The sequence below is a fragment of the Phasianus colchicus genome, chromosome 2, assembly GCF_987193195.1.
Source record: "Phasianus colchicus chromosome 2, bPhaCol1.hap1.1, whole genome shotgun sequence".
NCBI lineage: Eukaryota > Metazoa > Chordata > Aves > Galliformes > Phasianidae > Phasianus > Phasianus colchicus.
The window spans coordinates 96,475,563-96,619,400 of record NC_143437.1 but is presented as its reverse complement, the minus strand read 5'-3'; the positions used below and the strand labels follow the sequence as shown (position 1 = coordinate 96,619,400).

Below are 143,838 nucleotides of genomic sequence, written 5' to 3'. Positions count from 1 at the left end.
TTTTGAGCATGTCCAGGTCCCTCTGGATGGCATCCCAACCTTCTATTTTGTCACCTGCACAACTCAGCTTCGTGTCATCGGCAAACTTGCTGAGAGTACGCTTGATCTCATTGTCTATATCCTTGATAAAGATAATGAAGGGCACCAGCCCCAAGACATGCCCCTGGCAGGGCACCACTTATGATCAGCCTCCACCTGAACAGAGAGCCATTGACAGCAACCCTCTAGCTACAATCATCTAGCCAATTATTTATCCAAGTAATAGTCCAGCCTTCAAATCCATACCTCTCCATTTAAGGATAAGAACGTGGTGCAGGACCATGTCAAAGGCCTTGCACAAGTCCAGGTAGATGACATCGGTTGCTCTTCCTTTGTCCACTGGCGCTGTCACTCCTTCATCGAAGGCCACCAGATAGGTCAGGCATGGCCTGTCTTTGGTGAAGCTGTGCTGACTGTCTCACCTCCACATCTTACATGTGACTTCATGTGTTTTCCAGAAGGATCTTCCCAGGCACAGACATGAGGTTCACCAGTCTGTAGTTCCCCAGGTCCTCCTTTCTCCCTTTCTTGAATATGGGAGTGATGCTTCCCTTTTGCCAGTCATTGGAGGCTTCACCTGACGCCTGCAATTTTTCGAATGTGATGGGGTGTGACTTGGCAATCACATCAGCCAGCTCCTTCAGAACTCAGGGATACATGTCATCTGGCTCCATAGACTTATACACATTCAGCCTCATGAGGTGGTCTCCTTACACTGGGAGGGCTTTTGCTTCCCTGACTCTGAAGTTCCCTGAAGTTCAAGGAGCTGAAAGGTGTGAGAATTGTGACTGGCCTTGAAGATTGAGGCAAAGAACTTGTTAAGTACCTCAGCCTTCTCTTTGTCTGAGGAGGCCAGCTCTCCCTTTCCATGTATCAGATTGGGTACACTCTCCTTTGCCTGTCTCTTCTGCCCAATGTATCTAAAGAATCCCTTCTTATTGTTTTTCACATCCCCCACCAAGTTCAATTCCATCTGTGCTTTGTTTTTCCTGATCCCATCCCTGCACATCTGGATGGCATCCCTATATTCTTCCCAGGCCACCCAGCCTTGCATCCACTACTAATACTTTTTCTTTTTTTCCCTCAGCCTGACCAGCAGATCCTTGCTCAGCCATGTTGGTTTCCTGCCTTGCCTGCCTGATTTCTTATTCTGGAGGATGGAGAATTCTTGCACTCCCAGAAAAGCACCCTTTAAGTGGATCCATCTTGTCCAACAATCCCTCCAGAAGCCTGAAGTTTGCTCTCCTGAATTTCAAGGTCTTGACTCCACTCTTTGCCAGGTTTGCATATTTCAAGATCATGAACTCGACCAGGATGTGGTCATTGCAGCCCAGGCTGCCTCCGATCTTAACCTCTTTTATGATCTCTTCCTCACTGGTGAACACCAGGTCCAAGTAACACTTCACCTCTGGTGAATCTGCCCAAAAGCTGAACCACAATGTTGTTGCCAACAGAATCCAGGAGTCTCCTGGACTTCTTACAGGATATCATGTTGTTTTCCCAGCAGATATCTAGGTGATTGAAATATCCCATCAGGATGAGAGCCTGCAAGCATGATGCCTCTTGTAGCTGAAGCAAGAAGGCCTTGTAATGAGGTTCTCCTTAACCGGGTGGCCTGTAGACACTGACCACCAGATGCCCTTTGCTGGTCCTGTCCCTAATTTCAATCCACAAGCTGTCAACCTGTCCATGACTGTTTCTCAGGGGCAGCTCTTCACAGTGTATCCACTCCTTAATATAGAGGGCACCTCCCCCACCTCTATAATCTCTCCTATTCCTTCTAAAAAGCTCATAGCCATCAATCATGGTATTTCAGTTACGTGAATCATCCCACCATGTTTCTGTGATATCAGACTCATGGAGAGTTTTTGTGGCTTCTAGTGCCTAAACCCTATCCGACCTTTTCCATATCTCTGTCCAGATCAGAATGTTCTGAGCATCATCTTAGGATCTTACAAACTATCATATATATTTCTAATGGTTGGTTTGTAGGCTGCAGAGTGGCTTCAGGAGGTTAGCATTTTACCCTGATTAGCTGCTTTTGAAAATTAACAGGGGCACTTTAGGGAGGTTGATAGTTTTACTGGATGGTTGTAGCTAGAATTCATCCATGTTTCATGCAGATAGTCACCTGGGGATATCTGCTCCAGTGAACTTCGGTATGGAATGGATGCTAAATTAGAAAGCCAGCAATGCTGCTTCCCGCAGCACGTTCAGTATTTGTTTTCCATTAACGTGAATGACTAATGAACAAGCTCCCACCTTGGAAAAAAGGCTTGTAAACTAGATATCCTGCACAGATGTATGTGAGAGTGTTTCCTATTTATTGTTTAAAGAAAATCTCTGGAGTAATTAGTGGAAGAAAAACACTGGAATAAATGTGACTTAGGTTACTCCCTTGTAAAAGAGCACTTCAAAGACTGTGAAGCAGAGTACTCACATGCCTCCTTTGATTCTACTTCCTTTGACAAATCCTTTTATTGGATTACATAAATCCTAATCCATTGCACAGAAGATTTTACCTCTGCCACAGGTACAATTTTATTTTGTTTACACAGATAATCATAATTGTACATACCTATGTATATGTGCAGATGGAGGTAGTCTTTCCGGCCTCTCATGTCTTATGAATGAATCTTATTCCAGCCAAATATGCATGCATGTATTTATATGTGTATTCATATAAATATACCCACAAATATTTTTACAACACCATTCTTGCCATGGAAACTGAATTTCTGAAATATTCTGGCATTGCTTGACTTGCATTCCAAGACTTCCGTCAGGAAACATTCACTCATTGTGAATAGCCTGCATGCAGACTTTTATTCCTATAAATGAGCCCATGAGGATCTATCTTCTATCTGTACCCACACTAAAGGGGTGTTCATCCCTAGGCACAGCTCTGCTGGTGACCTTCTGTTTGGTGGAGTCCAGTGCCCCATTCAGAGGGGTTCAATTCAACTCTTCCATCCCGAGAGAGAACGGTTCTCTGTAGTAGGTCTGAGACTTTCAGCATGGTGGAACAATTTGGAGGTGTAAACGTCTGTGAGCAAAACAGCCAGACACAGACAGTGAGCCTAATGGCCACAGCTACCAAGTGGGTTTATTGAGTTCTGATGGTTGGTTATCACTTGCACCATAGTTAAAAATCATAGGCTGATGGATGACCAAGCCTGGTATGCTTGCTACTCAAAAACCTATCAGTTTGGCTGTAGGTAGAGAGAAGCACCATCTTTTTATAGTTGCATTTAAATTTGTGAGATATTTTTAAGTGTACATTCCTCATTCCCATGGATTTGACCCTCGTTGCTGAAAAAGTCACCCTCAGAACAGTCTGTGCTTCCTTAATGGGCTAAGAAGAAAGTCTGTGCTACTTTTGGATACTCTTTGCAGCAACAATTGAATTTGGCCTGAAGCTATGGTAGTCTGCAATTAATGGAGGAAGCAGATCTTCAGGTTTCTTTTTCTTGGCTTTATAAATGGGCCTGAAAAGTGCCATTCAGATAGAGATGCCACCCACCCAAGGTTGACTCTAGACAAAAGGCTGGCTTTTAACTTTACGTTAAAAACCAAGTTATCACCATCTAGGGATGCAGCCATGTTACTCTTTTCACCAAAAGCTGTTCAAAAGAAAGGCAAACTGTAGCCGTGTCCTGGAGGGAGACCTGACTTTTGTTCTTTCTTGTTGTGCTCCTTCATATAAACATATCCAAGACTGAAAGTATTTGGCTGTTCTTTCCGTCTGGAAACGTAACAAGAGTCATGATGATTAGGTAAGTTAGCTGTGGGGGTGATGCATCTCACTTTGTCTTAGCCACCTGGTAATTAGGCGGCTTGGCTCCACGAGACACCTTGGCTCCAGGAGCTGTGGAGGGAAAAGAGGCACCTTTCTGGGGCAGCTCAGTCCCTGCCTTTAAGCACCTGTCTTAGGACAGGGTGGCTTGCTCTCAGTGTGTCTGTCTCTGTCATATCTAATAGAACAAAATGCATATTTGACTTTTAGAAAGGCGAAGTTAGCCATCCCTGTGTTCCTCGTCGTGGCCTCACGTGTTTACCCTTATGCCTTTCCTCTCTTTATTCTCACAGTCAGCCAGTGAGAGCCCAGACTTCTGCTCTCATGCCTTTCTGAACACGGTGTGCCCATTGTCCTGTGGCTGTGAACGCTGCTGTTTCACAAGCAAATTCAGGCTCCTGTGGCCATCAGTTCTGTTTCCAAGAGACCACTAAAATGAAATGTCCCTTCTAACAGGGACACGCTTTGCAGACAAAACTTCCTCACCCCTCGTGCACACGTATGTGCATCTCTCTCTTTTATTAGCACAAATATTTCATTCTGCAGGGAGGTGAAGAACTGTCTCACAAGGGAGAGGATTCACACTGAGCTGTGTCCTAGCGTCTCAGTGTCGAAACATGGCCGTATGCGGTTTTATCAGCCGTGTCAGAGCTGTTGTTTTATATCTGACATTGTTATGCTTTGGGACAAAGATACAGTGGCGCCTCCTGGGTGACTATTCTTCTCCTATTAAAAACAGAACTCCTTTTTTTCCTTCCCTAAAAAGCAGCCCCAGTAGAAGGCTTTTTTAAAAAAATAGTCAATTTGCTGTCTACTTCTGGTTAATGCTTGATTTAGGCTGTTGTTACTGGGCCTTATAAAAAAGGGCTGTTCCTATCACAACATTTCTGGAAACATAAACAGTCAAGATCAGCCATTTGAAAGTTCCCTCTTCTGAAGCCCAATATTATTTAGATTTCACTTTGATCTTGTGCCTGGAAAAAATCTTTTCCTTGAAACACTGAAAGTTTTCACAATTCTCATAATGCATCAAAGTTGATACAGCGTCTAGTCCAGCCAGTCTCCAGCATTAGCTCACTTCGTGAACCCAAATAAGTATCTTTCCCTGCATCATTCAGCTTTAATTTCATGCTTTCTTTCCAGTGGTTCTGGGGAGAAGTGTGTTGCCAGCACACTGGGAAGCGAGAGGGTGAGAGTGCTGGTTAAAGCCAGCACAGTGCAGTCAGATGCTTCCTCCCAAAGGACTGCCAATGCCCTGAGCACCTCTAGACGTCTCGTGAGCACAGACTGCTGCTCCTGCCAAATTGCATGATGGTTTTGGGGATGCAGGCGAATATCCATTGAGTATTTACTTGATGCTATCAAACTCATTTGTCTCATAACCAAAGTCAGAGTCCCTAGAGGTGAAATTCAGTGCATCAATCCACTGCTCCATCTACCCATCTTTGAAAGGAACATCATTAACATGCCTTACACATGAACAAATGTGGCTTTGTTCCATGTTACTTCATTAATGCATTATTTAGGCTGATACATTTGAAAGCCAGAAGGCACCTTTGTGATCACCTAGTCTGATTTCATGAGTACCACAAACTAGGCAGCAACCTGTGGTTGATCTGTATCACGAATTTCAGAAAAATAGCCAGTTTCTCTTGGCAGTTTGGACCGATCTCTCTAGATGTGCTTATTTCCAGCAAGCTGTATGCCAAAGGGAGAGCAGAGAACACAGGAGCAAAGCTGGTATTTGCTGTGCAGAGCTGGAAGAGGAGTTTCACCCTAGGAAGCCAGACAGGACCAAATACAAACAAAGATGGAAACAGCACCATTCAGTAGATCTGAATTTAGATCTAACTTTGGCTGAGAGCCTATTTCCCCTTTTAAGTCAAAGTGGAAAGCAGTCAACTAAAAGAGGAGAATTTGCTACTTGAATACCATGCATGAGCTCTGAAAAAAAACCCACATCCTTCTGAACTTGGTATGAGGTGAAAAGATCTGTTCTTCTGGAGGAAGAGAAACAGCTTGAGAAATGTTCAGAATTTTATGTTTTTCTTTTCATTTGAGAAGTTTCTTCTTGGTGTTGACTGGCCAGTCAGAAAAGACAGACCTGTGGAAATGTGTTGGTTTCAGTGAAGAACTGATGAAACAGACTTCAGCCCAGGAACTTGGCTAAGCTTTTTTTGCTGCTCACTTTGTGGGCTGTTCAGGAGTTCAGCATATGGCCCTTCAGAGTTAACTAGCCAAGGTGACTAGCCATCACCAGGCTTTTTTCTGCAGAGCCAGCACAGGGCTTCTACTTTAATCAGCTCCAAAACTTTGTCTCTGGGAGCCTCTCTCTCTCAGGATGTCCCTGCAATGAAATCAGCCTTGCCCTGTGGATTTATCAGTGAGTGTGTTACCTCAGGCTTTCAGGTTATTGGGTTGAGAAGAGCTGCTGCTAAATGTGGCTGCTCAGGGAAACCAAGCACCCAATGAGAGTGGACAGCTTACAAAAGAGCTGCAGGATGCAGCTGTCAACAGATTCCCGATAAAATGGGGGAAAACTGGGAAAGCAGAAGGCTAATCTGAGAGGGGCAACTGTGATTCTCTTGGGCATGCTTCAAAATCTATGTACTTTGTCCAGATTTTGAAGGAGACTAAGAAAGACTGAAGGAGCTGGTGTCTGTCACTGGAAAGAACCTCCAGCAAAGTGCCATTTCACTCTTGGAGCTGGATACTGGAGTACACCAACTACCTTGTCCAAGCCCCGGCCTCACAAACCTGCCTGGGGGAAGAGACAAGCTGACTGTAATGCAAGTGAGCTCTGTTGTGTCAAATGCTGGTTTAGGAATCATTTAATCTGTGTCCAAGAGCAATGCAGTCACTACATATCCCATCAACACTCCAAGCAAGTTACTGCCAAAAGTGAGAGCTGGAACAAAAGGCAGAGACAGAAAGAGAGGCTATCATTATTAAATTCTGGGAAGATTATTGATTTATTGAATGAAGGTCAAAGCTACTCAGCAAAAATGCAGGAAATCTTTGCACAAAGAGGCTCAAAGTGGAAACAAGGAACCTTAGTGTCAAGCAGGAAAAAACAGTGCACACCAGTGTAAATGAAGCGTTTAGAGAAGCTAAATAAGGAAGGTCAAGGATTTCCATGACACAAATTGGTTGGTACAGCACAGCAATAAGCAAACACATCTCAGCAGGCATGACTGACAGTGCTGGCACTTGTATGATGGATGGCGGGCAGAAGTGAAATGATGCACGATAAATTAGCTTTAATGCCAAATAAGGCTGGAGCTCCCAAGCCTAATCTACTCAAATCTACTCAAAAAAACTAAATAGGCCACAGGCTGGCTTCTACCATACGAGCTGGCTGGTATGGCCCTACCACCACCTCACATGCTAGTTTCTCATAGCTTCCAAACCACAGTAGCCACATCCTGACTACCTGTTAGGAATGATCTCTTGCCCATGTGAACTCCTAGGCTGCACCCAAGAAGAGCTTGGGAAAACACTTGCTGGCTTGTGTCAAGTAACATCAGAGATTACGTTAGTGGTTCTGGCTGTTTATTAATATAGACACAGAGGACATGGAAATTTGGTATAATCCCCCTGTTTGAAGTATGCTTATTTGACATGTCACCAAAACTAATTCTCTTCTATGTAATTCATAAAGTTTTTCTTATTGACTACTGTGATTGTGTGGTTTATAAACCAGGAGGATAAATACTCTCAGAAGCCAGACAGGAGAGCATTAAGTGAATTAACCCACCCTTTGGTGCTTGAAACCAGCAGAAGTTGCCTAAACCTACTTGTGGTCTCCCTTCTCCACTCATCAGACCTCAGCTTCCCAGGCCGTGTCTTTTCCAAGGTGAGCATGCGGGATAGCTGTGGGAAGGCAGTTTGGAAGGAAGGGCAGCAGGAGAGGATTGGGGTTAGCTGAGAGCACAGGGCTTTCAGCAGTGTTTTGGCTTCTGACTCCCCACTCACATCTCTGCTGTTCTCCAGGAGAAAGGAGAGGCAGATGGTGTTAAAATCTCTGTGGCTGCTCCCCCAAGCAGTTCTGGAGATGGCTCCTTCCATCCCCCATGGCATGTAGGTTTCTCCTCCACCCTACCTAATTTTCCTTGGGCTGTCTAATTATGAGTGTGGCTTACCTGCCCATAAACATGTCTGTGTATATGCAATCACTCATTTGTTTGTGTACATTCATGAAAAGACAACAAAGAAGTCAGTGCTGGCAAACACAGCTCCTGTTGGCTTTGGGAAAAAGCTATATGCATTTATTTGTTTGTGTTTTTCATTATGCAAACAAAGTTGTACCAGTGAGGCTGAGATGAGTATGGAGCGATTCACCTGAAGATCCCCAGTGCAAGACAAGAAGGAGCAAAGTTCTAGAGGAAATTTTCTCTGCAATGTTTTTACTAAAGCTAGCATTCATTAAAATGCTGCTTTGTTGAGAGCAGAGTGCTCCATAAGAAGGTAAGAACTACCTTTGACTGTAAGACCTGAGAGCTATCTAGATGCAAGTGACCACTCAGATATAGAGTTGAAGGTCAGAAGCACATATATGGGACACATCAGTGATGAGCAATCTGTGGTTTAGGGACTCTGTTCTGGAGCTTGAGGCAATTGAATATTGAACCCAGTAGAATGGGTGGTTCTGTCCTTCGTGAATTTGTCTCTGCCACTTAGGAACTACATATTTGAAATCCCTGCTTTGAACCTGACTTTAGGTTCCACATGTAAATGAATTCCACAATGCAGTTAGTCAAAGTGTAATGTGTTTGTTTGGGACCTGCTGCAAAATGCTTTATCCAGGTGATCTTCAGTTCTCATCTAGTGAAAATACTTGCTCAATACTTCCTCTCAATCCATCTCTTCCTTGAGATCATCCTTTCATAAACCTCACTCTGTTTTCCAGGCAACAGGGTTCTGTACTACTTAGCCTTTCCACATGGGGAAGGCTAAATGGCTTAAGACCCACGTTCATGTTTGTCATGTTCCTAAGAAAGTTTCCTGCTCTTACAAATCATAACTACATGGATGTCAAACACTGGGTTAGCACTGTCAGAGAGGATTCTGGTGTTTGATTCACTGAATGTGAAACAAAACAAAATCTTCTATAAAATGAAGGTCCTGCTTGGTTCAACTGTGGAAAGTGGAGAGGCTGCGGTGTTGGGGGTCCTCCTTCTAGTGGAGCTGTCTGGAGATACTGAGCAGCAGCATTTGTTTTTCCTTCTATGACAGCATGCCTAGCAGCTGCCTGGCAGGACACAGATGAAGGTAATGATATGCACTGAATGGGTGAGGATGCAGGGCAAAAGAAGCCATGGCACTGCTCTTCTGAAGAGTGAAATGTGAGCCTGGGTAAGTAGGGGAAAGGGTCAGGAGTCAGTTGTGTGACTGTCACTTAGTGTGACAGGTCTGCCTGCTCCTCTGGCTCTAGATGCACTCTTGCTGGCTGTTGTGCTGGCAGCTCTCCACAGCCAAGCTGGATTCTTCATCTGCAAGGCTTTTCTAAAGTTCATGCATGGATAGCAGGACTGGAGAAGAATGAAAAGGGCCAGTGGGCAGATCAAAAGTAGGGAAAGGCTCCTGCCAGCCAGGAGATGGCTGAAAAGACTGGGAAGAGAAAAAAACGGAAGGAGAATGTGGTACAAGTACACAGAATCATGAGCGGCAGGAAGAAAGCATGGAGGAGATTGCTGTGTTTGGCAGAAAAAGAATCAGGGAACACAAATGGAAGCTTCCAGGTGACAAGGTCAGTGCAAAGGAATGGAGACAGTTTTGCTTGCAGGGAGGAGGTGGAGGTGTGGGACCCAGTGCCACCAGAACGGTAGGTGCTAGGTGTTTATACCAGCTCAAATTCACAGAAGAAATATCCATTGATAATTATTAAATACAAAACCACAACCTCTGCTCCAGGATATCCACGGAGGCAGGAAGAACATCCTGGAGCAGCAGTATTACAAGTTTGTCCTCTTATAGTCTTCCCTGGTGTCTCTTTTTTGCCAGGAAGGGAAAAGATCCTGAGATAGATGGATCCTTGATCTGGCACACGTGGACTTCCTTTGGAATGCAAGTTTGTTCTTCACATGAAGGCAGAAGAAATCTCCCTTGGCATTTTCATATAATCACGGAATCAAGGGCTGGAAGGGACTTTAAGAGATCATTGAGTCCAAACTCCCTGCTAAAGCAGGTTACAGTAGGTCACACGGGCCAGTGTCCAGATAGGTCTTGAAATCTCCATAGAAGGAGATTCCACAGTCTCTCTGGGCAGCCTGTTCCAGTGCTCTGTCATCCTTACCCTAAAGAATTTCTTCCACATATTAATATGGAACATCCTATGTTCAAGTTCAAGGTTATTGTTCCTTGTTCTATTGTTGCACACCACAGAAAAGCCTGGCCTCATCCATTTGCCTCCCACCTCCCTTTAGATATTTACAAACATTTATCAGATCCCCTCTCAGTCTTCTTTTCCTGAGGCTGAACAGATCCATGTTACTCAGCCTTTCCTCATATGGGAGACGCTCAAGGCCCTTTATCACCTTTGTGTCCCTCTGCTGGATTCCTTCTAGGAGATCCCAGTCTTTCTCAAACTGGGGAGCCCAGAACCCAACACAGTAGTCTAAATATGGCCTCACCAGGGAAGAATAAAGGGGAAGATCACCTCCCTCAGCCTACTGGCCACACTTTTTTTATGCACATCAGGATACCATTGGCCTTCTTGGCCACTTTGATCCCCCTGATCCCACTGATCTTACCTAGTCAGGGAAACAAAGTAAAGGTTACAATAACTGGGGGGTTGGAACTAGGTGATCTTTGAGGTCCTTTCCTATCCAAGCCATCCTATGATTCTAAGCCATTCTATGACTGACTGCTTAGTATACCAGTGCACAGATGGTATCTCCCTTCTGCAAATCTTGGCCCCAAATGGCTGCTGAATTTCCCATGTATCACCTCGATCCAGCAAAGAGGAGTAATGCTTCTGTTTGAAGGAGCGAGTGCCCTGCAGCCAGAAAAATGAGCAGAGCTTGCCTAAGGTAGCCAGACGTGTTGGATGGTTCTCTATGTGAATGTCCTCTGTTCAGGCTGATTTAGCTGCATGAGGTCATTCAGCCTTACACATCACTGCGTGTCATGCAGTGTCAGTAGTCAGACACGGCCTCATATTCCAACATTTCTTTCCAAATATGTATGTATGAGAGTTGCAGCAACAGTGTGCCATGAGTGATGCTGGCTGTAACAGTGCTTTTTTCCATAACGTGGTTTTCTTTGGAAAGAAGCGCTGTGTGAGATGACATCGTTTTTAAGACTGCTGAGATGTGAGATGCTCAGTGTGTTTGAACAAATTGCAGGCAGCCTGCACAAAGATCAAGGTCACCCAGAGATGGAGGCCACCCAGCCTGAGATCTTGGCTCATCCACATAGGAGTCATTTCCTCAGCCTGCCAAAGCATGAACCAGGGGTTAGCATATGCTCATGTATGTCATGATGTTCATCTGATAACACTGCCTGATGATTAATCACCATAATTAATTGCACATTAATATAGTTCACTGCAGCATATTGAAACGGCAGTGGAGATTCCCTCTTCAGCAAAACAAAGGAGTTATATACTTTGTAATAGAACAGGTAGAAAAAGAACTTTGTTTATGATGCAACATGGTGAATCCGTGTGTCATTTGTACTGTCATATCTCTCTATCCCTTTTCTTCCCTCCCTTTTACCTCCTCATGTGCAGTATTTGCTCATTACCTCTCTTGCAACCTTGGGCTTGTAGATATTGTGGTTATCTTGGTTGGCCTCCTGCTCAAAGTACAGGACTGAAGAGCTACACTGAGCCCTCTCTGCCACCCTGGGCAGAAAAGTTGCGTTTATATGGGGAGAGCTGTATCAGGAAGCTGCCATGGGGTAGGATCTGCCCCAGCTGTATGTTGATAAGGGAGAATGCTGAGCACTCTGAGGAGATTGTGTCCCACCCCTCCCTGGCTCCCTACAAGTTTCTCCAGAAGACTAAAGCCACAATTCAGTCTTTTCTGCTCCTCGATCTCACAGGGTGGTAGGCAGTTCTCCACTCTGGGGTGTGATAGGACCACCTCAGGTCTGGAGGAAGGGTAAACCATTCCTAGACTATTACCAAGCTCATTTTCAAAAGAAGCGGTGAATGTCAGGCTGGAAAAAGGAGAATTCTTTCCCACAACTGCCTTGAACGCTGAGTCACAATGATCTTGGATCAGCATGTTCATGATAGAAATGGATTGACCCAACAAGGAGCAGGTCTGGGTTGAAAACAGCCATGGCAATGCCATGTTTGAGGAGAGGCAGGTGGAAGTGTGAGCAGAATCTTCCCTGCTTTTTAGCCTGAATTTGGCCCCAAATGTAAATTCTGCAAAATTCTTGGCTATGAGTTATTCCTGGAAAGAAGGAAACCAGAAGGAAAAATAGGAAATCTAAAGGACATCACTACAAGAAAATTTAACCTGCATTTGGTTGTATGTAGTCAAGCAATAGGTGCCAGAAGAAGCAAAGCGGACAACAAACAACCATATTTATGGCAACTACTGCTTCTGCAGTACTGGATTGCAGTTTTCATTATAACACGTGGAGGTCAATATCAGTGAATCTCATCTGATAGAGGACTAATTCAAGAGGTGCTGGACAACACATGAAAATAGAGCTTGTGAGCAAGGAGGCATTGAATAGGGCACAAAGATAACACCCATTAATTTTGACTGGAGGTCACGACTTCTTATGTGGTTGGCAGAGCTACTGCCACACTGTCCTTGTTCCCAGGGAGGTGCCTGGTGCCCAAGGCTGCCCTGCTCCTGGGTGAGGTGATGAGATGGGCCTGGCTACGAGGCCCTTCCCTGATAGCCCCATGAGGTTCCCTGCTGTCCTTGGCCCATGTGGTGCCCTTACACTGGATTAGGGCACAGGAAACCCTAAAGCCAATGTGACAAAAGTCTCACGGGCAGTCTCCTCCTGAGCCTTGCCACATGAGCCTCTACCAAATCAACTATAATTTCCCAAGCAGAGGGCAGTACTACACTGAGATGAGAGACTGTAGAGAGAGAACAGTGTTTTGACATGTGGGACCCAAGAGCTACAAAGAAAGACCACACATGCTGTAGTTTTGTTGTTAACGTAAGCAGAGATTCTGAAAGCTTTTATTTAAAGACAATGGGATGGAGATTTCTTACATCATTGTGAAAGACTTTTGGTAAAAAAAACATACGTGAAAGTCATGTGAGGATACAGAAAGCATCAGGTATTTTATCCTATCCCTGAAAGGTCAATGAATGGAAGTGCTGGGGAAAGTTCCTACTCGAAAACAAAGACCAAGACCTATGCTAGAGATGCAAGATGAGGACATTCCTCAAACAGGGCAGATAAAGAGTCTTCCATCCTTTGATTTTAAAAGTTATGCACTTAGCCAGATGATCGTGTATATCAAATCTATTTTTGCAAACTATCTGCTGTTTAAGCACACTGCTGTGAAATACAAGCTTTGACATGAAACCACCAAGCACAATTATCCCCAGTTCAACAAGCTGGTAGAAAACCTATCAAGTGTGCAGGAAGCAGCCGCAGCAAGGCAAGGAGGAGTGATCAGAAGGCAGCCAGATGGAGGATAAATGTGACAACGCTCAAAAATTAGGAAATGGAAGTTGTCACTTTAGAAGAAAACACAGGTGAAGCTGTGTAACTCTTTCTTGAAACAGACTCAATCGTGTGGTTTAAGGGCTAGAAAACTAATTGAATTATAAAAATTCATTTGTGCAGAATTATGTTACAGATTTTAGAGATATTGAGGAGTCCAACCTAGGTCTGGGAATTCAAATCAAGGATAGCTTCATCTCAGAGGAACAAGTGTTAGAAGCTGCTCTCTGAACACTTATTTCTCACTTCTGAGCAGTTGCTGTGAGTAGCAATGAGAGTTTTACCTTCTTGCTAAAAAAAAAAAAGACCTTCTTGCTCCAAGCAGAAGACCTTCTTTCTGTAGTCGTCTACTGATGTTTTACGCAACTGAAGCTGGGAACAAGAGTGCCCGACTTGCCAGAAGCCCAGAGCAGGATCACTTAACAAGTCAAGACAAAAGAAACTCCAGGAGAGCTAGGGTCCATGAGACTGCTGCTGCTCTGTGGGAAAGATGCTGCATTTTCGGGTGGTACAAAACAATTGCCACTAGTAGCCGTGGGGGTCCTTCAGTGGGTGAGGTTATCCCAGAGGGAAATAGGCAGCATCTCCTCCAAACCCAGAACAGAGAGCCTTGATCTGGCTGCTTCGCCCAAGAAAACCTCATACAAACACCAACCACAGAAGGCTGGGGCAGCTGAGCCCCAGGGCGTGGAACAGCCAGAACTAGTGGCCTCCTGGTGCTTTGTAACACTGGTGCTGATGTCTCACTGGAGACACTGTAAATGAGAGCTCAATATATGTACAAACTACACATGCACACACTCTCTCCCATCTAGAGGAGTCTTCTGTGTGGCACGTTGGCCACTAACAGAGGTCATCTCTTATGTAAACCACTGTGAAACAAGTTCAAGTGAAACGCTTCAGAAGATCAGATGTTTTGAAGAAAAGCCTGGAGTGGGTGGTGGTTTCTTTCAGAATTCAGTCACCAGAAGGAAGGAAGAGGCCATGAGCTCTTTTGGTTTAGATGCTGAGTCTCTTGAGGATATGGCATAACTAATTTAAATGTTCTGCCCTCACTTCCCTCTGTATAAAATAAAGACAGTGAGTACGTGATGCCAGGTGACATTATTTAGAGTGTACATAATTTACTGAAATCATTGAAATCATAAATTGTGTGCTATGGTTTTGGAAGAGACTTTCTCCCAGTCTGAACATCAGCTCTAACTAACTCATGTTTTGGAAACTTCTCTAAACCCCCAAATTCACATGGGATTGGGGAGCAGGAACGCTAATTGTTGAACCATTGGTAACTTAGCTGGGCAAAACACTGAACTCCTTTTCTTCAGATTCTTCATCTGTAGAACTGCGATGTCTATCTGTTTTACAGTCACGTAGTGAGGATTGATTTATTGTTTAATGTGTGTAAAGAATTATAGAAGTGCTAAGTATTATTATTATCAAGCCAGAAGGGTGAGTCAATGACCCATTTCCTATCTGAGCTTGCCTTCAAGGTGTTGATGTTTCTGGCAGATTACAGGAATTGAATAACTGCCATAGGTTGTATTCATATAGCAATGCAAATAAAGCACTTTTGTGGGCATTATGTTGCTTCAGGGTTTGTGATTACAGAGGGAAGATGCATAGATTATAACTGCTTTTAGATCCATAGCATCTCCACAGGCTATGCCTGCTAGCCTCTCTGGGAACCACAGCAGTACGTACATCCACAGTGGGAAATGGGAAAAATGGGGCAGATAGGTAAAGGAAATATGATGTTTAATTCAAGTGCAATTCTACTGAAGATTTCTTGTAAGCCCTTTGCAGTCAATCTGGAAAATCCTTAGAGATGTGCTGTAGGAAAGTTCAGATACAATTCTTCTGCTACAGCTCTTAATATAAAACCAACAAATGGATTTCACTCATGTGGTGTTCAGGTAGTACAGAAATGCTGACTTGACCTTGTTTCTTGACCTTGACACCAAACAGGGAACTCATTCACCTTTTCTCTTTTCCACTGACCCACTAGGTACAGTAGTATTGCCAAAACCATGTATGTACACTAGTCATTTATTGAGATGCTTTAGTGTTCTGAAGTTTAGTATTCGATCGTTAAATTTGATGAAACTGATGGGATGTTTTGTTGAAGTGTAGAAACACATATTCTCCCCTGCAGTCACCCCAAAGAGATCATGTAGTCAAAGTTTGCATTGATTACTCAGCTATTCACTGGCTTTTCCCATTCTCCCTTGTCCTGTTCTCTCTTGTCCCACAGGGACATGTCCATTCTGGTGGATGTGTTTGCTGATGGCACATTCTTGTCCTCATTAAAACAATATGATTCGTGCTACTTGGAAGTGAGTGTGGGTCAGTCCTCAAGGATGTGCTAGGAGAGGAGTGTATCTGTATCAAGGTAGTTTTTGACATTTAAAGGAAAACATAACTATTCTGTGTACTTATCTCTAGGAGCAGCTAAGCAAGAATGTTCACTTTAGTTTTATTTTTTGGGATGAGGCTTCTCAGAAGCTTCCCAGTAGATATTGCTGGGACATTACTTTAAACCCAGAAAACTTCTCATCTGTAAGAAAAATAAATCTGAAGAAAACTTGTCTTTTTATTTTTTTCCCAATTATGTGTGCCTAAAATGAAGCCCTGAGGCCATTTTGTAGTTATCTAGGTAGCTAAAGAAGCAGATTGGTGAGTACTGCTGTTTTCTAACAGCATGCTGAAGAGAAGTTGCTGCTTTTGAATTGTCCACTTGCCCCACTCAGCACTAAAACACATGTGAAAAGCTGGCCCAGAATTGCCAAGGACCATGGGTAAGTTAATAAGGACAGACCACCAAAACTGAGCACCTGCAGTTCTGTAAGATCTCTTATTGTATTCTGGGTGCTGGGAGCCATTGATTTCATCAACGTATCCAAGTTATGTTCGGAAAAGTATGAAACCAGATGTTTTGGAGCTGACTTTTTCTTCTGTTTCATTTCACGGCAGAATTTAAGCTGTCAGCCAAATACCAAATTCAAAGGCAACTATCAATCCATGTCAATGGGATCAACATTGGCACACACTCTTGCCTGATCCTGTTTCCTCACACTCACCTGTTCCCTTCAACCACTCCCTTGGCTTTGTGTCTTGTTGCTGACTTGGCACCATCATTCATCCACACCTTTTTTCCTAGAACTGTCTCCCACTCACCTGTCAAGTGCCCACCATCCCCCAACAAAAATGCCTTCATGGCAGATAAAAGCCTTTGCTTCAATCTTCCCTCAATATCTCGAGGCATTATTGTTGCCTTAGTGGGGTGGAACCTGTCTCAATAAGCCGATGTATTATAGGAGCACAGAACTTGACTGAAGGTCAGAAGGACTGATGCTTACACTAACTTTTGTCTTGGTTGGACCCGTAGTGTTCTCATAGACATGATGCTATAGCTAACTGTCTGTAATGAAAAACAATTGTTTACCATAATTTTATGAGGATCCCATTCATGTTCTTGCTCTCTTATTGCAATATTTCAAGAACTGCTGAATTTTGACTGTTTCTTTCCTAGTAGGAATTACTATACACTGCTGTCTTTCCACAGTTAAGTGTTTAAGCCCAGAAAATTGATATTGATATCTATTCGATATTGTGAAATCTTAATTCTACTTTCTTGTATTGGATGCATCAACATCATAACAACATAACTAATAAGAAAATAATAAAAGAGAAGACACATCATTTGAGAAGAACTGGTGGTCACTACTAAGGCAGTCTGAGATGTGATCTTATTAAGATGGAAAACAATCAAAATGGCAATGTACTGTCGATATACTATGCTTTAACAGATAAAAACTCTTAAGCTCCTAGCGCTATGTGATTAAGATAATGAAAGAGAAGACCTAAGGATATTTTATATCTACAGAGAGTTGAAGACAAGGACAGGATTGGACCAACAATATGAAGGTGTGATTTTCATCTTCATTGCTTTGTGTCCACAGTCCATTTCTAAATCTATTTCTACAGTTGTGACTCATACCCAACCACATAGGATAGTTTTTTCCATGTGATGATGTTGCATCTATCCTTCTTATCCAGGACCATATATTTGGCATGCACCTGTGAATAATAAAGGCAAGGAGGAGAAAGACTCCAAGAAGTAAGAGAGGAAGAGCTGAAGAAAATTAGATAATAATGACATGACAGAGAGAAAGAAATAATGGAGGTAGTGAGTAGCATGCTGATAGGAAGAACAAGAAGATACAAAAAAACATTAGGACTTATCCCGCACAGAAAAAAGGAGGTCTATACAACTTTGCACTGATAACAATAACTGCTCTTCTGTCTCATGCTTTCAGAAAACAGCAAAGCACACTGGCTTGCTACATAGACTGTTCTGGGCCTTATTTTTGACAGCCAGTTTTAACAGGTGTCCAGAGTAAATCACATATCTGTCAAGTGTGATGCCAGACTGGATGGAATATATGATATTAGGAGTTAGCAGTAAGCTTGCAAAACATGGAAGACAACATGGAACAGCAAGGAAACTGGTGCCTGGACAACTGCCAAAATCAAACTGCTTTCAACCTTGTAAGTAGAACTGAAACCAGCAGCAGAGGATTTTACTCTATAAATAAAAAGAGAACAAGGCAAATGAAGTTGTTCCACTTTGCAGTGAAAAGTAGTAAAGATAAAAGATAGCATCATTTTGACTCCAAATTGAAATAAGTATCTTGCTTGATTTTCTCATGGACATAAGCTTAAAACCTATGGGCAAAGATAATGTGTTTAATGAGAGTGTCTCTATGCATGTGGAAAGCACAGTGCATAGTGGAAGCAAAATCCCAAGGGTTTGCTGTGTATAAACCAAAGGTAACTAGCAATATTAAAGAGCTGCCACGAAATTGCAGTTCCAGTGAGAAGGTGGCAGGCTAGCAAATGCAGCTTGGTACACTCTGGCTGGAGAATTGCAATCATCATGTGTATTTGAATGAAAAGCCACCTGGAAAGCTTGAGTCAGACTGATGACAGAATTATATAGGCTTTAGGTAGAAAAGTGTGATTAAAAGACTAATTAAAGTCATGCAGGTAAATGGAAATGAAAAAGTACTACAGGGATTTTTCTAAAGATGAACACTAAAGAAATAACTTACCAACTTACTAGAAAAATGATACATTAGATAACTGCAATAGATCTATCCTACGTTGACTACAGTAAAGTCTTTGTTATGGTACCAAAAAGGATAATACTGACCATAGCAGAATGGAAAAGAACCGGTGACAAAGAGGATGGCAGCTAGCTATGTTGAACAGGAGCTGTTGGGCTGGAGGGAGAAGTCCCTCCATGGAGGATGAGAATTTAGAGGGAAAGACTTAACATAAGGAATGACTGTAGCAGGAATGACAAAAAAACAGAGTGGCTTATTGAAATATGATGATGATGATCATCACTGGTGCAAAGACACTCTAATAAGAAGTTGATTTTGCCAGTTTGCAAGTAGAATAAAACAGCATTTTTCCTGTAGCTATTTCTGTAAACTTGTTAGAGCACTGGGAAATGGGTGTCCCCTCTCATTTCTGGTCTTTATGTTTCCATCTTCACTGACAAAGAAATAAATGATTCTGCAGAAAGTATAGGTCAGAAAGTAATTCAGATTACTCTGGCTCAGCTAGGTTGGCTTTGCCACATTGGCCAGAGGAAGAGTGTAGTAAACATTTATTTTGGCCTATGCATGGCACTTGTAGAGCAGATGATGTTGCATTTAGATTTCTCATCTTAGCCTGAGTCTAAAGGTAAACGTTACACAAACAGCTCTTGAGTAGGTTTGTCACTCTCTACATGATGGAATTGAAACAAATTGCAAAGAAAGACAGAAGCAAATTGCAGTCTGAAGATCAAAGATATTCCCTCCATTATGGGAACAACCACAGGGGGGCAGGCGGAGTTGGGCTGTTTTTAAGGCCAGGTTGACCCAGGGCTGGCTCTGAGCTGGCAGAATTGGACAGTAAACAGCAGGTAAAAGATGTCTGAACATTCATGATCCCTCCTGCTCGTATGGATGCGTCCTTGGAAGCCAGGCCAGCAGGGAAGGATATGTGAGCTCTGTGTGAGCTTTGGCCTAGAGAACACCGCTGTTTCTTCCCATGCCGTGGCAGGAGCACCAAATCCTAAGACTTGAATTAGCTCATGGAAAGCCTTGAATTAGCTGCAGTCTGGATAAATCTACACCAAGTGTGCTATTATGTTGAGTGATGTGACAAGAAGGGCTGCTGTCAGTCTCAGATCTACTTGGTGCCGCTGCCAATGCTGAGCAGCCTTCCTGAAGAATGGACAAAAGGAGCAAGTGGCAGCACTTTGTAGAACAGACTGAATCAACAAAAGGCACTGCCTAAAGCACCAATCTGCATGGCAGCATTGGAGCAGAGTGCAGAGTCTAGCCAGAACACAAGGACACTGCTGAAAGCCGCAGCTGGCAGGATTCACCAGCATCAGGTGCATCAGGATGCCCACGGACCACAAGACTCATTGAGATGCAGTGTTACTGGCTGGCATCCCTTCTGCTGTGCTCAAGGGCATTTTTAGAGTTGCACCAAATACTTCTCAAGTCTGTGCTCCTCGCATCTTGGAGCCACTGTGTTATTTACCTACATTATCGCTGGCACAATTTGTTCCATGTCTTGAAGTCTTCCTGTGGCAATCAGGTGCAGCATTTCTTAAGTTCTGTTGGCACCACAACTGAACAGCAGCGGGAGGCTGGCAGGCAGCATGGCAGCACTACAAGGGCATGCTGAAGAATGACTCATTGTCAAGATGCAAAAGACAAAAAGATTGATTACGGAAGAGCTGAGGGATAGGTTGTAATGGTGACTCACCATAACCCACCCTTTTGGCATTTACACACCTGTCAGCTGATTCATAATTTTCATCCTGAAATTTCTCCTCCATGTCAAGAGCATCAATCAAATAAGGGTCAATCAATTAAAGAGGAGATTGTGTGTGGGAGAGCCCAATCCTTTTTCCATTTGCACTGGATAAGCCCCACTCTGTGTCTGCTGTTGGGCCATCACCTGGGGGAAAGGACCAGATGGAACAGCATGGAGTTGTGTCAGGGGATGGCCAAACTGGTCAGGCTGGGTGTTAGAAGAAGGTTCTTCACCAGGGGCCAGTGGGCATGGAACAGGCTCTCCAGGGCAGTGATCATGGCTCAAAGCTGCCAGAGTTCAAGGAATGTTTGGACAGCACTCTCAGTCCTATGGTCCGATTTTTGATGGTTCTATGTGGAGCTGAGGGTTGGACTCGGTGATCTTTGTGGGTTCCTCCCAACTTGGGGATAATCTGTGGCTCTGTGACTCTGTGCTTCTAGGTGATGGAGAGCCAGCACGTAAGACACTCGGAAAACTGAGGGATGGGTGAGAGGGATGTGTCCTTGCTAAATTCTTGTTTCTTACGAAGTGGAATTTACTATGTTCCCTACCTTCACCATTCTTCTAAGAGTTTATTTTCGGCCCAGTGGTTGTCACTAAAGGTGCTGTTGTCCCTGGCAGTGCCCTCATAGCCTTGTTTTTCAGTCTTGTCACTGCCTCCCCTTTGCTCAGAGGATGAGTCTCTGCCGGGGACATCCTGTTGTCCCCATTGGCATTCTGCTGAGAAGTTCCCTTGTGCCTGCTGGTGGCATAGGTTTCTGGCCTTTGTGGGAACATCTCAGGAGGTCCTCCTCTCTACTCTTCCCTAGTGGGGCTACATCTGGAGTAGTGTCCGGTTCTGAGCTCCTCAATTCAAGAAACTCAGGAAACCACTGTAGAGAACCCAGTGGAGGCGCACAAAGATGATAAGGGTCCTGGAGCATCTCCTGGACGAGGAAAGGCTGAGAGACCTGGGACTGTTCAGCATGGGGAAGAAAAGGATGAAGGGGGATCTTATCAACGCCTATACATATCTAATGGGCAGGAGTCAAATGGTTGGGACCAGGATCTTCTTGACTGTGCAAAGTGGCAGAACAAGGGGTGATGGGCACAAACTAGGATGCAGGAATTCCCATACAAACACGAGGAAGAAATTCTTTACTGTGAGGGTGACAGAGCACTGGAAGAGGCTGCCCAGAGAGGTTGTGGGGTCTCTGGAGATATTCAAAACCCACCCGGACGCTTTCCTATGTAACCTACTGCAGGGAACCTGCTTTAGCAGGGGGTTGGACCCAATGACTTCCAGAGGTCCCTTCCAACCCAATGAATCTTCAATTCTGCGACTGTGAAAATCTGCTTGCCAAAGAGTAGGAAGAATGTCAAATCGCTGCCAGAGGGATGTGGCTGAGCAGGCAGGGGATGACAAGGAGGGGAGGGCTGGAGATGCAGGATGAGGAAGCCAGGGGGGTCTCTACCATTGATTGCCATTTCTCCCAGGGCATGGCAAGGCAGCTGTACAAGGGAAGGCCATATTTGCAGGGAGCTGTGTGTTGACTAGCTGAGTGCCAGGCGAGCAATCCCATCCTGGAGCACAGTGTGGCACTGGCAGGACAGGAGGTGACAATGGAACTGGGCTCCTGATGAGCTTAGCAGCCCATCATGAAGGCCTCACTCTTGGCAGCTGATTCCATGGATGACCTCTGGAAATGGTCACCTTCACAAAAGTATTGCCAGGATAGCCCAGACATCGACTTACTCCACTGGTTTCTACTGAAAGACACTCAATTCCCCCAGCAGAAATGCTATGGAAGACAAAGATGCATGAGCACATTTTTGAGAAAGAGCTGGATGGCTATCTGCTTCTGAAGCAGGAGACATATGGCATCACAAGCAGAAAGCAAAAAGTCACAAGTAGATGTCATCAGATGCAGCTTGACAGTGATATAGAGTGTTTCTGAAAATCCCACCTTGCATTTGTAGTATTTTCCAGGGCACCTAGAACCAAGGACAGACATCTTTACAGATCAAAATAAAAAGAGTCGAATTTCTTTTATTTCGCAAGGTGTAGCCTTTTTGATCTTTTGCCTAGTTGCCTGAAGACTGACAAGAAAAAAAAAAAAATAAAAAGAACTAGAATTGTCTTACGGAAGGGTAAATACATGTCTGTAATGAGAACCAGTTCAACACACAGAGGTCTTATGCTCTTATCTAGGATGCAGCTCTAAAAATAGTATTGTAGTGTTTTGGGAGTATTCATTCTCAAAAGGTCTCAGTGACTTCACCACCCTGCTTGCTTGGATTTACATTTACAAGTGGTGTCATCTATGAGCACCTTTCCAGCACACTTGGCTTCACTTCTCAAAACTCAGCTGAGTTCTCACTGCCAAGTGCATCATTACCAGCAACACCAAATCTATGGGGCAGATTCTGCCACCTGGGACCTGACTCAGTGATGTCATGCTGGGGGTTCACGCAGGTCATGATGAGAAAAGGAGATGTTCTTGTAGATGGAATGAAGTTAGCAATTAAACTTTCAGTGACTGGGATTTAATGATGGAGTTCTGAATGTCTGCAGCTTCTTTCCACCATTGGGTCCAGAGGGACAAAAAAGGGAAAGGCAAAAGAGAATTTCAGTTGAATCACAGAAAATATGTGGTCAGGTTTGCTTTTCTGCAATGCCAGGCTTCCTGAGATAGGAAAATGCAGCAAGTACACAAGATAAGTGCAGCTGCTAATGCTGCTTTCATAGCATGGTGGTGTTTACACAGGATTGGGGTGTAATCTAGGGATATGGCTGCTGTTCTTGGTCCCTACAAACATACAGCCACCTTTTCTTTCTGTGATCCTCTCCAGAGGTGTTCAGTTGAGTGACTGCTAAACAATAAAGAGCCCAGAGCCTCACCCAGAGCCATCCCTCAGCACTGTAAGCTACATTCACCTATGAATGCAAAGATCTGTGGGTGTTATTAACTTGTATATTTACATGTATTATACACTTTTTAATCTATATTTACATGATAACATGCTGCTAACACCCACAGTTTTCTGCATTCATAAATTCTGCACTACATTGTTCCTGCAGGTCTCTCACCTTTCTCTCTTTTCAAGCTGTAATTCCTTCAAGTTCTTTCTATGTTGGAAACAGCAGCCCATAAACTGTTCCCTCTTTCCCTAGCCAAAAAGAAAAGAAACAGAAAAGAAATGGCCTTTCATCTACTTATTTTTTTCACCGTGGATCAATTGTAGTGGTGCAGTTGGAGGGACAGGACAGAAGACCATGCAAGTAGGTGTCGCAGTAGGAAGGGATGTTCATGAAGCTGCAGTCAGAGCAGTAAGGTCCCATCTGTAGTCACTGAGCCGCTCAGATGACCTGTCTTTCAACAGCCTATCTCACTGTAGGCATCCTTGCCTTGTGTTCATAGAATCATAGAATCACAGTATGGCTTGGGTTGGAAGAGACTTTAAAGATCACCTGGTTCCAACCCCCTGCCATGAGCTGGTTGCCCCCCATCAGATCAGGCTGCCTTGGACCCATCCAAGCTGACCTTGAGTGCCTCTGGGAATAGGGCACCTATTAGAGATTCTTTGGGCAGCTGTGCCAGGGCCTCACCACCACCCTCTGTGTAAAGATTTTTTTCCCAAAATCTAACCTAAATCTTCCCTCTTTTAGCTTATAAGCCATTCCCCTTCTCTTATCTGTATTAGACCACATAAAAAATCGCTTCCTTTCATGCTCATAAGCTCCCTTCAAATGGAAGAAATCTGCAATGAGGCCTTCCTGGAGCCTTCTCTCTCCATGCCAAGGAACCCTTGTGGTTTGAAGCCTCCGAAGGCAGAGGCAAAACTTGCTCCCATGGTGTGGGGCGATGAGGCACTAGTCGGTCCCACACACAGCACCCTGTATTTCCTTCCTTATTACTTAATACTCCATTTGTACTTAATGATGTGTTGTATTTTATATGCTGTTTTACTTTATGACTGTTCTGGGTGGATTAATCTGTCATTAATGCATCATGGTTTAAAGGCTTTTCTTTTCCCCTGTTAAACAGTTTAATAGGCTCAGGGAGGCACTCCCGGGTGTGTGTTCTGAGCTCTGCGTGCGCGCAGCCGGGGTGCGGCTGAGCACCCTGCACGCACCCAGCGGGTGCCCCGCGGCCCCAGGACACCTCCTGGTCTCACACATCCCCGCCGGGGTCATGGTGGGACCTGAGGCTCAGCCTCGGTGTGTGCAGTCATCAGCAGCTCCAAACACTGCGTGACAAAGCCAGGCTCCAAAGGTGGCTCCAGAGGTGGCTCCAGCCTATGTAGGCTAATGAATAAACAAATATACATTAGAATAAATATGTTTATAGCCCGTGGTAAGGAAAGCAAGTGAATTATCAAGTTGTGTACGGCTGCAGAATTAGCAGTAAGTGGTAGGATTTCAACCTGCTGATTGTGTTTGCCTTTACCTACAGCCATCTGCGTATGATGATAGAACATATGTTTGCAGCCTTTGTAACAAATATGAAAAAAAAATCCAGTCGTCTGATTTATACAATAAGGGGTTTATACAATAGAAACAATATGATTATTTAATGTACTATTAGGGCAGCTTTGCCGCTGGTCTTTTCAGAGGATTATAGGGCTGGAGGAACCTCAGAAGATCACCCAATCCATTCTCCTTTCATTGCTTCTGCCCAGCAGAATGATTTGCCGATGCTGACAACATGCACATGTAAAAGCCCATTTTCTTATCCACCTAAATGAATAAGAACATAATTGAAAAGCTTACGACAATAAATGTGCTTTTACATTCACCTTAAATACATGCGTACATAGAGGAGGGTGAAGCTTGCCATCTGCCAAGGGATAATTCATAAATCTGCATACATGAGCGTCCGCAAAACTGCTGACACATGCAGAACAGGAGCTGCGTGAGCTCATTCCAAGACAAGCATTTCCTTTTGGTGAGTGCACAGCTCCCAACGGTGTGATGGGAATTGGGTGCGGGCCTGCAAGCGATACCACACAGAACCTGATCCTAATCTCCACGGCACTGGAAGGGCCCTGCTCCTGCAGATGTGTGAGTAGGAAACAGAATTCCCCAACGACAAAATCCCTGAACTTCCAACACTGGGCTACAGCCCAAGTTGTGCACTTGACCTTGGGTGTGCACAGTTGTGCTTTAGGGCCTCTGCTGCATTTCTGGTTGCAAGGCCAAGGGGGAATCTGCTGTAAAGCAGATAGCAAGTAGGAGAAGGTGGAAAGAAGATAGTGCAAGATGTTCATTCAGAAGTTTGCTTTGGGTATGCCACCAGAATGTGTTTGCTGTGGCTCCTCTGTATGATCAGCTGTGATTCTTTCTTGCAGGTGACTGTCCAGGAATAAAGGCTTCAAATCTCTCTGCAATGATCATGAAGGTAAGAATCCAAAGATTCAAAGAACCCAATTCAAACCAGCACTCAGAACTGTGCAAAGATCTTGAGCTCAAGGTCAAAGTCAATGTGAACTGAGTGCTCTTCTGCATCAGGTCTATGTCTGGTGGTTGTACACATACTTAGACAGAAGGGATGTCAATGAAAGCATGGAGAGGGCAAGGAAAAAGAATGTGATGCTGCTGCTGCTGCTAGGGGTAGCTTTGCTTGTAGGGAAGATGAACAGGGATGGGGCAGTTGCAACACGAAGGACATTGGGCATGGCATAGCAGGGTGACAGAATGAACTAGACACAGGATTGGGAAATACCTAGCTTGTGTCATCCCTGGATGATATTTTTCTTTTTCACAGCCACCCCCAGCTCACAGTCCTCCCAGCTGTGGCACATTCCTTTATGGCACTTCCCACAATAAATTCCCACAATAAATTCAGATGTCACAATAAATTCAGATGTCACAAAACTAGGGGTGGTGGTTGATTCACCAGGGGGTCATGCTGCCATCCAGAGGGTCCTTAACAGGCTGAAGAGGTGGACTGGCAGCAATCTCATGAAGTTAAACAAGAAGTACAGAGTCCTGCACATGGGGGTGAACAACTGGAGAATAGGTGACTCAGGAAGATCCCATCAGTGTCTAGGACAAGAGGCAGTGGGCACAAACTGGAACACAGCAAGTTCCCTATGAGCACCAGAAGCACTTCTATGCAGTGTGAGTGATGAATCACAGGCAGCCTGGAGACTGTGGGCTTTCCTGCTTGGAAATATCGAAAAGCTGCCTGGACATGGTGCTGGGCACCCTGCTCTGGGTGTCCCTGCTGGAGTGGGGCTGGGCTGAATGGAATCAGAAGTCCCTGCCCTCAGCTATGCTTTGACTCTGTGATTAGAAATCATTGTCCTGAGGCACAGGGCAGGATGCAGTACGGGAAAGTTGTCCTGAAGGGACAAGGAGATCCATCTTTGGTAGGGGCAAGCAAGAGGAGAGTGGAAAGACTCAAACAAAAGGAGTCCAGGAACAACTTTTGATGACTGTCACTAGCAGTCTCCTTCCAGGCTTGTGTTTTCTCTTTCTCTCTTGTCACCTCCTATGCAATGACCTCCCTTCCTAATGCAGGCTGCCTGTTTCAGAAACTTGAGTAATTTTGCCCTCACTTGACCTTGGGACAGAATAGCAGCCCATGGCCCCATTAATTTTCTAATGCAGAAGATGCTGATGAAACTGCAGAGGAAATGTCTATTCCTTTATGCTCCCCCCAGCATCATTTTTACTTGTCTCCATCTCCAGGTGTGGAAAAGGTGACAGTGGCTGTGTTAGTAAAATTTTTGGAAAGTTGTGGTGCAGTGCTAATTTGGCACATTTTTGTAAAGCCTCATTCCAAAGTCTCTGCTGCCTCTTTCAACGTCTTGCTATGGCTGGAGAAGGGCCCATGCACATAAACTCAAATCTAGGGTGAGGTTCAAGCTAGAACTCAGTGATGATGTCAGGGGATAAATCAGTGTCTTAGACTTGAAGGCACTGATTTTTATGAGAGCTTTTCTGGCAAAATTTAATCTCAGCACCCTTTCTGATACCTTCTGGCAGGAGATAACAGAGATCACTGAGTATTATTGAGTCTGTTATATGCATATTAGATTTCATGTTTAGTTATCCCTGGTCTCCCTCTGTTTCCTTCTTCCTAAGAGGTTTCTGCCATATGATCTTAGAGGAGGATAAGATCCTTCATCATGGCACTCACCTTTTGTCATGCCTTCTCTCCAGCCACAACATTTGTGATCATGCACATTAAACTTCACTAAGTGGAATCCATTGCCATGTAGGTGTGTCAAGACTTGGTAACATCATGGCTCTCTTCATAAGCTAATTCAGACTAGCTAGACTTGCTTTTAAAAAGCAGGGAGTGAAGGTGGCTAAAAAAAGATTGTTAAAAAGAATTGGAAAGTGGAACCATGCGATAAGTGGCCGTGGACCAATAATGTGGATACTCATTTCACCTGCTGCCATAGTAAGCCTGGGAGGCAGGCAGTATCTGCAGAGCCAAAAAGGGATTTGATGACCTCATAGTGATGGGTCCCAGAATGGATGTTAGAATGACTGAATGGTGCTGCAGGACTGAATAAGGATATGAAGCACAGAATACGACCACAGTCACGTGCTTTCTTAAAACAGCATCTCTTTCTGCTGTCCTCAGGCAGTGCTTGGGTGGACCACTGCTCTGACACCTCATGTCAGAGGAATAGAGAATCACAGAATGGCCCAGATTGGAAGGGACCTCAAGGATCATGAAGCTCCAACCCCCCTGCCACATGCAGGGCCACCAACCTCCCCATTTAATACTAGACCAGGCTGCCCAGGGCCCCATCCAATCTGGCCTAGAACACCTCCAGGGACGGAGCATCCACAACCTCTCTGGGCAGCCTGTTCCAGCACCTCACCACTCTCATAGTAAAGAACTTAATGTCCTTTTGCATGTCCTCATTCCCCAACCCCTTCTGTCAGCTTGTGCTTAGTGCCAGATCTGCATGTGCATGGGAAGGAGACATAACACAATGCAGAGCCCACTCTAATTGATTCCGTGAGACCTTTGCAATCCTCACTGCTCTAAAAGGCCAGAGTCAAGTGCAAGCATCCTGTGCTGAAGAACACAAATCTCATATTCAGCTCCAGCTCTCTACCAGTGTAATAACTGTTCTCCAAACATCTCTTTCTGAAATAACTCCACCTGTGTATTTTCTCTACACGCTGGACATGTTGAATTCAGAGGAGTTTTGATTTCTCAGGATTTGCAGGAGGTGCCTGTTAATCATTCTTTTCTTCTCTGTTTTGTTGTTGTTGTTCCTGCTGCTGCTGTTGTTCATTTATTTGCTTTCAGTAAGAAACACAGATGTAGGCCAAATTATTATTTTGCCAAGTACCACAACTAAGTATACTCTGTTGATCATTCTTGTCATTATTTTTATTATGGCAGTATTTCATTTGGATTGTAAAATATCATAGAAATGTCATTGCTGCCTCTTTCCAAAATTATATATCAATAATAATAGCCTCTTACAAGTTTATTTTTTTCAACTCTGAATGTCAGAAGCTCTTTAAAAAGGTCAGTATCATTATCCTCATTTTATTGTTGGAGAAAAAAAAAACAAAGGCCAAGCTGTTCCCTCTAACTTTAGGCATCTAGAATCCTTCTGACGTCAGTGAAGGCAGTGAAAAAGGTATGTGAAGCAGATATGAATTGTTTTTTGGAAGAGTCATATCCTCTTGGTGACTCCCATGGAGGATGTCCATCCAGGAGACTCCTGGTGTCTTACTGTGGATTCAGTTAGATGTGAATGAAGGACTGCTACCCCTTCATTGACAGAGCACAAAACATAGCTGTTCTGCTGTTCCCCCTCTTTTACTTTTCAGAATAATGATGACAGCATGTTTCCACCATTAGCAGTGTTGCCAGGCTAGCATGGTTCTGTGTATAGACAAGATTTAATGCTCAGTTTGTGGCAAAGCAAATTTTGCTTGCCTTGCATGATGTAATAGAAGATAAATCATAGAAACAAAAAGTGTATTCATCATACTCCACAGCTCTGCTTTCCTACATATCCAAACTGTATGTTTTACCTCCTCTGAGAAACCTGGTCTTCCAGGTCCCACTGCTGTATTGCATTTGTCCATGACCTGGGGTGCGCCAGCTGGGATGTAAGGTGGAGCATTATCAACATGTTCCCTTCACAGATCCACAGCATCCTGGGCCACAAAAAGTAATTCAGGCAGTTGACAGCCTGCTCTGCTTCCTGCACTGCACACCAGCCACTGGCCATGAACATTTGTGAAGCGTAACCATCGTTGGCAGTGGAAACCTGCTTTAATTCATCTCCTCCCATCTGAAAACAGTGCTAACATCACCAGAGTTTTCCTTATTGCCTTACTGCTCTTTGCCTTTCATGGTGGCAGCAGTGTTGGCAATGACTGCATCCACAGTATGAGTCAACCTATTGTGGTGGCCTTCCCTGGGTACTTCTGGTACATCGTTCCCTCCCACAGACTCATGACAGTTCATGACACTTCTTCTAGGAGACACTGTCCTAAGTATCTTTTATGTACTGTGACTGTCACATAGGAAATACTTAAGAAACATGATGTTTAAAATAGAGGTAATAATAGAGTTACTCATCCAGTTCTTAGAATCATAGAATGATTTGGGTTAGAAGGGACCTTTAAGATCATCCGGTTCCAACCCCCTGCTACAGGCAGGGACACCTCCCACCAGACCAGCTTGCTCACAGCCCCATCCAGCCTGGCCTTGAATGCTTCCAGGGAAGAGGCATTCACAACCTCACTGGACAATCTGCTCCAGTGTCTCACCACCCTCACAGCAAAGAATTTATTCCTAATATCTAGTCTAAATCTACCCTCTTTCAGTTTAAAACCCTTTTTTCCTCATCCTGTCATTACATGACCTTCTGAAAAGTTCCTCCCCAGCTTTCCTGTAGGTCCCCTCCTCAGGGCTGCTTTCAAACCATTCTCCACCCAACCTGTATTTGTGCTTGAGATTGCCCCAACCCAGGTGCAGCACCTTGCACTTGGCCTTGCTGAACTTCATGAGGTTGGCATGGGCCCACCTCTCAAACCTGTCCAGGTCCCTCTGGATAGCATCCCTTCCCTCTAGTGTACCAACTGTACCACTGTACCACTCAGCTTAGTGTCATCTGCAAACTTGCTGAGGGTGCACTCAATCCCACTGTCCACATTGCCTACAAAGATGTTAAATAGCACCATTTCCAACACTAATTCCTGAGGAATGCCACTCGTCACTGATATCCATTTGGGCACTGAGCTGCTGACTGCAACTCTCTGAGTGCATCCATCCATCCAATTCCTTATTCAGCGAGTGGTCCATCCCTCAAATCCATTTTTCTCCAATTTGGCGACCAGGATGTCATGCAGAACAGTGTCAAGTGCTTTGCACAAGTCCAGGTAGATGACATCAGTTATTCTTTCTTTATCCACTGGTGCTGTAACTCCACCATAAAAGGCCACTAAGTTTGGCAGGCATGACTTGCCCTTGGTGAAGCCATGTTGGTTACTGTCGATCACCTCACCTTTATTTTCCATATGCCTTAGTAGGGCCTTCAGTTGAACATGACAGTTACACTAATGTCAAGGTTAATATAAATGTAAATGTAGGCACATGTAAATAAAGGAGTCTCACTACCTACCTAGAGAGGACTTTGTATCTGCTTTGTATTTATAAAGATAGAATGGCATCCAAACTACTAAAATGCTCCCCACATTAGGACTTAGGCTACAAAACCCACTTACACTGCAGCCAGCAATCCTGCTCTGGTCTCTTCATAATTGACAATAAATTAGTCTCTTTATGCTGAGTACTTTTCGCCTGTGATGGTAACTGGTGAGCTATATTCCTGGTCTTACCTCTTTTTTTCATGGTATTTTTTCTCCCATGTCCTTCTGAGGAGGAGGAGTGAGGGAGGCATGGTGGAGCTGAGCTACCACCAGAGAGAAACCTCCACAACTGTGCAAGCAGGCATGAGAACAAGGAAAGCAGGAATGAGAAAGCTTCTCCCTCAGGCTGAGAAATATCTCACTATCCCGTTCTGCAGGTGTGCCCTGCAGTCACCAGGCTCTGAAGTTGAAAGAATAACTGAAGATAAATCCAAGGCTTTGTCATATGACAGAAATCAATTTGATGTGTGTCACTGTCACACACTGTCACACAGAAGGACTCGAGGAAACAGGAGCTAGATAACAGCCAGTACAGTTTAACAGGGCAAGCAAAGCTGCTTACACTGTAATCCTTTCCTACTGTTTGCTTCAATAGGTTGGTGCTCATAGATTAAAACTCAGAGTATTTCTCTTGGGTTTCATCCTAAGGTTGAGGCTGTATTCAAAGCATTCATTAGAACAGCCTGCAGTGATGTCCACTGCCATCGTTGTATATGTGGGTCCCTTCCAGATGCAAGCAGTGCTGCCACACTGATCAAAACATTAATAGAGAGTAATCCTTGTGTTTCATTTTTATTGATTTTTTTGTTGTTGTTCTGTCCACTTCTGCATGAAATAGCCCCTGTATGTACAAAGTTAGTGGCTGCTGAAGGACTTGTTGAAAATCCAGCAAGACATGATAGTAGCACTGTTCCCATTCTGCTGGAACCAACTTAAGAGTAAGGTACAATGTTACATGGGTAAGAGCAGAGGAATCAAGGTCTTCATTCCTCAGAAGCCGGAAAACTACTTCAGCCTTGCAGCACCTTTCTGCTCCCCCTTGATAACAGCACTGTGACAACGCTGATAGCAATGGGCTACATTGTACCTGCTGCAAAGCTCTGAATGCAATGAAAACAAGGGGCAGATGTTACCTACCCGCATAAGGACAAGGTCACCCGCTTACACTTAGCAGAAGAAAACACATCAAGAGTTTGGCTAACGGCAGAGCACAATTACAGCCAAGTGCTGGCATCAGATCGTATACTGCTGCAAAGCCAACAATACCCATCTTCTGTTGTCCTTACCCATAAATAACTCATACCTGAACACCTCGGGTGGTTCAGGTCTGCCTCTGCCCCAGGACTTGCCTGCCTGGGAAACGCGGCCAATGCTCTCTTTCTACCGCCTTCTTCCCTTTTCATTTTAGGCTTTGACAGCTTTAGTGAAGGGGATTTTTCTTTTTGTCTTTATCCAACGGACTCTGTGCTGGGAGCAGAATTTCCCTGGCCCTCCATTTTGAATAAAATCTCCTTTTTTGTTACTAGCCAGTTCCTGCTGGATCTCCCAGATGACTTCATACCCAGATGAACAACGTTCAGCGCTGCACACGCTATCTGCCGTATATACTAACCACCCTTGAAAAACACTCCAACCACCAGCTCATTAGCAGAGATGTTACAAAATCTCTGTGAGTCACTTCTGGACTTTGCTTTATTTTTTTAAGCACAACGTTAAGCAAGTCACCCAAAGCTCACTCTCTCTAGGCAGCAGAGCGTGGTGGGACAAAGCTGCATCCCTGCAACTTGAATACCTGTCATCCTGGTGCAGAGCATCAGCAACTTTGTCAGTGGGCTCTGGGTCACTGCCTCCAGTCTAGAGGCTGCTTCAAGTCTGCAGCTGATAAGCAGAGCAATAGGCACAGCCTGTGCTCTGCACCCATTTCTTCTGCGGGGGCTGGACGCTGATCAGGGCTGAGCCCAGGGCAAAGGCTCTACCAGCTCAGTAAGAGTCCCTGGAGGCTGTACCACCCTAAAGACACCTGAGTCATAATCCCTTGTCCTCCTCCTTCCTCCTGGGAGTGGCAGCAATTTGCTACTGGCAAAAACCTGCAGGAACAGACTTCTAACCCCACCGCACGGCCAAGGGACAAGTCTCCACCCCGCTGTCCACCTACACCACCTGTATCAGGAGGCTGGGAGCACGAAAGGCTCCTGCTTGCTCCTCAACACCTGGGCGCCGGGTCTGGGTAGCTCTGAGTAGTCAGAGGTGGATTTTCCTGGGCAGGTTTTATTTTTAGGGTTTTGGCAGGAATTGTTCCTAGGGGAAGCATGCATTCTCGCTCTCCATCCCTCGTGCAAATGTACTGCCAGGCTCAGGCTCTCCCTGGAGGTGATCTTAGGATGCTGGGTCTACTTGTCTGGCTTCTCCCTCTATTTTAAAGAGTAGCTCCATGAAGGAGCTAATACATGGTTCTTATATTTGTAATTAAATGCAGCTCCTGGAGAGCTACCCTTCTGTTTAGAAAAGCAGGCCACCTCCTGCACTCATCTAGCCCACTGATTTAATAAGTAGCATTGTAGGTAATGAATAACCATTTATCACCTTGGAATGTCCATGCTGTCAAATTATGGAGAAGCAAGTGTCTATCCCAAATTCTGCATTTCCCTTCCCTCTGAACTACTGGAGTATGTGCATTAGTTCATTCAGGGATATATATTCCTGGTCTCCCCATTTAACCTACTTATCTTAAACTATCTTATCCTATTTGCCCCAGAATTTCTAAAAAGATTCTGCTCGGGGAGACAAGATCATGCTTGCGAAATTTTTGTATGTATTGGTTTAGTTTTGGCAAAGTAAGGAGGTAGTTAAAATGAGACTTATAATGGAAAGCTAGCTGCTAGCGTCTCTCCATAATACATGTCTACCTTGCAGGAGAGTTGTGAGGATTAATTAATTTGTGTTTGTTAAGCACTTTGAGATCCTAAGATCAAAGGTTCTATAGAAATGCAAATTGTTATTATAATGATAACTTTTTAATATGAGCTCATATGTTTTGCCTTAGAGGCACAGTCTCACCCTAAGTTGCGTAGTTATACACGTAAATCTTCAAACATTATGATGAAAATGTACCTCTGAGGCCCTGATCCTTCCTTCTGCTCTAATGCTTCATGCATGGAGCTCCCTTTCACTTCAGACAGGTCCCATGCATGGGACAAATGCAACAATGAGTTACAGACAATTGTGAGCTTTCGGGCTTTGCATTGAGATAAATGAGTTCTGTCCTCACTCCATAAAGCTGCTGCTGCCAGGAGTTACATCCATCTTGCTAACAAAAGGACTGAGCAAATCACCTCACTCTGAGTTCCAGGGCCTCAGCTTCAAACCTCCCCATCCTGGAATGACATCCATCTGTCTCACTCACTACCTCCACCTGAAGGACAGACCAAAGGCAGAGCTGCTGGGCTCTGTGTGTGCCACGTTCCATCACAACACCTCTTCCCCCACATTAAAACACTCCTGAATTAAACTGCAATCACAATCTAAATTATGAGGCTTTCAATCGGAAGATGTTGCTTCACAACCATTTGCAGTTAATGACATTGGGAGAGATGTAAAATGTCTCTGTGTGTAGGTGAGGCTGCAACTCTTACATCTCCCTGAAGATGGACTAAAGGTAAGGAGCCAACACGCCACCTCCTCAATGTCTTTTACCAATTGTAGCCTCACAATGCTCCTGTTGTGAGAAAGCCTCTTCAGAAATAAAACGTCTGATCAGATTCTGCATTATTCCCTTCCTCTGGAAACCATCAGAAGTTCTCATAGCCTGGGAAACTTCTGGCTCCAGCATATACTTCCTATTGTCATAGAAGAGAATGCGCATTTGTCAAATTTAACACTTCCAGAATTTATAATCTTCTAAATTTCACCCCCGCCTCTCTTTTCCTACAAACAGTCTGATACAGACTTGATGCATTATTCAATACATCCTCTTCTACACTGCACGTTATCGATTCCTCCTATGAGCAATGAGCTCCGTATTCTGGTGCTATGCTGCAGAACTGGCCATTCCCCCTCACTGGCTGCTACAAGCATCTGGCTGGGCGCACAAAGTCAACCTGTCCCCTCCATGGTTTTCTCTCCCAGCAGCAGGCTGACATTCATTTTTCAAGGCAATGCTCAAGCGCTTATCAGAACTGTTCTCACTCCTCCTGGCTCCCAGTGAAATTTCAAGACTGTGGAAGCAAGATGAAATGGGTCCATCAGAACACAATTCACTTAGGAAGTCCATGTTACCATGATACACTGCCTATCAAATAGAGGCAGAATCTTTGTGCTATATACACCAAGTACTGGAGCTGAGGCTCAGGGCCTGGTCCTCTGGTGGGGCTGAGCTCATACAGAGGTTGGCAGAGGTACTGCAGTACTGTCTGTTCAATGATGTGTGAGTGCTGGCTTTTTTTTCATTGCTTTTTGACCTCCAATCTGTGAATATTAAGATTGCAAATGCCTCTGACACAAAATATTTTCTATAATGCCAGAGTTATGTGCTTCATATGTCTGTGGGTGACTCCTTTGGAGCCCACTGGGCTACCTTCCCCTCAGCAAGGCAACCTGGGAAGTGAAACCATTGACTTCTCTGAAGCTTTACAAGGATTTCGGTCGCTCGACCTCCTTTGGCCTTGCCACTGCGAGGAGCTATTTCAGTTTGCTGCTTTGACTCCAAGCCCAGACACAAAGCATTTGCAGCAGCCAAAGGTTAAGAAGCTGCATTCAGACGCCCGGGAAGTCTGTAACAAAAGGTGTCAAAGTGAATTCTGGAAAGGTTTTCTCTCATGACATTCTTGAATGGTAGGGACAATTCACAGCAGGTCTGCACCTTGCACACGTGGAGATGGACAGCAGTGGGGTTACTGCTATGCAGGGTGTAGGACACGCACAAGTATAAGATAGCAGCTGGTGTGCAATCCCCTGTCCTGTCCCTGCATGGCAGCCAGAGCCCTGAGCGGGCAGCAGGCAAGGAGGGGAGCACAAAGGAGGGCAACAGCAGGAAGATGTGGCTCAGCCTCCTGACAACGCATGCTTTTCCAGTGCCCTCTTCTGGAAAGCATCTTTGGCCCATGCAGATGGTTTGCATGAGGTGGATGGAGCCACACAGGGAGCTGTGGGGGCACCGGAGCCCGCTCCTGGCTCTACAGCCACGTTCAGGCCTGACCACTGCGACCTGGACGTCCCTCCTGCCCCTGCTGCATGCAGCCCTGACGTGAGGGAGGCTGAGGCGGCGGGTCCTCTCCATGACAGCGGCTGAGGAAGAAGGTCCCGACTGTCAGAGTGGCTGTGGGTGGCAGGTCCCACAATTAGGGCGGCTGAGAGCAGACCCACCATGAGGGTGGCTGCAGAAGATGGGTCCTCACCACAAGAGCAGCGGTGAAATCCCCACCGTGAGGGTGGCTGAGGGCAGCAGGTCCCCACTTTCCCCCAGCGGCTGCTCTCCTGCTGGGGGGATACAGACAGGCGGACGTGGCTGCCGCACGATTTGCTTTGCCGTGATGCAGAAAAAAACTTCTCCAGCCTGCGCTGGAGTACTCGTGTCCCGTGTGAGCCCGTGCCCCGGCGGCCGCTGCTGCGCAGAGACCTGACGCGTTCAGCGCACCCGCGGTGGGCGGGGCGTTGCGGGCGGTGGGCGGGGCGTTGCGGGCGGTGGGCGGGGCGTTGCGGGCGGTGGGCGGGGCCTTCGCTCTCGTGCTCTCCGCTGACGTCACAATAGCGCCGGCCGCGGTCCCTGCCCGGTCCCAGCCGATCGCGGCTGGTTTGAGCTGGTGCGTCGCCATGGCGACGCCGGCTGCCCTATAAATAGAAGCGCCGCGGCGGTGGCGAAGCTTTGTCAGCCGCGGCGCCCGCTCCGCCTGCAGTCTCGCGCGGCCGCTCCGCCGCTCCCCTCCGGCGGCAGGGCGCCTCCCGGCCCGCTCCGCAGCGCCCGGCTCCGAGGAGGCCGGGGCCAGGGCACCCGGAGGGCTCCGACGGCGGCCGCCCGAGGTGAGGAGAGGGGAGCGGGGCGGAAGCCGGCCGGCGCGGAGCCACGTGTCTGCGGGGCCGCCGCCAACGGGCCGGGCGGGAAGCCTGCGGCGGGCACGGGGCCTCCCTCCGCCTCCTTCCTCCCGGGGAATTCCCGGCTCGGGGCCGCCTTGGCGGCGTGGCACGGGCAGGTGCGTGGCGGGCCCCGCGGGGGGTGGGCTGCCGCGCCGGGTCGGCGTGTGCGGGGACCGCGGGGGGATCGGCCGTGCCGGGCGCTGCGGGAGCGAACGGGGTGGGTGGAGCTGCGTTGGGGCTTAATCTGCGTCGAACCCCCGAGCCGGTTCGTGGCGTCAGTGAGAAGCGGTCGAGTGACGTGAAGCGGTCCCTGATAGCAGCGGCTGGGGGACGTGCGGTTGTCGGAGGTGAGAGGTTTGTAATCGCTTCTCGGAGCTACGTGGCTGAAGCTTAAGGCGCGTGTGGGGCGGGCGGCCCGAGCGGTCGCTAACTGAAAGCAAGGCTGTAGAGGGCAACGTGCTTTTGTAAGCGGCAAGCAGCGGTGTAGCTGAAGGTTACTGGGTAACTTAAAGCTGAGAAAGCCTTGGCTCTAATCTGCATGACTCGATAAAGTGGGAAAGTGCTGAGGGAATGCCCGGGGCTGGATGGGGTTACATGAAACCGTATCTTCCCTGTGACTCACTGGCAGCCTTGTGGCCCTGAGGTCTTTAAAAAGCAGCGCGCAGATAGATGTGCTTCAGCAGGCTGCCTTTCTGTGTGTGGCTCCCTGCTTAGAGTGAGCTGTGTACCTTGCCCTGCACTCGGGTTTTGGGTGGCAGAGGAATGTCCTTTTGCCTCCTTGTTCTGGTTCTAGTTGGCTCCTTGTTAGCTTTGGAGATCTGTTGCAGACTTGTGTGAAATCCGGTTATAAAGTGTTCACTGGAATTACTCACAAGACTCAATGTATGCCTACCGACTGCAATCAGAAACTGCTGTGCTGGTGTGTATCTGCCACTCTTGACAGCTCAGGTTTTCTTCTCGTGTAGCTTGAAGGCTGTGCATAGAGCAGGGAAGCCCTAACCACTGTTGGAAACAGATTTTCTTTTGAATTACTGAGAGTTGTTACTGCTCAGAGGTAAGCAGTGGGCTCTGGTTATGTCAAAAATAACTTGGAAACTTTCTCCCAGGAACTGCTGAGCTACTCTAGTGCTTAAGAAAAGTGATAATTACATTGAAACCAGTGCTAGCCATAACATTAACAGTAACTCTGGTGTGGAAGCAAAGGAAAAGATGATGGAAACTTCGTGGACTTAAATAGTATCTGCTATTACTAGTGTTGATATATTCTGTGCATCATTCACTTGCTGAACAGAGGATCACTTCCCTGCAATCTGACGTGGTTACTTTATAGATAGTCTTGTTGGTTCTGATAAAACCTAATGTGTCAGCTGTTTAATTAAGGTTGTCAGTAACCACTATAGGAATCATAGCCATCAATTCTATGACCACCGTGTAATGACTGGATTTGAAACAGTGAATGTGAACTGTATGACTTCAAATGAAATAATGTTTGTGGGTTGTTTGTTTATTTATTTATTTATTTTGTATCAACAGCTTACACTCAAGTCCTTCCACCTAAACTTGGGATGTCAGCAATCATGGGTAGCTTCAGCAAAGAAGAACTTGAATTCACCTTCCTTGATGAGGGCTTTACTGCCAAGGATATTCTTGACCAAAAAATAAATGAAGTGTCATCTTCGGTAAGTATGAGAAGAAAATGACTGCCTTTCATGACACTGCGGGTTTATCAGCTAGGGGAAGAAGTTGCCTCTGTGGATTTTCTGCAAGGCAACCCCCTCCTCAAATGCTGACCAAACTTATTCTGTTATCCGTGGCTTGTAACTTCAATATGTGTGTTTGCTCTAGGATGATAAAGATGCCTTCTATGTTGCTGACCTCGGAGATATTGTAAAGAAGCACATGCGGTGGCATAAGGCCCTTCCTCGAGTAACCCCCTTCTATGCTGTCAAATGTAATGACAGTGAAGCTGTAGTGAAGACTCTTGCTGTTCTTGGTGCGGGATTTGATTGTGCCAGCAAGGTAAGACCTTGCCTTGTTCTGATCTGTGGTGTTGGCACATGCTCAGCTGTGAAGTGTTTGTGTACAATTCAGCATAAGCACGCACTGTCACTTTTGTTCTCGTTAATTTGCTCGTTTGTCTGGAAATAATAATATCCTTAATATAACCTGTTCTCTCTAGACGGAAATACAGCTGGTTCAGAGCGTTGGTGTACCTCCTGAGCGAATTATATATGCAAATCCCTGCAAACAACTGTCTCAAATCAAACATGCTGCTAGCAGTGGTGTACAGATGATGACATTTGATAGTGAAGTAGAACTAATGAAAATTGCAAGGGCCCATCCAAAAGCCAAGTAAGTTATCCTAGCTGTTTCATAATTCTTGCTTGAGTTCTCAAGTTACTGAAACGCTTGCTGTTAGTTGCAACTTGTTCTTTTTTTAAGATGTGATGTGAAATTATGAGATAATAAGCCTACTTCAGCCACTGAAATCTAAGCCTGTGTTGTGGTGTATTAGGAGGAGGCAGACAGGAAAGCTTGTATTTTTAAGGTTGATCTCATTCTAAAATCATACCTTCCTGATGATGTTGGTTTCTTCCCTATTTCCAGGTTAGTGCTGCGTATCACAACTGATGACTCCAAAGCAGTTTGTCGTCTCAGTGTTAAATTTGGAGCTACTCTTAAGGCAAGCAGGCTGCTTCTGGAGCGTGCAAAAGAGCTGGACCTTGTCATTGTTGGAGTTAGGTACGTTCCATTTCAAAAATGCAGCCATGTGAAATAAGATTTAAGTGATGTATCTGAGGATAGATAAGCCTTTGTGTATTGTGACTGATGTTTTAAGTGAACTTAGCTGGTCTTTGGTAAGTCAGTAATATTTTGTTTCTCTTTCTAGTTTCCATGTTGGAAGTGGATGTACAGACCCAGAGACATTTGTTCAGGCTATTTCCGATGCCCGATGTGTGTTTGATATGGGAGTAAGTATTACAATTCTATTTAATCTGGAACTCCTGTTTAACCGTTGTGTCAAAACTGAATCCATTATAGAACTGTTACAGGGTTAAAAGTTGAAGTTGCTCATTTCATGGTAGTGTTTTTGAGGTCTTGGTGGCTTACTTTAGCAGTTCTGCCATAAAATCAACAGCTCAAACTGACTATTACAAGAACCCAGTGAATTAGCCCTGTTCTCAAATCTTAATAGAATGACTTACTGATTTATTTATTTATTTATTTTTAGCTAAAATGATAAACCAAAGGCTTTCCTTAACACTGTTCCACTTAATTTCACTTCAGGCTGAACTTGGCTTCAGTATGTATCTGCTTGACATTGGTGGTGGCTTCCCTGGCTCTGAAGACGTCAAGCTTAAATTTGAAGAGGTATAGCTTTGCTAAGAACTTCCTGGGTTGTGGTGTCTTTCTGAATGTTGAATTGTATTAGAATCTAGCTCTTCTGTTGTCATAAAGGCACACTCGTAAGAGAACATCTGGTCAGAAATGGAATTGAGAAGCAAAGAGGAGACTGTATTTGGAAAATTAGATTATCTTGCAAGATAGAGCTAAATGAATGCATAAATATGCAGAGATACCAAACTTGTAAAGCAAGTTTTAATTGCAGACTTGATTCTCACTGGCATAAACTTCTAGTTGCTTGTCTACTTCAGGTGTTCTGCATTGATGCTGCTCCCACATGAGATGAGAAAACTCTGAACACCCATACAGTCTTTCTGGGTGGTTTTGAGTACCAGATCAGTAAATGATCTGGTTTATAACTAGTGTTAGGAGTGTATGGGTTTTTGTTTGATCCGTTTTCCAGTCTGCTTTCAAAGAAATACCTTCTTTCAGAAGAGAAGGCAGCTTAGTGTTAAGAGGCCTTAAAGCAGTGTTGTCAGAACACCTGCCAGTCTAAAGTGATGCTAAATGGTGTTATGTGTTTACAAAAGGAGACATCAAATAAGTCCCACAGAGTGAATTATCCGCTTGTAATGTGGCCTAATGTTGCCTCACTTGTTATACCTGTTAATGAAAGCTGATTTTTCCTAGTGTTGTACTGGCTTTGTATGAAATATCAAAGAATGCTGTGAGTGGGCTCTGTGGCATAAGGCAGTGATGCTGTGGTTGGAGGCAGCTTTATCACTGATAATTTGGCAGCTGTGAAGGCAACAGTCTCCAAGATGATGACAAAGATTTCTGTAGTCTTAAAATCCTGTGAGATGACTTCTCTAGGATGCAGAAAACTGGAGGATGTTGCATTATTATCAGAATGAGAAGCAGACCAGGAATTGAAGTTGAATAGTGTTGACACGTGGGACACTAATGCTGGTTTAATGAGTCTAGGAAGGGTGACTTCACAGAGACTTAAGTGACCAAACAGCTCATGTTTAAGTTTTTAAGCTGAAAGTGTCTGCTTTTGTCTTCCACAAATACAATAAAGCAAAGACAAATGATACAGTAAGCCACTTCTGTATTCTAATCTGCGTGTTTGAATAGTACATTACTGTGAGCATGGAAGTCATCACAGACTAAAAAGAGTATCTGGGTAGCTGCTGAAGTAGTAATATTTGCAACTGGCGTTACTTCCTAGATCACGAGTGTAATCAACCCAGCACTGGATAAATACTTTCCTTTGGATTCTGAAGTAACTATTATTGCAGAGCCAGGAAGATACTATGTCGCATCAGCATTCACGCTGGCAGTCAATATCATTGCAAAAAAAATTGTAATAAAGGAGCAAACAGGTTCTGATGGTATGTAAATCTGGACTTGGTCTTCCCCCTAGCCCAACTGTATGTTTCTTTTCATGCACTCTCTTACTAGTGTCTCTGCTTCTTCCAGATGAAGATGATGTGAATGACAAAACACTCATGTATTATGTGAATGATGGCGTCTATGGATCGTTCAATTGCATCTTGTATGATCATGCACATGTTAAACCAGTTCTGCAAAAGGTACAACATTTCACAAATATTGCATGTTGGTACTTTTGCTATAGACAAATCCCTCAGAATCACAATCGCGGAATGGCCCAAGTTGGAAGGGACCTCATGGATCCTGAATCTCTGACCCCCCGGCCACATGCAGAGCCAACAACCTCCCTGTTCAATACTAGACCAGGCTGCCCAGGGCCCCATCCAACCTGGCCTTGAACACCTCCAGGGATGGGGCATCCACAACCTCTCTGGGCAGCCTGTTCCAGCACCTCACCACTCTCTCTGTAAAGAACTTCCCCCTGACGTCCAACCTAAATCTTCCTTCCCTCAACTTTAAAACCATTTCCCCTTGTCCTGCTGCTAACTACTCTTTCAAAGAGCTGATTCCCCTCCTGTTTGTAGGCTCCCTTTAGGTACTGGAAGGCTGCAATGAGGTCACCCCGCAGCCTTCTTTTCTCCAGGCTGAACAAGCCCAGCTCCCTCAGCCCCTCTTTGTAGAGGAGCTGCCCTCATCATAGCAGTCTCTTGTGTTCACTGCTCCCTCTGCATAGCTAGAATCTGATGTTAAACTTGGGAGGCATGCAGTGGAACTTAATTCAGAGCCAAGGGTGCAGAAGGACCTGCAACCAGTTCTTCCTCCTCTTAGAGAAGAGGCAGAGTGCTGTGCATACATCAGTTATGACATTACTTCTGGAAGCTCTTTCAGCTGTCAGACTAATTAGACTCTTCTCCTTAGCGGCCGAAACCAGATGACAGCTGCTACTCCTGCAGCATATGGGGGCCAACGTGTGATGGCCTGGATCGTATTGTTGAGCGTTGTAACATGCCAGAGTTGCACGTTGGTGACTGGATCCTGTTTGAAAACATGGGTGCCTATACTGTTGCAGCAGCTTCTACTTTCAACGGATTCCAGAGGCCAACAATACATTATGTGATGTCACGACCAGCATGGTTAGTAATTTAAATATAGTAATAATTTGATCTGTCAAGTGCTTTCATTAGAGAAACAGCTGAAAAGCTTATCAGTTGTGACTGTTCTGTATCAAACAGTGCCATGGCTGAGGTGCTGTATTGTCTGGAAAAACATATTTTAATGTGGAAAAGCAACATCTGTGGTATTTTGTGGTCTTTGCATGTTTTTAGAACAATTGTAACACTACCAATTACTTTTTTGCTCTGATGTATTTATCTCTAGAAGCACTTCTAAAGAGAGAATGCTAGGAGTCTATTCATTAACCTGCATTTCTAGCTGGTCTTTCAGTCTTGCACAACACAGGGCACTTACAGATTCTTTACAGTTAGCTTCTCTGACCAGTGATCAGAGACAAATCAATCACCTTTTTGATATTATGCCGTCTTGTAAGTGGGTAGCCTAGTGAATCCTGACTGTAAGGGACAGGAATGTGAAGGAACAGTTCTGAACTGTGCGGCTTCACAGTATGTTTGAGAGCTGTCTGTGGGCATAAATTGAGCTCCGGGCTGTTGCTTACTGCAGTCTGTTGGATCTCCACAGGAAGCCTTAAAATAGATGGAGAAAACAAGGTCACTTCAGTACCAGAATACTGCAAAACTGCATCTTTAAACAGTAGTTAAAAGTAATCTGGATGTTTTTTCTCAGCAAAGCAGGTTAATGGACTTCTATAAAAGTGGGTTCTTACATAAGAGGAAGTCCTCATCTCTACTGAAGTTTGCCTATTAAAATAGTAGAAAGTATTTGGGCAGTAGTATTAGCTTGTTTGGCTAGCATCAGGTGGTTCTAAGATTTTACAGTAAACTCTTAAACCTGGGGAGTTCTAGCAGTAAAAGAGGAAGCTTCCTCCATTCTTTTATTAGCCTTGCCTTCCTATGAACGAAGTTTGCACTGTTGTTTGACTTTTCCCTTCCCCACCTTCAGTGACACCTTCAGTCAAGTGAAGCAGTGCTGTGTCATGTAAAGCCTTAGGCTTCCCATTAGACTTCAGACTTGTCTGAAATTTAAAGTGGCTCTGCAGAATTGTTAATTAACTTTTTCATTATAGACTTCAGTTAAGATATTTTGAGCTGAGGCATGCTGTCCAAAGCTACAGTTCTTTTCACCCCTTCTTAGTGTTCTTTTTTTGGCAAGAAAATTCTACAAGCTTATGCTAACCCTTATCTGAGGGGGATATAATTAGTGAGGTTATGCTGCATGTCTTTTCAGCACAGACAAAAGCTTTTTTGATATGTGCTCTACATGTTTAAGTGTACAGCTGTATTTATAGCTCTAACTGCAAAATGTGTAAGGGATAATCTATGTCTGAGTGCATATCACGTGGGCAACATGTGGTAAACACAGTGTAAGATAAGTAGTCAACTAATTAGCTGAAGTTCTTTTGTACTGAGCTTGTTTTGGTATAGTGTCTGAGGATGAAGGGTGTTGTGGTTCTCCTATGCCAACTCCCTTACATTCCTACTGTTAACCTCACTTGAAATTCAAGGTATCTGAGAATGTGATGGTGTGGGAAAGGGAGGATGAATTTCATTCTGGAATGACCTCTAAGTCATGAAACCTGTATGGTATGTGGTATAAAAATGTAGGTCCTGATACATGTATTTCAGCAGATACAGATCTTACTTGGAAACAGTGAAACAGCTTAATATTGGCACTTACACTGCAGATGATGTGTGCAGACTCTATTCTGCTTTGGTGTTTTGTTCTAGTAATAAGTCTAGATTGTAAACCATCAATTTCATGTTCTGGTAGCTACACAGTAGTAATTAAACTATTCCATCTATCTTTTCTAGGATGTTGTAGTGAACTACTCTTTTGACTGTTGCTGTTTTTCTTTCTAGGCAACTAATGCAACAGATAAAGGAGCAGGAGTTCCTAGCTGAAGTGGAGGAGCAGGATGTTGCTAGTCTGCCCCTCTCCTGTGCCTGTGAAAGTGGAATTGAGTATCCAGCAACTTGTGCTTCAGCTAGTATTAATGTATAAATAATAAATACTTAGAAACTAACTGCAAGTTTAGTCATTGAATTTAGGGCATTTGGGGGACCATTAACTTAATTCTTGCTAGAATTTTTAAGTGTTTTTTAAAAGTTTAGGTTTGGCATAAACGCAACAAAAAAAATGACTAGGAGATGGGTCACATTTATCTGTGTTCCTATGGAAACTATTTGAATATTGTTTTATATGGATTTTTATTCACTTTTCATGTATGCTACTAAAGTCTGACCCTCACCTGTCAAACAAGTATTTGTAGCTTGTGTATGGCAGAATGGGCTAAGCTTAGTGTTCTGTGACCTACCTGTTTTAAAATAAAAGTATATTGAAATAACTGGTCATGTGCTGGTTGATCTGTAGCAAATTTACCTGTCCTGGAGAGCTGTTACAAACTACATGAACCATTTCTTCAACCCTTACCATTAAGCAACTTGTCAGGGCTTGTGACTAGAAAAAGTTCTGACAACTGTAGTAAAGTTCCCGTGGGAGTTGTGTGTCTTTCTACATGGCTAACATTGCACTATGCAAGCCAAATGTGCAAGCTTTATTTTAGTCAGAAGCTTACAGGAATTGTAGACTAAGCATATCTGGTTATTAATGAAGATGAAGCACAGGTTCTGTGGCTGCCTTTGACAAGTTGCTTTTTACAGAAGGTACATAAAGAAGGGTTAAAATAAGTAAGGAGAAAAGATGGCTGACTATAGAGCAAGGTAGTACCTGACCCATGTCAAATGGCTGAGTGATTCTGTGTCTCATCATAGAAGCATAGAATGGCCTGGGTTGAAAAGGACCACAGTGATCATCCAGTTTCAACCCCCCTGCTATGTGCAGGGTCACCAACCACCAGACCAGGCTGCCCAGAGTCACATCCAGCCTGGCCTTGGATGCCTCCTGGGATGGGGCATCCACAACCTCCTTGGGCAACCTGTTCCAGTGTGTCACCACCTTCTGTGTGGAAAAACTTCCTCTTAATATCCAACTAAACCTCCTCCGTCTCAGTTTAAAACCATTCCTCCTTGTCCTATCACTATCCACGCTCATAAAAAGCCATTCCCCCCCTGTTTATACATTCCCTTCAAGTACTGGAAGGCCACAATGAGGCTATGTGAGCCTTCCCTCGAGCCTTCTCCAAGCTAAACAATCCCAGTTCCCTCAACCTTTCCTCATAAGAGAGGTGCTCCAGCCCTCTGATCATCTCAGCGGCCCTTCTCTGGACCTGTTACAAGATCTCTGCATCCTTCTTGTGTTGGGGGCCCCAGGTCTGGATGCAGAACTCCAGATGAGACATGGCCTATTATGCACATGATACCATTACAGCTTCTACTTAACCTTATGGAAATATTGAACTAAAGTTTTTAGAGTAAACGTAATAACTAAGTAAACCATGGGAGCTAATGCAAGGAATGCTTACTGGGGTAGATCATTCTGACCTCCAGCTTCCTGGTGCTAGTTTATTGCCACTTGGTGAGCCGAAATAGCAAAGTATTTCTAACATATGCTACAGGTCCCAGTTCTGTTCAGTTTATCTGACAGTCTTGAGCTGCAGGCATACCTTAGTAAGCCTCTGTACTGTGGAGGGAAGGGAGTAAGTTGATCTTCCAAATTAGCTTAAATTTAAGAGGTCATCCAAGGGCTTGCATTGCTGCTAAAGCAGCTGTGTAAAACAGTGTTTAATCTTCATCCTCTGCTTTCAATGGAGCCTCAGCTCTCCCACAGCTGAATGAGCTGGATAAACAGAGGCAATGATTCCTCATTCCTCATTCTCCTGAAGCAGCAAGTGCTTATTTTTAGTTACTTCACTCCTAGCTTCAAACTTGTGACTGAAATAGTGCTTGCCTTTATTCTCCTGTATGCAGTAACAGTCTGTTGGCTGCTGGACCACCTGGCTGCAATTTGCAGTAACTTGCACATGGTAGAATGATAGCCCAGATCTCGTGTCAAACTCCTTGCAATCACACTAGGGGTTTGCTTATAGCTTCTATGAATTAATAGGAACTTGATGATTCCTAATATGAAAGCAAAAGTAACAAACAGGAGCAAAACTTTGTACTGCAACAATTTCACAACTAAATGCTGCTCCGTGACAACCGTGTTTGACCCATGAAGAAGAAAACTAGCAGGTATACAGAAGTACTCCTGGAAGAGTCTGCAGGTGCCTGGAGGAGACATGGACAAGCCTGTCTGTGTGGGGGTGGTCAGGCCAGAAGGGAGCACAGCTGCTGTGGGACCCTGGGTTACATCTGCACAGCAACTGGTGCCAGGGTCTGCTCTGCCCTGATGGGCAGCTACTGCCATCCAGCTTCCTCTGCTCCCTGCCAGGGAAGGCCATTCCCAGCAGGTAGCATCAGCACAGTAGGGCATGGGAGCTAAGAAGGAAGCTGCCTGAGCGCAATTTGGCAGGCTGCTGGTTAGTTCCTTCAGCTGCAGCTAACTCAATTTGCTGTTTCAGCTCTCCCAGTGCCTTCAGTCTCAAAATTCCATGTGGTTCTCTCAACATGGAGGCCAGGACCATGGCAACGTGCTGAGCATTTTGATGGACTTAGAAACGTTCCCCAGAGGAGATACAGCTGACATCAGCTCTTCTTCACCATCCTTTTTTACAGCAGGTACTTCATAGCCTCAGCTCGTGCTCCATAAGACGTGTCTGACGAGAACACCGAGCACTTTAAGGGAGCAGCCAGCCTCCCTGTACAGCTTTCGTGTGAAAAGGGGGTTTGCTAGCTGATGGCTAACACTGGTAGGAGTACCACGTAGCACAGCAATGATCTAACAAAAGCAGCAAACAGTTTTGGTTTATTTTGCTTTCCCTTCCCCAAGACTTATGCCATCAAAGCCTTTGTTCAGTTTTGCCCCGTTAATTGATTAAGAGAGTAACCTGTGTTTTCCAGCTCTCTTCTAGCTCACCATGCTGCGTACAGTGCTGTCACACTGTGAGCACACAGGCTTTGCTGGCACATGTGCAGACTGGTATTGCTGCTCAGGTGGTCACTGCCCATTGGTGACAGTGCCTGTCTCTTGGGATCACTAAAGGAAAAAGTATATCATACCGCATGGAATACAAAGATCTTTCCAGGATGAATCAGAATCATTTGAGGGACCTTTAAAGGTTACCTAGTCCAACTCCCCTGCAATGAACAGGGATGCCCACAGCTCCATCAAGTGCTCAGAGCCTCATCCAGCCTGACCTTGGGTGTCTCCAGGGATGGGGCATCCACCACCTCCCTGGGCAACCTGTGCCAGTGCCTCACCACCCTTATTGTAAAAAACTTCTTCCTGATATCCAATCTAAATCTCTTGTCTTTTAGTTTGAAGCCACTTCCCCTTGTCCTATCATAGCAGACCCTGCTAAAGAATCTGTCCCTTTCTCACAGCCCCCCTTCAGATACTGTAAGGCTGCTCTCAGGTCTCCCCAGAGCCTTCTCTTCTCTAGGCTGAACAGCCCCAGCTCTCTCAGCCTGTCCTTATAGGGGAGGTGTTCCATCCCTTGGATCATTTTTGTGGCCCACCTCTAGATGCACTTTTAACAGGTCCATGTCTCTCCTGTACTGATGACTCCACATCTGGATGCAGTACTCCAGGTGAGGCCTCACCAGCACAGAGTAGAGGGGCAGGATCACCTCCCTCACCCTGCTAGTCACACACCTTTTGAAGCAGCCTGGGATATAGTTGGCTTTCTGGGCTGTGAGGGCACATGCTAGCTCATGTCCAGCTTGCCATCCACCATTACCTCCAGGTCTTTTTTGGCAGGGCTGCTCTCAATCCTCGGTAATGATGGTCTCAACCCAGGTGCAAGATCTTGCATTTGGATTTGTTGAACTTCATGAAGTTCACCTGGTCCCACTGCTCAGCCTGCCTAGGTCTCTCTGGATGGCATCCCATCTGTCGGACATGTCAGCTGCACCTCACAGCTTGGTGAGGGTGCACTTGATCCCACAGTCAGTGACATTAAAGAAGATGTTACAGAGCACCAGTCCCAGCACTGACCCCCATCCAGGCATATTGACCGCCACTCTCTGGGTACAGTCCTGCAGCGAGTTCCTTGTCTATCCAACACTGCACCCATCAAATCTACATCTCTCCAATTTAGAGAGTAGGATACGATGTGAGGGACCATGTCAAAGGCCTTACTGAAGTTCAGATGGATGGCATAATTGGCTCTTTCCTTGTCCACTGATGTAATTACGCCACCAGAAAAGGCCACCAGGTTGGTCAGGCAACCTATGAGGACCTGGCTTCTCATCACCCCATTCCTCTCTGAGTGCTGAAGCCACCTGGGATGTGAAACAAGTCCAGACTCCTTCCATAAACCCACCTATGGCTACACATGGCTTGTGCTGTAATTGAACTGATGTTCTGTGATGCAAATGGGGTTCCATATTAAAAAAAAAAAGAGAGAGAGAAATTGGTCCTCTAAAATTGCACCCCTCATCCTGGCAGCTGGAAAAGGAAAGGTGGGAACCCACCAGTGAGGGTGGGGAGTGCTCTATCCCTCTGTGGTTGGCACAGGCCTCGGCTGACCTGATATTGCGCCTGATTGATTTGGGGGGTGGCCTCCCTACCTGCAGCAGGGGGTGGAACCGGATGATCTTTGAGGTCCTTCCTGACCCAAGCCGTTGTATGATTGTGAGTTTCTGAAAGCATTGCATGAAGGTCTCAAATGAACGTTATTTGATTGTCAAGAAGGAAAAGGACATCAATAATTGCAGTAGTGATTATATTTATTTTTCTCTTGAAACAAGCACCGATTGGTACCAGAAGAATGACTCACTGCACAGGAGCACGTCGGGTGTTTCCAGACATTGCTGTATTTGCACTCTAAGGGCAGTGGGTGTCTCTCTGGTTCTGCTTTGGCTTCAGTACTCGAATTACAAATATCTTCCGTTCACATTCCTCCTTAGCTGCCTAAATCACTGCGTTTGGCTCTACTGAAAACGAACTGAGTTTGGGGAGGATGGGAAGGGGGGTGTGTGGAGACGGGTTGTTGGGGGGATGGCTGCAGGGCAGGGGGATGGATGGCTGCGGGGGGATGGATGGCTGCAGGGGGATGGATGGCTGCGGGGGGATGGATGGCTGCGGGGGGATGGATGGCTGCAGGGGGCAGCAGCCGCTCGCAGTCCCAGCGCGGAGGCGACGTTCGCTGCCCTCTGCTGCACCGCTGAGTCCGCCTCTGAGGCGCCCTCCAAACGGTTGCCACCGAGTGAACACCTGGGCTTGGAGATCCGTGTGGCTGAGAAATAAGGCTTGTCTGCTGACCCGTGAGAGGCTGTTTATGTCTCAAGGTTATAAGGATTGTAGGACTGTAGGGGAAAGATGGGGAGGGGTCTTTATCAGGAAGGGTAGCGATAAGATAAGGGGGAATGGCTTTAGGCTAAAGGAGGGGAGATTTAAATTAGAAGTTAGGAGGAAGTTCTTTATTCAAAGGGAGGTGAGGCCCTGGCACAGCTGCCCAGAGCTGTGGGTGCTCCATCCCTGCAGGTGCTCAAGGCTGGATTGGGTGGATCCTGGGCAGCCTGAGCTGGTGGGGGGCAGCCAGCCCACGGCAGGGGTTGGGTGGGTGGGCTGTGAGGTCCCTTCCAACCCAAACCCTTCTGTGATCCTATTGACATTCCTGTTGCTCAGTCACAGCATTGAGAAACCCTTTTGCAGCACTTTGCCCCAGACAGGTCCATACCAATAGTAGCTCCTATTTCACTGCCTTTCCCTCTGCCCCTTTTCAGCTGGTTTATGGCTGCATTACTGCGAAACCTGCTAACAGATTTACGAGGCATCACTCCCATTTGTAACAAGCCATTCTGTCTTTCCCCAAATGTATCACTTTTATCCCAGGATCTGCAATGTCTGCACATCACTGTAGCTTCTATTTTTCGTTTTCTGTTTCAGAGCTCAGGCTGACTGCTGTGGCATTCCTGTGCTTCCCTGCAGTAATTTAAAAAATACAATAATCTGGGATCCTGTTTGCCAAGGGATGCTATAAGCACGATGTTACACTCTCATCTTTCTGCTCCTTTAGTACACTCGAGTGAATACCTCCAGGTTCCAGCAGTTTGCTGCTGTTCCCTTTAATGGGCAGCTGTAAACCTTTCCTGTGACATTTTGAGTTGGCCCTGCTGTGCAGATGTTCTCTGCCATGCATGGTGGGGGTGGTGCAGCACAATAGGCAGTGGGCACAAACAGAAGCACAGGAGGTTCCCTCTGGGCACCAGGAACATTTCTGTGCAGTCCGGGTGACAGAGCACAGGCTGACCAGAGATGCTGGGTCTCCTCCTTGAAGCTCTGCAGATGCCAGTGGATGTAATGCTGAGTGCCCTGCTGCCAGAGGTCCGTCCAACCTGCTCTGTTCTTGCTCTGCCCATCTACAGCCCTCCCACCACTGCAGCAGAGCAGAGAGCACCTCAGGTAGGTAAATCTGTTCAGCAGGGGAGCTGTACTGTTGGACTGCTCAGCCCTGTAGGGACAATGGCAGCGGGACTGGTGTCAGCCAATGGCACTGCAGAGAGGTGGCTCTGAGATCAGCCCATGTCCCTCAGCAGCACCAGAGCTGCCTGCTTGCAAATATCAATAATTCAGAAGGGAAGCAGCAGAGGAATAACTGTAGTCGTGCAACACTGACATCTAAATTGGCTGAGTTTATTTTATTTTCTCCAAGGAAAGAGTGCAGAGTGTTTGTGTTTTGTTTCTGGTTATTAATGGCACATGGCAGCTGTGCTGTGCACACCTTTCCCCGAGGAGCGAGCTGCCAGCACTGTGCCTGTTCACTGCAACGCACCATGGCCTACCATTCATGCCCAGCGTCAGGCTGCTGTGGGCCAGGCGCAGTGTAAAACCAAGGAAGGTGCCGAGGTGCCTCACTGAGGACTGCAGGAGAAGTTAATAAATGTGGCTGGGAGGCTGGTGCTGCAGCCCCCAGCAGTGGGGACCAAGCAGAGAAGACACCAAAGATATCCCAGGTTGGCCCAGGGGAGGTTTAGCTTGGGCTCTGGGAAGAGTTTCTTCATGATGAGATGGCTGAGCATAGGAAGGCGCTGCGCGGGGCGTGGTGTTGGCCCCATCCAGGGAGGTGTTAGAAGGCAAGGTGGAATTAGCGTAACAGGAGCTGCAATTCATACAGCAAAGTCTGAGCTGACGGAGTAATTAGTGGGAGCTTTCAGAATGCTGGATATCTCCATGATGAAAGAATAATTACACAGCTTAATACAGCCAGGTAAAAATGGACCTGTGGTTTCGTGGTGTTTTTTTGTTCCAAACTCCACTTTTACTAAGTTAGGTGATTTTTCACTAAACATGTAATTTGCAAATATACTCAGTTAAATCGCTGGAAAAGCTGAAGTTTCCCACTAAGCCCTTAGACACTATTTAAGAAGCAGAATGCAGAGCCCTCCCCAGCTGGCACTGTTCTGAAGCTGATGAGCAGCATGGCTCCATCCATCCACTGGGATCACGGGGGTTGTTCAGCCTGAAAGAGGAAAGAGAAGGCTCCTGGGAGACTGTGTTGCAGCCTTAAAGGAGCTTACAAATAAGATGGAGACTGTCTTTTTGCATGGTATGATAGTGACAGGACAGAGAGAAATGGTTTTAAACTAAAAGGGGAATTTAGGTTAGATGTTAGGAGGAAACTCTACTCAGGGGGTGGTGAGGTGAAAACTGAAGCCTGGAAAAGTGTCAAACCTGGGACTGGAACATGTTTTGGGTTCTGGTGAGAACAGTTGGGGTTTTGTCAAACAATGGCTGAAACTTGCTACTCACCAAAGGCAGAAGGAGAAATCAGAAGAGGAGGGATGGCAGGAACATACAAAAGAAGGGCCACTTACAGAGGAAGTCAAAAGATGGGAGAAGACTTGATGCATGTCTGAAAGCTACACCAAGCTCATTCTTCCATCCTTAGTATATAAAAAAAGGGACATTGTGCACTGCTTTAATAAAAATATGCCTGGCTCATGTTAAGACCCCACAGAGCAGCCATGACCTAAGTACTTGGTCCTCTTGGAGGCACCATGTTCCTGTGTTTTCCCAATATTTTTGTGGGTTTTTTTCCCCTTGGATTACCCAGGAAAAGCAGACTCCTGACTGGCTTTACTGTCATAGAATTGTAGAGTCACTGAGGTTGGAAAAGACCACTCAGATCATCAAGTCCAAGCCAGCCCACCCCCACCATGCCCACTGACCGCGTCCCTCAGTGCCACAGTTCTTGAGCACCTCCAGGCACGCTGACTCCACCACATCCACCAGCCTGTGTCAGTGACTGCCCACTCTTTCTGAGAAGAAATGTTTCCTAATACCCAACCCGAACCATCAGCATGGTGCTGCAGTTGAAAGAAACGTTGGTTTAATGGCTCAAATTGGAATTTTTAGAGAAAAAAGTAATGAATGTGTCACTCCACTCAGCAGTGCTGGCATAAGCCTGAGCACAACCTACCAACACATTTCCACTTGGATACTGCAAACACCTCTCCTTTCTACTTAACAGCAGGAGTCAATGCAGCAAGACATATCCTGCACAGGGTGGGACAGGGAGCTGGAATCCCCAAACCACACGACTTGGGTGAAAAGAAGACAGGGATGGACAAGAAAAGTAGTTTTTTATTTCAATGAATATTTCTTGGCATTAGGCAGATATTAAATAACACTGGAATGCACGAGACTATTAACGTATCGACAGCAAGGGGAGAGGTGCAGCGAGGTGGAGGACAGCGGTGCGACTCACGTCACCTCAGGTCACTCGAAGCCACTTGACGCAGCGACCACCAGAACGTAGGACTCCACTGAGAAATACAAAATGAGGATTTGCTCCTTTCGGGCCCCCCGTTAATACAGTAACGCCGGAACGATCGACAGTAAAAATGAACAAATATTTGCATTCGGGAATTAAACAGAGTGAAATTACCCACAAACTGCTACTCATGCATTTCTTTTGGAACAGCAATTTGCTAATGCATAAATACCACAAAAAAAAACCCAAAAAAACAATCATCTCCAAGATCAGAATAAATCACGGACAACTAGAAGAAACAAAGCTGGAGTCTATTTTATGCCTTAAATAGATGACCTAAATATTTAAAATTTTACTTCACCATATATATATAATTTATATATATATTAAAAGAAAGTAAAGACCATTAGATAAGTGCAAGCAATTTTCCTCAAAAAGAAAACTGGAACCATGCCCAGGAAAGCTGCTTTTTTGTTTTTTTTTGTTTTGTTTTTTTACTGCTTTTTTTGTTGTTGTTGTTTTTGATTTTTAATTTGAACTTTCTACTCTGTTCAGTCCACGTTTTTTCTCACGTAGTCACTTCTGAAGCGAAATAAGTTACCTGCCACCCGCTACGTTGGGCCAAAGTCCTACCTAGCGTCCTCCCGAGCCTGTGGGGCACCCCCTTCCCTGCAGCTGAAGTGAAGGGGACATCCCAGCAGAGATTCAGCTCTTTGCATCTGCATGTAAACACCTTTCAGTTAGCCTTACGCGTGCAGAGTGAATCAAAACATTACGGGAAAGCAGAAATGGAGCTGCCGAAGGAGAGCTGCACTGGTGTTAGTGAGGGGCGAGGGCTGTTTCACTCGGACACACACAATCTGGCAATGGTATCTTATCCACTAACTGTTGAGGAATGATTGAGAAGGCATCCATTTGCGAGCAAAGCTTGTAAGACAAGCTGAGATTCTCCTTGCAAACTGTCCGCTCTCATCAGAATTGGCTCGCGCTGCTGGGGTCGCACTGTAACAACCGCACGATGGAGGGATCGCTCTTGGCACCTTTGATGAACTCCTCCAGGGACAGCTTGCCTTCAAGGGAGGAAATGTAAAACAGAAAAGAAGTCATTCACCGCCGCCGCTCGCTGCAGCTTAATAAAAGCCCTCTGCTCACAAGCAATGCACATATATCTAATCTATTGCAAATGCATCTAGGGGAATTTAGCGTGATGCACGGCAGCCAAATCCTGCTCAAGCCCTTAAGCCTGGATGCATCTTTCTTCTGCAAAACAATCCTGCATAAAAATTGTCATTTCTTACTTAAAAAAGCGCTGCCAAAAGAAACATCAACTGTTCTAATGTCATCAGCAGTTTGCATGGAGCTGAGCTACACAAATAATGCAAGCACGGGGCTTGGTACTGACTTCATGTGTGCTTTGAATATGATGCTCCTATTGCTATGATGCTTTAACCCTGACGTCCCACATCTCTGCTTTGCACAGCCGGGGTGAGCAGGGCAGCCCTGCTGTCCCTGTAGCCCCTCACCTCCCTCCCACTCCCACACAGCTCTTCCATTTGAGACACCGAGGGATGACCCATTCATGAAGGACACCCATTTCACGGCCCAAGCTGCTCACAGGCATTGTGCTTCTAGCTGCTGCCTGGTGCCACCATAGGCCACAAGGCACAGATGCACAGTGCTGGTGTCACCAGCTGGGAGCACTGGTTCCCTGCAGGTTGCTCTCAGTCCATTGTAGAAATGGGGAAAGGTCCCCATTTGGGTGTAGCACCTAAGCCAGGTGAAGCAACACAAGAGATGAAGAAGCCATAGCATGCTTCCATCCTAGCTTCAGGCTACTATCACCCAAAAAAGTGTTTTCTGAAGTTTCTGTCAGTCTGAAAAAGAACACTCATGACTATTAGGAAGTTTATAAGTGTTTCCCTTTCCCTGCAATACTTTAAAGCAAAGCGCAAAGAAGCTGCCAGCAATGTTCTTGCTGAAGTCAAGGCTTAAACACAGCAGGACTGGGAATGTGCCCCAGGGCAGTGGCATCAGACACCAAAACCCGGCCTTAAAATGCTATGAAATAAAAAATAGCCTTTCTAGATATAAAGCCACATTGTTATAGGTCTCCTCAACGCTAGAGCTAAACCCTCACTCCCACCAAGCATCTCTCCCTTGGGCAGGATGAAGGGGATCGTACCGTCATTGTTTGTGTCCATCTGTCTGAAGATCTTGTCTGTTCGCTTCTCTGGAGTGGATTCATCTTCTGGCATTTTCATTACTGATGAAACCATTTTGTAGATTGCCTGCGTATTAAAAAAATAAAAAGCTTTAGGAAAAACATGACCCAAGCTGCAAAGCTTCAGGACTGAGAAAAATAATTTAAGCCTGCAGCAATAAAAAGACAGCTGACCCCAGAAGGCAGCTGAGGGACTTTATAAACCAAAACAAATAGGAATTTCTGACTGCAGCTTCTTTTTATATTTCTTTCCTGTCTTCATTCGCACTTCAAAGAAGCGCCCACGCCACTGGGTGAGGTTAAGAGAAAATCAGGGTTTAGACTGATGTACAAGAAGGTCTGAGTCAGGATACAGGAGTGAAGCACCAGTGTGAGAATCTGCCTTCTGCAAGGGGCTGAGGGAGGCTGCTGCTCGTTCACATTTTTTCAGACTTATACAAAGGCACATAAAGGTGGACCTCTTTACCCAGTTGAAATGCACTGGGGACACCAAGTGTGGTGCTTGTTTGGATGCAGTTAGGGGCTGAAACACAGGGAAACAGGGTGGTTGGGTGGGCAGGACTTCTGGGTCCATCTGCTCCCACCCCTGCTCATTCAGGGATGCCCAGAGCAGGGTGCCCAGCACCGTGGCTCTGTGATGGGACTCAGTAGGTCAAGTGGGTGGTTGGACTTGATGGTCTTGAAATCAGGCAATCTGATGATTTTATTCTAAGTGTGGGTGGTTTCTGAGTATCAATCAAGGAAGACACCTCTCTGGGCAACCAGCTGCAGTGCTCGGCTGCCTGCACAGCAAGAAGTGCTCCCTGATGTTCAGAGGTACCTCTTGTGCTTCAGGATGCTGAGCTTCCTACCATCAGGGTGGATGCCACTGAGCTGGGACTCAGCTTTCAGGGGATGAGAACATGATATGATCTTCTAATAATTTCGAGCTCAAATTGACTCAGATTTTAAGTTTCAGAGCCCACGGTATTGGACTTGAGGTCAATCAATCAAAAAATTTGCATTTAGATCTTTCTGACTCCATCAAAACCCCACTGAGGAATCTCTAGGGAGCACTGCAAGACTTTGGCCGCAACCCCGTTGCACAGAGCTGCATTCATCTCTTGGGACCTTTGCTCATTTGCACCTCATAGGTCCCACCATGACCCAAAGCCACCCCTTGAGAATATGATGGATCCCAGCACCACACACCATCTCCAGCCTCAAGTCTAGAAGTCAAGCAATAAACATAAAGCCGGAGGCAGTGGCTCACCTGCACTATTTCCAGCATCTCACCGCGGCTGATGTACCCGTTGCCATCCAGGTCGTACATGCTGAAGGCCCACTTGAGCTTCTGCTCGAGCTTGCCCCGCGAGGTGACGCTCAGCGCAATGATGAATTCCCTGAAGTCGATGGTCCCATCGCCGTTGGTGTCGAAGGTGCGGAACACGTGCTCGGCGAACTTCGATGCGTCGCCGTAAGGGAAAAAATTGGCGTAGATTTTTTTAAACTCCTCCACAGTCAAATGGCCTGTTGGGCAATCTTTTAGGAAGCCTTTGTACCACTCCTGCAGCTCATGGTCCGTGAACTCGGTGTTCTCACGCAGGTCCTGCAGCACTTCAGGGCGCAGCTTGCTGTTCTGTTTCCCCATCCTTGCCCAGAGCCTGGCTCAGCTGCTGCCAATGGGAGAGCATCTGTGTTACCTCTGTGATACACTAACACTCCCCTAGAACAGTTTGCGATGCCCGGGTCCAATTCCTGACCTCCACCCCTCCAAAATTGCTGATCCGCTGCAATGACTGAGCTGGAACTGGTAGGGACAGCAATGGGAGTGAAGGAGCCCAAACAGAGGGTGGTGAGGCCCTGGCACAGCTGCCCAGAGAGCTGTGGGTGCCCCATCTCTGCAGGGCAGGCTGGGTCCTGGGTAGCCTGAGCTGGTGGGGGGCAGCCAGCCCATGGCAGGGATTGGGTAGGTAGGCTGTTCTGTCCAACTCAACCACTTACTCTGTAAGCTCAGTATTCCCTACCACAGGCAAAAAGCTGTTAACCACCTTCTGTTCTGTCAAAAAGTGTAACAACGCACAATAACCAAAGCAGTGTGCCATTGCCTTGCTTTGCATCCCCATCATGCTTATCCAGAGCCAAACGAACAAGCGCTGAGCAGCACAGCAGACACCAACACCACAAAATGTACCAGGGCTGAGCAATTCCCAGAGGTAAACATCCCAGTGATGCATAAGAACCTACAAAAATGTTATAAGTCAGCAAAAAAGTAAGGGGCTGTGCAGCAGAGAGCTGAATTTAACCTCATTTTATTTGCATTCCACTTATTTTGTGTGTTGTCTCAGCAAAGTACAAAATGCACATCCTGTCCTGTGGCTGAATGCTTGGAGACAGAACCCAGCTCAATGCAGCAAGCTCTGCTATCACTGGCAAGTCTCTTCACCATAAAAGCTGTGTTTCAGCCATGAAACTCTACTTCTGCTCACTGCATGGCAGCTTTCTGCAGGTCTCTGCATGGCTCTGCTTGCTGGACCTTGATGGCCAAAGGAGGTTTGGAAACGTCTAGTGCCATTACTTTCCTTTTCCCTTACAAAGGGAGGTCCCTCAACAGCAGGAGCTTAGTTGTTGGAGTCAACACTCCTAATAGCATAAGATGTACTCTATTCTTTGGATGGATGCTCATTTAATCTCAGCCTCAAAAGCTTATATCCCCGTCATCTTTGCATTCAACAAATTACAGGTTGTTTCAACCCTTCCTCCTCTTTTGGATCATTTTATGTCAGAAAAGCAATGTGCAGTGATCTAAACACAACCCTTTTTGCATACGAGCTTTCTGAAAGGCTTCATAATGTGCTCAACCCAAACGCAACCCCGTCGTTGTTGTAACCAATTTGTGAAGAATAATTAAACAACCACCGTTAGCATTAATTTATTAAAGCACATCTCAAAGCCACCTTCACTGTGCATTGTGTTTCAGGTAGCTCCTCCAAAATGCGATGCCTAAATACCTCATTAATCATGGCAGGAGCCCCCTGCTGCTGGCACCCCACTGATGTTTCATTCGATTGCTTTCCGCAGATCACTTGTTGGCCAATTTAGCTGCGAGAGCACTTGGAGGATAGCTGCTAATGGATACTGCAGGGAGGGGGCTCGGGATGTTCAGGTCAGCGCTGTGATGAGGGCTGCGGGTAGCTGGGATGTTTGCATGTTGCTGTTCTTTTAAAGAGCCTGTGCTATCTGAATCCCCTGCCTCAGGGCCGGCTGTACACAATGACATGGTGGGAGAGGCTGCTGCTTACACCAGGACCAGGCTGGCTTTTTCACTGCATTCTCTTTGACCTGAGCTCCTGAAGGGAGGCTCCCATGGCATCAGTTAAGACTGCAAGAGGAATGGCTCCTTGGAGAAGCACTTCCTTGTGCAAAACTCCTTGAGTATGGATATAGCCTTAATAAAAGAGGGAAAGACCTGAAATGCCTGAATGTGGGACAGCAGCGATCTTTAGCAGATCTTTAGCACAGTGCACACAATAAATACTCTATATTACCTGTGCCACATGCTTTGCAGGGGGAAAACTAGCACCATTTGTCTCACAGAAGAGAACTGAGATTCACAATGGTCCCAAACCTGCAGCATGGTGCCCCTGGGGCTAAGGGAGCCCAGAGCCAAGGAGCAGCATAAGGCAGGCAGCCAGTGCTGCTCCACTGCTCTGAAGTGAGCTAAAATGCAAGAAAGGCTCCCATGGTGGTTGAAGACTTTTTATTACAACAGCCAAAGCATTGGACCTGTCACTGATGCCCTGGGGTGCAGAAGAGGAGACAAAAGAATTAGCCCACGGGTATACTGTGAGCATTTTGTTGAGAGAGGCTCTGCTTGGAAATGTTATTTTACAGCAGTGGTGACAAAGATTGGCACAGGTTCCAAAGAGGTTGTGGGGTCTCCTCCTTGGAGATCTCCAAAAGACCTGGCTGTGGTGCTGGACACCTTTCTCTGCACTATGTCTCTGCACTATGATGGAAGGACAGATGAAGTGGTCTCCAGAGGTCCTCACTAATCTCAGCCAGCCTGTGCCTGTATTACAGCCTCTGCATCCCATTTCCTGCAGCCAGGTGCAAATGGCAGCCACAGAGATATGCTCCATGGGGCAATTCAGCAACAGTCACACCTAAAAAACCCAGCTGGATCTGAGGTTGGCTTTTATTGCAGTTTGATCCTTGTAAAAAAGGGCAGGAAGCCCAAATAAAAGCTTTGGTCCCTTCCACCCAGGAAGGTCACATAGCAAATAGTGCTGCAAGTCAGGACTGTAAAGATGGCCCATAATGAGCATGCTTTGCTGGGAGATGGGCATCAGGTCTGACCTAAGTCCAATTACACAGGCTTGGGGAAGATGATGCACTTTGCAGTGAAGAGCAGATTCTCTTACATGGTTTAATGGCAGTATTCTCAGCAACAAACACTGCATCAGAGAAGCCACAGGATGCACAAGTACACTGCTGTAGATATCGGGTCTGTGTGAACTCCTACGGCATGGCAGCATCCTCATCCTCAAAAGTGACACCTCGTGACAAAGTTAAGGAACGAGCTTCTCTGCGTCTGTCAGTTAATAACAGAACCAGTTGGACAAACTCAATCCTAATGCTAAGTATCCCCTGCAGACTTCAGAGCAGGGATGCAAGCCCTGGCTGCAGGAGGAGCTGCAGGTTCTTCTGCACGGAGACAGAGCCAAGCGAAACCCATTAAGTCCTGTGACTTGATCACAAATAAATAAATGGGTTCTTTCTCTTCTTTACGTTCAAGGATTAACCCCACTTTGATTTCATACTGCTTACCTGAAACTTGTTGTCAAGCTGGGGAGTTGGACTAGAAGTCCCTTCCAACTCTAGGGATTCCATGATTTTATGATTCTAAGTTAAACTTTTTTCAAGAGCTCAATAAAAAAGTGCTTGGAAGGAAGTGATTCCCACCTGTATCAGCCACACTCTCTGCTGCAGAAAACTGGGAATCATTTCAGTGCGTACGCTGAGCACCATGCAGAAAGATGCAGTGATGTCCCCAGGGCTACATTCCTGGGAAAGCTGCACCACAAACATGCACTCGAGCACCAGAGAAGTACCATAAAAATCCCAATCCTATGGCTGGGAACGACCAACAGGTGTAGCTGAGCATCCATCCCCAGCTCTCCAAAGACAGAATTACTCAGCTCCAATCCTGCCAAAAGCAATGTCAGGGGAATGCCCCAAGATGGCACATTCATGGAGCCAAACACAATGTCTGAAACCTTAGAAATTCACTTACAAGGCTCTGGATTCCTCTTATTTGCCACTTTCTTCAGGACTGTATTCCTGATTAACTCAGGAAATGAATTAGTCTGTGGGCACTGAGCATCGATGCACAGAGCTGAGAGCCATTTGGGGTGCAAGCTGCTAGCCTGCAGCCAGCAGAGTTTGGCTGTGGGGCCAACCTTCCCAAACCTACCCTGAATGCACCAACTGCTGCAAATGAGGAAAACAGAGCTGTGGAGACCTGCACAAGGGCCAGAAAATCTGACAGCTCCTCAGGGAGCTCTCTACAACGTTTTCCAACTCAGAGAGGAGAGCTTATTACTGTAAAGGGCAAATATTCCCAATGCAATAAGAAAAGCATAGAAATATTTTGAGCAAATTAGGAAATTAGGTTAATTTGGGTGGGAGCAGATCAGGCAGGGTTGCAGCCTGTCATTTGAGACAGGAAAAGCAAACCATGAGTGCATGTTCCTCATCTCCTCCCTTTGCCCTTTTCTTATTTTTTAATGAAAGCGAGGGAGAAGCAGGCAGCCTCATTCTGCTGCTGGATGCTGTGCAGTGTTGGCAAGGCTTAAAAAAAAAGTTTGGTTTGTTTACACGGTATTACACAGCAAGGAAAACATGTCAGCACAATGTCTTAGTGTACAAGGTCTTTTTTCCAAGCAGGTTGGGTTGCACGAGGAAAAGCTCACGTCATTTTAATTCAAGGTACTATTGTGATATGTGATTCCAAACAATCTTCTGTGAGTGCAAACCACAAACTGTGTGGTTCCCAAAGGTCAGAGGAAAGGACAGAAAGCAGCACGGGTTCAGCCTGGAGAGGAGAAGGCTCCAGGTGCACATCACTGCAGCCTTCCAGTACCTAAAGGGAGCTTACAAGCAGGAGGGAGACTGACTTCTTACATGGTCTGACAATGATAGGACAAGGGGGAACGGCTTTAGGTTAAAGGAGGACAGATTTAGGTTAGATGTTAGGAGGAGGTTCTTTGCTCAAAGGGCGGTGAGGCCCTGGCACAGCTGCCCAGAGAGCAGTGGGTGCTCAAGGCCAGGTTGGGTGGGCCCTGGGCAGCCTGAAGTCCCTTCCAACCCAACCACTCTGTGATTCCGTGATTCAGTTTTATTACATCTGAGATTTCAGGAACAAAAAACTGAGCAGTGCCAACCTACAGTCACACAAGGGCAACAGATTGGTCTCTTTTGCCCTTCTGGTGTACTGAGCCACCATCACAAAGTCCCTAAAGCATTTAAAGATGTGCAGTGGCCTACTGACTTCTTAAAAGTCATGTCTGCTTGCACTAAAGGATATACATGTACTGATTTGAAGAACAAATGCCATCTTCCTACTTTTTACATATCTGTCTTCTCTGCAGAATAATCATAGGGAACCTTGGGGAAAAGGAAACTGAACCAAATTCTTTCTTCTGCATCACAAGAATTACTAAAACGTGGCAGCATCAAGCGCCAACCAACTGCACCTGAGCAAAGCCCACAGCACCAGCGCCATTCACATGGGGAAGATGAAGAGTCTGGGGACAATGACGCTTGCAGAAGAGACAGTGACAGCCAATAAGCAGCCCTCGGAGGCTGGTCTAATAATGCTAATAATGTCTAAGTGGGAAAAAAAAAAGGAGATCGGACATTATTGTTTTCCCAGCTGCACGTATGGTGCTGAGACTGGGGGCTTTGAGGAATCAAGGAATCCCAGGGGAGCTACTGGAGCTGTATTTGTCAGGGAGGAGGGCTGGGACAGTTTTCAAAGACTGGTGAGAAACTGAAGGGAAAAAGAAGCCTTACTTAACAGAGGTGTGCTTAGTAAGATGATAAAAAATGGGTTTGGAGGTTCGCCAACCAGCAACCTCAAACAAAAATTGAACTAGCATTTGTTTAGATGCTTAATGAGACACCGAGGGAAAAAGAAAAGAGGAAGATTGCTTGCCACTAACATTTTCATTGACCAAGTACACAATTATTGCTAACAATTTCTACTGCTAATCAATATTTTGTTGCCGAAGTCTCAAACAGAACAGAACTACATCCCTCTATTTTATTCACCTAGCTCTCTACACAAACCTTCTCTGTAGCACTGCTTGTTTTTATATATCACCATTTTAATAAAGGACAGAAGCCACCACTTAATTCACCTGCAAAAATAGATTTCACCACACCACAAAAAAATTCTTCTCAAAACACTGCTTCCTTTCCCCTTCGGTGCAACTGCTAATGATAGAAATCTAATTGCTTCACACCTTTATTTTCCATTTTGCTAAATGAAATAGATGCCTAAGTTGAAAACCTATAAGCAAACAGAGTGTTTTGCACTATTTTTTTCTTTCAGCACAGGTGTAGCAAACCCTGTAAAACAACAGCTCTGTAAAATAACTGTGTGAGAAGAGCATCCCACCAACATGGTGGTGCTGGAAACCAGCCCAAGCTCTGCACTGGAGGAGGGCATTGCTCAATCTTTGTGCAGGTGGCTGTGCTAATGTCAGATCTTATTTTATTTTTTTAAGCAAGGAGCCAGAAGGCAAGAGATTACTATTTCTTACAGGGGAGCCATGTATGCAGCACCCAGCTTGGAGGAAAGGGCAATGCCATGCTGGGAGCTTTATGCACAGGTCAGGGTCAGCACAACTTTCATGCCTTGAGATCATAGCTTCAGCACCTTGTACTGAATCCAGATTGCAGGGGACAGCTGCAGACACATCCAGGCACACGATGACATTTTTAGGGGAACAAAGAGCAGCTGTGGGACAGTCTATTCCCTCCTCCGGCATTTCTGTGCGGCATTCAATACTTGAACGCAAATCATCTCAGGAGCAAACCATGCCATCCCCAGCCCAGACAGCACTTTTCTCATTAACCTCCACCCCGGGGCTCTATCTCAGCAATACCCACATCAAATGTGCTTTCCCGAGCGCTGCGGGGAGAGCTGCCTGGAGCTGCATCTGTCAGCAGGCTGCGCAAGATGGCAAGCGGAAAATCAAATCTAACTGAATTTATTTCTAAGTGATGCCAGTGGTGGCCAAATGGGTGTATTTTCCTCCCTAAATGGGTACGGTGACAGGAAGGAGATGAGCTGGGTTTGAGGCATGAAGCCCCCAACAGGCATGAAATGAGGAGAGCTGACCTCCCCCTGAGATTAGACATGGGCCCTCTCATCTCAGTGCCACATCGGTGAAGGGCTCGTCTGGAAAAACAGGAAAACAGCATCTTCTATGAATGGTTATATGGATGGTGAACATTACTGGGAGAGTTGGGGGGAAGGCCCCACTCGTGACACCACCTTAAGATCTCACTTTCAGATAGCGCTATCTTTATGAACTTTGTTTTAGGGAAGGAAAAAGAATGTAACTGGTAAGGCTTTACCGTGCCAGGCTGTGGACAGATAAGGTCTTCTAGGTCTGGCTGTGCCAAGGTACTGCCCTCAGCTGACCTCTGAGGGTCCAGGCACAGTCCTCAGCTACTCTTTTCTCTTTTCCTTTATCATTCCTGTCACTGAAGAAACTCCAGGCTGTGCCTGGTATCAATCACTGGACAGCCCCACTTCTAAGAGAGCAACAGAAAAGCCCACAAAACTCAATATTTTACCTATTTCTCATCTTTCACAAACCAAGATCCATGCTAACAACCAGGCTCCCATTTTTTTTAATATCCCTTTCCCAAGAATGACACAACTATTTTCCTGGAAATCTGCAGCGACTTTTCTGCGTGGGGAGAAGGAATCCTGTGTGAGAAAGCATGTCAACAAGACCTTTCCGTCAGCGGCCCATTTGTGCAACATCAATGCAATAATTTATCATTTACTTCTTTCCTCTATGGAGAAACAGGAAAAAAGTGTTTAAAAGATGTGGTGGTGATTAAAAGGAGGGGTACACTGATAGAGGACAAGGCGCTAAGTGAAAGGTTCTGGCGTGGTGTGTTCTCCTAGCATGTGCCGACATCACTTTTCAGCGCTCATGAAGAAGGCCACTTCCCTTAGCCTTGGAGCCCATGAAGCACACTTGGTGCTTATTAAAAGCCAGGGGAGCCAGCTTCAAAGCTGCTGGAAATAGTTGGCGCCACATAAGAATAGGCGATACCTTAAAAGAATTTCAGGCGCTCACGTCCTTGTGAAAATTTTACTTCAGCTTCTTATCCCTCTATTGCAGAGAAGACAGACCATAGCTTGTCAAGTTCATCTGGAGACCTCTCTGTCCCTCACAGATTCACAGCTACAACAAAAGCAGCAGCAAACATCCATGGTGCTCCCTGAGGAAGGCCAGCTCCTGTACTTGCTCTATGCAACACTGGTGTCTCCAATTGCACAAGGAGTGGCAAGGCAAGAGCAGATAGACAGACATTTCTTCTGATTCTCCAGCCCATGCCTGCACTCTTGGGCATTTTGGAGCAGCAGCACTTTGTTTTGGAAAAGGAAAGGAGACCCAGCTAAGGATGACCCTGCCAAACAATAGCGCACTGCCCTGGGCTTTGGAGTGGCTCCAAGGAGGGTGGGGACTGCAAGGAAGCAGACAAAAGTGTCTGCAGAATTTGGATAGAGATCAACGTGGAGGAAGTGCTTCCTATATCCTACAGCCCACAGCTTTAAATAGCACTGCTCCAGGGTGCAGCTGAACACCAAAAGGGTTGCCATTGAAAGAAATGGCAGGGCCCCAGCATCACTCTTCCTTGGAGCTCTCCAGAAGCCCCCAGAAGTGATGCTGGGCACCCTGCTCTGGGTGTCCCTGCTGGAGCAGGGCTGCGCCTAATGGACCCAGAGATTCCTCCAACCTCAGCCCCGCTGTGACCCTGTAATTTACCCATTTTAAATGCATTGCATTTAAATGTATTCAGTTGCTGCGCTTCTTTCCTGCCATATTCTCTATTCTGAGCATCAGTCCTTGTGAAGGAAGCCTTGCTTGTTGTTTTCCAGCACACTCAGTGTACTGGAGGAGCACAGTCTGCCTGTAAGCCCAATATAGGAAAATCTGTGCTGTGCCTAAGTTGTTTAAATCTACATCTCAGGAGTTTGCAGTGGGCTGGATGATTTAATAATGGAAAATGAAGGAGACTAGGAAGGAAACCACAAGTTTGGAAAACAGCAGGCTAGAGACAGTAAGATGCAATGTGGGGAAAATACATTCCAGATTATACTCAAGAAACAAAACCAAAGACATAGGCAGGTCAGAAAGAGCAGAACTGTGCACACGTTCTCTGGTAAGGAATGGCACTACTTTGAAATGCTATTGAACAAACAAACTTCAGCTTCCTGGAGGAAAAAATTAGTTCATGAATGGCTCTGCACAAAGCAATTACCTTGGAACAGACGTCTGTGGTTTCAACCTGCCGAGATAGCCATCGAAACTGCACTTGTTCCAAAACTGAGAGAGATTAAGAGATCAGCTCCTCCTTTCTTTTACAAAGGAGTGAAGGAGCCCAAACTATTTGTCATAGCAATTATCTGCCAGGTTCTGGGTTCAATGGACAACAAAATGTGCTCGGTAAACGTACAGTTGCTATAAAGCTGCCAGCTTATCTCTAGTAATTCATATTAAGGCAATACTGCGAGCACTCAGCTGAGAAGCAGCTGTGTTGTGCTGAAGTCAGACAAAGCACAGCAAGGAACAGCCCATGGCAATGCCAAATTCATGGCTAGGGTGAGTGGCATGGAGGTGCCTGAGTGCCAATGGCTTCCACGCAGCGCTATGTGTGATCCTGCAATATGGTGTTTTAACAGTTCTAAGGGTGAGCTGCCCCTATTACAAACACCATAACACCGAGGAGCTCAGAGAGCATCACTCGCACACCACTGTTCCCTGCGTGCCCTTCCTGGCTGGCTCCCTATCCCCTCCCAGACCTGTGTTTTCCTTTCTCTGTGCCTCTGGCCACCAGGACCACTCGCACCACCTCAGACAAGGCCTTGCCCCTGCTTGCACAGTGACACTGCGTTCCCTTATCTGTCCTGGGAACCCATCCAAGAAGGGGATTTGTCTTTTCCAGGGCTGCTTTGGGTCAATCTGTGTTTGGCTGTACCAAGGCTGCTCCCCGTGCTCACCATGGAGCATCCTCTCCCCTCCTTATAGATAAGGGTGCATTAATGCAGTGGCACAGAGCTCCCCTGAATCCTGTGCCATTTCTCTGACCTCCACTTCAGGGTTAATCAGCTGTTGAAACCACATCCTGACTTTCTTTTATGTTAATGACAAATGGCAACTCTGTGGCATCAGATATTTGCTCCTGCACTCCCAGATGCATCTACACTGATAACCAGTGAGGTTGAATGGAAGAGATGAGAAGCTCAGTGGAAAAACAACGTAAGAAAGAAATGTTCCAGTTTGCTTCTGGAACATCTCCACCAGCACAGCCATCTCCACTGCAGGGCACGCAGGGAGTTGTCAGTCTCTGCTCCAAGTGATCAGAAGGGACACGTCTGCCACCCACCCCATGCAGACAGGCAATAGTGCTGCATTTGTTTCATAAAAAAAACACCCACTCAAGCTTGTACAAAAGCAAACAAACAAACCTAACCACAGCCTTAACGATGGGAGACCACAATCGCTCTCTGTTTGTTGTTGAATTGGATACGTGTACTGGAAAACATTTTCAGCAAGTGCAGCTTCTCACATCTACGTATTTGTACTTTATACATGATCCAGCTGTTGCTTTGGTTTTTCCTTCTGAAGGGCGACTGAGATCTGACCCAGCAGAGGAACAGCTGTAAGAAGCCGAGAGGCCATTAGGCAGAATGGTTTGCTCAGAAAATGAAAATGGCTCTTTACCAGAGCAGCAAAAGAGACAAAGGTTGTTGGAAATATAGCATTGAGCACTGCTAGCAGGCTGCAGTGTGACCAGAGCTGCTACCACAGCTCAGCAAGTGCTCACACCCTCACACATGCATGAAGCCTGCACTCAGGAAGAGAGCAGACAGCCAAAATGTGCCCTCTGCTGCGTCTCCCGGTGGCTGAGTTGTGGTAGCAAAGGCCCACACCCTCCCCTTGACAAAAGCAACCTCACTTCACACCCTCTGCAGGAGTATCCTCAAGTCCAACTGTTCACCAAAAACCCAGCAGCACTACCTGCATGTGCACACCACACTTGGGCCAGGAGCAGCCAGAGGCCAACACAGCGGCTCAGCTCTGGCAGTGTTGCATCCTGAGCCAAGCTTTCAAAACCCACGCGTTTGGGTGTGCTGCTTTGTAAAATGCATACGTAGAAACAGCCCACGGTGTGGTGAGGTGCTGAGCGCCCACTGCCATCACCTGGGTACAGGCTGCCTCCAAATCCATTCTGGCAGGCACGGGGGTGAGGAGAAGCTGCCAAATAAATGGCAACATGTAGCACAGCTGAATGCAATATCCGCTTCCCCTGCTTCAAGAGGCTGTGGACTTCTTTCCTACCACTGCCTTTCAGCTCATATTGTATCATTATGCTCACCCAGACTAACAGTACTAGATGGTTGTGTCTTGAACTCAAAGAACGCTTATTCCTCTCCGGATACTGGAATTCTGCTTACCTTCATCAAGCAGCGGTGCCAAAACCTGTTCATGCACAGTATAAATAGCAGCTACGAATCATCACAGCCTCTGGCATCCAGCAAGTACAGATTTTGGCACCTGATGTTACAGGAATGAGCTAAAGCACAATACAGCAGCCCATGGGCAGAGCTGGCATGTGGGCACAGACCGTGGTCCTTACGTATGAGACTGAAGCAGGCTGACAGGCTGTGGGTGCTCCAGCTCTGGAGATGCTCAAAGCCAGGTTGGGTTGGCCCTGGGCAGCCTGGGGGCAGCCTGGGGGCAGCCAGCCCACGGCAGGGGTTGGGATCTCAGTGATTGTTAAGTTTGCCTTCAACCTAAGCCATTCTGTGACAGGGCAAAGCCGCAGCTTCATGTCTAGAAACTCCACTTCCACACTTTATTTAGTTTTATTTAACAAATTCAGAGCATAAGTGCCAAATTTCAGGCTCAGTCACAACTCTCCCACTAAACAAATTGGCTACTCAGATCATTAGTGCACTTGAGGACAACTGCACATCCTCCTGTTTATACTCCACTAATCTCTACATTTCTCAGCCTGATAATAACACCAAAAAAATCCACTTTCAGTTTCTGTCAGGAGAAAGCTTCAAGAATTCAAATGCTCCAGGGACCTTTTTTTTTGTAATTAGAAATACTATTCTCAATATACTACTGAGTTTAGGCAACCAAACAGATCTGCAAAATTAAACATGCAACAATATAAACCTGCTGCTTCTGCCTGGAACAACTCCTTCCTTCCCTACGAAGCAGTGGCTTTACTGGGGAAGTTCTTCATCGAAGCACAGAGGCCAAGTGATGCAAAGGGGCTAAAGGCACGCCAAGGAGAGCAGAGAAGGTAATGCCTAAGTCAGTTATGTAAGTAGGGAAGCGTGGGGTGAAGGAACGGGAGGACACTGCGGGACGGACGGCAGCGAGCCTCCAAAAGCTGATAAAGAGCTTTGGCAGGGACCAGCCGCCCCGCCACAGCGGGCCCCCAAACAGCACTGATGCTTTCACTGCGATCTGTTTTCTAACGCTGATTTATTTTTGTTTGCTTAGTTTGCTGCTGAAGTGCCTACGGACAATGATGCTATTAAGTCTTATTATAGCATGAGATTAGTCTGGGTTTCAGTTTCTGCTGAGCCAGCTCATTTCCTTCTACATTCATATACCGGAACAGATGCTTGAACACAAACGGGCAGTTATCACAACAGCATTAAAAAAAAGACTTTTCATATAGCAGGAGTTAAAATTATTCTTTTTCACAGCTTTAGCCACAACAGTTCAATAGCCAGTTCCTCAGGCTAATTACAGGGCATTTAGGAGACACAGAGCTATTACGTAGCCTTTTCTTTAATAACAAAAAGAAAAACACACCCCAAAATATCAGAACAACAACTGACTAACAAGAAGACTGGTCCGACTGGCTGGATAAAAGCCTTCAGAGAAGTCAAATACAAAAACGACTTTTTTCCCCTCCTGTCATGTAAGTGCCTCACGTGAATGTGGCACTGGCTTTGTACGCCGGATTGGACTGCAATTAGTCACACAAGTTCAGCATGAGTTAAAATCACTGGATACCCTAAGAGCATCCCTATGCTGCAACTGGTTCTTTCCAAACAGGAAAAAAGAGATTTAGGTTAGATATAAGGAAAAAGTCTTTTAAATTGAGGGTGGTGAGGCATTGGAACAGGTTGCCCAGTGATGTGGTTGATGCCCCGTCCCTGGACACTTTCAAGGCCAGGCTGCTGGATCAGGGCCTGGACAACCTGATCTAGCTGTGGTGTCCCTGTTCATCGCAGGGGAGTTGGACGAGATGGCCCTCAGAGGTCCCTTCCAATCTAAGGATTCTATGATTTTATGAATAACTCACCTTCCATAAAAACCCACCTCAGGACTGCAATTCCAACCAGGTTCAACAGTGTCCAACCCATCCCAAATGTCCCCAACCAAGTCACCAAGGGATCATCTCCTCCCCAAGTGCTGGTGCCCAGCGTGGGGCATCCTCAGCATGAGTAGATGCACCCCTGTGAAGCACAGGGCTGGGCAGCACACACAGCCACACCCTCTTGAACTTTTGAAGAGGAAACAAGATGGATAGACATCAGAACCATTCATAAAAATGAGATGGTGGATCACTGAACAAAGCCACCTCACCCTCTTGCTCAGCACAAAGTGCTGCAGAATGCAAGAGACACGTGGGGAAGCCTATAGGAGGCAAACAGCCCAGAAAGAACCAGCAAGCTGTGAAGTAGAAATGCGCAACCTAGATATACAGATGATATATACACCAGTAGAAACTGAGTTAGGATCAGAAATGCTGATTAAGCTTAGAAAGGGTTTCAGAGCAATCTTTCTAAATCACTGGATGTTGGATTTGAGAGAAGCAAGGCAGAGCGATGCCTGGAGAAAACTCATTTACCAGCATCTGCACGCCCACTGCAAGTCCACCAGAGGCTGCATTTTGATTTTTGGTTTATTCTGTGTACCTCTGATCCCTTTGCTGTTGCTTTGCTCCTGAACTGTTTGACCCCAGCACAGCTCAGGAGGATGCCTGCTGTCCTGCTCACTGCTCCCGTCTGTCCCCAGGCTGGCACAGCGGCCCTATGGCTCTATGGCTTGAGCTGCCCCGGCTGCTGCCACTCATCAGGAAGTGCAGGCTTGTGGGGAGCTTATTTTTAGATCCTTCTTTTTTTTTTTTTTTTTTAAAGCACAAAGCCAAACGTGCACACACAAGCGCTTGTTCACTCTCACCCTGTTCGTGCTTTATGTGCTTCCTATAGTCAGAAATTGGAAGAAACCATAACATCGCTTCTGCCTACATCACCTCACTTAGAATGCCCATTTCTATCCAGGCAAAAACAGGAGCTTCTTGAAACACAGTGCTGTGTCTCCAATGAGGAGCTGCAGAGAGCACTGCAGACTGTGCTGCTGTGGAAACTTGCACCTGGCTTCCACCTGAGAAAGACACAGGGCAAGGCCCCCACCAGGGGCCCCAGGCTTTCATATCAGAGGCACAGGCTGAAGGTTCGTGGAGTGGTCAAGGCCTTTACTGACAGCTGGAACTCAGAGCCAGGGGAATGGGTCACACACCCACCATGGGAACTGCTGAGCTTCCCTCTACGGTAAAATAAAAGCAAACATTTGAAATGACAGAATATCCCAAGTTGGCAGGGACCCTCAAGGATCACTGAGCCCAATCTCCATCTGCACACAGCACCACCCAAAATCCAAACCCTGTGTCTGAGAGCGGTGTCCAAACGCTCCTTCAACTCCAGCTCTCACTGCCCTGGGCAGCCCGTTCCATGCCCACCACCTTCTGGTGTAGACCCTTTCCCTAACCCCACCTGACCCTCCCCGAAACATAAATCTAAACTACGTGACACTGAAAGAAGGCATCAGAATCATTTCTAGTACCTCACTACTGATTTTTACCTCTGGTACAGGGGATACTCAGTAGCTATGCTGTTGCATGAGCACTCAGAGAAGCACTGGGCACCTTCACATACTCCAAATGGTCATCACAGGCTTTGCTTCCAGAACCTCAACAGTAAAAATCTGTCAAATTATGAATATTTAAGAATACAAAATTAATGACTATTTAATTATAGTAGCTACCGCTACTTATTAGTATAAACTTATATTTAAGAGCATAAAAAGGTGGAAGCTAAGAGAGCTAGGACACCTCAGCCGCTCAGTGGTTCTCCACACTAGGACAAAAAATAGACCTAGCACACCTTGCAGGTACCTTTAGTAATTCAAGAATCTTTTGGCAAATATTCCTGTACATTTTAAGCAGCAGAGGTGACTTGTGAATATCTTCTCCCAGCCCAAATCAACAAACCTGTGGTAAAAGCCAGGCTGGTAGACTTGCAGAAAGGCTCTAGGGCAGCAGATGACATTAGCTAATAAACACTCTTTGCTTTATTCCAAGCCAACCGTGTTGGCCCTCTAAGCCAGCTGGGTTTTCTAAGCAGGTCCGTGCTCCATGGTACCCAGAAGGAAACGGATCAGCTGTGCAAAGCTGTGCCCTCCAGCCAACAGACAGAGACATGAGCAGCACAGTCTTCTGCCTCAAACCTCCTCACCCCACATGATGGTGGAAGCATGTTCTGAATGCACCACCATGGAGAGCAAAGTTCTCCAGAACTGCAACATGTTTTCTTTCCGAAGGTTTTCTTGCAAGTTATATATAAAAATGAAAAACAACCAACCAAAAAACTTTGTACAGTAATTAGAAGCAAACTAAGAGGACACTGACTATAGCTGCCCATGGCTTTTGCCATACTGGAGATGGAGTGACTTCAAACAAATATCATGGCAAGGCTTCAGGTGTCATTAGTCACCTTGTTGGTATTTTATTCACTTCTGCACAGTGCCCGTGCAGCACGCTCTGGAAACGCAGCACAGCATCCACTGCCAAGGTCAGCCAAGAAGCCAGATACCACTTTGCTTAAAAACGGAAATTGTTTGATCTGTGGCAATAAAGAGGCATAATTTCTGGGCGACAGGGAAGCCGCATGATGCGCCCCTGTGCCTCCTGTTCCTTGAATGCCCAGGCATTTAAGTGCCTTGGCACTCACACATCAAGCTCTTTCCTTTCCCACCTTCAGCGAAGCCTACAGACTACTCCAGCAGCAGCTTAATGGACTGTGTTTATTGCTGCATCCTTCACTTTATAGGTCAACATATACCAGAAAGCTAGCAATTCTCAGCTAATCAGATTTCCATGCAGACTGACAAATGGCTCCCAATAAGAATATAAAAAAAGCCATAAAATAAACAATCCCTGTAATCAAGTAGCTCGATGTAATGTGGTAAGTGTGCAGAAAGCTCACACGCTTTACTAATGCATCTGTTTGCACTCTGTGGCAGCATCCTAAGGCTGGTGATTCTAGGGGAGACCCCCGCCTGGGCCCACATAGTAGTAGTATTGGTCACTACTGTTTGTGCTCCAGGAACAGTGTGATATCTTAAAACAAAATCACTAGCAGTTCTTCGACATACTATCAGTGAACCTGCACAATGCCAAAGCCTGAGCTGAAAGCCAACTGAAATGATGCTTACACAGGTCTTTGCTCCTCTGCCGGATAAAACCAGGCTGACAACTGCTATGAGGCAAGCCCTTTTTATCTACTCAGCCAGCCCCCTCACCCCATAACCACAAACTGACATCGGTGACAGGATGCTTAAATTGGCCTTCCCGTGAAAAGCAAGCAAATCTTTCTTCCCTGCCTCTGCAGCCCTGCTCTATTTGGTCCTTCCAAATCCAAGTCCTACACACACAACCACGTCTTACCCCAAGACAACATTCTCAGGGACATAGTAGAATAGTCATCAATGGAGGTCCTCAAGAGGCAACTGGACTGAATCTTAGATAAGTTCATCCAGGCTCTCTTTTCCCAGGTAAGACTGGATCTTTTGAACTTTCAAGGTCACTCCAAACTTGGGTTGTTCTAACTTCTGTGTTTCAGAAAACTCACTCATCACAGAGACGAGCTTGAGAAGATCAAGTAAATCACTCCCACACATCCCACCTCTCCTCCACTGGAGCACTGTTGGCTGCGGGCACTTCACACCCCAAAAGCCAAACCATTGACCCCAGGAAGCAAGTGAGCCAGGAGAAGAGAGATGCTGAACAAAAGCAGGCAGAACATCATGAGCCCCTGCTCCACAGAGGCCTTCAGGTGGCTTTAAAGGACGGCCAGGACTCTCAGCTGAACACCAGTGTTCTTGGAGGTCTGGCACCCGAGCTGCTGCGCAGGTAAAGGGGATGGCAAACCTGCCAAGGTCCCAGATTAGGAGTGAAAGAAAAACCCGTGTACACAATACTCTTACTGCAGCTATAAATAGCCCCCTCTGAACCTAAGTTTTATATGCTGCACTGACACTCCCAACTTAATAGGATTTGCTGGGTAGCCTGAACCAGTTCTGGCTGCACGGGGCAGCTTGGCCAAGCAGTGTGGCAGCGTTTTCACAAGTTGTGCGCAGGGGAAGCAGAGAGAGCAGGGCACAAACTTGTTTTTGGTGTTGCATTCGGGCTAAAGCAGGAGAAGATCCTGAGAAACTCCTGAAGGGTTATAAGGAGGTGGGCATTTGCAGCACGATGGGGAGAAAACTTCCAGGCAGCAGTTTCAAAATAATGAGCTTATCCTATGGCTAGGTCACAGATACTCCTGTTTCTGTGACAAATGCTCTCTTTCTCCTTTCATCCTAGAGTAAGGAAAACAATGCTCCAATAAAATATGCTTTACAGAATCCTTCATATAATTTCAAATATTCGATTGCTTTTCTGCGCTAGCTCATTATGTCATCTCACTGCCTGTAAGTAAACAAAACCAATTCTCCCGCTAATGAGTCAGTACCTTATCCAAACAGTCCAAGATAAGGATCTAAACCTCTCCTACACTGCTTGTATTCCTAACAAATAAATCCCTCCCTGCTTGGGTTATTGCCTGTTAACCTGAGTACTGGGAACCAAATAAATAATCTTTTAAATAATCTTTTATTGTACCACATCCACTACACCGCCTTTGTCTCGGGGCATTTCACAGCTGCTAGTGGTGCTGGGAAGCTGGCCCAGGTCCTGCCTTGACCCTTGGAGTGCCGGTCCCGAGGCTGAGCTGTGGTGCCAAGCCTGTGCCCACTTGTGCAGGACGAGGCAGGGCAACTGCAGATTGCTACATGCTGCAGGCTGCTGACCCAGTCTGCTCAGGATGTGCTCACAAGCAAGCCTGCTGCTCCAGGTACGTGGCGTCTCCAAGGCTTAGGGATGCTGTCTCTGTGTGCAGCACTCCTGGGCTTTTTTGGGGATGAGGTTTGGCTACTGTGAGCACTGGGAATTCATAACGCAGAAAAAGAAAGAATAAAGCTGACCTCAAGCTGCTTCAATACACTCACTCTGAAACCAAAGTAGCAAAGACGTGACGCATCATTTTTTCCTACCGCAATCTTAACTGTTATGGAAAATGCATTAGCAAAGAAAGGGCCCAGCTCATGAGCTAACCTCACCTGCCTGCTCTGCATCTGCTTCTTCAGCATGCACTGCACGCCACGGAAATCATATACTCAGTGTTTGCATGGATACCTAGGAACCCTGGGCAGAAGTGATTGTAAAGAGGCATGTAGTTTAAAATTTCATTAAAGAAATGGCTATAATACAATCGCAAGTCACTCGATTCACTGGAGGCTGAACGTTGCTAAGGAAAGTTATGAGCCTCCCCCTGCAAATAATCTTATCTACCTGCAACAGCCGTTTGACAATGTTTTTATTCAGCACATGTACGAGCTCAGTCAGGTGATCCTTGAAGAGTTTAAAACAAAGAACATAGCAAAATGTAAAAGGCCTCAGCAAACCAGGTAAAATGCTGCTAAGAGGCTCTTCTAGCTACACCTCATGCCCAGTCTTCTTCTCAGGAGCCTTTCTGCAGGAGATGGAAAGGCAATCTGCTCCCCAAGAGCTGAGCAGGATGGATGATGGATTGATGGCTCGCGCTGCAAAATCAATTTGCTTCATTCTGCACAAGTGTTAATTTGGCTCTGGGGGAGGGGGAAGGGAAAAAGAAAAAAAAAAAAGCAGAATGGGAGGCAAGGAAAATGCCTGAATGTTAGATTAGGCCAACTCCTCAGCTAGAAAATCTAGATTAAATTAAGCATTCCTGCGAATTTGTAATAGAGGAACAAATGGCTCCCATCTGGAAGCTCAGCAAATTAACTTGGATCCTGGTTAAGAAGACAGCAGCAGAGCCTGCTTCCAGAAATGTAAATATGCAGTGTGCATTTGCAATCCAATCACAGGCTAAAAATGTAAAGCAACTCAGAGTGGAAATCTGATTTGGTGTCTACCCTCTTAATGGGAAATAAAACAAGAACTCACTGTAGACACAGCAATCTGGACTCAATCCTCCTGCTCAGAGAGATGCTGCAAGATGAGTGTGCAGCAAGGAATCCTTCAGCTGCTTTGGACTGCAGCTCCTGCTGGGATTGGCTTTTCTCCCTTGTGCCCTGCTTCTCCATCTCCTTTTCCACCTCATATCTCTGGCCACACTGTTTTCAGTTCTCTGTTTTCACTTTCACCACTTTATTTGGTCCTTGTTAGAGTATTTGAGCTCCTCATTGCTTGAGGTGTTTCCTTTTGGTTTTCTGGTAAGATATGAAATGCCCTCAGTGTGCAGACAGAGAACTCACCCAGGGGCTCAAGAACAGAGCTAAATTTGGCTCAGAACAGGACAGCCCCTGTGCCAGCAGGGGGGAGCAGCCCAGGGAGATGAAGCAGAGAAAGCAGGAGCCTGTTTTAGATGCTCCCTGGAGGTGCCCACATCCCTCTGGGCTGCAGGGAGCCTGCAGAGACCAGGCTGAGCCTCCTCACACCATCCCCAGGAGCCTGCTTTCAACCCCACAAAAGGAAGGAAAAGCCATTACAAGTTAATGTCATCCATATGGTTCAAGAACTGATACTGCAAGGGAAGTTTTAGGATGTTCTGCCCCCAGAAAGCGTGCATGGAAAAAGGATGTTTCTCAGTGGAGGAGGTACGGCCGTCTGTGATCACAGCAGGCATGGCTGAGATTTTTAAACTAAAGGAAAAAAAAATCCTCTAGAGAGAGGATAATCAGGAAAATCAGTTAATTCCCACATCTGGTTTTAATAAACAGACGGGGAGATTGGTAAATGTGGACAAAAAAGCACATAGTGTCATCTAAACTTTGGAGAACAAAGAGCACATTAACATCAACAGCGGCAGTCAGATAGGATGGAGGATAATTAGGCAGATGATGAGTAAGAAACAAGAGCAGGCATTAACATACTGATACTGGGAGCCAGGGCAATACAGCAGAAGAGCCAGCAATGAAAAGCCAGGAAGCAGAAGTGGACATTTAGGAGAAGCGCCCAGGAGAGGAGAGCAGGAGGAACATGAGAGCCCCACAGTGCTCATGTGGGACTGCACAGCAGAACACAAGGCCACAGGGAGATAAAAGTGCCAGTAGGGTCACAAACTGGGGAACTGCAACTGTCCCAAATGTTAAAGCAAAGAACATAATGTTAAGAACTGACCACAGGTATTCTCGGAAGCAGCAGGCAGTGGGTTTAGTCCTCCAGCTGCTGAAGTAGAACAGGGTGATGCTAATTCAGATACTGCAAGTGGCTGTAAGTGCTCACAGAAAGTAACTCACACAAGCATGGACCAATGGGTTAAGTAAGCAGAAGGAAACCCTGACTGGAAACACAGTCATTAACATTTTCAATTTTCAATAAGCTTTGAGGAGTCCAAGGAAGTTAGTACGGAAGTAAGCTGGGTAGAATTGTAAGGAGCTTCACGTATCCTTGCAGTAAAGATGAAAATATGAAAAGAAAAGAAACCAGCTGGTATCCCAAGCTAAGTGGGGGAGACTTGCTGGGAACAATTCTCAATCTGACTAACTAAATACTCACCAAAACAGGGATACTGGGACTCATCAAAGTGCCTACGAGGAACACAAAGGAACACAGCAAAGACAGCTGTGTCACAGTGGTTGGGAAGCCAAGGGGTAAAGAGAAATTGCCAAAATCAAGCTGAATTAGATCATGCCAATGAAAATAAAGAGCAAAGACCAAAATGTTCTTCAGCGATACAAATAAAAAAAAAAGAAGCAAACTTGGCTGATGCTTCTACAACTGAAAGCACCAGAAGAGAGAGGAGTTTTGCTGTCGCTGCATCAGGATGGCAAACAGCAGGTGGAAAGAAAAAACCCACAACGCTGACAAAAAAAAACCCAAACCTTTAGAACAGCCTGTAAGTTCACCCTGAAAGTGGGGCAGTTTCCTACCAGGGAGGGAGGTGAGACATCTCCCAACACAACAAGCACCCAGCGAGGACCCCCTTGGATTCTGGATTGGAAGTCCACTTCCGCCCCCCGCAGCAGCACTGGGCTGATCATGCCACAAGCATGGCTAGTAAAAGCTGCTCTTTCCAGCAGTGCTGACCACACTCACAGAGCGACTGACACAACAGGTTGCTGAAAGAGTCTCTTGATGCACGGAGAAAAACCTTAAAAAATAAGATTAAACGAGATTAATTGCCACCTGTGGCTTCATCCCTCGGCACCCACAGACAGGACTGCTATTGGTGCTCTCCTCAGTGTCTTCACATCCCGTCTCTGACCTCGGCAGTGCATCCCCTGCCTGATCCCTTTGGCAGGAGCTGCAGAGGCTCCCACACCTGGCAGCCCAGAGCAGGTGTTTATTTCTGGCTGCCACTAATCTGATCTCTTTGGGGACAGGCACAAAAGGCAGACCAAACCCAGCCTAGCTGTTGTGGGGTAAGAGCAGTATAGCTCACATTTACTTACTTAAATTTGATAGCAAATAGGCTAAGATTACAAACAAGCTTTGCCCTGAATAACCCAATTGTCACACAGGTGTCTGCCTGGAGCTCATCTCCCCAATTTTGATACCTGAGCAGAAGCCAATTGCATCATTGATAAGCAGTGTCAGGACTCTTTTCCTCTGCCACATGGAATCAAGAGAAAGGCATTTCATTTACCTGAGAGAGCTGCCTCTTCTTGGGATTAAACCAAAAACCACAGCATGAAATGGGTGTAAAACCTCCAGCACTGAAGTGTCACCATCAGAGCACAGGGCTGCCTTTAGGGAAACGGACAATATCCCTAGCAAAGAGCTGCAGTTCTGCCACAGAGCAGCACCAATTTCTTTGCACGAGTGCTGCTGTGTAGCTGCACCAAGGCAGTGCTCAACCACACTGCTGGCGCTGGCCACGTGGCTGCAGGTCATTGGGAGTCACAGCCTGCACAACAACACTGCTCCCACCACACAGACCTATTCTTGTCCAGCTTACCAGGAAAACAAGATGGGTGTTGCTGGAAGAACAGCAACCAGAATAACTTGAGGAAAGGGTAAGAAGCTATATGAGTAACTGTGTGACTTATGCCCAGCTCCTCTGCTGCTCACCACCTCCCAGCCAGCTCGACTGGGTGTAGACTGAATGTATCACTGCTATTCCAAGTAATGAAAAACAGCTTAACCTTCAACCTGCCAAATGCTCCGGGGACATCTCCAACAGAATGACAATTAAAACCAGAGCTAGCACATATGCAAGTCTCTAGCGTGAGCAGACATGAGGCTTTTCTGAGTCAGTTGTTCTGATGCAATGCAATAAGTAGCGCTGTGACTTGGAGCTGCAAAAATGTTAAAAACGTACAAGTTTCCAGAATGCATAAGAAACCAAACTGAAGCCTTTTCTGCAGCCTTACAGTTAGTTCTGCCTTGCCTTCTGTCTCACAAATCATTGCACTGCAGAGCGTTTAGCCACCTTCCTACATCCAGCTGTGCCCATCACCAAGCGCTGGGCAGTGCTCTCTGCTGGAGACCTGCTGAGGGCAAAGTCAAGATGTAAGCAGCTATCTCTGTTTAAGGGCTATTTCAGGCTGTACAAAGATGACTGACGAGGATCTTCACATGTTCTGCATGATAGCAGCAGCTAACAATGAAGAGCACTTGTGACCTCCCATCAACAAAGGCTCTTGGCATCTTTACTGACTCAGATGAAACATGTACCTAAGTGCACAAATAAATCCATCCGACCCCATGATAATTGAAGTACATGCCCAAAATAAAATAGGAGATTGAATGTTCTTCTGGCTCGGGGCATATTTCAAACCCCTTTCATTATATGCTTTCCAGTGCAAGAAAGCATGATGCTGAGAAAAGTATACTGGAAGAGAACCAGGCTACAAACCATGATTTGTTTCACTGACAGCGTTTTATCTTTGCATCACACTTGCAGGGAAAGAACAGCAGCAAAAAGGCTCAAAATTTATTTCAAAGACACTCATGCACTGGCTGCCTGCTGGCAGATTAATCATTTATTGCCCACTTAGCATAAATGTAATTGTTTTGGAATTCATTCAGACTGCAAAATTATAAGAGGGCATAGTGACTCGAGTAAAATCTGACTCTTTGTTTTATATCTGCTTCAGACATGTTCTCTCTGCTACAGAAAGAACCAACTTCGAGGAAAAAAAAGGCTCATAGGTGAAAGTTGATCGATCACCCAGATGCAACTCCAGCCCAACCCCTTCAGATCTCTCCAAGAGATGCCATTTATAGAAACCGCTTCTAATGAGGAAATCTTAAGGCCAGGGAGGCAAACCCAAGGGCAACCAGCATCAATCTTTATAGATTATGAATGACCGTTTGCTCTTTTGCTTTGGTAATTGTGTTTCCCCTTACAACTCCAGTCTCTGTGCTCCACCTTCTTCCACAAACTCCTGCTGCTGGGCTATGGTAGCCAATGCTGGGTTACAGAGCAGTCACCATGTGAAAACCACTTCATCTTCCCTTCAACTCACCCTGCCAGGGTCAGCCTAAAATTTAGCAGCTCCAAAAACACCCTTCAACATGCAGGGACACCTCCTTCTTACCTGCCAGGTGATATTTGCCAGGAGCTCTGTTGCGAAGGAGCATTTAGCTTAGAAAAGAAAAACAGGGTGCTGGTCCAAATAGTAAACAGTACACTTTTAAAAAGGGCAACAAGCCCAAGAAAATCACTTTCTTCAAAATAAATAGATGGACGGATAGATAGGCAGACAGACAAAAGCTAATCCTCCCAAGTGGTCCTGAGAAACCTATCTCATTGGAAGTAATTCCAGAGAAGCCTCCCTTGGAGGCTGAGCATCTGTGCCTGCAGCACCTGGGGTACTGAAACGGGTTGCTGCCCTTGCATAGAGCATCTCATAACCTTGTGTTATGGGAAGGGTGTTAAAAGCTTAACCACGTGGGGGAAGGGAGGACAGCTGCCCATCTCTGTGATGAGAGAAGTGATGCTAAAAAAAAACAGAGTGCAGAAAGCCACAGTGCTTCAAAGAATTCTCCAAACTAAGCTGCAGCTGAGCTTGCACGCACAGATCTGCATCTCACGGACAGGAGACAGTGACACCAGAGGAATGAAGTAAACAGCCATTTGCACAACTTTCCAAAACAGTCAGAAAATGGTAGCTTTGGTGGGGTGAAGCAATGGGGTTCAACAGACGTTTTCACAGCATCACGTTTGCATTTAGGGACAATGAATGAAAAAAAAAAGTCAGCCTTGTAGACAGCCAGTCTCCTCACCCTGACTCAGGGCCAGCCACATCCCATCTCTGCAGCAGCACAGCCTGCAGAGGCATTAGCAGTAATTAAGAAAAGCCAACTGCAGTGAAATGCCGGGCTGCCGTAAGAGAAACGTGTGCTGCTCGGGTAGAGATCCTTTGCTCTGTTTTCCACTTCTGGTAGGCTGACATGGCACATCCCTTACACACCACTCCTAAGGTGTCCCCTGGTCATTCCTCCACCTTGATCGATGTCAGCAAACCCCAGGCAGGACCCTGAGCAGCACTTATCCCAGCGGCTCTCCAGGAGGCCACTAAGGACATCACGTGTGGTTGCTGTGCAGATGTGTGCTCTTCCGAACTGCCAAACAACTTTCCAAAGTGCAATTTGCTGTCAGCTCACAAAAAGCATGAATTGGAGAACAGCTGATCTGCAGTGATTTTCCTTAAGCAGTAACTGGATATACATAGAGCAGTTTTGTGGGGAGAGGAAGGACAGGGGAATTGGTTGCTTTGTGCCCTTTCTCTCCAGGTCCCATATATAGCTCCAAGCAACTTGTGCAGCTCGCTGTAAGATTAGTTGGCTCGTCCAGGCAGACAAGGGTAGACCCTTAAGACGTTTAAGTGATTTGGGGCAGGATGATCATCTGTCTCCTCCCTGACCACAATTAACTGTTCCATGTCCCTCATCACGCTGGGGAGGATGGCTCAGGGCAGCAACTGAGGCTGAGCACCTGGGTCTGCAGGAATGGGCTCCCTGCAGCATGACGAGCAGCATCCCTCCTCCCTCAGCATCCAGGGCTTTGAATCAATGCTCCTATAATGCAGACATGCCGCTTCTCCCTTTTGCTTATTCCACCCAGAGTTCAGTGGTGCAAACAGAAGGGAAATTAGGCAACAAAGCCCGGTGGTGGGCTAATAAATCATATCGCGGATCTGCACTCAGCTGGTTGCAAAGAACATGACAAACCTAAAACAGCCTGCAAATTTCTAAAATTAAATGGTTCTTGGTGTTAGAAAGGTCAGCCATCTGCTCAAATGTTCATGTTCTTGTTAATTTAACCTTTCTTCTTCCACTCTCCTCTCCTGACTCCTCAGAAAGGAGAAAATACCACCTAAGTCACAGCAGTTATCTTTCCTCTTCCAGAAAGCTCTACACACAGAAAACACATTTTTGGCTAGGGCAGACCACAAAGCAAGGGTTAGAACCAAAGTGGTGGAAAGAAGCACTATGTTAAAACCTACAGAAAGCCTGGACTGCACGTGGCATTCAGGAGACAACTCGCACGGTGCTGAAATCTGCACCCAGTGTCTCAGGATACTTCTTGTCCCTCCCTTCCAATCTCTACTCAGTCTTGCAGGGCTCCTAGAGAAACCTAACATCCCATGTTAAATGGTCATCTCCCAGCATGGAGAGCTTCCAAGTAAAATACAGCTGGTCTCCGTGGATTTCATATATGTATGTAATGGGATTGTTTGCTGAAAGTTATCTATATATAAATATGCATATTTGTAAATATATATATATAGTTTGCATGTTTAAAAATAAAAGCATCTGGAGTTTCTCAGCAAGTAAGGCCAGCCCAAGGCTGAAGCTGGGTTTACAAGGAGATTAGTGGGCTCCGAGCTGCATAGGATATGAAGAGATATGAAGAACCAGATTCTGCTCAGCATACTCTCACAGTCAGAGTTATTCTCTCTTTTCCTCTATTCCATGTAATAGAAGGAAAAAAAAAACAACAAAAAGATGACAAGTTCTGATCAAGCTGAAGAACAAAGGGTGCAGGGATATGGAGCCCAAACATGTTATTTCCAGGAAGAGGCCAAGGCTGGGTAGGGGAAAGGAAAAGTTGTGAAAGCAGATGGCTGATAAAGAGTTGGCCTTCTGCAACCACCAAACACTCCTGAAATGCCTCTTCAAGGAACTGGCCAACATGCTTCAGTTGGTGGGGAGCACTCCTCCATTGGGATCCCCCTGATGCAAAGGAGAAAGCAATACCTGCATCCTAACACCTCCAGCTCTAGGCTGGGAACGATGGCTTCAGAGCAGACAGGGCGACACGCTGCTTTATTGTGTAACATTCTGAAGCAGCAGGAGCTGAAATGAGATTTTGATGGAGATATTTGGATAAAATTCTGTATAGTAGAGGCATTGTACAGAACTACCTACTGGGTTAAACACAGCTGAGTTTGGATGGAGAAAACACCCCCCACGCTGGCTTGAAAATCCAGCCAGGAACAGGTGTGAATACTTGGCATCGCAGGTGGCTTAATTTGGGGGAATGATGAGGAATGCATTATCCAGAATTGTTGCCATTCATCATTTTCTAACACCTCCAGCTTAAAACCTAGCAGAAGCTCAGCAGCCTGACCTCTGGGAAGAATGTAAAAGCACTGCTACAGCACCAAAACCAAAATATTTTCCTGTTTTTAAAAGTCAACAGGACCTGTATCATTTGAAGAACAGTGGCCTAAGGGAATTGGTTTCACTGCAAAACTGTTTAGGCATCTGCCATTAGTTTAAAAGCCCATTTTTGCTTAATGACTGCAGTTTCACATGCTCCCAATGCCATGCATTATAACTGTCATCCCATAACCTCAGATTTATGAAAGCATCCCGCAGCATCATTGTACTCAGGAGTCTGCTGACATTCCCATTATTAAACCAATTCTTGCAGGTTTGTACTTGCATTTAGACCTAATAAACCCTGGATCCTGCCTGGATGTGGAGGAACAGGCGCTCCCACAGAGGCTGATCTATCCCTGCTCCCACTGTGCCATGGGGTGTCCTGGGCTGCAGGCAGAGCCATCATCACCCCAAGCACCTTACAGAGCATGGGAGGCTGAAGGAAGAAGGAAGCTTGAGATGCAATGGGAAATAAAAGTCAAAATTGACCTGTGATTAGCCGAAAACAGAATGATTCCCTCATCATGATGTGAAGGATGAAGAACATGAGAAAGCCATAAACTGTCCTATTAGGTTAGGGTGCAGAAAAAGCATTTGGATGGAAGTGAATGCGACCACAGAGCTTGGAGCTGTCTGGAAATGGCTGAAGAAGCAGACAGCCTGGAAAAATCAAAAATCAAACTCTTTTTCTTTGAGATCCTGCCTGTAGCTCAAGAGAACAATCTACAGTCATTTTGCAGGTACTCCACAAAATTGAGTTGCCAGCTCTGGAACATCTTTTGTACACACTACCATCCCTCAGTCCTCAATTCAGTTGTCATTTTACAGGTAAATTCATCTCCCACTCTCTTTATAGTGGGGAAGAGGGACCATTCAATCCTCTTACCCGACTGTCTGAGTGAGGAGCGGAGTTTATCAAAAACAACTAGAACACAAACCCAAGCAAAACAAAAGGAAAAAGCTCTTTTCCTCAGATTCAAAATACTTAGAAAACACACAAACTCAGTGAAGGTACCCACAGTGCATTCTGAAAACAATTTGTTCGAGCTGCTGCATGCTGAAGTTTCTATTTTCACACTCCTGCATTAACATAGCCATTGTGCTTCTTATTAGAGTTAAAATATTTCATCATAATTCAGAAAGAAGATATTTTAACTTAGAAAGAGACCTAAAAACAAACTGCCTTCATGATTCAAGTATAAATGATGATATATAATTACCTATTCTGACATATAGGTAGTACACAACAGACAATGAAAGATGATGGATGCAGTTTAATACATGCCTTAATGCTGATGTTTCATGAAATAATGGTAGTCCCAAATGCTAAACACAGGCTAAAAGTAGAAGGAGTAAAACAAATTGGGGGATGTTTTTCTTTTAAAGGGATAATTACATTAGGTAGGTCAAGACTTCAAGACGGGAGGGTGTTTCAGCCTTTACTTCAAGAAATCTTTCAGTCAGTGTTTAGAAACGTCTCCCTGCCTTCATGCCTGGCTGTTCTTAAATCCAGGATGTACCCCAAGTCAAAATTATTCACTTTATTTTATTACAGCCAATCCGACAGCTTACGTTCACCAACCTTACATGCCACAAAACAGGTCAGATTTTACCAGCTGGCTCCCATACTTGCCTCAACAGCTCACCATTAGCAGGAACAGAGCCGAAAGGCTTTGTAAGAAGGGCTCCAATAGAAAACTTCCAGCATCCTCATGACCTACAACTGTCAAACACACCTTCCAACAGGCACACTGCATTGCCCAGTCAGCACTACGAAACACTACAGCCACAATGACCATCATTTTAGAAATGTATGCAGTAGCAATTATGTAGTTATTGAAAGGACAGGCATTTCTGTATATGACTAACGAGGAAGATGTAAATGTTCTCCTTCTTTGCAGATGAAGGCTTGAAGGGGGCAGAAATACTTGTACATGCGCATGGCAGTACGGCACAAAGGGACATGGCTCAGTGCTGGGACTCAGTAGGTCAGGTTGACGGTTGGATTTGATCTTGAAAGGCTTTTCCAGTACAGATGGTTCTGTTTTTTTGATGTCCTGAATCCCTTTGCATACTTATGTGGGTGCATCCTTTCAGAGTTGGAGACAACAGTGCCAGCTCACAGTAGCTTTTCCCAGTGTTTGCCTGCTGTGCTCTTAACCAGAAATGAGGAAACTAATTTTGATCAGCTCCAGAGTGTGAATATTTGCTCCAGTTCAGAAAAACCAGGCCTTGCTTCTTACTGCTTTCTCCTTCCAATAAAGGCCAAACACAGCAAAACACAGGAAAACAGAGCAGCTCTGCAGTGGTTTGGGTGCTGTCTGCCTGACCAGCGGGAACCCAGATGGACGGATGTGCTGCCTGTAGATAGCACTGACTGCACCCTCAGGCTAACCTCAACAGTAGGACATGCATTTCTATTGGCTTTATTAGAGCTAAAGCTGCAGCAGGATGATAAAAGGAGATGCCAAATTTCAGTGTGTTTTACAGATGGGGCAGAGCTGGCCCCAAAGCCAGCAAGGCAAAGAGATGTGGGCAGCACAAGAATGGCACCCACAAGAATTAGTTGCTGGAATTGGTTGGTCAACCGTGAGAGCATGGATCCTGTTCTACCACCTGTCCTTCCTACATCAGACACCTCCTCCTTGAAAAGAACAACGTGGCCAGGTCTGAATGGATAGCTCTTTTCCAATTTTGGCAAGCAAGGCTTTTCCCAGCAAGGACTACAAGCCAACACGCCCTCATATTTTATTCTAAGCTTGGACAACATGACTGAGGTCACAAGAAAATCAAAAATTTAATGATGCACTTTAAAGAAAGAAATGTAGGGAAAAAAAAAAAAAAAAGATGTGCTGAGCTCATGACTAATCTTTGCAGCTCTTGGTATGGGTAGGATTTGCACAGCCATGTTGATTTTTTATAAAAATAGTAAATCGTATTATCCCCATGCTGCAAGACCAAAGATTCGCAATGATACCTTAATACAGATTAAATAAAAATAGCACTACCTGAGTCAATCTGAGGATGATAATGCTTTGTAATCCTGCACTATTAGAGGATGAACATTTGTATAGCAGTGAATCAACATGAGATACTCGCATGAGGAGATGCTCCTTTTCCCTTGCTGAACAGTGACGTTTATACGAAGTGCAGAAGGTGAGGGGTGGTTGTAGGAGGCACAGCACACAGAGGGGAAGACAGAGCTATTAAGGGATAGCTCTATAATAATACGTATATAATATGCATAAAATAATAACACCATTTTTTAAGGCTGCGCCCCACTATCTTCCAGTTCTGAAATCCTGGCTAACTCGTTAAGCCTGCTTTTAATTTTTTCCCTGTTGCTGTAAAGATTCAAGTAAAATCTTTGAATTTTCAAAGTTCTTGCAAACTGGGCAATCATGGTGCCTGTGAGAGCTCAGAATCTTCCGATTCATTCATAAAAACAAAAATAGATGAATAGCAGTGCTGCACATTCATTGTGTTTTTTTCCTTAATATCCTTGAATGGGCAAACCGTACACATTAGAAGCAATACAACACAGAAATGCCTCAACAGTGAAAATGCTAATAAAATCCATTTATAACAGAACCTAGAAGAACAGAAAGCTTTAAATATCACTTTTTAATGCTGGTTGCAGGAAGAGGAGAAAAATGTAAGCTTTGATTGGTGACACATTTTAAGCCTAATAAATTCTTCTCAATTATGTTATTACATAAGCGACTCACACAAAGATACTTCACTTGCTATTGTGCTCCCCATTTGTGCTTTTTTAAGACAAGTTTTCCAATTCACTGCACATTTGTTCTTCCCTGCTGCAGTATATTGGTGCGTATCGCAGACATCTGGCCCTCACGGCCTGCTGCAGAAAGTTTTATCAAACTGGGGAAAGGTAAGAGAACAAGGTAATGCCAGTGAAGGGTCTCCCCTTCCATAGCAGGAGAAACCAGGGGGCTTTCCAAGGCAGTAGCACAGAGGATGTCCATAAAAAAGGGAGAATAGCCTCAACTCCCCCTAGCCTCCTTCACTCCCTCCTCCTTCTCTTCCCAGGTGAAGGAGGAGGTCCCTGTGCTGGAGATCTTGCATACCAACAGCAGAGAGGTCACCCCAGCCCTGATCTATATGACAGGAGTATTCCCCAAAACACCCAAGCACCAATTGCAAGAGCACTCAAATTTCCATGGCAAGATGCAGGCAGTCCCCAGGCACCTCCAAGAGCCCAAATTCCAATGCTCCATGAGACCTCCATTCAAGGAGGTGCTACCTTCCCCCAGAAACAAGGCTTGCACAGGTTTCAGCTCTGTTTCCAGTTTGAAAATCACAGAATGAAAGAATCATTTGAGTTGGAAGGAACTCTTACAGAGCATCTAGTCCAACTCCCCTGCAATGAACAGGGATACCATCAGCTCCATCAGGTTGCTCAGAGCGCCATCCAGCCTGACCTTGGGTGTCTCTATGGATGGGGCATCCACCACCTCTCTGGAAACCTATGCCAGTGCCTCATAAAACGTTCCTCTAAGCTAGTTGAATAGGACAGATCTTTGGTGGCAAAAATTTTCAATTCTCTACTTTAAGATGGAAGTCTTGATGTCCTTGCTGGTGCTGATCTTGATGTCCCATCCTGGACTATTGCTCAGAGCCCCATTTCAGCTATAGAGTCCCATGCCCATGCAAATAACAAGCAGTTTTGGCCGTTCCTCAACCCATTCCACATCCCATCTTCCCTCTCCTGCACACATCTTTGTTTCCCATTTGCTGCCACCATGTAGAAAAGCATATGGCTTTAGCCACTGAATTCATGCCCCAGATGGAAAAGACCCCCATGCAGAGTTCACCCAATGCCACTGCTGGGGTACCACTATCCTGCTGGCACCCAGGATACACAGCCTCCTAGCAGAACCAGCAGGGCTCCAATTTTGCTGTCCTGCTCAGAGTGGCCCCAGTTCAACATGCTCTCATCACATGCAGTCTCTGGCTGGGACAGTGCCTGTGCCCAGAGCTGCTTATCTGCTTACAGGCAGCACTGCAGCTAAGGAGCTTGCTCCATCACAGCCTGTGGTACCCCATCAGGAGAGCACTGAAGCACACACTCCAACACCCCATCCTGGCTGAGGCCACCACACTAAAGCACCCAGCTGAAGATGAGGCTCCCAACACCCACCTCAGTGGCTACTGTGTGCACTCTCCACCCCAAGAGTACTCACTGTGAGTGAGATCCAAGCTACTGCCAGGCACTTTCCTGTTTGTGCTCCCCTTGCTCTGAAGCCACCCCCACACCACAGACCACATGCTGTAATTTGAAAGTTGCCCAGTGGCCTCAGCACTTCAAGCCTATCTGTCTGCCCATCTCTCACCACTCATGCCATAAACTTCCAAACAGAAACTGCTGCATGTCCTAGAATTACCTTAATATTGCCATGGACCATTTAAATTCCCAAATCAAAATAAATAACATATCTGAACTTTAAAGGCAAAGAGAAACACAGACCATAACACCCCAAAGCTTCAAATTCTGTTTGCAAAAGTCCACGTTTCACGAAGACCACAGGGCTTTCATGCTTTTGAGAGCGCTATCCAAAGGGATAATGCAGGAGAAAAAACAGTAACTATGCTAAGTCTATTTTGGAGTATTAGCAAGTTCTGTACCTATCAGCAATATAAGTGTCACCTCAAATCGCAGCAAAAGAAAACCCAATGCAAGTTCAATTGAAACTGGCAGTAGGAAATTACCCAGCCTTTAAGACACAGTGTTACAGCCAGCAGCCCCATGCTCCCCTCTGCCCTCAGGAAGAAAGTTTGATTCATCTTTCAACATCTCAAAAAGATCAACTGATGATTCAGGTCTCAATATAGTAATTATTAGTGCAAATAGCACACAGGTTTATAATGAAGATTCATGGCAGCTGCAGGGGTGGGAGACAGGAGAAGTTCGTAAGCTATTACTCACATGAACATTTGCAAAAGGCGCATGGGATTCGTAACTTGGCTCTGTAAGACTCGTGTTATAAGGATGTACGCCTCAGTAGGAATGTCAGGGATTAACGGAGCTCCCCTCACAAAAAATACCAAAAGTACCAAAAGCATAGATAACAGCATTTATTAAGTAAGGGATAATTTGCTGATTAAAGATGTAATTGGAAACAAATAAATTTAAAGGAGTAATAAATAAAAGTAATTGTTTTCTGGCCAAAAGGAACGCATACTTAAGGTGGAAATCAGCTCAGTATAGCATACCATTCCCCAGCAACTCCCCTGCCACATCTCAACCATATGCTGTACAGACACAGCAGTCAGCCTGGCATCATCCGTGGGGAAAGGCACCTTACCTATTGAAAATACATTTATTTAAAAGATGGAGAAATCCATTAAAGGCTTTGGACACTCAGCTGTGGTTCATTAGTTAGTCTGTACACACAAGATCTCTAATAGCTTGTATCCTGTGCACTAGGGAAATGCAACTAAAGAATAAACTTCCTGAGCAATTAATGCATAATGATATAATTTTGTTAATCTCATTGGAAAGAATCTAGAATTGAAAGAGGAAACAGGGTGTGGATTTCTCTAGAAACAACAAATGCAAACAGCAAAGGGTGCTGCAGGCAGCATGGCAGGGGCAGTGCTGGCAGAGGCCGGCTGCAGGGAGGAACAGAGAAGTGCCCAGCACCCAAGTTGGCTCCCCGGCTGCCAGTGTTTCTGATCAACCCCGTGCTCCTGTGGGTCTTTTCTGATTTCATGTTTCATTTACTTACAAATAAGAACCTAATGAAGTGCAGACAAATGAAATACACGGAAGCTTTGGGTACGCGCCAGGGCAGAACCGGTCACACGCGGCAGAGATTAGCACGAGTTATGCAGGTCATCTGAACCACTGGAAATTGCATTCCTTCAGATTAACACAGATGGTCAGAACAAAAGGGAGAAAAAGGACAAGGCTGTTCCTCAACACGGAAAACACTGCCTGCTGGGCTGCGCAGGCTTTCTGTGCAAAATCCAGCTACAGACTTTCCATGATTTAAGTCAAATATTTAAGAAAATATAAAATTTATTTAACTTATCGAGTCTCAGCAAGCTGGTGCAAAGGTAAAGCCTCCCATTTGATGGCAACCTCATATTCAAAGTTTAGCCTGCCAGCTCTCAACACAAGCTGAGACAATGCACGTTCGTGCACCAGCTGCCCTATCATTCCCATGTAACGTACAGCTCAAAAGAAGCAGGATCTGGGAAGTACTCACCACCTATCTTGGAACCTCTTCAGGAAAAGTCCACAGAGCTCAATTGCCTGAAGGAGAAAACAAAACAAACATGCTTTACATCACAGCTTTCTTCTAAGGGACAGCCTTCCTTCTTTTTGGCCTCCTCTCCACAAACAAATTTTCCCAGTTGAAATCAGAATTTGTCTTAACATATGAAAGCTCTGCTACAGCTCTTGCTCTAAATTGAGCGACTACTACTACTTCATCCTCTGCATTTGCTTCTGATTATTTGTCCTGAAAGAGAAATCAAAACCCATGTTGAAAAACATAGAGATTTCTCTTGAATTTGGACAGTGATCTCTTTTGGCATTCAAAAATCCGCCGAAACCATCCCTCCTGCCTTACACCTTTTTGTAAAACTCACTTCCAAAATAAGCAAGAGTCAACTTCAAATTGCATCAAAATGCCGTGGTGGAAAGGTTTGCTTGGTTTATGCCTTAGAATACTGCTATGCCAACATCCAAAAACAGGAGAAACAGCACTAGAATATGACAAAGCCTGTTCCAAGATTTCTGGAGCCATTAAGCATTGCTTTCAAAGGGTAGAAATCAGTTCTCTATCAGTTGAGCATGATACTCAAAAAAACAGAGTATAATAATAACATGCATCCCTTCAGTATCTGCCAGCTCCGAATGCCAAGGTTCATCAGCACTTAGAGTCACAGACAAGAGCCCAAGGAGCGAGCTCACCCGCTCCTGCGATTCATAATCTCTCAAAGTCTGTGGATTAGGAAATCAAAAATGATAAGAAATTAGGAAACTAACTTGCTCCACTTCCCATCCTCCCCCAGAACTGCCCACAATTCACCCTGTTGCTCCTTGCCTCCAGCCCAGTGCTCCAGATGCTGCAATCCCACAGCTCTGCAATGAAATCTTCACAGTGCTCCATCCCAAAGTAACGTAGTTGGTCTTCCCAACAAAAAAAAAAAACCCAGCCACAGAGATCCCAGATAGCAACAAGCCATCCGACAGTCACCTCCAGCACGCTACAAGGGGGAATTCCTCCCTTTTGTGATTACGTTCAAACCCTTCCACCGCACCCTGAAGTATCCCTACTGCCAATTCATTCACCAGGGGTAACCACAAGCCTAGGTCAACACCTCCAGTACAAACAACAAACCTTCCAAATTCAGATTCTGATTGTGTCCAAAGATTTGGAATCTCCCTCCTCCCAAGCACTAGTCATTTTCCCCACTGTGACACTACCTGTTGAATCTCAACCAGTATTTTATCAAAAGCATCAGTTACAATGCTGATAAATTGACTGACCAAGCCATTAGGCCCATTTCTGCAACCCCCTACCAACAACTTATGGAGACTGACCACACATAACTTGACCATGTAATGGACAGAAGCCAAGACACAGCACATCTTTGCACCATCCATAAGGAAAGAGTTTCACCAAAATTCTTCTTCTCCAGCTTCCTTCCGAGAACACCAGTGGCAGAAAGCCAGCTAAGATCAAAGCACATGGTATCATCTGCTCTCTTGCTATCCACACAACTGGTTGCCCTGCTATCAAAGGAAATTAGCATGTCTGACACGATTTGTTCCAGACTAATCCACGCTGCCTGTTACTCATAAGCACCCGGAAGATGCTTAGGTGGGAAATAATTTATTAACTTCCAGGAAAATACTGTAATAAAAGTCAGACTGTACTGTAATTCCATCTCCTCCCATTTAAAACATTAGCACTATATTTTTCCTTTTACATCGTTACGGAAACTCCCGTAATTTTCTACAAGTTTTCAAAAATAATCACCAAGGAGAAACTGAAACACGCCGAAGTCAAGCAGGCAGCTGAAATCAGGCTCATACACAAACCATCAGAAGAAGACAATTGTCACGAGGTGCCCTCTGCCCCGACCACCTGCAGTGCCGACTGAGCGGCTCCGGCCAAAGACCCGACTCTGCTGCACAAGTCCTCCCAGCAGCTGGGGACTGTGTTATACAAGGCCCAGAGAATTTGGAAAGAAAAATAAAGAAGGAAAAGAAGCCCACACCCTTTATATGAGTGCTCCCTGATTGGTTCTTGTCCTATTTTATGCCACCAATCTTCCCTCTTTGGTGCAGATGTTAACTCCATCAGTCTTCTGCTCACAGGAAGGAAGATCAGGACTCTACTAAAGTTTCCATTACTCCCAAGATCACCAGGCAGGAACTCACAATTGTGAACTGGCAGCAATGCAGGCATTTAAACAGATAATTTTAGCCTCAACATCTTCTTGGAAGAAAACCTATTATCCTCGTTTTTTACAGGAACAGACATTAAGCGTTTCAGGCTGCTGACTAGCAATGGAACCCAATGGAACCCAATGGAAAGACAACATCAGAACCAAACTGGGTCACCAGCAAAAGAGGAAATGCAAACCAGAAGCGCTTCTCATCCCTGTTCTATGGCACTGGTACAAATTATCGTGCCTTCCCCATGCGTGTCACATTCAGGAGACCTTACAGAACAGCACAACAAGATGATCTGGCTGTAGTTATATGGTTAATAAAACAAAAAGCCATTTCCCAGTCCTCAGCTATATTCCTGCATTCCAAAACTTTTAGGAAAAAAAAAAAAACAAAAACAAAACAAACCTTGCCTATACTCTTACAATTATCCAAACCTTTTGCTCCAGCCTGAGGAGTAGAGGGTAACTGGCCAGCACATGTTAATCTCCATGTTAACAGCACAAGAAGTATTCAAATCCACTGCCAATTAAAAGTAAGGTATAATTGAATTAGCAGAAGCAACTTATGGCAGAAATTCAATTACAAAGCAGAATTAAAGGAAGAGATGTCAGTAACTTCTGGAGGCTGGGCAGGAAGAGGTGAGTGCATCAATTTACTATTTTCAGAGCTGTTAGCAGAAAGCTTAAGGAAGAGATGCATTCAAAGAACAATTTGTAAAGACTTTCCTCAAAAAAAGAGCTTCACTGATGGATGAGAGAAATGAAGGTGACAAATGCTTCTTTTGTCTCATTTTCCAAGGTGATTTAAACCCCTTTCCATTGCGCCATGTCATAGACATTAAGTGTAGTTTCTCTGTACACAATGGAGAAGCCTCAAGTGTTGCTGGCGCTTCTCATTCTCTAAGGGCTGCCCTTTCACCCTGCTCCATCCCAGTCTCCACTTATTTCCCTCAGGCTGATATTTCTCTTGATCACTCCCAATGCCGACTACCAGTAAGGCCCTCCCACACTTCCAAAGTCCAGCTTTCATAACTGCACTAGGTCAAATGAATACTGTTAGTGACACTGCCGTGCTTGTGAATGGTGCAACCTGTCTGCAAACCCTGTGTGCAGCTCTGGAAATAAATCCCAACGCTAGATGCTGCCTGTGCTTTGTTAGCAACGCTTCCTCGCTACAATTTCTTTTTCATCTGGAATCTGCTATTTCACAAAAATGTGGCCTTTTTTCCACTTTTTCTTACCCATGGCACAAAGAAACTCTCAGAGGGATGTATCCTCCAGGTTGCTTTGTTTTCCTCAAGGCCTTTCAATGAGGGAAGAGGCATCAGGCATTCCCCTGTCTGTCAGAGGATTTTCACTCCCCAGGCTCATTTCCAGCTCGCCTAAATCCAGGGGATCACTCGCATCGCTTGGCACGCCTGTGGCTCCCAGCTAGCCTGGTGCAGGTTAATTCTTTCTAGTTCCTGGGCAGGTTTTGCAGCCCTCACCATATTCTATGCTGCTACAGCTACAGACCTAGGCTAATTTAAAAGCTAATTCAAGTCTTCTCTTCAACATCCTGTTCTGACTGTGGTGCAGGTACACCTCAAGCTGTATGTCCCCTGAGGGGCTAGTAGTGCTTAGACAGATGTCTTGTGTTTCAGCAGATTCAAGCACCATCCCTACTTTCTCTGCTTTGAATGCTGCCCGTAGTACCTCTCCTATAACTACCTCACCTCAGCAATATGCCTACAACAGCCCCAGAAGTGCACAATAATCCAAGCACTGAATGGGAAGCAGATGTACAGGTTCTCAAGGAGTATCACAGAAGCATCTGATTAAGTCAGGGATTGAATTTCACTCCCTCAGGTCACTGGCCCAGCTGCAACTCCATCACAGAATCATAGATAGAGTCACAGAATCATTGAGGATGGAATAGACCACTAAGATCATCTAGTTCAATCCATCTCTACCATGCCCACTGACCACATCCCTCAGTGCCACATCTCCACGGATCTTGAGCACCTCCAGGGATGGCGACTCCACCACCTCCCCAGGCAGCCTGTGCCACCGCCTCACCACTCTTTCTGAGAAGAAACGTTTCCTAACATCCAACCTGAATCTCCCCTGGTGTAACTTCAGGCCTCTCATCCTAGCTTCAGTAGCAGAATCCATAGGTCCTAGACCTGCTTCAGCAGTCACTATGAACAGAAAACACATCTCAACTTGCACACATCAACCTGGACACATGCACTGGGGCAAACGGGGCCACACAACCCAAAACTCTAGATTCAATCCCTCAATTTTCATGGTGAAATTTTAGGAAATAAGCCATGCCATCATACTCTGTTGCATACCTGCCATGCCGATGTGCTATTATCAGAGTAGACACATTTCCCAGGTAATACAAAGAGCTTGCACCTAAACTGGTAGAAGATAAAGTTCAGAGTAAGTGTTGCACCATCTCCAAAAACCGGCACTCTGAGCATCCCCAAAGGTTTATTTATTGAAGACAGCTTCACCGGAGTGGTTAAAGTGAAGAACAGCCTGAAGCGTGTGGTACAAGAATCTTATCTTTGGCTGATGCTGTCACAACACAAACAATTACAGAAAACAACAGGGGAACCAACAGAAACAGAAAAATACCCAAGCAAAGGGAAAACTTGCATGCCAACAAACGCCACAGGCTGCATGGCACTGGATCCATCTCACCGGAGGCAGCCACAATTCTCCTGGCTTCAGAGGAGCTCTGCTCACTTCAGCCAAAAGCTGAAGATTGCATTTTTTTTGTATTATGTGTCACATTTGGCTTACGTACATCCTGCCAGGGACTCTCACAAGCTGGCTGAGAAACACAGGCCACCGGGGATGACTGTACCCACTTCAGAGCGGTGAGGATGCCATACAAACATCTCCACCCAAGTTAAGCGAGTAATCAATATTTGCAGCCCAGTTTCACACAAGCAGAGCTACTTCGCTTATTAATCACAGCCCAAACTTGAGTTCTACATAAACAACTAAAAGGAAAGCATAATGGCATAAGGAAGCTTTATAAATTTGAGGGCAAGCAAACAATGGTGAAGAGGGCTTTCTCAGGGCCAGGGCTTCATACTGGACACCAAACTGGGTAAGTTGATGTTATCACATACACCTGATTATTACAAAGTAAAACATGGAAGTTCACATACTGCACTCAGTTTCGATAGAAGCTGTGTATGTGTAAAAGGAGAGAAGTATGGAAATGTAGTATTCTGACTAAACACATTAAATTTTATTAATTCTAATTTAAAGTGTCAGAACAAGGTGAACTATTTGCAATTAAGTATTTTTCCCTTACTGAACTGCAGGGTTTCTTTTTTTCCAGAAAGACTAGTGACTGATGCCACACGCTGCCAGGTCAGGCTCAGGCACACACGATTTAAAAGGATACAGGCAGCTGAGGCCAGAACAGTGCCCGTTATTTATTCTATTTCCTCTCTTCAACTTTTTCCCAGTACAGTTAACAAAATTATGTCACTGCACATTCACTGCCCAGGAAGTTTATCTCTCTCTTCCCCTTTCAGTCCTCCTTTTCATTTGCATTTCCTTGCTTCACAGGATGCTCTAAACTAAACATTATATTCAAGTTACACGATACAGACTGGGGAGGAATGGAGCAACAAGGGGAGGTCGTGGGAAGGGAGGTAGCTGCCTAGCAAATCTTAATTTAGCAGATACAGAGGGCACAGTGTCAACTGCTTTTTATTAAAAGGAGATTGCAAATTTGCATCTGCTAAGGTTATCAGGTAGAAGGACACAACAGAGCAGTAGTTGAAAGAATTCAGTTTCCAAGGACTGAATGAAGCACGAATGTACTAAAAAATAAAACTACAGTGATGAGTGCTGTTATGGCACCAGGAAGCTGCTGCAAGTAACATTAACCCTCTCTGTATATTAAGACTATTTTATGCCACATGAAAACGTGGATTCCCTGCACTCTCCGGCTGCAGAATATGCTGCTGAATTTAAAATGAGTTCATCACAAACTAGTGTTCCTGGACAGATCATTTATTCATTAAAAAAATTACACATTCTTGCCTTTATAATTACAAAGGGGAAAACATCTTGAAAGCAAAGCAACAGAACAAGGCTCTAGTTTCCTCCTAACCCTCCAGAGAGCTGGGAAAGCAGCATTAAGAGCAAAAGTGCCTGTTCAATCACTGCTTTACAGACTGTAAAATATCAGCCAAAGTTGAGGCTGATGGGCTTCCTTGCTTGCTTTCAGCCCTTGCAATCTGTATGTGGCACAAGGCACTGGTGACACCACTCTCTGGAGCCATGGGGACACTGAAGTTACACCACTGGAAGTCCCTTCTTTCTGTAGTAGGGTGGCACTAACGGTGCCTTTGTGGAAGCCATGACCGATATGAAACTTGGCACATGAAGCAGACTAATGGGCATGGCACAGATGCTGTCACACACCCAGGTGACAGTGAGCCACATGCCTGCTCCTATCGCAGTCTCTCCACACACAGGTCAGAAGATGAAGAGCAAGCTCACATGGAGAGTGATAGACACAGTCCTACCTCTGGTGATACATCAAGGCCGGGATGTGTTGTCTTTCCATACAATTGCTGTTACACTAGCACACACGCTTGTTTAAAGTCCCTGAGGAGACTTTAATATTAGTCTGCTAAGCCTATATGTGTACAGCTCAACCTGCAAAAGAACAATAGAACTGGTTTTGCAAAGCTTTAATGAAACCCCCTTGAGCAAATAACGTAGAACTTTTTTTTTATATAATTAATGTACCTCACCACGAAGTGTAAAACATCAGTGGGGTCAAGAAAGAGGCCCACAAGACCCCAGTGCCAGCCATGGGACATGCATCTGAGAACAAGGCTGGACAACAAGAAGCAGCCAAATCCCAAACTCCCACTACAGGTGGCCTTGGTTGTGAAGCACCCAGAAACAGGGAGACAAGGGCCACACCAACTGTCAAGGCAGAAGATCATAGAATCACAGAGGTTGAAAAAGACCTTGAAGATCATCAAGTCCAACCTCCAGCCCATCCCCACCATGCCCACTGACCACATCCCTCAGTGCCACATCTCCACAGTTCTTGAACACCTCCAGAGACTGACTCCACCACCTCCCTGGGCAGCCTGTGCCAGTGCCTCACCAGTTTTTTGAGAAGAAATGTTTCCTAATACACAGACTGAACCTCCACTGGCACAGCTTGAGGCCATTCCCTCTTGCTCTATTACTATTATCTGGAAAAAGAGGCTCATCCTCTCCTTGCCAGAACCTTCTTCCAAGGGGCAGTTGTAGAGAGCAGTAAGATCTCCCCTGAGAGAACTCCTCTTATCTAGATTTAGTAATCCAAGTTAGTTTGGACTCTTGACTGTGTCCTGTAGCAAGCTAGAGCTCTGGAAATGGCAAAATCAAAGCTGTCTTTCTTTTTACTCCCATAAAAATCAGCACTTGATAAATGCACTTGTCGCTGGTGCTCTCAGCTTGTAATGGCGTACTTCACTGAGAGGACAAGCCTTCTGGCAAGCAGCAGCATGCCCTGCAACAGCTTGCTGACAATCCCAGCTGGAGGCGATGAAAGACACAGGCAAGTGTCAAGAGAGCCAAGAGTGCAGCAGGCACCTTTAGCGATGCTAAGAGGTTTGAATGTGGCAAAACCTGCCTGCAGCGAACCATTTTGGCACGGTGTTCCCTGTTGGTGGCTTCTGAGGACCCAATAGGACCTCAGCAGATGTCAGCCATGACAAAAGGACAGGTCCTTCAGTGCCACCAGGACTGGGGCCTGGCTGTGCATGCTGGGCTGCAGCATCAAGACAGCCCTGCAGAGCAGGAGAAGAGGGCTGGGGGGAGGTTCAAGCTGAAGAGCAATCCTCCCTCACCCTGCGCGTCACGTGAGGGAAAGGCAGCTCTCATAATGGCACATAATGGTGAGGTTTACGAACAAACGCCATTTTAAGAACTATGACATGAGGAGAATAGAAAGCTGTGGCAGGAGGCTTCAGAGCTCACTCTCATTTGCTTTCAGACCATTACCACAGCTCCAATTACCCTCAGCTGGAAGGAAACCCAATTTCCATTAAAAACAAACAAAAAAAAACCACCATAATAAGCTTCCGATATATCCTCTGACAATCAGAGCAAGCCCCAGCTCAGCCTGGCAGAATGGCTTCCCACAGCCTGAGCGTGGGTCCAGCCACAGTCCCTAAGAAAGCCAAGGGAAAGGAGCTGACAAGGCCTTTCCATCTCAGTGGGTTTGCTCCAAATCAAGCCTAAGCTGAGAGGAACAAGGCTCTTGTGTTTGCTGTGGGCTCTGAGGAACTGGGCTCCTTGCAGTGCTAGGTTTGGCTCATCACCCCACCGGGCCTTGCTCTGCTGCAGGATGCAGCCCCCTAGGTGTTATTGCACAAAGACAGGAGGGAGGGCTGATGCAAAAACTCCTGTTCATTTATGTCGATATGGCTTTCGGACTGGTCACAAAAGGTGACTGAAGCATCTGCATTTCCAACCACAAACCTCACATACTTTAGCTCAGGAACAATAAAACTCAGTGCAGTGGAAATCAAAGCAGTGCCTAATCACTGAGAGCTTTTATGCTGATTCCACTTTATTCTCTCGACTGTACAGTAACTGTAGCCATCTCTTCACAAGAATATTAGAAGGACAAATAGCAGCAAGAGGAAATTAAACCAAGCAGTGACACAAAACGGACGAATCATTTCAGAAGACGCTTGCGCTGCAAGCTGGAGGCAACAGCAGGAGCAAAAGAGGCGACAGCAGGAGCTTGCTCCAGGCTGCGCTTTGGGAGCGTTTCGAGATGCAGCAGCCACGATGCAGTGAGCCAGACAGCTCCTTCCAGGCTGCTGCTTCCAAGCCAAAGTTTTAAGTTGCTGTGTTCTCTTCAGCTCTGATGGAGGGGATAAAGGTTTTTCCAGCGTCTTCTAATAGACTTAACAGATGTTGCTCCAAGGCCCTTTCCTAAGTACCATGAAGTACTCTTGCTTTCTGTATGTTTGCTTTCAATCACGCAGTTTAATAACTGAGCTCCATGCTGCTGGAGATGCACACCCAGCATCCTCCCCGCTCAGCGCTGCTGCCAGCTTGCAGACTGCTGCCCTTGCCCATTGAGAAGCTTTGTTCTAAGAAATGCAAAATGATACCCTCTGAGAAACACCATTTACTTGTTTAAAAAAAGCCTGATAAAGGGGAAAGGCAAACACGGCCCCACCAGTGCTAACTGCTCTGACAGCAGCTAGCACAGCAGGACCAGTAGCAGCAAGCTCTCTCCCTTCACACAACAGAAGATCTGCCAAGAAGAGAGAATCCTGCTCACAGTGCCCTTTAGAGAAACCTAAAAAAAATCCTACTACCTCAGCATAGCAAAAAGCATCCATTCTGCACAGGCACATTCAGAGAGGTGAATTAGAAACACAGAAGGCATGGTCCCCAGAAAGCTTTTCTTTTTTTTTTTTTACCTCCCACCACAGCCACCCTCGCCTATGCAAAATGATGTTACAGGAGCCACGTGCCAATTCCCAAGCATCAGAAAGAACTGTTTCCCAAGCCCATGCCCAAGATACACCATCCATCACCCCCTGAAAGGAGATTGTGGGTGAGGTGGGGGTCAGCCTCTTCACCCAGGTAACAGTGATAGGATGAGAGGGAATGGCCTCACGTTGTGTCAGAGGTGGTTCAGGTTGGATATTAGGAAACATTTCTTTCCAGAAATACTGGTGAGGCACTGGCACAGGCTGCCCAGGGCGCTGGTGGAGTCACTGTCACTGGAGGTGTTCAAGGAGCAAGGAGATATGGCACTGAGGGATGTGGTCAGTGGGCAGAGTGGGGATGGGTTGGTGGTTGGACAACATGATCTTAGTGGTCTTTTTCACTTTCATGACTCTATGATTCTACGATCACAGCCAGGAGCAAGGTTCGTAATTCCTTCAAAACACAAGTTTGGTATTTGCACACCAGCACACACATGTGCACACACACATCCCTTTTACCCCACTGCTCTCTGTGAGATGCTTCCTGCACTTCCACTTGTGGGAAGCACGTTCCCAATGCTGGCATGCTGCACGGTTGGAGAATTGGAAACAAACACCTCTGCCACTCTGACGAGCACGGCGGTTAATTCCTTACGATAAACACATTGTCTGAAACAGAAATTCAATCTAATTGCAAAACCAGCTGCTTCAGCTTAGCCAACCCTCCTGGCACAAGCATCAGGATTTCAGTATGCCTTGCTTCTAGCGAGCATCTCTGAGGCCAAAGCAGCCTTTTGGGACTCGGCCTCCCGCCCTTGAGGTCTCCAGCTGTCCCTGCCAGCCAAACTCAGTGCTTTCCAATCCAGCTGGAGTTTTGAAGGTTTACCATCAGCCAGACACCTTTCTGATGAGGTTAAGATCACAGCCACTGAAATCCTAGCAGACATCATTTTTTTCTCTCAGTTGCATAAAGTGCATTCATTTCCTTACGAAAGTCTAGGCAGAAAAAGAAAAGATGGCTTCCTAAAATCGTGTCTGTAGAAGTCATCAACAAAACTGGCAGGTCTCAAAGGACGGTGCATTAGCTGTACGTAACTATAGCTATGCCTAGGTTTTCGTCCTGCTTTTTTGCCAGACAGATATCAAGTAGACTATTGCTCTATACAGGTAGATCAGTCATCAGGAAAAATGTTTGAGTGTGCAAGTGAAAAGAAAAGCTGATCAGGTTGTGGAGGGTATCTTTTGCACCAAATGTTGCCAATGCCAGTTTCTACAGAGCTCAACTAACACAAATTCTTTAAACTCCTTGCTTCTTTCTTTGACTTTAAAGAGAAACACACCTACAGAGAACAGCAACGCTGGAACAGCACAAAGAACCATTTGCCATTACTTCTGCACTGGTTATTCGCAAGTCCCTATAAACCCCCTAATTATAAGCAGCATCTCTTACTGCCAGTGGCACATTTTGTGCTATGCAGCCCAGGAGACATGCAATATCTCTCACAAGTTGGATGCAGCTTTCTGGCTCCTGCCTCCTAATTGCAGCACAGACAGTGCAAGGGAATGCATCATCCACTGTGCAGCCCATCCTATTATATATCCAGCCATTCACACTGGACTTCCAGAAAAGAACCATTTCCAGAAGTTTCAGCTGAAGAATTCACTCTCCCTGCTGCTAAAACAACCTGGAGCTCCTTCATGAAGAATGCGATCCCACCATTTAAGGCTCATGGTGTCATTGCCTCTGGAGCGTGACAGTAGGCAGATATTTATATGGGAAAGTCAGGCAAAGCAAAAATCAGCGGGTTAATTGGCAGACTAGCAAAATACAACCAACCTGCGATGGCTTTTACTCACCAGAAGGCTGATAAAGCGGAGATAATTGTTTGCACTCCTTATACTCTCTGGGATGGCAGAAGATTATTGGAATGATGGAAATTTCAGGCACTGATTTAAAACATTTTCTGCTCATTAAAGCTAAACCCCAAGCATTTTGCAAGAGCAGAGCCTCCCAAAACCCATAGCATGGGATTCCACATGATGCAGTGATGCAGCCAGCATGGGCTACCCCTTGCCAACAGAAAGCAGCTTCGCTCTGAGTTAAGCCCCATGAAGGTACTCAACTTGAGCACTACAAGTGTTTCCTAACACACAATGAACAAAGAAACTGATCCCACATACAACCACTATGGGAAACACACTGGGAACAAGGGAAAGAGCACATTTCAGGAAAAAATAGTCAGTTTTTGTTCCACTCCTTGGAAAACGTATGGCATTTGTTACTGAAGCTGACCTAGGAGTCAGGTTTGAAGGAAGGAGCAGCAGCTCTGCAAGCGAGAGATCCCCTTCCAGCGAGCATCAGTGTATCTCACACACACACACACACACACACACACACACACAGAGCACAGTCTCATTCCTTACAGTCTCGTGTCACTGAAAGCAAGAAAAATTCCTGCTATAGAATTCTAGCTCAGATTGCCCACTTGGTTTACCAGCATTCCCATCCCTCTCAAATCAAGGTAATCAATACATCAAAAACTATCGCACGGCTTCAAAAATACAATAAATGATGCTGCATGGATCTTTTTTAATCGCAACCATTCCGAATCACAGATCATGCCGGATTTTGGGGGGTTTTATTTTTGTGTTTTTTTTCTTCTGCAGAGTCACAGTCCCCAAGCTGACTGTTGCTCAGGCTACATCAGCCCAAACCAGCGGTCTGTGCCTGTTCCTTGCGCCCAGTGCCAGCCCTGCACCCAGCCGTAACACAGAGAGCCCCTGCAGCTGGCACAGCTCTCCCCACCCAGCACTGCTCCCCAAGAAGATGAAGCCATGCCAACAAAAAGCGCTTTTTTTGCCAGGGTAGCTGACAGCAGACCAGCACTGCTGCCAGCATTGCGACATCCATTCTAGAGCAGCAAGCGGTTCTTTTTTTTCTTTCCTCCCCTACACAGTTTCCTACACTTTAAGCCAGACAAAACCATTACACTGAAGGCAAGAAGCGAAGACCAGAAGAAGGCAGGTGTGGCCGAGAGGCAGCGCTGCCGGCAGGCATCTCCCCATCTCTCGTAGGCAAAGATGCGCACAGACTGCCTTTCCGCGAGCCTCACCGCCCCAGATGACAGCCGAGGCACGCAGCTACCGTGCGATCCGCTCGCCTGCGGGGAAGGGCCTCGGGGCTCAGCACCGGCGGCGATGCGGTCCCCGTGCGGGCACACGCAGCATCCCCGGCACCGCGCGATGCCGCGGGACCCACCCAGGGCGGCTGCTGCCCGAACGCCCGCCGGGCTGTGCCGAGAGGCGCCGGAGTGTTTGTACCCACAGCCACAACAGTACGGCTCCCATTGAGAAAACGCGTCGGGGACGGAATAATTGCCTCCTCCGTTTGTTTTCCCCGCAAAGAAAACTCCGTCTCTCTGCCACATTTACATTTGTGAATGGGACTACAGTAGAGCCTTCAGCTCCAGCGCTCGCCTAGCAGTATTCCTGCGGAAACAAAACCGGCGTTTTCTCATACGCACACAAACTACCCAGCCGTGTTCTCCCAAACTGAGCCGAAACTTCCCCGCCCGGCACTCCGCCCGTGAGCCCCCGCCCGCTGCGGTCGCTGCTCCCTCCGCTCCCGGAGCGCCCGCAAAGCCGGCGCGGGGCACCGCGCGGACATCGGCCGCTGCCCCCGGCCTCGGGAGGGGGGGAGGCAACCGAAGCGGAGTCGTTCAGCGGCGGCGTTCCGCCAGGGCCGTTTCGGGAGGCGGCAGTAGGAAGTAAGATTTTAGGGAGCCGACTGACTCGCGCGGCGCGAACTTCGCCGGGTCTAAGATCCCCCTAAGGCACGCGGAACGCGCGGATCCCCGCGTCCGTCCTTCCCAGCAGCCGCACGGCGCTCGGCACCGCGCACCGCACCCGCAGCGCCACGGCCGGCGGCCGCCGCGCATCCCCGGCGCTGCCCCCCGCCGCCCCCCGACCCGCCCGCAGCCCGCGCCCCTCACCCAGCTGCGGAGCGGTCCCGCGGCGGCCTCCCGACAGCTACAACTCCGCGGCGGAGCCCGGGCGAGCCGCACGCCTGCGGAGCGGCGGCGAACGGGGAGGAAAAGAGGAAATGAGCGGGAGGCGCATTGGAGGGAGGGGGAGGAAGGAGCCGCCGCCGAGGGAGCGAGCGGGAAAGCGAGGCACGGAGCGCAACTTCCCCGCGGGGCAGCGGCGGCGCCGGGGGGCGGAGCGCGGCCGTACCCCGCAGCCCTGCGCAGCGCCGCGCCCCGCCGGGGCCGCCCGCCCGCCGCCGCCACTTGGTATCGCCCGGCCGCCGCGGGGCAGGAAGTGCGGGGCGGCGGGGAAAAGTTTATCTCTCTGTTTTTCTATTTTTTTTATTCTCTTTTTTAAATTATTTTTCTATCTAGTTTTTGATTTTTTTTTTCCTTTTTTTTTTTTTTTTCTTTTAACCCCAGTGCGAACAAGGAAGCGCTCTGCCGCAGGCCCTACAACGAGTTCTGCCACCGCAGCCAGTGCGTTCTCCCCCCAGCCGTGCCCCACGAAGCCGGGCAGGTGAAACCCTGCGGGTGCGGAGCCGCTGGCCGGGGACAGCTGCCCTCGCAGCGCGCCCCGCCACAAAATGGAAGGGATTGAGGGCTAAGCTAAGCTGCTTCTCGAGGGAGGTCATGGGAAGCCTTCTTCACAGCTACGGCCTGCAGAGCGCACGGGGGAATGAATCCTTCCTTTCAGATTTCTCTTTTTCCCTCAGCTCCTGCCCGGCAACTTACAAGTGAGGAACGTATGGAGAATTGAATGCCATTCCCGTAGTGCCTTATCGGCAGCTTTCACTCTGCCTTCCTTCATAGGAGCCCAGGCGAGCGTATTCAGTGCGGGCATGAGATAAGAACTGAGCAGAGCTGAAATCAGGGCCACACCAGGAAAAAAAGATACTGAGAGATTTCAGCAACAAACCTTGGGAGGCACATAAAGCCCACTGCCTCCAAACTGCAGATTTTCAAAGCTTATCTCTATACCTCGTCTGCAGATTTCTGTGAGGACAGAAAATTAAAAAAAAAAAAAAGGAGAGAAAAAAAATAGAAGGAAAAAAAACACCTTTCACCTCTATTGCAAAGATGGAATACACTGAAACTATTGATGCAAAGCTGAAAGTGTTACTCAGCAATAACCACTTTCTCCAGCCCCTTTCAGAGTAGTTAAACCATTTTGCCAACTTAAAAAATAATACATGTATCAAAAAAAAAAAGTCAGCCCAAGGCAAAAACAAGCTGGGAAACTGGCAAACCTGCGCCGTTAAAACTAGAAGCAACTAGAACAGGAACACAGAATGGAAAACTGTATGCAACCACTGTCACTGCCAACTTCACACGCCTGCAGCCCGCTCCTCCTCGCGGGGGGTGGTTACACATGAGTAATCTCCTTGCTTTCCCTGCACACCCTGTGTGAGTGCTGCCAGGTGCTGGGGCTGTGGCTCACACAGGGCAGGCAGCTGCACAGCCCCTCACTCAACGTTCTTGGCATCAAGACTCACCATCAGCCCCATCCTCACAGCCCTCGTTTGGATGCTGTCTCATAGCTTTATGTCCCTCTTACACCATGGCCCCCAGCCCGCACGCAGTGCAGGAGGTGAGGCCACACAGCACAGAGCAGAGCGAGGCAACCTCTTCCCTTGCCCAATGGCAGTGCTGGGCCTGTTGTAGCCTGGGATACAATTGGCCCTTCTGGCTGTCAGGGCACACTGCTGGAGCTCAGAGACTGTGAGCACACTTGGGCTGATGCATGGGGTGCTGAGGATGGAGATACGTGCTGATAGATGTGGCTCTGAACTCGCATGGCGGAGCGCTCAGATGTTTCAGTCAGGAGCTCTCCATGCTGGGAGACCCAGGGCATTTTGCTGTCAGTAGGTAACTACTTCGAGAAGCACCCGTGGCTGCTCAGTTCAATACAAAACTCATTTCCTCTCTTTGATCCCTCTAGTATTCAGTATATTAACCTGTGATTAGCTGCAGAAATACTTGAAATAATTTTGCTTTCAGATGTTACTGGGGAACACATAGCAAGAACCAAATGAGGCATTACTCTTTTATACTCAACTTTTTTTCAGTGGTTGCAGATATCCAGCTGTGACCAGAAACAAGATGTCAGTCAAACCCTCACCACCAAGACTTTGGAGGATGTTGAGCACTAATTCCTGATACGGAGCAATCCCTGACTGACAGCAGTCTCTTGGGAAATGCTGGGGAAGGAAGGACAGCCTCCCAGAGCTGCTGGCTGCTAACAGCTCCCTGTGTGATGTGGAGAAGCTGCAAACCCACATACATGGACAGCAAGCCCTGTGTTTGAAAGTTAAAGTTAGTATTTTCACAGTCGGTTTCTCCTATAATGTGCTTAAACACATACTTGAGCCCACTTATGCAAGAACTTTATGTCCTGTTACATCAGGCACATTTGCAAGACTGGGCCATTGGATGTGTCTGACTTACATGATGTTCTTCGTTTAATGTCTTATAATCATAAGATCATTTAAGTTGGAAGGGACATTTAAAGGCTACCTGGTCCAACTGCCTTGCAATGAACAGGGATGCCCACAGCTCCATCAGGTGCTCAGAGCCCCATCCAGCCTGACCTTGGGTGTCTCCTGGGATGGGGATCCACCACCTCTGTGGACAGCCTGTGCCAGTGCCTCACCACCCTTATGGTAAAAAACTTCCTCTTTTATATCCAATCTAAATCTCTCTTTTAGTTTAAAACCATTTCTCCTTGTTTATTAAGCCAATCTAGTAACCCTGTGCTCACCTAGTGTGGGTCTTTACCAACCATGGTGCCATGGCTGCTTTGGCATCTCACCTTTCAGTTGATTTTCTTTCTGCTTTTTATTCTGCTTCTATAATCAAAACACAGAAACAATGAGGGATTGAATTAGATTCATCTGGATGATTCCAGCTCTGCTGAATCTGAAATTACCATGCAAAATTCCTTCTGCTGTCCGGTGCTTAATCACCAAGGATTAGGTGGAGACGAAAGTCGAGATGTGTGGCACACTGCTATTCTTTAAATATCTGCCATAATAACATGAGCTCTGGTGGCAGCATTAAGGCTATTGCTAATCTCCAGCTATTACCCGCCTTGCTGTGTTTTGGTGTGATTGATTCTGGGTAGGTGTTAAAGCAATATTAACCTTTTTTGAGCCGTTCATCAGCTGGACCTGGAACCCTATGTTTCTGGGGATTTCAATTCCTCTTCTACCCAAAAACTATCAGAGGAAACTGCTGTCAAGGATTTAAAGCTCACACTGCTCCTTCCCTCTGGATCTCCTGATAGCTGTGATGGCTGTGGGGACCCAGAGCTCCCTCCCTGAAGGCAGCTGACTGCTCCAACCATTTTCAGGCCAGATGGGAGCTACAAAAGCCAGGATTTGCTTCCACTGCAAACAGGGCCCATCTATTGAGCCTCACAATTTTTGCTACCAGATGCTGGGGCTCAGGTTGTTGCAGGCATCAGTCTCATCCATCAGTGCTCCTTTCTACTGCATTCCCAGCTTGGGCTGCCTGGGAAATGCCAGCTGTGGGCCAGAGAATTGCTTCGATAGGCAGAGTCAGTATTTAATGTACTACCAAAGCAAATAGGCAAGGGGCTTTGCCAGTCATCTGGATCACAGAATCTGAAGGTGGAAAAGAGCAGGTCAGATTTTACAGCGTGTTCCACTGCTAAAGGAAGCTTGTTCTCTGCAGTATCTTCCTGGCCTGTTTTCAACAACCTTGGAGGGTGAGGAGAGATGAGATGGTGGTATTTGCCATACCCTTGAGAGTTTCTTTGTCTGGTTTGAATGATGTAATATGGAACAACTGCAAGTTCAGAAAATGTAGTTACATCACAATATATAATGGAGTTTTTTGCATGGTTTTTCCTCTCCAACATACTTGCTGTGCCTGCTGCTGTGCCAGTAAAAGCAGATAGATGCAAAAGAAAAAATAGTTGCAATACTCCATTACTGTGTCATTGCTCTTCTTCCCCTTAGCAGGAGTTTGTCTTAGTTGCTTTCCTCCCCTGTGAGGAAAAATGAATAGTGAGAGCCGTGATGACTGGCAGTGAGGCTGGGAACAGCAGATGTAAGCTGTACAGCTGTACTAAGACAAAAGTGCACTTTCCTACCTACAGTTGTATTGAGGTTGCCCTGGAGGTAGCCACGTGTGACTTAGCATATGGACAGCCAAGGCATCAGGCACATTTATGCATATAAGAATATTTGGTGTCTTCTCTAAGTCAGAGAGAGCAACAATTAAACAACAAAAAAGACATCTGGCTGTGTGGTCTTCCTCTCAGCTAGCAGAATGACTGAGTGAGAAAACAGAAAAAAAAAATTAGGGGCGAAGAACTTATGAATTAAACCAGCATATTTTCATTTCAGCAACTGTTGTCTACCAGTCTATTACACGGGAATCTAAAAAGGACTTCATTTTGCCTCCAAGGCTGCAGTTGCTATGCTAGACACTAAAGTTAGATGCTTCAGATAAGATACTAATACAAAGGCTTCTTGCACAGAATGGGTAAAAACTGCTAAATAGGGAAAATCGAAAAGCTCAGTTTTTCTCTGTGGAGCTTTATGTTAGTTTGGCACTGCAGTGCTTGGTCATGCTGAGATGTGCCAACAAAACAAAGCATGGGAGGTGGGATGGTGGTGTCTTAACTATACCTACTGAAAAGAAACAGCAGAATTTGCTCTGCTCCATCGCCTGCGTGTGCTTATTTCCAGCTGCACCTACCAGAGCATAGCTCTCTCATGGGTCCATGTGCAGGAGTATGTGTTTCAGCGCCCACATCAGGACCTATTGACAGGAGATATGACAGAATTTACTTAGCGTTGGTGGTCCAAAACATCCAACTTCCGCTGAGAGAGGTGGAAAGAGTAAGAAAAGCTGAGCATTTCTACACAGCTTGTTTATTTTCTGAACCACAACATGAAAACAAAAAAGCCAGCAATTAACCATGAAAAATACCAGTGTATCTAAGTGGAAATCAATGATTTAGGCTGGCATTACAACAGCTGTAAAAAAAAGCAAAACAAAACAAAACATTTTAATTCAATCAGGGCAATAAATAATAATATAGTAAAACTGATGTTTCCCCACTGTGACTTACAGTTTTGCTGAAACTGCTTTTTTTTTTTTTTCATGTGGCTGAGCAAGAGGATGAGGAGGAAACCTGGCAGTGATTTCTGGGATGTTTGAGCCAACAAGATGCTATTTCAGTCCTATGCCATGCTGTGTGTTCTGGGATGCTGCCCAGAGCCAGCAGGGCAGTGGCAGGATGATGGGCTGCATCTCTTGCCCAGAGAGCTACTGCTTTTGGAAACCTTTCTCCCAGCTGCACAGATCCACCCCCAAATCAGAGGGTCACAGCAAAGTGCCATTTCTCATGGAATTGGGGTCCTTATCTAAAAGCAAATCCATGTGAATCATTCACTGCAACGTGGAGGAAGTCAGGTTAATTTTGGCACCAGCAATGGAGTGCTCTTGTATTGCTCCTGTTGGTAATTAAGGGAAAGCAAATCACAGGGGAGAACAATAAAAGTATTAATTAATAACTTTTTTCAAGAAGAAAAAAGTAATTTTTGTTTTAAAAAGAAATGGTTTATGCCTGGAGAAAATACTTATATAGGACAATCGCATTGTTGGGTGCTTGACGAATACACGCTAATAATTAAATAAGGGCACTGACTGCACATCACCAGATCCTCCATGTCATCACATGGATGTCCCAGTTCTGCCGTCCTGAGCTTTAAAGTGGTACTCCAGCAAGTTTAACAAGTCTGCTTGCATGTCCCAGGCTGGAGGATCTGAGCTGTGTTAATTCCAATAGAGACCTTCAAAGTAATCTTTTCTGCTCCCTCTTGCTGGCAGATTAAGAAGTAATAAAGGGCACCAGATGAGTTCCTAACAAGTGCTGCCCAGGGTCACCTTCCGCATAAAGCACTGCAGCGCTGGGTGATTAACTTTGCACAGAGCACATGTCTGCCTTGCAGACGTGCCCTCCCACCAGCAGTACAAATCAACGTGGCATTGCCTTGGGCTTCTGTTGGGAACAGCCTTTAATGACATCACAGCAAAGGGGATGTGAATAATTGGTGTTTACCCATTTGAAACACACTTTAAGCCATATTGCAGCCGTTACCCAATGCTTAAATACTCCATCATTTACAAAAGCAAGCAAAACTGTCATACAAAGAACACAGGACACAAGTGCAATGCTGCAAGTCACACCCTGGTGGCACAAGCAGGGGTGCGTGCAGAGATGGGGCAGGAGTATACCCTGATACCCCCAGCTGGGCAAATGCCTGGGGGAGAGCATGGGGCTGGCCATGACTAAAAATAATCCCCCAGGTATGGGAGCTCTTATTTGCCTTCTCACCAGCTCTGCAGCTACTTAATTTGAATGTTGCTTCATCTCCTGTCTCCCTCATGTATCATCGCTAATTAAAGTACACACGCTGCTCTCACCCGAGCAGGATGTGGGAGGCAGGAGAGGCTCAGCCTCGTCTGCTGCTGCTGCTGCACTGCTTCTGCAAAGCAGAGTGCAGCGGAGCGGGTCCTGCTTGGAACCCCCTGCCACCCACTGGCATTGCTGACTTTCCCATCCTTCCCTGCAGCCCTGCTTCACTTCATTCCCATCTCGGTGATGGGAAAGTATACAAACAGCAAGGAGTGGACACAACCATTATTGGGCACAGAGATCACAAGTGCCACCCAAAGATTCAACGAGATGCTCTCAGAGAAGAACGCACCAAACACAGCATGTTGAACACGAAGCCATTCCCTCGTCTCTGCCTGAAGTGCATTATATTAGACAAATGCACTCTCCCCATAAATGCCAGGAAAAAGCACTGCTGAGAACTTCCACGGCTCTGAATAATTAAATCCCAGAACTATAAAAAGCTATGAGGGAATGGAATTTAGAAAAATCTAGTTTTAGGATAATTATAGCGCAAATGGGGAGAACACTTGGACCCAAGACAGACATATTAGTAGGACGGCCAAGCACAGTAGGTCAAATTCACACTCGGCAGCAAAGCAGAGCCTTCTGCAGAGCTCCTCAGGGACAGATTCAGCTCAGGGAGTAAAGGCAGACCCTGCATTTGGATGAAAGGAGCGAGTAGAAGTCAAAAATAGAACCTCTTAATATAGAAAGCATTGACATGACTGGAATTATTTCAGGTTAGCATTCATGCTCCAGCTGCAAATGGGAAGTGATATTCTCCAAAATATTTTGTTATCATAGAATCCTGGAATCATAGAATCAGTAAGGTTGGAAAAGACCACTAAGATCGTCCAGTCCACTCATGACTGTGACTGTTTTAGACCACATCCCTCAGTGCAACATCTATATGTTTCTTGCACACCTACAGGGATGGTGACTTCACTACCCCCCTGGGCAGTCTGTGCCAGTGCCTTGCCATGACATGTTATGATGCTTCTTTAAGTGTCCTCACCTCCAATCCTCTGTTATCACATCTACTGTGTTACAACTGGCCCAATCTGTTTTCCAATTTGTTGTGTTTGGGCTTAAATGTGTTTCATGTGTTTCTTGAGAGCGCAGACCTTCAGTTTTCAAAGCACATATATTTCTATCCTGTATTTTGCTTGGGAAGCTTGAAAACATTAACCCTGACTCACCAGCAAGCAAACACAAACGATTGAGATATTCAAGAATGGATGCTTTCCTGTGTGACCTACTGTAGGGAACCTGCTTGAGCAAGGGGTTGGGTTAAGTGACCTCCAGGGGTGCCTTCCAGCCCCTACAATCCCGTGATTCTATAAGTTGGATATTTTCACTTAGGAGAAGGCTCAGGGGGACATCATCACAGCATTCCAGTACTCAAAGAGTGGCCACAAATAGGACAAACGAACCTCATGGAGAAGGAAAGGGGCAAAGAATAGAAGTTACACCAGGAGTAACAAGATGAGAATCTAATGAGGTTTAAGAAGGCCAAGCACGAGGTGTTGCACTTGTGTCAAAGCAATCCCAAATAGAAGTACAGACTGGGAGAGGAACTCATAGAGAGCAGCCTTGAAGAGAAGGACTTGGGGTCCTAACGAACGAAAAGCTGTGTGCTCTTGCATCCCAGAAGACCAACAGTACCCTGGACTGCACAAAAAGAGGAGTGGCCAGCAGGGAGAGGGAGGGGATTGTCCTTGTTAGGCCCCATCTGGAGCATCCAGGTCTGGGGCCCCCAGCGCAAGAAAGACGCAGAGCTGTTGGAGATGGTCCAGAGAAGGGCCAGGAAGACAATCAAAGGGCTGAAGAACCTCTCTTATGAAGAAAAGTTGAGGAAGTTGGGTTCATTCAAATTGTAGAGGAGAAGGCTCTGGGGAGACTTCATTGCAGCCTTTCAGTCCTTAAAGGGAACTTCAAGCAGAATGGTGACTGACTTTTTACACAGTCTAATAGTGATGAGACAATGGGGGTGGCTTTAAACTAAATGAGATTAGGCTTATGTTAGATATTTTAAAAAATTTCACTCAGAAAATGGTGAGGCCATGACACAGGCTGCCCAGAGAAGCTGTGGGTGCCCCATCCCTGGAGGCATTCAGGGCCAGGGTAGATGGGATCCTGAGCAGCCTGATCTGTTGGTTGGCAGCCTGGCCCATGGCAGGAGGTTGAAACTAGATGACCTTTAAGGTTCCCCTCCAGCTTAAGCCATTCTATGATTCATTCATTCAGGACAAGTAGGCAGAAGCATCTGCAGTCCCAGCACTCTCCCAGCTGTCTCTTGACACAACTGCCCTGTCACCTTTGGCAGCAGCACCATGCTGGCAGTGACACTGTGCTTTGCCACAGAAGCTCCGTGGCTGCCTGCAGGGAGCAATTTCATAGCTTGTTCTGGATAGAGGGCCAGGCTGGATGATCTGTGGAACACTTTTAGGTTTCCTGGATTGACAAGGCAAGAAGATGTCAAGGCAAGTGGGAATCATCTGTGCTAATTAAAGATCTCAAGCCAGTCTTATGATGGCCAGTGTTCATTAACCCTCCTGTTCTCTGTCAACTCACATTTCCGTGACCTCTCTCTTGAGGTGATATTCATTCCCTGTATGAAGTTATTGGGTGTAGTCATAGCACACTGCTAAACAAGTGCTGTTTCCATAGTGGTGAGCAATGACTTCCTTTACACTTTGTTTATTAAGAGCATAGGCATCCTTCAAGGTGAAAGGCTTTCCGACAAGCCCATGCTATTCCTTAAAAAATGCTTAAAAGAAGATATATGCTATGAGCAGCTGGGGAAGAGGCCTGGAGAAAAAGTTGAAGCTCAGTAAAGCTGCAGGTCAGGCAGGCAGGGACGGTCAGCTGTGCAAACACAGATTGGGTTCAGCTCCAACAGCTTTGCCAAAAAAATGGCTGAGAGCATGGCTATGGACTGCACAAGAATCAACAATGCCACGGTTGTTGTGGAAATGCCAGATGTTAGAAGTCAGATAAAGCAGGAGAAAAGCTCATGAAATGTGAATTTACCTCTGCACACCCGTCAAGGTGACTGCAGAATTAGGGAGAAGGGCTAGGGTGGTGGGAAGCAAGCTGGGAGCAGGGGCTGGCTGCTGGAAGGATGAGAAACTGGAAGGGAAACATCCTCTTCCAGGTGGTAATGTGTTATTTTAAGTAGAAGAGGATGCCTGCAGTGAATAGAAGCAATGAGCTTAAATTAAAGCAAGTAAGAATCAGAGCCTGCACAGGGAAACAAATTTCTCCAGGTAAGGACATCAAACCACCAGACGGGATGGCTGGAGGGGATTGAAATTTCCATCAAGCTACCAACAGGTTAGACAAGTGGTGGTTAGAGATGATAAAGTGGCACAACCTGCCTTGAGGCTGGAGAAAAGATTAAATGAGCCCCAGTGAATCTTTCCAGCCTTGTTTTGCTGTGATTTATCAGAGGATTCACAGCTACAATTTCCCGTATTCGTAGGGTTTAAATGCAGCTCAGCTCTTCGGCACTGCAGTGAAGATTTGGAAGATAAACAAGACACTCTTGTCCAAGTCAGGTGACTCCCAGTGTGGAGCACCCCTGCAAGACACATTCGGGAGCTGAGAAAGCAATGCTCAAAGCATTTCTCCCCAGTTTTTTGCAGAACTTAAGTATCAATGGTAATGGTCTGGGCAAACACCTAGCTTTGAGGCCAGCTGTACTGCAGGAGCAGGACTAAGACCCTAGAGGTCCCTTCTACAGTGCCAGTAGAGGTAAAACAGGAGTTTCCCACGTGCCAGCAGAATTTCCTATACTTTTTAATACCTAGAACATACCTTTTCACTTGAAAAAGTGTGCAACAAGTGTCATTTATCCCCAGGCCACCCCAATCCTACCCCAGGCAGCCAAGCCAGGACTTGCTGCTGGATCTGTTTCAAACCACATCCCATCCCTTGGGTCATCTCTGCTGCTGGGCTTAAGACAGCTTGATAAGCTTGATACCTTAATTACCTGTTTAGTTTCATTACCACAGAATGTAAATGAATTATGTATAATGACACGGTCTTAAAAAAAAAAAAAAAAAAAAAAGATAAAAGATAAATAAACACCTTTTCTTTCACCGTTGTCCCACCACAGCGTGGGAGAGGACAATTTATGCTAATTCCTCTCCCTTTCTCATGGTGTTTATTGATTTTTGAGGGCCTTACTAAATCCACCAAATGGCAGCCAGAGAAGACACACCATGGTAGTGGTGGGTGTAATCAGTACAGCTTCAAAAAATACATTACAAAGAATGAAAGACATTATGCCTATCTGGAAAAAAAAAAAAGGAAAAACATCAAGACAAACCTTACACAGGTCACAGTGAGATCCTTACGGCCCTGTACACAACCCAACTCCCACTTGTTGTAATGCAGCCTTTGCTCACAATGGCACCAGACATGTGCTGCTTCTCTGCTCCTGCTCTGTGCCCTGCAGTGATGGCAGGTCACTGGGAAGGGCAGGAGCCATTGTGACATTCAGAGCCAGGGTGATGTAGCAAAGCAGGGCTATTAGGGGATGACTGTCTTGTAACCAAGCCAAGTGAGCACAACTCTGATGCAACCATGATATAAGAACAAGGTAGTTCTCCTGCCTCCTTACAGCTCTTTGCTGCCTCTTAGATAGACAGTCACTTTTTAGGAATGTTCTTTTTTTTTTTTTTTTTTTTAATTTTTTATTTTTGGCACAGAGGTCAGGTACAACAAGCCAGGAATTTTTTTGGTTAAAACACTTCAAATCTAAACACACCCTTACATCCACTGTTATACAAGGGGATGTGGGGCTGACAGCATTGTCATCACCCCACGGTGCAGCTCCCCTGATAAGCAGTGAACCCTGTACCCAAGGTACCCAGGGATGGGGCTCAGAGAACCTTCCTGCTTAGGGAAAGGATGCATGAGACAATCATCTGCTTGAATTTAAAAAGACAGATTTACAAAGAATAATTGCCTTCTAACTTGGCAGAGAATGTGTGCTGCCTTTAAGAGATTCACAGCTGTGTCCTGTTCTGGTGGAGTTAACTGAGCTTAGAAAAAAAACATTTGATCTATTCTTCTTTCATTCAACACAACTCAGAATCTCCCAGGATATTTCTATTAGGATTGCAGCAGGTTTTCCATTTCAATGTGTTGGCAGAGAATATCTGTCACACCAATGGCATTTTTTACACGGAAAGCATCGCCAACACTTACAGCAGACAGCAGCATATACATCACCCAAAGAGCTAACTGCGTTGTAGGAGCAGCAAGACAGGATACCTTTTCCTCTGACTGTGACTGCAGGTTGCCTTGAGCAACGTGAATTTTGCAGTTGGATTCCCAGATTTTGCACCATTTCTGCACTAGATTGACAGCTCTGGCATTTAGATTCATTTAAAGCTAAGCAACAATTAAGTACAAAACAAATAGATCAAGTTGCAGAGCCACCCATGTTCGTAACAGTCTTCCAATCCTCATCCATCATTTCCCGCAGCTCCTTGCAGGGATGCCAGGCTCTCACCTTTTAAAAAGATGGATTTTTTTAAAGTTCATATTTGCACAGCACCGGAGCACAGCTGGAAAATCCCTGTGTAGCCTTCCCCCAAGAAAAAGGAAGAGAAAAAGTGCCCCATAGGAAATCCTGGAGACTGACCAAAGAATTAAATGAACGAAACAAAAAATGATGAACCTGAAAGAAGAGGAAGAAGTCAATTTCAGCTCCAAAGTCATACTTTTGGTTTTAACTCTGGTTACATGGTGTTGCAATAGACCTACATGGTGTTGATGGTTTCAGCACTGAAACCAGCATTTACAGAAACATGCGGCAGCCACCACCAGAACCGGTTTGCAAACCCTCTCAGATGTTACCAGCTTGCACTGACTCAGACTCTGAAGCTCATAATTTATCTTCTGTTACACATACTGAGAGCTGCAGTAGAGTTACAGAACTACATTTCCAAGGTAAATCATTAACAGTAACTGAAAGGCTGTCCCCTTAAAGCTGTTTCCAGGAAGACTTTATGCACACAGCTGAAGTTGCCCCTGTGTGCTAAGCACATTCTTCTTCTGTTGAAAATGTTTCAAGGGCAGCTTCTTTTATGAGGGATTTGCGGGGCAAGAAAAAGCCAGTTGTGATGCATGCTATGCATTTTAGATTCTGTTTGTCACAGAGGAACCCAAATATTGCTCAAGTGCTTGGATAGGGGTGGGTGCCAACTCTCCATCTTTGTCCATGGAAAGGAAACTTTCAGGGCAGCCCCAGCCTGTGGTCTGGGGAACTGAGCCTGCAAGGGATGGACCACAGACCTGTGTTTTAGGTGCAAATCATGGATGAAGCAGCCCTCAATATGTAATATACGACAGTATATTATTTACATGTAATTATTAAATGTTACATTTCTGCTAAATACAAGATTTGAGAATTTTGAAGTCTACTCTGTTTTAAAAGTAAGACTCTGAAATAATTTTTCATGTTGATGCAACAATCAAAGTAGCCAAGGAGGCCATTTCTCTGCTAGAAAAGCAATGCCCCACAGGACTAATTCTTCAGTCCTGTTTTAAATATCCCCACATTTCCCTGAGAGGCCATCCAAAGTTCTACTTCATGATCTGCATAGAGAATTTCTCCTGGCACTTATAAGATATGCACACGCTAAAAGCATGCAGAAGTCAAACTGGGCTTTAGGAAAAATTTCCAAATGAGTAAATCCAATTATTTAAATTTACCCTTGCAAATCCTTCACTATTTTCTAGTGCCTTATGGACAAACACTTGCTGACAGTGGGGCCATGGCATGGCTCTCCATCACAGTGCCAAGCTCAGGGCTCAGAGGAGCACTGAGCAGGTCTCAGAGGTTTGAAGGCTTGCTAATGTGACTCTCATCTACAGGAAGGGTTGTAAGGAAGATCCAAGGAACTAAAGGTCTGTCAGCCTGACCTCAGTGCCAGGAAAAGTTATGGAACAGATCATTTTGAAGGAGATCACAAAGCATGTAAGGGACAACCAGGGGATCAGACCCAGCCAGCACAGGTTCATGAAAGGCAGGTTCTGCTTGACCAACTTGATCTCCTTCTATTATCTGGTGACCTGCCTGGTGGATGAGGGAAAGGCTGTTATGTAGTCTACCCAGACTTCAGCAAATCCTTCGACACTGTCTCCCATAGTATTCTTTTGGAGAAGCTGGCAGCCTGTGGCTTGGACAGGTACATTCTTTGTTGGGTAAAGAACTGGTTGGAGGGCTGGGCCCACAGAGCAGTGTGAGTGGAGTTAAACCCACCTGGCAACTGATCATGAGTGGTGCTCCCCAGGGTTGGTACTGGGGCATGTCCTGTTCGGTATCTTTATTGGCAACCTGGATGAAGGCATTGAGTGCACCCTGAGCAAGTTATCAGATAACACTGAGCTGGGAGAAAGTGAGAGATCTCACTGGGGATAGGAAGGCCCTACTTTGATATCTGGATCCGGACATGCTGGATCACTGGGCTGAAGCCAATGGGATGAAGTTCAACAAAACTAAGTGCCGGATCCTGCTCTTTGGTCACAACAACCCCAGGCAATGTTACAGGTTTGGGGCAGAGTGGCTGGAAGACTGGGTTGAAGAAATTGACGTGGGGATGTTGGTCAATGTTGAGCTGAACATGAGCCAGTAGTGTGCCCAGGTGGCCAAGAAGACCAATGGCATCCTGGCTTGTATCAGAAATATTATTGCCAGGAGGAGCAGGAAAATGATCGTCCCTCTGTACTCAGCACTACTGAGGCCACATCTTGAGTACAATGTTCAGTTTTGGGCCCCTCACAACAAGAAAGATATTGAGGCCCCGGAGCGTGTCCAGGGAAGGGCAATGAAGCTGTGAGGGGTTTGGAGCACAAATTTTATGATGAGCAGCTGAGAGAACTGGGATTGTTCAGTCTGGAAAAGAGGAGGCTCAGGAAAGGATTTATTGCTCCCTACAATTTGTGGTTGGAGAGTGTTGGCCTCTTTTCCCATCTAGGAAAAGAAGGATGAGAGGGAATGGCTTAAGTTGCACCAGGAGAGACCCAGGTTGGATGTTAGGAAAAAAATTCTTCTTTGGAAGAGTGGTCAGGTGCTAGAATGGGCTGCCCAGGGAGGAGGTAGAGTCATCATTCCTGGAGATGTTCAAGAAACATTTAGATGTTTCACTGGGGGACATGGTTTAGTGGAAAATACTGATAGGTGGACGGTTGGACTGGATGATCTTGGAGGTCTTTTCCAACCTCGGTGATTCTATGATTCCTGGTACAGCTGTCACCACTGCACTCAAACAGCCTCTTGTGATGCTCCTGGGGATGTGCCCCACCTGCCACTGGTCTCCCAGTCTCATTCCCCATGAGCGTGCACCCCTTAGGCCCAACAAGGCATCCCTCACCAGAGATGGTGAAAGAGCACTCATCTGATATTGGAAACAGATTCCTCTTGCAAATATTACCTCCAACATATGTTTTGCAGAGGTACAAAGCTGCTTCTTCCAAACAAGCCCACGTCAGTCATTCATAACCGAAATGCTGTTGTTCACATACCTCTGAATGGAAGTGCAAAACACCCCACACACCCCATCCTCCTCCCTTCATGACTCAGCTATATCCATCCCCCAGCTCTTCCTTATTCTTCCATTGCTCCCAGCCCAGAAATCACTCCCAGCCTATGCTCAAGCTGTAGGTCTGATGTTTCCTGAGATCCACATCCCTTGGCACAACTGAGCTCAGTGCCTGCCTGGACCTAGACTTTTCATTGCATCCCTACATAGACTCTCAAACACTGACAGCCCTTCACAGCCCTGTCTGTGTGACACAAGTTGTCTCTCAGCTCTGTGACAAGTCCTTATCCCAGACAGCAGTAAGTGTCAGGGTTCACCGTATCATTTGGGTGGACTGCTTCAGGTTTGGCTTTGAGACAAGCAGTGCTCTCTGTTTTCTGCAGCCGGTGTTGATGCGAAAGGTATTATGTTCAATGTGCTGTCTCCTGCACTTCTCTCTGCTGAAATATCACATTTCCTGTGGTGTGGTGTTCTCTGCCAATTCGTCCCAGTTGCAGTGATGAAATTTGGCAAAGCAACTCAGTCCTTGGCTGGTATTGTATCAGATATCAAAGTACTCTTAACATGCCTGCCAGCATTTTGATGGTGTTACTTAAACATTGTCACCATGGCCTTAGCTGTACAGTGTCCTGGTTGTGGTCCTTAGAGGAAGCCCCGTCCAGCAGTGATGATTGAGGAGGCTTTCCACTGAAATGCCTCAAAGCTTTTCTGCTTCCCTCTGATGCACTGGCTTGTTGCCACTTGTATTTATGGAGCTCCTCAGGTGTCTCTAGAATTTCACCAGTCCTCACCCAGACTAGACTGTTTTGATCTGTGAATCCCTTCAAATTAACCTAGTGGAGTAGAGGCAGCAAGACTCTTGCCTTTGATATATGTAGAGATCCATATTTTACTTGTTATTTCCAGTCCATTTGTTGTGGAACATGTTAAAGAAACCCATTCATCTTGAACTTGATCTTGTGAGGTCACATGCCCTGTAGGTTACAGACCCACCATCTCCTCGTGCTTCCTGTCCCAGGTCCTTCCATGTTTCTTACCCTGTTCCTATTTCTAATGCCCAGATCACCCCTGTCTATCTTTATATCTGTTCTATACTCACTAGTTTGCCTCATCTTCATCTGTTCTTCACAACTCTCCTTCATGCATCCATATGCTTCTGCTGAGAGTGTAGAATTTCTTTGCTCTTGGCTCCAATGCTCAATCATGAAGGAAGAACTCCAGAGACTAGGTTGGGCTGGAGCCTTAGGTTTGGAGAAGAAATCATCCAAGAATGTACCTACTTTACCAGATATCTAAAGAGCATATGAAATAGTGGGGGTTTTTTTTCAGAGGTCTTTGTCAGAGTTTGGTGAGAGGGAAAACTGGTAATTGATCCAGGTCCAAATCAAATGCTCCTTTTGAGTTTCAGTTCCTGCTCAAAATGAAGCACTGAAGATTGGGCAAAAAACTCCAAGAATTCTGACTTAAGGAAATTAAACTTCTTTGTGTCAGACTTCTTCCAAATTTGCTGGATCAGATTAGGCTGGAGCTTTTTTACTAAATTTTGCTGAAGCTTGCAAACTGACAAACATCTGAGACAGGCAATGAAATACATAATCCACTTGGATTCAATCTTATTTCACAACGCACAAGCAACTCAAAATCAAACCTGAGAATGGAAATTATTGAGTAACTCTAAGTCTATACAGCTGTGGTACTTCAAATGTCCTTCTCTTCTAAGACTCTTCTAAGGCACTCAGAAAACATAAACCTTGTTGAAATACAGATTATCCGTAATAGTTTTCATATTTAATAGCACACAAAATGAGAGACTACACAAGCTTAATTCTTCTGCTCCCCTCACCCGTTATTTTCCTCTGCCACCAAGAAAATCTCACTTGCTCTCCTGCTCTGCTGCTATCCTTACATCTGTATGTTCACATTGGTAGGTCTGAGATCTACTTCTCTGGGCAGCCTGGTCTGGTGGTTGGCAACCCTGTGCATAGCAGGGGTGTTGAAACTCGATGATCATTGCGGTCCTTTTCAACCCAGGCCATTCTATGATTCTATGATTCTATGATGAGACATTAGCTTCTGCCATTGTGCTGCCAGCCAGGCACAGCCACCTCACAGCCAAGCAGGAAGTCCACCTACTTGGAAGAAATCTGTCTTTGGAGTGTTCAAGAACCATGAAGTTGTGGCACTGAGGGACATGGTTAGGGGCCATGGTGAGGATGGGTTGTGGTTGGACTCGGTGATCTTAGAAGTCTTTTCTAACCTTAACAATTCTATGATTCTAAGCTTTAACTCCATTAAATGTCAGAAAAATTGCCAAGTTTTGTTCCCAGAGGACATTTTGAGTGCCTAAATACCCAATTCAGACTTCTGAAAGATGAAAAATGCAAGACTGAGTTACAAGCTGAAAGAAGGCCTTTCATGATCACACATTATAACTCAGGAATCCCTTGCTCAATTATGCCCAAAATATATCTCTGCATTACCTTGCATCACACTGCAGAACATGACCCAAGTAATTTAGTCCTGTTAGAGGTTTTAGCTTACCCTTAATTAGAAAGGGGTTCTCACCTCAAAGCAAAGCTGATGTTTGCTCCCATTTGCTCATGGCAATTACATGCTTATCTAGCACTCAACACAGCAGAGCCCCAGGCTTTGTCCTTTGAGTATTACAACAATATGAATCAACACTATTACATCTCTGTTATCAGCACAGCAATAGTTGCATGTCATGTCTTGATCCTAAGGCTGCCCCACTCCTCTTTGTCACACACAGACCCACGTATTCACCTCTGAACAAGCCACACACACTTTCTTCAGCTGTTGTCCCAGCCTCAGTGGAGCATGTCAGCCCCTTGGCCACTCCAGCATAACAGCCTTCCCCTAACAGATGTCAGTGCTGTAAGTCAGGGTGTTGCTTTCGCCCAGAGCATCCCCTGCCAATACCACCTTCAAATAGCCAAGGACCTCAGAATTAGCTACCCTTTCCTTTTGCAGGACCTCACAGAATTACAAAAGTTGCACAGAGTGACTGTGATAACTGTTCTCCAGATTAACCAGATCTTCTACTGCACAGAACGTTAACCCCCGTAGGCTGAATAGCATCATTAGTCATTTACCAGGAAGAATGACACAAACTTCAAAAAGAAAATAGAGCTACTCTCCTCAATAACTCAGAAGAAGTTATGTTCTTTCAGAACTCCATAAATGTCTTCTTCCATTATGTAAAATTAATTTCCGTATCAGACTGAGCTAAAAAATTATTAGGAATATCAGAACAAGATGAAAGGTTGCTTAAAATGGTCTGTGTTACTGATTGTATCAGTTGCTACTTACGGCTTTAAAAAAGTCAATGCCATCTAATAGCATCCATATTTTATCTGTTGAGAAATCTAATACTCTCAGAAAAGAAGCAATATCAGACTGTGTGGTCAGTCTTATTTGGAAGGGAAAATAAAATTCAAAAAAAATTTAATCTCAAACAATAAGAGAGAAATGGTGAAACCCTGCTGATAAGTTGCATGTGCACGTGAAAGGAGAGAAGAAATAAAATTATTGTGATGAACGAAGAAAACATCTTACAATACATGCAGATGCCAGCATAAAGTATTCTCTGATTCTGGTGCTGATAATGAAAGATAAGAAGATTGCTGCAATATCACACCATTACTCTGAGCGCACTGTATTTAACATATAAATTAAAATTCTGTCAATAATCCCAGGTACAGAGTGGCATGCACACAGAGATGTTCATTGCTGAAATTCAAGACTGTGGTGATAAATGTTTCATAACTGTATCAACACCTCTTTCTCTAATATTTTAAGTAATAAACTACCACCCATGTGCTGCTGTTTACCTATGGTAGCATCCAAATGCCTTGACTTGGGGTCTCATGGTGCGAGAAGCTGCAGTTTTAGCTGCCCCAACAGTGAGTGGAAGACATGGAAGAGCAAGCAGTACTTAGACAGAAAGTGGATTCCGAAAATGGAGATCCTTCTTCCTCCATTTGAGTGCATCTAAAAATTCCTGGCACAAGCAAACATGACTTTCCCAGTAGCTTCATCCCTGGAGGAGCTCAAAGCCAGGTTGGGTGGGCCCTGGGCAACCAGCTCATGACAGGGGTTAGGGTGGATGGGCTGTGAGGTCCTTTCCAACCCAATCATTCTGTCATCCTATGATTAATTCCACCAAAGTGCCTTGTGTGGGCAGACCTCAGTCAATGGGCATGGTAACCTACTACAAGGCATGAAGGGAGGCGACGAACAGCAAGTGAACCTGTCCTTTTCTCTTATTGTCTTACGTGCCATTACTGTGCTAAAAGACGTCTTTTTTCTCCTCCTCATCTCATGTTTTGAAGGATCACTTTTGACAGTGGTCTGACTGCTTAAGCTCCCCCATAAGTACTGCACTAGCTTGCAGAGACACGCTACCCACACAAACCCTGTCTTGATGTCGGTAACCCTTTTACTTATATGTTGCTCAGATAAGTTTAATACGTATTTCAGCATCTAATGTGCTCCATTTCCAACACAGTTTTCTACATATTTTTCTCTCTAAAAAGCAATTTATTTTATATAATGCATTTAACCTGCTTTGGCAGGGGGGTTAGACTCAATGATCTCTGGAGGTCCCTTCCAACCCCTACGATTCTGTGATTCTGTGATTTTTATCTGCTTTTAGACTGGCTCTGCCTCCTTGGCCTGGAACCACAAAATACCTCAGCCAAAAGAAATCTGCCTGATTGTAGTAGATCACTGATTTGGAACATCCACTCTAAAGCTCTGCCTCAAATCAGCACTGGGATGTATCTCCCTGTTCAGGTGGTCTTTTATAGCTAGCTTTAGAAAGCTACACAGGATAAAAGCAAGCCGGCTGGCTCCCTGAAACTTTTAAATGTCATTATCTACATGTGCATCTTATGATTGAATCTAATGTGTGTTGAGCTGCAGCTCAATTCCTACTGCAGCTCTGAGTTACACTAACTTAAACGTAGTTAGGAGTGCTATTCACAACCATTATTTCAAAAGAACCCCACTTTTGAATTACCCTTGTGATCAGGGCTCCTCTTCAGTGAGTGAATTTCATGGTCCTGCAGAATTAGGCCTTACATTACTGCAATTACGTGTATTATGACATGACCTTGTTTTGTATTTCCTTGACATAAAATGGTGCGTTTCCCATTAATTCCTGATTTTTTTGTCTGATAGCACACTGATAATTTCTTCCTGAACACCACATGTAATGTACTCAGCTATTACTGCCTTCAAAAAGAAGCAATTATTTTGCTTACAGTGCTTTGTGAATCGAGTTCACAAAGGTCTAGGCAGAGGTGTCAGCTATTTTCTATACAGTTAGAGATTTGCATGTTAATTGAATCCTCTTTTGAGAGGGCCACCCTGTTTAGCTCATCAGAGAAGAAGCAAGAAAGCTAATTCATAGCACAAGAGAGGGTAGGTGAAGGGGGAGGCCATCATCAACATGAGCAATAACCATTTCCTCTACATCAGAGTTAAAAGACAGGCATATGCATAAACAAGACTGAGTCTATAGCTGCTCATTTGCAGTCCTTGGGGCTATACAAACATGCCCTGGACATGACTCTGACTGATGCCAAAAGAGTCAAGAGGGACTCTCCCTAAATTACAGAGCTTTCTGAGTGAGTTCAGAGCAGCGGGCCAGCTCTCACCCTTAGGACAGTTGTAGAGTTTGCCCACTGTTGGATATGGCCCTGGAGCAGAGAGCAGGGCAGGCTCACTGATGTAGGGTCCCAAACAGGGATCTCCAGTGGGATACCCATCAACAACTGGGGTCTCCGCCCTGGAGGTCTCCTAAAGCCCCTGGACGTGGTGCTGGCACCCTCTGGGTGGCTCTGGGTGTCCCTGCTGGAGCAGGAGCTGGGCCAGGTGAACTCAGAGGACCCTACGAGCTTCAGCCATGCTGTTGATTGCATGTCGGAGACATTGTCAAGAAAGAAATCCTTTTTCACTTCCCAGTCTGGAAGACTCTATTATAAATGCTAAGGCATACCTGTAATAGTTGATAAATTGCATAGGGCTTTACCCAAATACATTGCTTGATTCATCCAGATCTAAGCATTCCATTTCACTTAACATGCATGACTGCGCAACTCTGATACCTTGCTTGCAGACATAGAAGTAATATTACAAAATTACTGATTGCCTTGGCCATGCAGAAGTGCACACAGAGCTGCTGGCTGAAGTACACACATACAGCAACAGCTCTCCTAAAGAGCTGACTTGGATCTCTTGCAATTTTTACCATTTTAAGAAATTCTGCCAACAGCAGATAGAAACAAATCAATTTTAATCACACTTTGCATATTTTACTTGGACTAAAAACAAACAAACAAACAAAAAATTAATTCTTATTTCCTGGCACCCATTATGATGCAACATTTTGCAACTTGAAAAAAGATGAAGGTACTTTCTGAGGACTGGGGGACTGCATTTGTACATCTGGATAAGTGTAGGTCATATTTTCCCATTATTTCTGACTTTTCCTTAGGCAAATTGAGTCAATTGAGTCAATTGAGTCAATTGAGCTGTATTTGCCTAAAAACACACATACAAAGAGTAAAACATTTAATATGTAACTATTTTGGTTGCGCACTCTTTAAATACTAAATTATTAAAATCCTCGTGGTGATTGCTATTGAAGAAATGTCTGATTTATTTACAAGCACAGTTTTCTAAGACAAGGGAATAGAACTAGCCATTACTAACCACAAAGTCCATAAGACAATAAAACTGGAGGAGCCAGGCTCTAAGCATCTCACTTTTACTTCTGTGTTAGTGCAGAAAATCACACCTTGCTTTTCCCATTTCCAAACAGCTTTTCAGCTTTCAATTAACTCATCATTGAGCAGGATGAGATGAGCTGAAACAAAAACCCCACTGCATTCCCACTGAGATGAAATAGCTGTAAAACTGTCTTATTATTTTGACAAAAAACAGGTTTGGATGTTTGTCTAGTGACTTTTATGAGCTTAGTGCTCTTTGGAAATAAGCAATGTCATTCTTAAATATTATATTTCATTTATGTCAACGTAGATTTTCAGATATTATATCTCAATGCACTTGTCATAGTTTCATGTCTTAAAATAGATCATCAGTTTCTTTATTGCAGTTTAATTTTAAGTTTGTTTATGAAAAAAGTCTGTTTTAAATAAATGTCTTCTGTTTCTTAAAGCAACATATTTTTCTAGAATGACAAATTAAATTCACTGTGAATAAATAAACATGAGAAGAACAGTTCTTGTTTTACTTCTATTACAGCGTTTTCTGAACAAACCATTACCACCCAGCAACAAGATCCTGAAGTTACAGTAGATGTAATGAGATGTAAAGAGTTTGATTAATGGCATGAAAAATGTTACTGGTGATACAGAGCTATTTAGAACGGAGAAATCTGAAGATGACAGAGGAGTTTCAGGAGGACATCAGTAGCACCTGGGCAGCAAGTTGATGGTTAATTTATGGATAAATGCAAAGTGACTCACATGGAAATAATCCTACACAACGATGAATTTTAAATTATCTTTTTCCATATGCTCAAGAGATGGGATAGTTTTTGGAAAAAAAAATCAACAGATTTGATGTTACTAGTAGAAACAAAGATAAAGAAAAGAAGTAAAGAACAGAAAAGCAATTGTCCTTGTGGGACCGAGGCCCTGCAGGGAACATCTCCTTCTGGCACGTGGCACATAACTTGAGTGTCCCTCTCCACAGCCTGTAGGTGGGAGAGGTGCAGAGGATGATAAAGGCTTCAGGTGGGACAAGCCAGTGGATCAGAAGAACTGCAGAGTCTCGGTGGGACAGGGAAGACAGATGAGATGATTGTTTCTGAAGTCAGCATTTGTTTAATGTTCTCCAGGTACTATACTGGATGAAATGGTGAGCATGCATAAAATTCTCAGTTACGAAACCTCTGTGGATGTTTGCCATAGGTTACAGTGCAAAGAAGGTGGGAAGACGTTGAAACATGCTCACTGTTCCCTCACTGTGCAAACCACAGCATTTCTGGGAAGGGCTGCATTGTCATCAGGGCAAGAGTAAAGCACCTGAACAATCATGCAAACACCGGTAATATCTCAGAAATTAAATAGGAAATGCTTCCTATGGAGAAACAAGCAAGGCTTACATTTGTTTGTATTTAATTCAGTTAATTCTGGTACTGGAAGAAACAGAACCTGTTCTTGGGCATTTGGCATTGGCAAGTGATGGCAGAAAGCAATCTGAAAGCTCCATCTATTATCCTGATTGCTAGAATAGCAATAAAAGACTCACTTATCAAAGAAGTCATTAAAAATTTAAGTATACTTGACCACTGGCTGACTCCTCTCACAAAATGCATTTCAGCTTCACTAAGGGTCAGACTCCAACCCCAACATTTAACATTCAGATGACACCTCTACAGCTTGACTGGAAACCTACACATGGGCTCTATTTAAATTTCCAATCTGGCAGCAGCTTTGAAGGAATGTGATGCAATAGAAACACAATGCTGCCTGCTACCTACCTGGGCACAGCCACTCGGACGGAGTGCAGACACTTGTAGAAGGATGTGACTGGTGAAAGGGCATAATGTGCACAGAAAGCTCAGGATGCAAAGTGGAAAGGAAGGTACAAAGAGGTAGTACAAAGTACAAAGAAGGTACTCGATCTCTTTCTTTTTCTGCCTAAACATCTTATTTCTAGCACTAACATTACCAGGTTCCTATTCAGCCCGTGGCATCACCAGTTCTCAAGCACTTTGTGGAGAGAGGCACAGTTCCCTCTCCTCCAGCCACATTGCTCTGGTGGGACCTCATTGCCCAAGCACTCCCTGCTGCCCTGCAGACATCTCCTTCCCTTTAAGAGAAGAACTAAGGACAACTGCCAGCAACAAACCCAGTTTTGTTTCCTCAAGTTTCCATAAGCCAAAAGGTTCTCAATTTAAATCTGCCCGAGCGTTCCCCTTCCCACAAACTGAGTGTTTTGCTGTCATGGAGACAGACGGCTGAGCGCTGATCTCTGCACTTTGCTCTGAAAAACAAGAGCCGCTCGGCTGAAACCAATTCAGATGAACAAGACCGTCCACCATCAGAAATAGTTCAGCTGTTAATAATTCGGTGGTTGGCAGAATGGAGACATAAGAAAACATTTCCTCCCTTTGCTTTGCCACAACCTTGCTTTCACAATGGTGTGAGTTTCTTTCTAACGCGTCGCTCGAATCTTTCTTTGCTGCTCTCTTTACACTGTTATCAATTAACTTTACACCTCTCCCATGTTATGTTCAGCCCTTCCTGATGGGACACAGCATTCACATGTAACATCAAAAACCCAAGGACAGCACTGCTGGTGTCTGTTTTCCCATTGGCATGTCTTTCACCTAATATAAGAAGAAAACACCTAATATAAGAAGAAATGGGAGTTTTTAAGAGCAGGTTGTATTTGCTGCTGTCTGCCTCATTGTCCATCCAGAAGCTTTCCAGCAGTCTGTTGTTTCTCTTGCACTGTTGTGGGAAAGGCACCTTCTGCTGACTCATCTGTAAATCATCTCCTTTACTTTCCCTTCAGTACACCTGTAGGTCCCTGGACTTCCTTATCTGTCCCTCATGGCCCTCATATTGCTTTATATTCCAGGCAAAAGATAAATGAATTCGTGACTGCAGGAGTTCATTCTTTGATCCTGTTCTTCACGCAGTGGCTTTCCCTATAGAGCATCTCCACCTGTGAGACTCTGCCTAGACAGAACACCCAAATGCACAGGCCCTGGGAATCTGCTTTCTGGACCACAAGCAAGCCAAATACCTCCCTGTAATTTCACAGTTAAGTGGAAGTTAATCTGGTTGGAAGAAATCAGCAAACCAAAAAGGGTTGCTAAGTCCAAAGAATAAAAAACAAAAATAAAACAAACAAAAAAATCCATACCAACACAGGCTACAGAAATGTGACAGGTAGAGGCAATGTTTATCTGAGTATCTGTTTGATTAAAATGTTGATGATGTTGCAGTCATCGGTCCAGGAGCCTTTAGCAGCGATCCCATTGCCAATGAGACATTCTTACCTTGGAGAGAATTTCAAGCAGCCATGACCATCCCCGCCACCAGCTGTGGCTGAGAATGAATGTTTAGTAACTCATCTCCATGCCTGGTTGAAAAACAGCGTGGGCTGCGGCAGGGCCAGCGGGTTCGACTCCTCATCTTGTGGAATCAGACTCCCACTGGCAGCATATCTGATAGATTGCCAACAGAAGTGGAATCAGCCCACTGAACGATGCTCTCTGCATCTCATTTGAATTCCAAAAGGCCTGCTTTTTCCCATTAATGACAGTCAGGAATAGCAGGGTGACTCTGAAGTATAGAATGATTACAAATAATAGTCACAAAATATCTTTCAGTCAAAAGGACCATTACAAACAAAATAATCGGGAGTTACAGTGTAGTCTATACGACCAGATTCTTTAAATTCCCAGTGAAGCTGTATAAGCAGATGGGGATTCTCAATTCTCATTTACTATATCTGTGCCACAGTTCTACTGAAAATTAATAGTTTCAAAATTGCTAGTAGCTTTGTCCTATTATATAAAGTATTTAACGTGCACAAGGTTTGCTCTTTGGGGAACAGACTTACCAGATTCAGGAAATAAAAGATAAAGGAGCCACATATCAGAAATTAAGAATCACAGAATCATTAAGTTTGGAAAAGACCTCTAATATCATCCAGACCAACCACCAACCCACCCCCACTCTGCCCGCTGACCACATCCCTCAGCGCCACAACTCTGCGTTCCTTGAACACCTCCAGGGATGGTGGCTCCCTGGGCAGCCTGTGCCAGTGCTTCACCACTCTTTTGAAGAATATATTTTTCCTAATATCCAGTCCAAAAGAAGACCTAAATTCAAATGCTTAAATCATACTGTCGTAAACCAGAAATAAATAGCATTTCTAGTGGAGTTGAGCTCCTAAAATTACCTTACTGACATGGGCCTATCTGACTTAGAAAGAAAAATCTACAGCAGAGGTAGGAACTCTTTGATTTCAGTTCAAGGTCTTAAGTGTTTGGCAGCACAAGCCTACAGAGCAAGAGATACCCGATAAGTCTATTCTTTCCTTCAGAGCCCTCAGTACAAGTTTAAGCATTAGCTCTTGGTGTTCCCACCTGATGCTAGAGCAGGACAAAGCAGGGGCTTTAACTGTGGCATGGAAGCAGTGGGGATGTCCATGAGCCAACCCAGGTGGACCGTCTGCTCCAAAGATGTGGCTAGGGGTCAAGCCAGCACTCCTCAGCTCAGTTCAGTTGCTTGCAGGGGTGGGGGTACTACAGGCAAAATGATTATGGCTTCCAGTAGCCGAGACAATAAGGGGATGAAATTCAGTGAGGAAAGCACACAGGAGACCCAAAATGACATAAAACAATTATCATTGACCACAGCTTTTGAAGTAATGATATCTATTCTGCATCATGTTAATACAAGGAAATCTCAGCAGGTGGTATTGGGCCCTTACTCATTACAACATATCAAACTGAAAGTTCCTGTAAGTATGAGTAAACTCTTGGTCATAGGCACAGAGCCACTAAGCCTTTCCCCTCAAACTGTAAGGAAATTCTCACGGTTTGGTTTTACAGCAGAACAACAGTCAGCAATAAAAGATACTCATTTCCTAAAGAGAAAAAAGGCTCAAGGGAGTTAGAAACAGTAATCAATATACTCAGAAAGGCTCATTTAAATGAATATACATGGCTACTAATTGGGCTGCAAGTTAATCTATTTTAGCACTTCTCTAATCCAAAAATGAGTATGCTTGCAATATTCAAAGGAACAAAATACATAATCCTTTGAATGTATAACCTCAGATCCGCTACAGTTCACCTAGAACCACCTACCCTCTGCTTTGCCATTTCATTATTAGTGTCTCTGTCATCTTTGTTTGGATACATGATTTCAGTGCTCCTGAGAAGGGCATTGCCAGCTCATGAAACCTGTTGCTTACTCACAGAATAAGGTCATGAAAATATTTGACTTGCTGCTTCCGAGATTATTACTGCACCCCACCTGAAAGGAAGCCCTGCTGCCTTGCAGGGATGTAGAGCAGGAGGAAAGGTCATCCTGAGATGGATTAGAAGGTCAACCTATCTCTCCTTGTAGGAGAAAGCTCCAAGTTGGGTGGGAGCAGAGCCAGCCCAGGGAGGCACAGAGGTTTAGGGTCATCACTGGGGTTCAGTGAAGGACAGCACACAGGACCACCACTAAGGGACATCCACAGGATAAGGAAAAGCCATTGAGGCTGCTGTGAGGAATGGCACATAGGAATAGCACACTCTGTAAATGAGGAGCCTTGTAGATTTGAATAGATGCGGCCAGTACTTAACTGTAGTGGGAAGAACTGAGGTAGAATCTAGGTAATTTCCATTAGTTTGAAGATCTTCTATCTCTCATTACACAAATGCACATGGTCTTAATCCACTTACTGTGAATGTAATTCAATTAAAAAAAAAAAAAAAGTCCTGAGATCTTTCCATAGTTTGCTGTATGGGAATTCACCTATTTTATGATCCAGGCTTTATTTTGTCAAGTGCTGAAATCAACAATTACACTGATGTAGAAGCAATGACCAACTTAATATCTCACAGTCAGTCTGGGAATCATTGATATAGCATGCCTACATTAAGTATATTGTTATTATATTTTTCCTCTTGACTTAATTAAAGTCTCTTTTAAGAGATGCTGTGTTAGTAACAACTATTTTCCCCTTCCTAAAATGAGCCACCTTGTCTGGTACAGTAATTATAACATCACTAAATCAGTATTCACAGCCTGTTTTTAAGTAGTTCCCGTTCCTAAGTGAAGTCTAGAGATGTCTGTGGCTAGAAATGCTAATAAGTTGTGCCCCTGGCTTTCTTCAGTCAGAAACACATAGACCACAAAGCAAACCCCTTAACCAGAAACTATTTTAACTCTCCAGTGAATGATACAACAAAACTTTACACTGAAGGGACATTGTCCTCAACCCTGCCAAGATGCCACTATCCCAAGAAGCACACCAAGATACAAACAGCAACTTTTCCAGTTGGAAACTGTGGCTGAAACTAATCACTTCAAACTAGGGATGGGACTGAGCTGCCTTAGTATGAATCTTTGGACCCAAGAACTTCTCCCAGCTTGGCACAAGCTTCAGCTGATACGTGTGAGGAGTTTTTCCAAGTGACAGTGGATAACAAAGAATAGCAATGCTGTAAGACATCAGCAGCTATGCAGCTTTTGCACAATGTCCAGACTGTCTTCATTTGATAGTATCACCTAAATTCACAACCCATGGTCCTTCACATGACCTCTTCCTTCAGTCCACTGCTGCTGTTGTTACTCTCAGGAGAGGAGGATGTGACTTCCTAGCTTTGGTGACCTGTAGCCACTAATGGCAGTACCTGGCAGAGGGGATACACGGGCTCAGGCAGCCATACCATGCCTTTAGTCAGATGCTCAGCCTCAACCTGAGAACAGACCAGGACATCTGTTCTCTTGCTCCTTCATTCCCTGTCAGCTTCTTTCCACAGGCCGAGAAAGCTTTACCTATGATTAAAAAAGAGAACTTCAGGCACAAAAGGCAAAAAGCCATTGAAAATTCAGTGAAAACAGAGAAGAAAAGGAGAAAAGTTCAGTGCTTGTGCCTGACATCTCAGAATAACAGCAAAGTCATTAGGGGAAAGGGCAGAGGAAGGCAGACCCATACTTTTCACAGCATCTTTTTTTTTTTTTTTTTTTTTTTTAGCAACCAAAATCCTTTGAAATCTGGATCCTGCTCTATAATATTCACATAGCTCTGTACACTCAGCTCTCTCACATCTTTCCTAACACTGCCATGATGCCAAAGTCTAATCTAGGCCCTTTCTCTATTCCAAAGCTCTTGCTTGGTACCTAATGTTGTATCTACATACACACACACACCCACAAGAATATGCATTTTATATAAGATCATTTAGTCCAGTCATTAGCCCATCCCCACCATGCCCACTGACCACGTCCCTCAGTGCCACATCTCCTCATTTCTTGAACACCTCCAGGGTCAGTGACTCCACCACCTCCCTGGGCAGCCTGTGCCAGTGCCTCACCACTCTTTCTGAGAAGAAATAACATCCTAATCTTTCATCCCATGGAAAGATCTAAACCACCACATGCTATTCCAGTAGACAATTGATTCAATCTTCGCCATCTCATTTTATCACATTTTTTTTTTTTTTTTTGCAAACAGTAATAATCTTAAGTTTGCAAGTCTTTTTAATGCAAGATACTTACAGAAGAAAGACAGGCACCTAGAGTACCAAGTGCTGTGGGACTGCCTAAAGGAAAACAAGAATGCTGGTGGACTTCTTTTTCGTTGTTGTTTATTTGATCGTTTAATCTTTTCTGTGTTTTCATTGTTGTTTTTTTTTTCTGTTTGCTTGTTTGTTTTTGACATAATTGTGTCCTCACCACATCCTTCTCTTTCCCACCCCAGCCAGTTGCTATCAGGGTTTATTAATTGCTCTGCAGTAATGAGCTACTGGGATAACTGGGCTGCTAATATTGCATCCTTCACACTGTGTATCACATCTGACTTCTCTCATCACTGACATATCATGGGAAGAAGTCCCATTAAAAACAAAATAAAGAGAAAAAAAAAAGAAAACAAACAGAAAATCTTGACTTTGTAACAGAGATGAGCTAAAATTAGAACTGTAAATTTGGGCCTTTGTTGGTTCTCACTAGAGAAGGGGTGTCCAAATTAAATTCCTGAAGTATATAGGAAAAGATGAGGCTGTCTCCTGGCACTCTTTGAGGCAACAGAGCTATAAGAACTGTGGATTGGGTAAGATTTCTGTGTTGTTAAAAACGCAGTCTAAATCCCAAATATCTCAGTTTTTTACAGAAAGCCCATAACAATAGTGCCTGAATTCCTGCCGGGTATTTGAAGACATTTTATGGACTAGAAATTGAGGGATGGAAACCAATTAATTTTCCCAAGCTTAAAAAGGACTGTGACAGAGCCAAGAACTGATTTTAGATTGGAGTCTCAACATGCTGCTTAATTGCAAGCCCATCTTTCCCCCTCTGGCCATGGCTTTCTATAGTTTCCTGCTATTTTCTCTCTAACACGTCTTTTTTTTCCTTCATACCCATCAGATAATTTATGATGCTTTCAGATTTTTACTGCTAGAAGTCAGGGAACACCGTCCCTGGACCTCACAAATTTAGTGCCTGAATTTGTTTCAGGAATAATAATAACACAATGTTGTATGCATTTGCAGAACTAAGATATTTCTGCCATCTATTTCTTTGAAGTTTTTATTGCTCTTTCCCTCAGAATTTATTCACTGTGGCAGCAATGGAAGAAAATGCTTTCTTCTCATTCCACTTTGTATAAGAAAGTGAGAAATGGAACAATTACAGGATGGTAAGCAGACCCTGAGATACAGCGGTCAGCACCTACAATCAAACGAATACGGGGACTAATTAAATCTGCCTTCATTTTCTAAGCTTATTCCGTGCCTCTAGAAATGCTTCATTTGTTTTGAAGGGAGAAAAGAAAATGGAAATAGAAAAGAACAAGAAAACTCATCACTACAGCAAGCTAAAATTTCTTCTAACAAATTAAAAAATGCATATTGTTCTGACATTCTCTTCTCGTCCTCACAGGAGAAAAATTCTTGATCTAACCGAGTTTAAAGCTGCTACAGTGGTACCCTGAAACTTTCCAGTGGTTACAATGTTAGAGACTGTGATTTTCATTTAAAACTGAAACAGCTGTTCGTGGAGAGCAGGGACCAATTCCTCGTGAGCTCCTTATGGATACCACAGTATCCAGCACTCCTTTCCAGTGGCCTGGCTTCTAAAATCAGTATTTCAAATATTCTTCTTCAGAAGTCGTATCAGCAACATTTTCAGATTTGCAGTACTGGTTTCCTACAGCCCCAAATTTCACTGACTGGCCTTTGGCTTAGCTCTTCAAAAAGTAGAAACCATCTGGTTTCTCCAAAACATTCATATTGTGGAGCAAAGGACATTTTGTTTTTGTTTTAGCATGGATGACAGATTGTCAGCATGACATAATGCAGGAATAGCTGTCCATCCAGGTTTGCACTTTAATACCTTTAATAATTTAAGAAGCAATTCCAATGGATGCATGTAAATGAAACATGAGCAAGTCTTACATGGCCCATTTCACTTATTGCTATTGGATGTTCATAAAATTGTGGATGAGTCCAAAATAGAGGAGGACAACATGGAGGGATTTGCTATTAAAGTTACATTGATGCTGACACAGTTAGGGGGAACCCTGAGGTACTAAAATACAAGTGAAAAATTATGTGAAGTGGTGAGGCCCACAGGTTGCCCAGAGATGTGGTTGATGCCCCATCCCAGGAGACTTTCAAGGCGAAGTTGGATCAGACCCTGGGCAACCTGATCTAGCTGTGGTGTCCCTGTTCGTTGCAGGGGAGTTGGACGAGATGGCCCTCAGAGGTCCCTTCCAACTCTAAGGATTCTGTGATTCTATAATTCTAATTTCTGCAATGCGAAAGTCAGCCTCTAAACAGAAATGCTGGCCAGTTCAGGAGCATCAAAGTTGAACTCATGCCTGGTTTTGTTCAGAAGTGATTGTTTCCTGTGATTCTGTGATCTTTAGAAACATCGAATCATTGATGTTGGAAAAGATCACTAAGATTAGCTAGTCCAACCATCAACCCATTACCACCTTGATCACTAACCATGTCCTGAGGGATGTTCAGTTTCAAAGAAATTGGTTAAGGTAGCAAAGAGCATCCATGAGGTGAAGAGCATTATGGTGAACCCAAAATAATAATGTGGGGAGAAAAAAAAGTAGAAAGAATTGTGAGCTCTGTAAAATGTCAATATGCATATAGATGTAATTTCAGAAACATGAGAGAGAAGAGAAAGTACATTTGACAAATGTGAAATAACCGTCCCTTGTGCAGAAAGGTAGCTGGGTATAGTCTGGGAGAGATCTCACATCAGCCTACGTTACCACAGAAGGTGCAATTTACTGAATTCAGCATATGTAATAATAAAGACATTTTCTGATGGAAGAGAGGGAGCTAGTTTTCCAAAAACTATGAGCTACACCCACAAACAAATGTTGACATTAAAAAAAGAATTATGCACATAAAATACAATTCTGAAAACCTGAAGATTTTCACTCCAATCTTTTAGAAGACAGAGCAGAGAGAAATAAGCTAAAAAAACCCAGCAGCACAATCTAAACTAAAACTTTTGACCCCATCCTGCCTAAGTACATTTACATTTCTTGATTTCATTGGGTCCTCAAGTTTAGACTGGTTACAAAAAAAAAACCCTTAGAATCTCAAAGAGACAATCAGAAAATAAGCTATGAGAACTTTAACATGAAGAAGTAATTGCCCTTAGGCTTGTCTTACCCAAATAAGTGTGCAGCTAACATGTTCAAGTGACAGAGGGGAAAAGACAGACGACTGCTTTAGAAAGATGCCTTCAATATAAAACAAATTTCTGTAACAAGTCCAAACAGTTGAGGAAGAGAATATATTCATTTTCTGCAAAGAACGTTCTCAGCCTGCAATTACTGAATCAGAATCTAAATACCCTGAATTATCTTTAATTGGCTCAGCATTATCAGGCCCTCACCAGCACACTAACTCTTCACCCCTCGACCGTGTCTCCATGTACACATACAGAAGATCTATTCATCATCTTGGATGCAAGATTGCCACTAAGAAGGGTAGAAATGACTGGCACTTCCACCCTGCCAGCTTGGATCATCAGCAGGCCACAACACAGTCCCAGTGGGATGACAAGGAGTGTTTCCAGCAGAATCAAGCTGTCAAACCATGAACCAGACCCATATGATTACCTATTACCATTTAATTATTTTTCTGCATCTCATTTCCATAATTCCAAGGTTTCAGTTTCTCTGTTCATTAAGGACAAAGATCAATTTCAAAAGGACACCAGATGACCATGGTAAGCTCTCACATACAGGAATGTCAACTTGGATTTACACAGAAATGCCAACTTATACTAAGTACAGTCCACCTAAGGGCTGAAATTCTACGTAAGATGTCAAAAAGAGGAGCTCTGCTGAATAGGATGTGATCCCAGAATTGTTTAGTAAGAGACATGGTTTAGAAAGAGATATTCAGCGAAAGCAATGGAGTTAGCCCAAAATGGAGTGTTCCTTTGAGGGATTTCGTATGTATTTTATTTCCCTTTCTTTCCCAACTCCACAACCTATGCTACATTATTAAATGACTGGCGAAGACACTGCACAGTTTTGCAGAAGGTATGTTTGGTGTAGAGCCAGTAGGACCTTGTCTGCAGAACTGACAGCCCGCATCTCCAGCTCTCACTGCCATGCTGTCACTGCGTGCTGACACAAGACGTGCAGCTGGCCAGGAGTTCCAAGGCCATCCTTAGTGTGCAGAGCAAATTAAGATTCCTTAGGAGAATATGGGAGAACTTTGGCCGCAAAAGTTGCACTGCCATGCTATATCACCAAAATGCAGTAAAGCTGTCCTCTCTCCTTTCAGGGCAGCCATGCATTGTGGCTATGCAGCTTTTGCTTCAGCAGACCTGCAAGCTGTCGTGAATCTGTATGGTGGCAAACTACTGAGACTCTGACAGCTGGTTTATCACAAAAAAATAGGTGTTGGATCCAGTGTGAACACTCAAAACCACCGAAAAAGTCTTAGCTTTCTAAGGCTGTGCTTTACTCAGAAAATAAGCTTTTCTGTAGAGAATCTCAAATATGCCAGGTAAAATACGATGAAATGGTTTGGAACAGATCTCCTCCTTCTCACCCATGGCCTTGCAACCCACCTGCTGGGCTGACCTTTAGTCAGTTCCAGAGTGCTCCCAGTTTGCAGCCAGCCCTGTGCAGCCCCTCTGAGCCCTAAGGAAAAGTGACTTTCCCTCTTTTCTGAAGTCTAGCTAGGATCATGCTTTTCTCAAATCTCCCAGTGCCTTTGTCTGCTTTCTTTCTCTCCAGGAGACCACACTGAACATAAGCCTTCCCTGGGTACATGTGCACTTTTCCTAAAAAGTGTTTTCCTAAAAAGTGTTCCCATCTCACCCAGGATTGGCAACCAGAACAGGCAATCAAGCAGTCTTCCTCCCCACTGCCCAGCTATGAACTTCAGACAAAGAACTAAATCCAGCACAAGAAGATGCAAAACAAGCAGCCCCCACATCTCACCCTGCCCACAGCCAAGCTCTCAGAAACAGGGAGCCATCCCCTACAGCTCTCTGTTCCTGCCATTTGAAGATTAATACACTTTTTAGACATGTTTCTATGGGAACAAGGTTTAAAGTAGTCACGCTGTCTTCTCATCTTCTCCTAATAACTTATGAAGCCTTTGGCTCATCCCATCCACATGTTGGCAGATGAAAAGCAAGACTCAGTGATAATTTAGTTCCTCAAGCTTAACGAGCACATGGGGCTGAGCAAGTAATGTAGAAAGAAAGTGTACTGCAAGTGCCTTGGCAAATGGAAAAGCAGTAGCCCATGCCCATACACTGAGCACCAACTACGTGACCATTTTATGAGGTCTCTCTATTAGCAAAAAAGAAGACAACCATTGGTGTTGATGCTCAACAGGCAGACAAATCCACAGGAAACCAGGTTCCTTCAGTACGCACAATCTGCTCGGGTTTTTTTCTTCCAGTAACTATGAACAGCACTTGATTCTGGAAATCTTGAGGAATGAAAAGTCAGCCTGATTGCCTTTAATTGTTGGTGAACAGGGCACCTTCTCTCCTTTTAAATATGTTCTTTTATTCAAGATTCTCACCGTTCCTGGCAGTGTTCAAGAAGTGTCTGGATGAGGAGCTATGAGATATGGTTCAGAGGCTTGTGGTAGCAATGGTAATGGGAGGACAGTTGGACTAGATGATCTTGTAGGCCATTTCCAACCTTGTGATTCTATGATTCTATGATTTTTTTGAGGTTTGGAGTTCTATTTTCTGGATCTGTACAGTCTATGCGAACGTGCATAGGTGCACCCTATCTTTTGCTCTAGTGATGCTACCAGACAGTTAAAACTGGGAATATCTGTGTATTGTTGCTATTTCATTGTTATAATCTTGGCTCTACCCCAGTCCCTGGCATATTTGCTATAGACTGTAATAAAGTTAGAATTGCAGTTCTGCTGTGTAAGTTTCATCAGCATTCACAGTTACTGCTTTGGACATTACTGAACTGAATCCCAAATGAAATAAGTAGCTACAAACCACTATAAAAATAATTTTGACTTCACACAAAGGCTTCTAATTTTAGCAACAAATAGGGTTTTGTTTTCAGGTGAGTGACCCATGTCATAAACAAGATAGAAGGTAATAGTGAGTACATCTTAATAGCATTGTTCACCTGGGGATGCGATGAAGGTATAAGAATGGCATAAGTAGCTTTTTCCCCTACAGCAAGTACTCAGCTGAAGGAGCAACTGGAGCGTAACTGAACAGAGGCATAAAAGCTGCTCTAAGTCCACTAGATATTCTGCCTCTCGGTAATTTACAGTGCTTAAAATGGAGAATTCCTTCTACATTAGGAAGGAAGTTTAGCAGCTTACTGACTGAAAAGATTTGAGGCTCAACTCTTTGCAGGAGGCCCAAATACGAGCATGCAGAAGTCAGACCCACCAAGGTACTCCGAGCCCCAGCTGCAACAAGGCTGGCTGCAGCCCTCTCCCTTAGCAATCTCAGGCATTAAGATTTGCCTGTGACTAGCAAGAGCCAAAACTGTGCCTTATATTTTGCAGTGCATCACTTGCCAAATTTGGACTCCTGCGTCAAACATCACTGCTGGAGCCACAGGTATGGTGCTTAAGAAAAGAGCCTTTCCCAGCCACAGAGCTGCTGTTACATTCCTCATACTGCTTGTGCCATGAATCACTCCTGTCCTTCACCCTCCCAATTAATCACGCTAACTCCTGTTGTATATATTTCTAAACAGTGACATCCCAGTCAGGGCAGACTTTTATTCACACATGTTGACAGCAACAATAACAGTTAAGCACAGATGATGTGCATGACAAAAACAAAGACGTCCAAACATTGCCCTACATTTACTCATGGAAAACAAAATCCAGTCCTCCCCCATAAACTTAGATATAACATTGTTACACAGATCACAAATGTTAGCCTCCTCCTTGCATCCCCTCCTCCCGCAGAGTTTAGATACAGATGATTCACCGAGGTGTTAAGAAAAGTCGGCACAATGTGAAACAGTATATATGAAGTGTGAGTTTTTTCTCCCGTGGATTTACTCATTCCTACGATATTAACAGAGAGGAACGTCTTACAATAGTCCCAGATCTGTTTTTCCTTCCTAGCTCATTTAAATTGTCTCTTGGGTATCCTAACCTACTTTCTGAGACTGTACAACCGCCTTTTTTTGTAGCACGCTTACTTTGCGAGTTTTCCTTTTATGAGGAGGTTGAGTAGTTAGCTTTCAGCTCCTTGGGCTTTTGTTATCTTCATAGATAATACACTCATTGAAACACACAATTTGTGTACTGCCCCATGTTATGAAATAAGGGGAGCTGATACAGCAGTAAAGAGATGTTTTCTACTTCATAACTTTTCACAGTATCTTCTTTGAAGGAAAAATATAACAGGACATCTTGAGAGCATGAAAGAGTTTTTACTTTATTTTACTCGGATAATGGATAGAGCATTTAAATCTGAGAGCAGCCCTGAGGAGAAAGACCTGGGGGTGCTGGCTGTTTAGAAGCTCACTGTGACCTTGCAACGTGCACTTGCAGCCCAGAAGGCCAAGAGCATCCTGGGCTGCATCAAAAGAGGGGTGGGCAGCAGGGAGAAGGAGGGATCGTCCACCTCTGCTCTGCCCTCCAGATGAGGCCCCATCTGGAGTACTGCGTCCAGGTCTGGAGCCCCCAGTACAGGAAAGATGTGGAGCAGTAGGAGCAAGTCCGGAGGAGGGCCATAGAGATGCTCAGACTGCAGCACCTCCCCTACAGGCTGAGGGAGTTGGGCCTTCAGCCTGGAGAAGGCTCCAGCAAGATCTCATAGCATCCAGTCCTTAAAGGGAGTTTATAAACAAGATGGAGGCAGACTTTTTCCACGGCCTGATAGTGATAGGGCAAAGGGGAATGGTTTTAAACTTAAAGAGGGGAAATTCAGATTAGATGTTAAAGGGAAATTCTCTATTCAAAGGGAGGTGAGGCCCTGGCATGAGCTGCCCCCAGAGCTGTGGGTAGCCCATCCTGGAGGCATTCAAGGCCACGTAAGGTGGGGCCTTGAGCAACATATTCTGGTGAAAGATGTCCCTGCACACAGCATGGTGGTGAAAGTGGATGATCTTAAGAGCCCTTCCAACTCAAATCATTTTATGATTTCATGAAACAGCTGTAACACAGAAACAACCATCCAGTAAAGATAAAACGTTTTGCTGATCTGGTTATCTCCCAGACTTTCATGACCTACTGCTCAAACACTTGTTTTATTTACTCTATAGGAACATCTTTCAGGCTTCAGTTGATTATAATTTCATCCATCCCCTCAAATCCCTAACACAAAAATCCTTCACTCTAGGCAGCTGCACATTTTGCTTCCCCTATATACTTCAGTATATAAATATTAGTGAGGATCAGGTAGAATTTTTTCCTCTTGCACAACCGTTATGAGCAGATCATCAGCAAATTGTAACTATTGTGGCATGGCAAATAAACAGAAAGTCATTTTAGTTGAAATTTGGTTGAGTAAAGTGCTAAACAAAAAATATATTCCACTGTAGGAATGAGACAGAGCACTGAGCAGCCAGTGGCACAGGAAGCATGTCCTTTTTAGAACTGTACCTTAAATGCTGTACACTAACAATACAACCAGCAGTAGAGTTTGCAGAGGTGCTTGCTCACTATACACTGTGCAAACACTTATAAACTGTTAACAAGCCAAGATCAAGATTTGCCTTGCCTAAGCTAAACAAAGTAACCAAGTAAAACAAAGCTATTGTTAGGCAGCTAAGATTTACTGCTGAAGGTCCACCCATTGTTTGAAAGGTTGAAAATTATTGCCAAGATTTGGAACCTCAGGAAAATACTGCATCTCTGTGAGTTGGCATGGAATTGGGCCCAAGCCATCCATGCAGCTGCATGCTGAGAAAAAGCCAGGATCTGGGATGAGGGTCCAACAAGAAAAGGCAGAGAGGAGAGTAGGGATATCTCACCCTGGACTCTGCTGAGAAATGAACAGTGATGGGGCAGAAGGCAACTACAGCTCAGACAGCAGACAGCAGGCATGAGTCTTCTCACGTCACAGGGGAACTTGCGTGTATCTTGTGGAGCAACACAGACACTAAGCGCTTAAGGAATTGTAGAGTAGCTCATTATTTATCAAGTTCAGCCAGTCATAATTGTACTGCACCTCGTTCTGTGGCATCATCACCTACTTACGGAGCTTACGAGTGCTGACATAAAATAAACACCACCAGTTTAGAGGTGTAGTATTTCTCAATCCTGAAGGATTTCAGGATTTACAAAGGAAAAATGTCAGTCAACTTAGTGGGAAAGTTTTCATGTTGAGAATTCAGTAAAAATGCACCAGAAACCCCAGGTGTGGGAAATGTTTGAAGTGATCACAAACACTGAAGGCCATGGGGATTTCTTGCTAGTCCTGGGGATCCAAGAACAGGGAGTTCTGTGCTGTGACAAGGAAAAGTTGGTTTCTGAACTGCACCAGCTATGCCAGCTCCTCCAGTTCTTGTGGGAAGCCACTCCCCGGCATCAGGATCAGATACGGCTTTTGGC

At 45.3% G+C, this 143,838-nt stretch overlaps 2 protein-coding genes and 1 long non-coding RNA gene across 10 annotated transcripts; 1 reads left to right on the top strand and 2 right to left on the bottom strand.

The window, feature by feature from the left end:
• Nucleotides 1-36,854: 36,854 nt before the first annotated feature.
• ODC1 (ornithine decarboxylase 1) lies at nucleotides 36,855-44,961 on the top strand. Of its 3 annotated transcripts, none has more exons than XM_031610930.2 (11): nucleotides 36,855-37,010; nucleotides 38,598-38,743; nucleotides 38,910-39,083; nucleotides 39,244-39,416; nucleotides 39,672-39,806; nucleotides 39,955-40,036; nucleotides 40,353-40,436; nucleotides 41,641-41,803; nucleotides 41,892-42,004; nucleotides 42,723-42,937; nucleotides 44,798-44,961. In XM_031610930.2, the coding sequence occupies exons 2-11, from the start codon at nucleotides 38,630-38,632 to the stop codon at nucleotides 44,937-44,939; spliced, it is 1,395 nt and encodes a 464-aa protein (XP_031466790.1). In that variant the 5' UTR covers nucleotides 36,855-37,010; nucleotides 38,598-38,629; the 3' UTR covers nucleotides 44,940-44,961. The 3 variants fall into 3 exon arrangements, with proteins under 3 accessions (XP_031466790.1, XP_031466789.1, XP_031466791.1); XM_031610929.2 differs by lacking the exon at nucleotides 36,855-37,010 and adding an exon at nucleotides 37,021-37,180; XM_031610931.2 differs by lacking the exon at nucleotides 36,855-37,010 and adding an exon at nucleotides 37,256-37,411.
• An 8,546-nt stretch (nucleotides 44,962-53,507) lies between these two features.
• Nucleotides 53,508-105,256, bottom strand: HPCAL1 (hippocalcin like 1). Of its 4 annotated transcripts, none has more exons than XM_031611180.2 (5): nucleotides 105,021-105,256; nucleotides 91,354-91,400; nucleotides 57,129-57,528; nucleotides 55,838-55,943; nucleotides 53,508-54,725 (listed from the first exon to the last, which is right to left on the bottom strand). In XM_031611180.2, exons 3-5 carry the CDS (start codon nucleotides 57,504-57,506, stop codon nucleotides 54,628-54,630), a joined length of 582 nt encoding a protein of 193 aa, XP_031467040.1. In that variant the 5' UTR covers nucleotides 57,507-57,528; nucleotides 91,354-91,400; nucleotides 105,021-105,256; the 3' UTR covers nucleotides 53,508-54,627. The 4 variants fall into 4 exon arrangements, with proteins under 4 accessions (XP_031467040.1, XP_031467039.1, XP_089992492.1 ...); XM_031611179.2 differs by having other exon boundaries at nucleotides 57,129-57,531; nucleotides 105,021-105,255; XM_090136366.1 differs by lacking the exon at nucleotides 91,354-91,400 and having other exon boundaries at nucleotides 57,129-57,531.
• Nucleotides 105,257-107,258: 2,002 nt separating this feature from the next.
• Nucleotides 107,259-116,123, bottom strand: LOC116240697 (uncharacterized). Of its 3 annotated transcripts, XR_016464531.1 has the most exons (6): nucleotides 115,823-116,123; nucleotides 109,782-109,844; nucleotides 109,171-109,353; nucleotides 108,939-109,065; nucleotides 107,815-107,902; nucleotides 107,259-107,351 (listed from the first exon to the last, which is right to left on the bottom strand). It is a non-coding gene; the product is annotated as an uncharacterized LOC116240697 (long non-coding RNA). The 3 variants fall into 3 exon arrangements; XR_016464530.1 differs by lacking the exon at nucleotides 107,815-107,902 and having other exon boundaries at nucleotides 115,823-116,118; XR_004169375.2 differs by lacking the exons at nucleotides 107,259-107,351; nucleotides 107,815-107,902 and having other exon boundaries at nucleotides 108,880-109,065; nucleotides 115,823-116,113.
• Nucleotides 116,124-143,838: the final 27,715 nt, after the last annotated feature.

Bases quoted from the DNA above. Each gene is read 5' to 3' on its own strand.
- HPCAL1 (XM_031611180.2), bottom strand. From the start codon at position 57,506: ATGGGGAAACAGAACAGCAAGCTGCGCCCTGAAGTGCTGCAGGACCTG. The intron at 55,944-57,128 runs GTGAGCCACTGC...TTTAATACGCAG, and splicing joins AGATGCTGGAAATAGTGCAG to GCAATCTACAAAATGGTTTC. The intron at 54,726-55,837 runs GTACGATCCCCT...CCTCCCTTGAAG, and splicing joins GATGGACACAAACAATGACG to GCAAGCTGTCCCTGGAGGAG.
- ODC1 (XM_031610930.2), top strand. From the start codon at position 38,630: ATGTCAGCAATCATGGGTAGCTTCAGCAAAGAAGAACTTGAATTCACC. The intron at 38,744-38,909 runs GTAAGTATGAGA...TGTTTGCTCTAG, and splicing joins TAAATGAAGTGTCATCTTCG to GATGATAAAGATGCCTTCTA. The intron at 39,084-39,243 runs GTAAGACCTTGC...TGTTCTCTCTAG, and splicing joins GATTTGATTGTGCCAGCAAG to ACGGAAATACAGCTGGTTCA.